Consider the following 139,752-nt stretch of genomic DNA (forward strand, 5'->3'; position numbering starts at 1 on the left):
CGGCCCGAGAAGGCCAAGGCAGCTATCTGCCTTTCAGAGGGGCTGCTGTGACCCCCTGGGACTTCATCCAGCATAGCGGCTGTGGACCCCCCCTCCTTCCCTGGCATCACCTGTTTCTCTTGTGCAGGAGCTTGGGGTGCCCGGGGGAGAAGGCCGCCCCTCTGTTTGCAGAGCCAGCACTGGAGCCTCCGGGAAACCAAAGGGGCCATGAAAGCGGCCGCCAGGAAGCGTGGCACTGGCCAAGACCCCCGTGTGAAGCATCGGCCTTCTTGTGCCCCAAAGGCAGCCTCATTTGGGGAGGAATGCTATGGAATCCGCCTGCTGGGCACGGGCAGTGATGCCAACAGGCCCTGGGATGGGGAGAGTTCAGGAAAGGATGAGAAAGGGGGCGGGGGGAGGTTTTTCTCTTCTGGGTTTCTGTTGTTTTCATAGTTGCATTTATTGTTCTTGCTGGGCTTTAAGCCATTTTGGTTTTAACTCCAGTGGCCTTTTAAATAAAGACATAAACCCCCGGCCAAGAGGTCATCTGGCTCACCCCCAGGCCCCTCTTCTGCTCCGAGCCCCACGGTGCTCCGACTGAACGGTCTGGCTTAACCCATCTCGGCACAGGACGGAAACTGCCGGCTGAGGGAGCCTGGCTCTGAACCTTCACCCCTCATTCCCAAGGGCTGCTCCGGGAGGTCCAAGCCCCCAGTGCTCCCAGGTCTTCCAGGAACTGCATTAGGCTCCGGTGCAGAGCTGCTCGCTTGGTTAACCAACCCTCCTGTGCGCCAGCACAAGGCCGGTTTCCAGGCAGGGCACCAGCAGTGACGGGCACGAGGGCCACAGGAAGGTGTGCCGGCGTGATGCACGAGGACAGGGGACCTTAGGGGGGTCAGAGGGACAGCAGCCGTCTTCAGAGTTGGCCTGCGTGAGCTCAAGCGCTCCTCTGCAGCTGCTGTGCCAAGAGGCTTTGGGGCAATGTCAGTTCCCCCTCGATGCCCACGCCCCCAGCCGCAGGGGGGCCCAGCCCAGCCAAAGGCCACAGGTGCAAATGCCGCTAACAGTCCTTTATTAAAGGCTACACTTCCTGCAATGGTGGCACATTCAAGGGGGGTTAAAACAGCATTTTTGTATCACGCGCAGCCACAACAGCTAAGCAGCATCTAGAAGCGTTCTGAGAAAGAGGAGGAGCTGTACAAGGTCAAGAGGAAAAGGGAAGCCCCCTCCTCTCGCCCGCACCCGAGGACAGCAGAGCTCGCACCAGGCAATGCCCCCTCCTCGTCCCCCACGGCAACTGGGGCCAAGCAGCTCTTGGCAGAGAACGAGGGGCCAACGGCCCGCCAGGGCTCCATCCGCCGGCCTCTCCAGGCAAGCGCCCTTCCCAGACACCGAGACCCTCGTCACTGCCCAGTCAAGGCTCAGCTGGGCTCACGAGCCCCTTCCCTGCCTGACTGTGGCTTCCCCGAGTGGAGGGAATGTGGGGCCGGGTCTTTGGTCGCCTGTCCCTCCCCCTGGTGGGCGCACGTTGCCCCCACTCCTTGCGCACAGCTGCGGAAGCAGGAAGGGGTCTTTCCCCTCCCCCGGCCTGATCCAGCCCAGAGACTCCCTTGGCAAGGAAGGTTTCACAGGGGCCCCCAAGCTCCTCCCGGGTGCCCAGGGGAAACGGCTGCTGCTGCTGCTGCTGCTGCGTGTGCGTCTGGCCCAAGCAGTCCGAGACGGAGACCGGGATCATCTCCCTTCTTCCGGGGAGCGGGACTCGGACTTGAGCTTGACAAATTCCTTGGCCACCTCGTCGTTGGTCCTTTGCGAGAGGATCCTCAGAACGGTCATCCCTGTTTCGTCCATGTGGATCCTCCGGCCCAGGGGGCACGCACAGGCGCAGCTGCCCTTCTCCACCACCTCCCGCAGCTGCAGCACAGCAATGCCCAGCACCCGGTCCTCACGGGCAAAGCAGTAGTCCTTCAGGCACACCTGGAGCTCGTAGGCATCCGGCCCGTCCTCATTGCCCAGGACGCTGCAGGGGAGAAAACCGGAGAGGGTCACCCGGGCGGCAGCAGGCGGGGGGAGGGAAGGCGGGGGGTCCTCTGGCTGGGTCCTTCGCCCCTGGGGAGGGGCACTCCTGACCCTTGGGGTGGGGGGGCTGCCACTTCCTTCAATATGACTGCAGAAGGAGAAGCTGCTCCCGTCCAGGAGGGAAGGAAACCCCCAGGAGACCGAAAGAAGGGAGCTGAGCTGAGCGTGTGGGGCAGACGCACCCGGCTGCCTGCCTGGGAAGGAGGATCAGGGCACTGAATGAGGGGGCAGAGCAGGGCGCACGTGTGACACCCCACACAGGGGGAAGACTGCGCCCAGCCACCGAGGCGGCAGAGACTCCCCCTGCCCGCCAGGAAAGAGGCCGGGGGACTTACAAGTGGAACGTCTCGTTGTACTTGGGAGCCCAGTTGTTGCTCTTGGACTTGGTGGTGAATTTCCGCTTCTTGTCGCTTTGGTGTGGCCCAATCATGGTGACCTCCACGAAGGGGCGAAACATGCCGCTGGTTTGCCACTTCAGATCATTGGCAGCCACCACTGCGAGGACAAAGGGAGGGGTGAGGCCTCCCCCATCCCGGCCAGGGCGCCCCTCCATGCCCCCCCACTGAGCTCCACCTGTCCCCCCCCCCCCCACTCATCCTGCCGGTGGCAAGGAGGCTGAGATGCCAGCTGGTTACCTTTCACAGTGACCTTGTGCTCCCCGCTGCCTGGGTGCGTGTAGAGGTCCACCTGGATGGAGACTTCGCCTACGGGGCCCTCCGCTCCAGAGCCTGAGAGGGGAGAGACAGCAATTGGCATCGCTGCCACGGGGACGGGTGGGGGGCTGTTTGCACAGGGCTGCCCCTCCCGGAGGCTCCTTCCTGAAGGAGTGGTTGGGGATGATGAGAGGCTGCCCTGCCTGAGGGAGGGGGCGTGGGTCTCTGTGGAGGGTCTTGGCTCCCCCACTCTCCCCAGGGCTTAGGCCAATTTGAGGCCATTCCTATTTCTCTGTCCTTGTGCTTTGAAGACCCATGCTCCCCTGCCTCCTGCACTCTGAAGCCAGGCTTTCGATCAGGCACCCGTGGGAGGGGAGTCCTTCAGAGGCAGGGAGGGAGGTGGGGAGGCCCATCCTGCCTATCTTGAACACTGCAGAAGACGGGCCCCGGGGACCTGCTCCAGACCGTCATCGGCTGCAATTCCAGGATGGCTGCGGCTGTTTCAGCCACTGCGGAATGGAGCAGGGGCTAGGACCCTTCCCCCGCAATCTCTCGACAGGATTCTCCTGTGGGTGCCGCCCCACTGCAGTCCAGCCTGCGCCTCCCCCCGTCTCCGAAGACGTACGGGGGTCCAGCTGCTCTGGGAGTGTGGCCAACATGGGAAGCTGGGGGTGGGGGGGCAGCGCACCAACCTGCCTCCTGAACCCACCCACCCCGCACCTTGTGCCGTCTGTGTCTGGACGAAGGTCTTGATGAGGGTGTCGGTGGTCTGGGTGTAGAGCGAGAGAGCGTAGCGCAGCGACTGCAGCTCCGAGCTCTTCTCCAGGAAGGCCTTCTTCAGCCCGTTCCCCCCGGCATGGAAGTATTGCTGTGGGGGGGCAGATGAAGTGGGTCACACCCGGAACAAAGGCCCCTTCAGAATGGACCTGGGAGTCATCTCCCGCCCACCCCATTGCTGCCATGTAGGGGCCACCAAGGGGGCTGTCACCCACCCATCTGTGTGAATCCACGCTTCCCTTGGCCATTGTGGGCTTCCCCCCTCCCCTCTTTAATCGGATGACAGGGAGCGTTTTGCCCGATTTAGGCCTGTTTTAGCTCAAGGCTGCCCCACCCACCCACCCACCCTTCCTGTCCCCCTCCTGCTCCGTGCTGGTGGCTGGGCTTCCCTTGCTTCAGCTGTGGGTGGGTGGGTGGGTGACCGAGGGAAGAGACTCACTTTAATGGTGTCCAGCGCCAGTTCCAGCACATCGCACTGCTTGGGGCTGAGGTTCCGTGTTTCCTCCCGGACCATGTGATCCTGAAAGGGAAACCCGCAGGGTGAGCAGGGATGGGGAGTGGGCTGCCCGCCCTAGGGGCTTTTTGGGGCCGAGGCCATGCAGCAAATGAGCTGGGGAGAGTGGGGGAAGAGAGGCAGGAGCAGCGGACATCAACCACAATAAGCTGTTGGGAGGACAAGCAGCACAAGCACCAGCTGGGAGGGGCCCCTGGCACAACGAGGGAGGGGCCCCTGGGGAAACACCTTCTGCCACTCATCGCTGATGCTTCTCACTTGGGGCCAAACCCTGCGGGAGCCAAGCTGTCCCTGAGTGGGGAGCCCATCCCCAATGGGAGCCCAGGAGTCCCCGGAGGGCACCGCCCATCTTTTCCTAAGTTTCCTTGGAAGCTGCTTGGGCCTCCTTGGATGACGACCCCAAAGGCGAAGGTAGCATTGGGGTAGGGGGGATTCTCCAGCCCAGAGAACTCTAACTGCCCCCTCTCACTTGGCCTGCCCCTGACCTCCCCCCTGGGGGTTCTCTGCATCCCCCTCCCTCTTGCCAAGGGACCCCAGCAGGCGGTCACAAAGCACCGAGTCTGAAAGAGCACCACTGCTGGGCTGATGGTTTCTACTGCGCATCTCCTGACCGAGACGAAGCATTCTGGCAAGGGAGGCCCAGTCCCACCTCAAGAGCCCAGCCGTGGCAGGGATCAGCCCCCCCCACCCCCACCCAAGGCTATCCCTCTGAGGTGGCCTGCTTGGATGGCTGCACCAAGTTCCCTCCAGGCTGCTTGGAGGACCCCTTGGGAGACCCCAAGAACCTGCAATGACCCCCCATCTCACCAGGGTTGCTGCTGAGGCTCCCTTCGTTCCCAGCCCCCCCTGCAGAAGGGCTTGACCTACCAAGAAATCCCCCCCACTCAATTCCCCCAGGCCCCCTTTTCCCTGCTGAAGGCCATCCCCCATCCAAACCCCTGGGGAGGGGTGGCTCAGGCGCCTCACTTGGGGTTGGGACGATGCTGGACTACGAACAGCCCACCCACCACAGCCAGCTCGGGTCTGGATGGGGAGATCATGCGACACGAGGCTCTTGTGCAAGGCTGAGGACACGGGGAGGGGCTGAAGGCATGCATGCGTCAGCTGATCCCCCCCCACCTAATACCTTCAGCTTGGATAAATGGCCCAGTTCTTTAGCAGCACTGAAAATCAGCTGGGTCCCCTGGCGAGGACGAGCAAGAGAAGGTGGAAGACAGAAGAAAAAAGATTAAAAACTCAAGAGAAACGCGGTGTCTGTCCTGCTACGAGAAATCCTCAGGCGGATGCCGGTTGCCCCAAGAGCCTCCCCCCCCCCCACTTGCCGGAACCAGGAACCAGTGTTCGGTCCAGGAGCTCCTGGGGGGATACCAAACTCTGGGAGCAGTCACGTCCCCCCAAATCTCTCCCTGCCCACCCCGTCCTCCAGGCCCTGGCAAGGGCGGCCCTGCCATCCTGGCCGCATCAGGCCCAGCGATTTATAGGACGCCTGTTTCATTCATGGCTCAAAAGTGGAAACGGAATGAAGAGAGTGAAGGAAGAATCAGAATCTTTTCAGCTTTGGAAAAAGAAGAATTTCCCCCTTAGGTGTAACGGGAGGAGGGGAAGGGGAGAGTTCTCTAGAGTTGCATAGATTTCTAATTTTTATTTTATATACCGTATTCTTTGGAGTATAAGACGCAGCTTAGTTTTGGCGAGGAAAATGGGGGGGGGGGGAAATCTGCCTATCAAGTATTCATCTGGCTAAGCTTCTAAAGCACAACTGATGGGAGAAAATGAGAAAAGCGGGCAAACCACAGAGATCGCTTCATTCGCTAGCGCCTCCTTAGGGCTGAAAAAAAGCTTCGAAAAAGCTACATTCGGAGTATAAGACGCACCCAAATTTTCAGCCTCTTTTAGGAGGGAAAAAAGTGCCCCTTATACTCCGAAAAATACGGTATTATTTTCAGGTTTCTTTTTCTTTGGTTCAGTGCAGACTATATAACCAATGATGTTTTCTTCTTCAAAATATGTTATTTTTACCTACATTCTACAGCTGTTCTAGTACAAGACTGAAATGCAATATTGGTTAAAACTAAGGCTTTTAGGGAATACTGTCCGCAACGTTTTTGATGCTTAGAAAATCACTCCAAATGGAAAAAAAGAGGCTTTGCAGGAGGCTTCCGGTGGGCCCCGCAATTCAGCCTCAGTGGGAGCTGCAGTTCCCTCCCCAGGTCCCCACTGGGAAGGGCTCACGATTGGCTGGCCCCAAGGCTCTAGGGAGGTCAGACCCGCCCCTCCTGCCTCCCTCTGGCCCCACAGCAGGGGTGAAATTCAAAATGTTTCCCTACCGGTTCTGTGGGCGTGGCAGGGGAAGGATATTGCAAAATCCCCATTCCCATCCTACTCCAGGGGGAAGGATATTGCAAAATCTCCATCCCCACCCCACTCTGGGGCCAACCAGAGGTGGTATTTCCTGGTTCTCCAAACTACTCAAAATTTCCGCTACCGGTTCTCCAGAACCTGTCAGAACCTTGTTTAGGGTATTGTTTTCTGCTTGATTGACACTCCCCCCCCCCTCAAAACGGGTAGGCTAAGTTTCTGTAGAGTGTACAAAGAGGGAGCAGTCCCCATAGTCACTCAAATGGATGATGTCATCTAGTTGGGTAATGAAATGTCTGAGAGCAAACAGCCAAGCTCAAGGTCTCCACAGTTCAACTCTGAGCTACGTATATATATTCTCTTCTATAGGGAGCTGCGAGAGAATAGCCGCTTCCATTCTGTTCACTATGGCCCTTATGGCTCAGTCACATAGATTTCAAGGATCAGACTATCAAGTATTTTGTTTGTTTGCTTATTTATTTAATCTCCTGCCTTTATTTTATTTACAAATAACTGAAAGCAGGGGTGAAATGTAAAATTTGTTACTGCCGGTTCTGTGGGTGTGGTTTGGGGGGGGTTAATGTGACTGGGTGGGCGTGGCCAACATTTTTTTTTTTTACTTTTAAAAGCATTTTTTCTACAAGCTTAAGAGGTTGCAGAAAAAAATGCTTTTAAAAGCCTCTGACGATCAGGCAACTCGGCTGGGATCTCAGCTGGGATCGCCAGAGGCTTTTAAAGGCTTTTTTTTTCTACAACTTCTTTGGCCGAGGTTTTAAAAGCCTCTGATGATCCCAGCTGAGCTGCGCGATCATCAGAGACTTTTTTTACTTTTAAAAGCATTTTTTCAGCCAAAGAAGTTGTAGAAAAAAATGCTTTTAAAAGTAAAAAAAAAAGCCTCTCATGATTGCGTGGCTCAGCTGGGCATGGGGGGTGGGCAGGGATTTTTGCTACCGGTTCTCCGAACCACCCTCCGCCATCGCTACCGGATCGCACGATCCGGTCCGAACCAGGAGCATTTCACCTCTGCCCCACATCCTCTCCTCCAGAGCCCCAGGGCCCAGCCCAGCCTGGTCTGGACCGGATCAGGAGGAGGGGGAGGGAGGGAGGTGGGGAGGGGCTCACCGTGTGATCCGTGAGGGGGGGCAGCACAATCAGCCTCTCCAGGGTATCCATCACAACCCGCCAGAGATCCTTCAGCAGCCGCTTCAGCACCGTCTTCTCACAGACGTCGGCAAAGAGGGTCAGGCTGTGGGGAGAAAGACGGGGGGAGCGGAGAGGCGAGCTGTCACTCTTGAAAGCCTTAATCCGGCCTCGGGTCTAAGCAGGGGCTGGACCGCATGATGTCACGGGACCCCTGATGACTGCGATGCACTGAAGGTTGTCATGCCACGCAGAGAGACCGTCAACGCTCAGCTTCTGCAAATGAGCCGAGATGGCTGGTGGGGGTGGGCAGGGGTCCCACGGGGTTTCAGTGGGTCCATGTGGGGGATCCAAATGGCACCCAGGTCTCCCTGGAGGGGGAAAGAGCTGGAGTGTGGGAGGTGAGCAGAACTAACGTCGCCTCAGAAGAAGCCGAGAAGCTCCTTGGCTGGAGCCTCTGCAATGCTTTCGCCCACGAACAAATGCCAGCAGCACAGCCAGTCCACTCTCTGGAGCAGGGAGAATGGGGCTGAGCAGAAGCACCCTCCTGACCCCTGAAAATCTGGGGTTGGGGAGGGGCCCTTGACACCCCTGAGGCCAGCCTCAGCTCAGCTGAGTGCACTGCCTGCACTGCTTGGAGGGCCCCCCCTTCTGTCTGGCCCCACCACCAGCCCCTCCCCTCAGATAAATGGGGATAAGAGAAGGCGTGTGGAGGCCACGTGGGCTGTTCCATCCTCCCCCCCTTGGTGGGGGCACAAGCTGCACCGAGGGAGGGGGAAGAGCCCTAGGACTTACGAGAGCCACCCGGACAACCCGCCTCCCAAGGGCCCCACCTCCTAGCCAAGTGGACCTGGAGCTGAGGGGCCCCTGGGAAAGACGCACTCGCCCACGTCCTTACTTTCCATCCAGGAAGTCCATCAGAGGCCTCAGGACGTTGTCTGCGTCTTGGGCTGCGGTGTTGGGGCCACTGTTCCCGGCCCCTTTCACCTGGCACAGGATTTCCGACATCTGCTTCACACACTCCTCAATGCGGGGCTGGAAACTGAACACGAGAGGGCAACGTCACTTCCAGGACAGCTTCAGGCTCTCCACATGGCCCCCCTCCTTCCAGGGGAGCTGGGTCTTCTTCGGCCACGCCAAGGCTTGGGAGACCACAAGGTCAGATGGCCCCCCCAGGGGGAACTGCCTTTGTTCTGGGCCAGACTCCAGCACAGAGGCTTGGATAGGCAAGATGCCTGCAACCCCCTCGAGCCCCATCAGAGTCCTGTGGGGGAGAACCTCCCTTCAGATTTAGCTTTCGCACTCCCAGCCCCCAACTCTCAGGGAAACCACAGCTGATCACTCACAGTGGCTCAAGGGCTAAGACACTGAATCTTAAGGCGGTTTAAGGTCTACAGATCAACTGTTTGAGATTCAGGTGCTGCAGGAGGGAGGGAGCTACCGTCACTGGGCTCAGCTCCTGCAGTTCAAAAGCATGGACATGCAGGGAGATAAATATAGGCACCGCATCTAAGTGTACAGGAAGGTAACCGCGTTCCGTGTTTCACCGCATACTCTACGATGCGGCATGATGTCATGTTGGCCACATGACTGTGGAAACATCTCTGGACAACGCTGGCTCTCTGGCTTAAGAAACGGAGATGAGCGCCACCTCCTAAAGTTGGTCACAACTAAGCGGAATAAAACCAGCAGGGACTCCTGTATCTCACTTTTTTTTGGCTCAGCCTGTGACAAAATCCAACCCTAAGAAATCCAGACGGATTTTACACTTCAGAAATCAAGTTTCCTTCGTGCTCCAAGAGCCAAATGCAGATTGATCCACTTCTTTTGATGCAAAAAGATGCAAGAACAGCAAAAAGCAGAATCCGCCCCAAGTTGTTCTTTCGGGGCTCTGCTTTCCCTCCTCCTGCCCGGTGCCAGGCCAGATGGAGGGATGGGGCCTCGGGGTGTGTGTGTGTGTGTGTGTGTGTGTGTGTCCCACCTGTCTCCAAAGGTGGTGCTGAGCTCATCCAGGACGTTGTTCAGCTTCACCTGCAGCTCCTTCAGGGAGTCACTGGCCTCGGGATCCAGCTGCAAAAAGAGGAAGGCTGAGCAGGGCCCCGGACCCCTTGGGCCCTGGACCAAGCTGTGGGGCAGGAGGACCTGCTCCCTGCCAGGAATGGGCTGGTGTGACATTGGGGCCAGCAGCTGCTGAGACTGGCGTGGCTGGAGAACCCTCGGCTGCTCTGGCCTGCCACCCTTGGCCACCGCTAGGACAAGGAGCGCAGGCAAGGCTGGGAGGGGGCTGGGGACAGAGTTCAGCCCGTCCCCTTCCCCAACTCTGCTCTGAAAAGAGCAAACCTCCCTCCCTAGCTCTCAGCCCCCCCCCCCCCCATCCTAGCAGGGGTTCCCTGCCTTTCAGAGTAGGACTGGCCAAGCCTCCCTCTAGCTTCCCCTCCCCAGCTGGAGCCCCACAAAGGGCCTGGATCTTCCCTACCACTCAGCGGATAGGGCCCCTCCCACCTGACCCGGGACGAGCCCTGGGAGGCCTTGCGAGACACCAGAGCCAGAACTGGATTGTCACATTTCTGCATAATGTGGGTTGTTGACTTGGGTCTTGCGGTGTGAAGGCAGCCTGGGCCTTGCTTGCCTGGCCCCACAAGCAGCCAGGCAGGGCAAGGGAACCACTGCCCACTCCCAGGAGGGCAGGGAGGGACCGGCCATGCTGGGGCTTCTTTCAACCACTTGGGCGCAGCGAGGCTGCTGGGGGGCCCTGGGGGAGACCACGCTGCCCAGGAGCAAGCCGGCACAGGGGCACCCCTCCCAGGACAAGGATGCCCTCTTGCTGACTGTGGGCATTACTGAGTGCCAAGACCAAGGGAGAGCCCGGCTCCTGGTGCCATCTCAAAGCCAAGCATCGCCTGCACCCGCTCCTTGAGAGCCCTTTGCTGGAGACCCTGCAGGAAGCGGGGAAGAGCAGCAGGGCTGAACTAAGCAGCTAAGTGGCACTCAGAATGGGCCGGGGACCCTCACCAGGGAAGGATGCCAATCCTGCAAGCACCCACCGATCTAGGCGAGAGCTGCCCCCTGGCAGCGCATGACCTGCCAGCCTTACCCTGGGAACACGCAGTGCGCATTCCTTAAAATGTCCCTTGAAGGTTGGGGGAGGAGGGAGGAGGGAGGGCTCTGACCTTTAGGCAATAATGGCTTTTGTGCACAGCAGGAGAGCAGCTGTGGGTCCCCTCATCAGATTCCCCTCCGGGATCCTGCTGGGGAAGGTGCAGGGAAACAAGGCCGGGGCTGAGGTGGGGGTGGGTGGCCCTTGAAGGCGGGAGGGGGAGGGCTGCCGCTTGCCTGACCACCTGGGCTCTTTGTGCCAGGCTCCAAGGGGGCTGCCCTCCTCCTTCCTCACCTCCGTCCCCCTTGCAAGCTGGGCTGGACATGGGGCTTCCGGCAGGCACTGAAGGGGGCCAGAGCGTTCAAGAGGTGGAGGCGCCTTGATGCTATAATTCCAGATGCCTTGTGTGCCCAATGCAAGCTCTATTTATATTGAAATCGAGGTGTCAATTTTTGCACCTCCCCCACAGATGGGATGCAAAACGACAGCTACAAGCCCCCTACATCCCTCTTTGGAGCGGGAGGGATGCTTCTCCCCCCCCTCCCTTGGCAACAGATGGGCCCCGGATGAGGCTGCTCACTTGGGACCTTCTGGGGAGGGGCCCCTGCCCACCCCCCCTCGCCTCGCCCCTTCTCTTACTCTGACCCCACCTTTCACCTGCCTTTGTCCTCCCCCCTTTCTCGTGGCGTCCGTGGGCTCTTGCGTGTTTCTGGACAAGAGTGGGAGGCGAGGGGGGGCAACTGTTTTATCAGTTGGGCATCGATCTGCTTTGTAACCAAATTTCTTATTTAATGGGCAACCATCTTCATCAGTAATAATTCAATCAGTACAAACGTAGTTTAGATGTCACTAAATCTAAGATGGGTTTGTCTCTACAGGGTATGCAAAGGTCCTGCCTGCATGCGTGTTTACTGAGGAGCGGGAAATCTCCAGGTGGGGCAGGGAACCCCACGACCTCAGCCGGGCCTCCCTCCTTGCCTTGAGATGGGGGAATTCTCACCCACTTGGGGATCTGGGAGGGGAGGGGGTCTTCCTTCAGTCCAGTTAAAGAGCTGACAGTTGGATTCTCAGCTGCCACTGAGGCCTGTCCATCAGCCAAGAGCCGGGGGACGCCAGGAGAGAGGAAGCCCCCCCCCCATTATCCCTGAGCAGGAAAGGCTGGATTGGAAGAAAAGCTCCACCCTTCCCTAGAACAGACGGGGGTGGGGGGCAGGGAAGAGTCAGAGGGCTTGGTCCAGCCACAAAAACAGACAAATCATACGCCCACTAATGTGGCAGCCACAGAAGCAGAGGGACAAGGCGCATTGAGACACAGCCTTGCCCACCTCGTGCCTGTTAAGCAGCCATCGCTTTGGGAGAGGTTTGCCACCGTGTGTCCATGCGGAAGGCAGCATAAGGAGCCAGCAAAGTGACCACAGGTGGCCATGCAGAGACTCTGCCTGCAGGCAAGTCTCCCTCTTCCATCCACCTGCAGAGTTTTTATCTAAATCCTGTGTCTGCCAGGCAGCCTCGACTCCTGGCAGTTTCCTGGGCAGGAGGGGTTTGCCCTGGCTGTCTTCTTCCCGGGGCAGACTGGGGGAGGGGGGGAGGGCTGGACCAAGGCAGGGTGCTTGGATGGTCTCCATGTGTCTCATCCCTGCAGTTCTGGCCTCTTTCCCAGAGGCCGGGCGCGGAGATTCTCCTTCCCGCCCTGTAGCTACCAGCATCATTACGTAGCCCTTCCTACATAGGTTCACTGGTTTCCTTCCGATATAGGTGCCCGTGCCAGTGCAAGCCTGAGCCTGCCATGGACATGAAAGGCACCCACGATCACCCCAATGGGTAGCAAGGGAAAGGCCGAGCCGTGTGGGTCATTCAAGGCTCCCCAGGAAAAGGCCCAGGACAAGAAGGGCCCCAAGGGACAGGCGCTCTAGGGCTACCGACAGACCGACAGCTGCGCTCAGGGCCACCCAAAGCAGCTGGGAAAGCTCCCCTTGAAGCCCAGCCCACCCGAGAGATGAGACCCAAGAGAGGTGGAAGGACACCCGCGTATCCTCTCTGGCCGTGGCAGCCGAGACGTCCTCCTGCAAGGACTTCTCAACCCCCCCTCCCGCCGGAGCCTCTTCCAAAGACCTCCATCCATCTTCTGAAGGAGGCCATCTTGGCTGCCAGCAGAGAAGGGAGACGACCTCCCCCCACCTTGAGGGAACCTCACCCTCCCACCCCTTCCCCCCGACTGGCCTTGGCCACCACTGAAGGCCCTCTCCCCCGCCCTTCCGCCAAAGAAGAGGCCGGATGACTCACCTCTTTGGCCCCCATGGCCTCAAACATCTTCTCTAGCTGCACCCTCAGCTGCTGGACGTTGTTCATCAGGATGCAGGGCTGAGGGAGGGAGGGAGGGAGGGAGGCAAAAGGCCATGAGATGCCAAGGAGGAAGAGGGAGCTCCAGAGTTCAGGCTCCTTCCTGCAGGCAGGCAGCCAACAGCCACCCTCCTTCCCCAGGGCCACCTGGAGCAGCCAAGAAGCCCAACTGCTCTACAAGGTCTGGATGAACAAAGCTTCCTCTCCCTTGGCCCCAGGGATGATGGGGGGCAGGAGGTCCTTGATCCAAGCTGGATCCATTTACAGCAGAAGGTAAGCTGGACTGGAGCCCTGGCCCACCCATTCCAGCCTCTCCCAGTAGACGCCTCCCGAGGCAGCCCCACAGCCCTCAGGGCTAAGAGCTTCTCTCCCCAGGACTTCCTGGCATCGGCCCAGCCCTTGCTTGAGGTCAGCCAAGCTGGTACCAGCACGTCTCACAATGGCAGTTCCAAAACTAAACTACCCCTTTTCTTGACCCTCTTTACTCCAGGATTCCACTCCACTGGTCACTTCTGGTTCCAATATTTCGGGACAGGGAGAAGAGCTTCTCCTTGTCCACTTGCCCCATGAATGTTCAGTTCTAGTCCTTTCTCATTTGGCTCCTTTCTGGGCCAGAAAGCCCCCAACACCCCCACCCTTCCTCCTAGGGGAGCCGCTGTGGCCCCTGGACAACCACGGCTGTTTTGGGGTTCTCCAGATGGAGAAAGGCTGAGGGGTGACTTTGCTCCAGCAGAGAAGAAGCTGCCCAGGTAGCTTTGCCCTGGCAACGTCCCTTACAGCCTCACCGTTGCTTGCCATGCAGCTCGTGCCAAGACATGCTGCCTGCATCCTGGCCAAAGGGCAGCCCCTTCGCCAGAGGGGTCGATACCTGGGCCGGGTCAGGCCGGGGACTTACCACCTTCTCCTTGGAGCAGAAGCTCTGGAAGTTCTTGGAGACAATGTCCGCGTATTGCACCAGCACCTTCCCAATGGTCTACAAGAAGAGCAGAGACCTCAGTTCAACCTTCTGAGGAGGGGCAGCAGGGGGGACCATCCCGGCCCGGAGGAAGGTGGGTTGGCAAAGACCAAAGGGGGGTGGGAGGGGGGAAGGGTACCTTGGAAAAACGCCGCATGTAGCGAGCCAGAATGGTCGGATCGGGGCATTCCAGCTTCTTGATGATCTCAAAACTCTGGTTGAGCTGGGTGAAGATATCGACCACCGAGCAGGAGAAGAGGGCGTGCTCAGACGTCTGCTGGAACTAAGCCCCAGAGGGAAAGCAACAGTCACCTTCTGGGGGAACCTACCCAGCAGGCCAACCTGGGTTAACCCTGGATTTGGAAATGCTGGGCTCACACACACTCTCCTGGGCAAAGTGGGACCAGAGCTTCATCCACAGGGCAATTGGGAAGGGCACCCGGAGGCATAAACTCTCTCAGCTCTGCTCCACGTTGGGCCTCACTTGAGGCAAGTCCCACGGAGGTGACCGGGGTTCAGCCTGGCTTGGTGATCTGGGAAGAGTTGGACCCTGTTTGACTCCTGAGGAGGTGGGCAGGGGGAGACCCAGGCCCTTCCCGGTTGGCTCAGGCCGAGGGTGAGATTCTGGGGGTGGCGAGGGGAGGCCCCCAGGCCCTGGTGAAGGCATCTTGGAGAGAGCCCATCAGGACTCAAGGAAGCTGGGATCGATCCCCTCTGCAAGAACCAACCGTTCTCCACAACTTCCAAATTCCCTTTAGGGAAGGTGGTTGAGAAGGGTTCACACCGCAACTGCAGAGACTTCTGGAGGAAGCGGATGACCTGGAGCCCCTTAAAATGGCATGGATGGCCCATGTGGATGGCCTCTGAGGAGAGTGGGAGGGGGCCCACCGCTTAGCAGCCTTCCATGCCATCAGTTATGGGGCTGGCACAGTTTGGGGGACTGGAGGCAGGGGGCACGGAGGTACCCTGGCTCTCCTCTTTTCTCCAGGGTTGGTTCCAGTTTATTCTATGCTGCCTGTCTCGATGCCTTGAGAGGGGAGAGGCCCAGCCCACAGCCCCTACTCAGGGCCTTCCCCACGCCTGTGCAACAACTGGGCGAAGCTCCCTGGTGAGGGAGGTCCCAGGTTAGGAAACCCAGGTCAGCTGGAACTCCGCCCAGCCAGAGAGACCGAAACCAGCTTCCTTTTCTAAGGAATTTCTGTCTTTGCTTCTCCTCAGGAGAAAACTGACCCCTTCCCTCCCTGTTCACCACCAGCTGCTGCCGCCCTCTGAGTGCCAGTTTACCAGAGCCATTCAAGCCAAGGAGAACTCAACCTGCAGCCGAGGCTTCTCCTTCAGCACAACACGAGGGGACAACCAGGGGCCACCCCGCTCGCCCGCCTGCTTCTTATGAAGATGGGGTGTGTGTGTGTGTGTGTGTGTGTGTGTGTGTGTGTTGTGCGTGTGAGGCCAGTCTGACACAACTAAAAGACCCTCCCACAGGCCCAGGCTTCTAGGCCGGGAAAGGGCTGGGGTGTGTGTGTGTGTGTGGCGGCCGTGTCCTTCTCCGCTTCGGCAGCCGCAGCCTCTCCTGCCTGGGGCCGAGCGGTGCTCCCCCCTCCCATCCAGAGGCTGCAGGGCCCAAGGAGGGCCTCCTTTTCCCAGGCAGCCGGGACCCCCACCTACCCCGTCCTTCTTGTCTCGCTCCAGAGCTCCGTGCAAGAATTCCAGCGAGACGTCTTCGTTCTCGTCCAGCCACTGCACCACAAAGGGCTCGAACCACCTGCCATGGGGGGGGAAGGAGGGGACACCTGGGTGAGCTCTTCTGCGCTCTGCCCAGGACCAGCCCAGGGAACCAGCCCAAAGGTGAAAACCCCTCCCATGCCATGCCCCCCCCGGGGTTTCCCTCCTGTCCTCCCCCGCTTCCCAGGAGGAGCCTGCTGGAACCACGTTCCCTCCCCTCCCGGCACCCCAAGCCGCCTCAGCTTCCTTCCTGCCCTGCCAGGTAGACCCACGACCTTGGGGGCTGCCCTTGCTGGCCTGAAGTGAAACCTCCCCCTCCCCCCAATGAAAGCCAAGGGAAGCTACCGGTGGGGGTGACAGGACTGCCATCTCATCCCTTGTCTTGGCTGGAAAAGGGGTTGGCTTTTTTTATTTTTACAGGTCCTGGGTTAAGCACAGTTAGTCTTTCAGTTATGACCGGTCGCTTAGCAAACGCTTGAAGTTATGACAGACCCTGAAAATCGCCCCCCCCGGTCACATGACCACATTTTGGCCACCCGGCAACAGCCCCACATTTACAGACACCTGCAATGACCCACAGTCATGTGAAAGTGATTTATGATGTTTTTACTTCAAAAAAGGCCGTAACATTGGGGATATTTACGCAGCCATCACTATTTACATGGTCACTGTTTATGACTGAAACTGTGGGCTCAATAACACTCATAGGTCAAGGGCTGCCTGCAACTAGGTAAACACCCCCCCCCCCCCAAAAAAAATGTCACCAGTTGCTGGGATCATACTATCATACGTGGTGGTCGTGTAAAGAAGCAAAACATTATTGGGTGAAAATACAAACATGGTTAGAGGGAATGTTGCAGCAACCTATAGAGTTAAAACCAGAGATATTCTTATTGGGAATTTTACTGGAGAATTATAGCAAAGAAGATACATATTTGATTATTCATATAATAACAGCGGCTAGAATTGTATTTGCACAAAACTGGAAAGCAGATAAAATCCCGTTGGAAGGAGAAATTATAAAGAAAATTTTAGAATGTGCAGAAATGAATAGATTAACATTGAGAATAAAAGATAAAGAGGAGTCAATGTATTTCAAGACATGGGATAAATTTTACGATTGGTTAGAAAGGAAATATGAATAAGGGTATAGAGATAAAATAGATAGGGAAAAGATGGGAGAAAATAATCAGAAAAATAGAAACCCAGATGATGCCTAGGTAAAAGGAGAAAGGGGAGGGGAGGGGTAAAAGGGAAAAAGTGAGATTATTATAAAAATGTACACAAATGATGAAATAGAAATAAATATTAATCAAATAAGAAATTGAAATGAGATAGAGATAAATAGAAAATTGGGGCTGCTCGAATACCATTCCAGACTGAACTGAAAAGGGAAACGAGAGAGAGGAATGGAGAAGAGAGGAGAGGGAGAGAAAGAAGAAAGGGAAAAGGAGAGGAAGAAAAGGGAGGGGAAAGAGGAGGAGGAGGAGAGAAGGCTAGAAGGGGGGGGAAGAAAAGAGGAGTGGGGGAAGGGAAGGGGAAGTAGGATAGAGAAGGAGAGGAAGAATGAAGAAATAGGAGGAGAAAGAGGAAGGAAGGGGAGGAGAAGAAGAAAGGTTGTGGTAAAATAAAGAAGGGTAAATGGTAAAAGAGCAGCCCCGAAAAAGTAAAAATTAAAAATGAAAGTTAAAAGATAAGATGAATGAAAAATGATAGATAAATGACTGTACATGTAAATGTGTTTATGAGAAATAAAAATAAAAACTTTTTTGAAAATAAAAAATAAAAAAATAAACCCTCCCCCCTGAGTTTCTGTCCACTGACCCTCAGCCAAGGGCGGAAACGGCCGAGGGCCAGGCTGGGGGGTGGGGGGAACCAATGGCTGGGCAGCAGCCACTAGTGGGAGGAGCAGGCAGCTCCCTGGGGCAGAGGGAGACCCCCCCCCCCAATGAGGCTGGGGCCCATCTAGTGGAGACACCCGGGGTCCAGCCTGCCAACGTTTCTACGTCTCACCCTGGAAGCCCTGATGGAGCCCGGCTGCCCTGGAAGAGGCTACGCAGGGTCAGACCTCGAGTGGGGGGGTGGGGGTGGTAAGATTCCCCCCAAGATTGTGGGAGGGGGGAAATAAAGCCCCGCTTCCTCTCCAAGCGGGGGAAGAGCCTGGGGAGCAGAGAGCAGGGTCTGCCTGCGTCTTAATGCCAGGGCAACGTGCCGCTCCCCCCTTGAACGTCCCCACGGACAGGCACCCACGCCCGGCCTCCCTTACGCGGGAGGCTTCAGACAAGGAAAGGTGCACATTTTGGGAGAACTCCGTATGGACAGGTGCCGCATGCTGTTTTTAAACAGGACCAATTTAGGGTCCAGATAGCTTGCCTAGGGATAGCTGCAGCAGCCCCCCCCGGCCCCCCATCTCTCCTCACAGTCACGATGGTCCAAGCCCAAGTGCGGCCTCTCCTTGCCGCTCACCCCCCTTCGCCTTCCCCCCTCGGGGAGCTGCCCCTCCCTCCCTGCCCCCAAAGGGCCGCTGGGGGGGCGGAGAGAGGAGAGCAGCCCCACCTTCTCCTGCCCCCCCTCCCCCCCCAGGATGGGTGCAGAGCCACCGGTGCCACCCGAACAAAGAGCTTGCCAACAAGGAAGGAGCCGACCCAACAGCAGGCAGCTTCTTGCAGCCGAGGGCCGGCCACAGGAGGCTGCAGCGGCAGGCAGAGTTTGTCCTCGCGGTGCTAATTATGGGCTGCTTAAACGTGCGGAGGTGATGGGGAAGGAGGTGAGAGACGCTGTTACTCTGGGAGCCTGAAATAACCTCCTCTCCTGCCTCTCTGTCAGAAGGGAGAAGCGCTTCTGGGGCCCAAGGCCCAGGGAGGCAGGGCACACCAAGGCCTGTGGCACCTGGGAAAGCCTCATTTCTGAGGGGCAGAGGGCAGCAGCTGCAGGTGGGCCACCTGGATGGCAACCCCCCCCCCCAGCAAGGCAGGGTCAGGAGGGCGCTGGAAGGGAGATAGAGAGAGCCCTGTTGCAAGGGGAGGCCTCCCTCAGATCTGGCCTCTGCCCGCCTGCTCAGACCTGGATGCTGAAAGAAAGGCGCTTTCCAAACCCCCTCATCCTTTTACTGGTTGGATTCCTCCCCCCCCCCCCCCCTCCGACTGTGATGGGCTTTTGCTGCCATTCGGAGGGACAGAAGCAGCAAGGAAATCCCGATATCTGCAGCACCTGATGAAGCTGCAAGGCTGAGCGGTGTCCGTGCCTCGGCCTCCAACAGGCGTCCGTGAAAGGCACAGGGCAGGCGAGATGGAGGGTCGCAGGAGAGCGGAGGGTCCTGAGACACATCTAGGCCCCAATCTTTAAGCCCCACCCCCCACCCTCCAGCGACACTGGCCTTGGCAATGAGCCTGGCTGCTCATGCCTAATGCTGGGACCCCTTTCGGTTTGCAGGTGGCAGCCTGGCTAGCGGTTCAGCGAGAAGATCCAACTCCTGGCCTCGAGTCCTGGCCCTGCCACGCCCTCCTCACTTGGCATGAGGGAGGAGGAGCAGCGCAGGCCCCAGTGTGCTACACAGACATTCCGCTGCTATCATGAACGCAACCGAAATAACCTTCGCACGCAGATCGATGGAGGATGCCGGGGTGCAGCCCAGAGACCCCTAAACAGCTCCTGAGAAGACCCAGCCCACCAGGGGAGGAACAAGCTGCCAGTTCACAAGGAGCCTTAATGCTAATGGCCAGCATGCAGCCACCCAAAGGGCCCCCCAGAAGTGTTCCCGGCTGCTGCCCCTGCTTGTTCTGGGGAAGAGGGAGCTTATGTAGCCCACGTGCCCCTTCACCAGCTCCTCCCTCTGGGCTGAGCGCTGTTCTCCTCCTGCCAGTCCCTCGCCAAGGGAGCCCCACAAGGCAGGCCTGGCGTCCCCCCCACTTTCCTGATGTGGCTCCAGACCCGGGCAAGGGATGGCCTGCCCCCTCCCTCGGAAGAATCCCGGGGGGGACGGAGAAGAGCCGGGGAGGGACTCACGCTGGGTACTCGGGCACGGTGCCCTGGAAGGCCGGCAGGCTGCAGAGGTACTCGTTGTAAAGCCACTTCACCTTGAAGTGCAGGTTCATGTAGTCGGCGCTCCTGCACAGCCGGTGCTTCTCATGCTCTGGAGGAAAGGGGGGCGGGGGGAGGGGCAGAGAGTGAACAGGCTGCCAGGCGGGCAATGGGCAGCCCCAAGGCACCTTGCCAGAGAGCTGCCAAGTAGAAGGTCCCAGGCAGGACCCAAAGCTCTGAATTCTCCAGCTCCGAGGAGGCAGCCATCGGAAGTGGCTTCCCCCATCACCGGCAGCCCTAAGATGAGCAGAATCCGAAAATGAAATCAGCTCCCCCCCAACCCCCAGGGCAATTCAGGGAAGCCTCGACTTACAACCATTCGTTTAGTGACAGTTCAAAGTTACAACCATATTTTGAAAGTGGCTGCTTTCCACGCTTACAACCGCTGCAGCATCCCGTGATCCAAATGTGGACACTTGGCAGCTGGTTCCTATTTATGACGGCTGCAGTGTCCTGGGGTCACGTGATCACCCCCCCCACCCGTAAGTGAGGACCACCTGGAGGGGGGGGGAGCGATGAATAAGGGAACCTCTTAGAAGAATCTCCTGGATTTTGGAGCCTGACATGTGAGCAGCAACTGACGGGAGGGGACTGGTCTCCAAGTCCTCCCAAAGGGGCTTTTTTTCCAAGAGGCAACTGGACTTCCTTGTTTTTTCTTTTGGAGACATTTTGCTTCTCATCCAAGAAGCTTCTTCAGCTCTGACTGGATGGTGGGAAATGGAAGGATTTACACTCCTTGCAGATAGCTGGCCCTTTGCATCCTTTTTAGGTCACCTGGAGGGTTATTTGTGTCCTCGGGGTCACCCGAGTGGTGCAAATGGGTGTGCAGCCTTCCTGGGACTGCTGAAGGGACTGTGCTGTAGACAGGAGAGAGATGGTGCCGTATCCCTCTGCCTCTGTTGGCCCCTGTGACCCCCCTTTCAAACCAGCGGTGCTCCCTGTGCAAAATGTGGACTCTGCTGTCTTCCAAAGAGGGACCTTGTCTCTGAAGTGCAGACGCTGCATGGCCCATCAGTGCGAATGCTGTGGTCGTAAGAGCAGACACCATGGCTGTTAAGCAACCCATGGCTTGTTCTGGCACCGTTTTGCTGAAAACTGGGAGTCTGTGCTCTTTTGTGGCAAATCTGCCGTAAAAGGAGGTCACGTGACTGTGGGAGACAGCAAAGCGGTGTAAATGGGGCTGGGCTGCCGTAGGGACTTAGGATCTGGGTAAGTCCCCCTTTTCAGGTAGGTTGTAACTCTGAAGTGTCACTAGGAGCCCGGTTGCAAGTCGAGGCCTGCCCGCATGGACGTCATTCCTACGTTCCCAAAATGCTCCTCCTCGTTACTTGAAGGGCCTTAAGGCACCCTTAAGTACCACCCCTCCATGACCAGCACCGGGGAAAAGCCACGGAGCTCTCCTGCAAAACGTGGCCTTGCCGCCAGTGGCCGAGAGGAGGACTCACCTTCCATGGCGTATTTCATGTCCTGAGCGAAGAGATTCCACATGACTTCCGCGCTTATCTTGCCCACCGCCAGTTCTTGGGGAAACCTGCATCCGGGGTGGGAGGAGGCGTTCAAAGGATGCCCCGTGGCCTGGGGGGGGGGGGAGAAACGTCCCGGCCATGTCCCTGTGAGGGAGGGGCTCCCCGCCCGGAGAGATCCGAGCCAGAGTTCCTCTGGAGAAGGGCTGCCTGCCCAGCTTCTCCCGGGGTCTCCCCACGGAGGCTTCCTGGTCCCATGCAGGCCGTGTGAAGCCTTCCCTGCCCAGCAGCTGCCCCTCCACACAGGCCCTCTTCAGAAGCACTCTGGGGCGGCCCCTTGCCTGCCTGCTCCCCCACACGCAGCCCCCAGTCCCAGGCCACAGGCCTTGGCATGCAGGTGGGGAGGGGGCACCGGACAAGGAACCGCTCTCACCCTCTGCTGGGCGCTAAGCGGAAGCCGCCATCTCAACTACACAGATACTGTTCCACAGACGGACAGACAGACACAGACGGACAACAGACAGGTCCTGCGGAAGGACACCACGGACAGACGGACAGCAGAGCTCCGGACGGCTGTTTGCGTGCCGAGGAGAGCGTCCCTTACTGGTTGAGGACGGGGGCGTAAGAGTTCTTGTCCTCCTCCGCAATGGAGACGATGAGCGTGATGAGTTTGGGCCAGAAGTCCAGGTTCTTGATGCTGGGACCCTGCTCCTCGGGGGGCAGCTCCTGCGCTTTGTTCTGGGGGGAGACCAAGGGCCCTCAGACAAGGGCACCCCCTCTTCTTCCCCTATCCCACCTACCCTACCCTACACACACACATGCATCCTGCCCCCCCTTTCCCCCCTGTGAGAGGATCTGCTAATCCCGTTTGGGCAGAGTATGGGCGCACCTCCCCCCCCAGTGCTCTGCTGAAGAAGGACGCATCCCCCTCCCTCCCTCCCTCCCGTCTCTCATTGCCCCCACCCGCCTTACTCAGGAGAATCCCTTCTTGGCTACATCTTCCTTTTGCTTTTTCAGGATCAACCTTACTATGCTAGGATCAATGAGAACAGCCGTAGCCCTTGACTTATATACCACTTCACAATGCTTTACAGCCCCCTCTTAGTGGTACAGAGTCAGTATGTGGCCCCCAACACTCTGGGTCCTCATTTTACTGACCTCGGAAGGACGGGAGGTTGAGTCAACCTTGAGCCAGTCTGGATTGAACTGCTGGCAGTGGGAATGCAGAGTTTATTCTGCCATCCTGCTTTCTGACCACTGAGCCACCAGGGCCCAGAAGCTGTCCTTCTTCTGAAAGGGCCTCTTTCCTACCTCAGGGACTTGGGTGGGGATTAGACCCTCAAGACAGCGTGGCTCACCCACCTCCCTCAACACACACACACACACACATGCTACGTACTGGGTCCGCCTGATACTCCCGGCTGTACAACTCGTGGCAGTTGTTGAAGATGTACTCGTAGGTGGAGTTGAGGCAGGCTCTGACGCAGCCCTTGACTACCTGACTGGCACGAGGAGGGCTCTGCAGTTCCTGGACCTGGGGAGACGGATGGGGGAGACGGGGGTGAGGAGAGCCGCTTTTGGGGGGGAGGGGATGGGTTCCGATCTGTGTCCTGACCTCTCTTCTCCGGGCAGCCCTGATGTTCAGGACACCCCGGGATGTTCCGCACCATGTTCCCCAGAAGGTTTTGGGCCCCCATGGGAGCCTGGATGCAAAGCCCAGGTCAGGAGTTCCTCCCAGGGGCTGCCCCAAGACTCTGGCCCAGAAGGGGCCTGCAGGGAGGGGCCCTCTCCCACTGCCACACTCCTGTCACCCGGGGGCGTGGTGTTTCCATGCTAGGCGCCTTCGAGCTCCTGAAGGCCCATTGTCACATCCTAAAAAAGTCTTCCCTCCTTCCCCTGGAGGAGACCCCCCTCCAAATGGGTCAGAATATCATAGAGTCTTAGGACCTGGAGGCCTTCTACTATAAGCCCCCCTGAGGGCCCATCTCAATGGGTACTTCCCCCATGCAGTGCAGCCCTCCACCCCACTGCCAAGTTCCCACCCGCCCTTCCTCTTTGGGAGGGGAAAGTCCTTGGCCCACTGCCTCCGGCAGGCGGAATGACCTGGCCAGCCTCTGCCAGGCAGCCTCCTTAGGCCGAGCCCTCCGCGGAGAAGTTTTCAGCCCTTCTGGGGGATCTTCAGCAGGCGGAAGAGGAAGAGGGCGAGGGGGTTGCATTAAATATATCCAGGCGCCTGACCTACAAAGCCGACTTGACAGTTTGAGGGGGGGGAGTGGGGGGGAGGGCAAATGTTCCAGGCGCAAACGAGGCTCCCCGCGTGCCCCTTCCTGACAGGGGGACGTGAGCAGTTTGGCTTGTCAGAAATCCTTTCACAGGCTTCCCATTAATTGAAGAGAGACAAACACACATTTCACGCGCAATCAGCCGCCTCTCCTCCTCCTCCTCCTCCGTGTAAGACGAAGGGCCTTGTTCCCGGCTCCCCTCCTGCCTCCAGAGGTGCCCCCTCCCCCCACGAAAATTCGACTAATTGGCAAGCCAGTGCTTGGCAGCCTGCCAGTGCCACAGGCAAGCTCACTGCCCGACTGTCAGGGAACAGAGGCGGCAGCAGGTTGACCACGGCAGAAGAGGGATTTCTGGCCGGAATTACAGAGTTGTTGCTGCTGGACATGAAGGAAAGTCCAGGGAGACGGAGGAGAGGGAGATTGGGCTAAGTCTACACGAGGCCGCTCTTCCCCGGGAGGAGTTCTTCCTGCCTTTCACGGAGGAGGGAGGGAGGGAGGGGGGGCATGAGGGGTCACGTCTCAGAGGCGGACGGAACTGAAAAGGGGTCTCTGCACCAACAGAAAAGGAGGAGGCCAGGCTGCACTGGAACAAGGGGCCTTCCTGCGCAGGAACAGAGGAGGAGGGGACGCAAGAAAAAACATAATTTCCTGTCCTCGAAAAAGCACCCAAAATTGAAATCGAGGCTGCTTCAGAGGGATGGGAGAGGGGGAGCATGGGAGCCCTTCACGTATGGGGCATAGCTTAGGCGGCTGACTTGCTGGGGGGGCCCCTGGAGGGGCCAGGGCAGCCCCTGAACTTTGAAAAAGGGTGGGTGGGTGGGCGGAGGGCACACAGACCCACACTGGCGGAGAGCTGGGCAGAAACAGGAGGCTGCCCCTTTCCTGCTCCCTTCCAGGTGTGAGCAGCTGGGGTGAGAGGAGCTGGGAGTGCCGAGAGGCAAACCGGCGGCAGAAAGAAGGTGGTGGGGAGGCCTCCCACAGGCCAGAGCCCTGCCCCAGCCCAGGTCAGGAAATCCCCCTCCTTCTCCCCCCCAGCTTTCAAAGTCCTGCGAGGGGCCCGTGGTTTGGGGAGGCTGAACCCCAAAGATCTGGAGCCCCAAGAACCTGAAAGGACGGTCCTACCTTCATTCGGAAGAAGGTGATGCTGGTGAGCAGGTCCACGGTGGACTTGAGGTCCTGAAGACGCTCCCGGCTGCTGGCGGGGAAGTTGTTCTGTGGGCAGGAACACAGAGGGGCTTTGCAAGGCCTGGGGACCTCTGGGAGAAGCCCACCAACCCTACAGCGGAAGGAGGGGCCCAATCCCAGGAGAAGCTGTGGCTGAAAGGCCGGGGAGGGGGCTCAAGGCAGGGGAGCTGGTGCAAGCCAGCCTGGGGGGGGGCAGTGTTTGCTCTCTAGACCCCCCTCCCCATCCTCCTCCTGCCTACAAAGCAGCAGAAGGGGCGGGGGAGGAAACCCGACCTGTGGGGGCTTGAGCCATCCTGTAATGAGCCGGGATACACTTCCTCTACTGACGCGCACACGCACACACACGCACACCCCTTCCATACTCAGGTTATATGACATCTGAATGAGGAAGGTGCAGAAATCTTGCCTGGGGGGTGGGGGGCAGAGAAAAAGCCCCCCCCCCCATCAGAGTTCCCGAGCTCCTTTCTCCTGCTGGATGACTGTCTCAGGTGGAAAACGTTCGCAATTCCCGACTGCCCAGGGCGAGTGCCCACCTCAGTGCCAGGCCTCAGTAGATGCAACCGTTCCTTGCAAGGACTCCTTCTGCCTTGTCTCCGAGGTGTCCGTTTCCTCCCCTTGGCCTGTTTCCCTCCCCCCTCCCACGCTTCTTTCAGGAACTTAGACCCCTGGGTCCCAGGAGGTCATTCACGGCCTTTGAGGGAGTCAGGGGCTCTTGGAGGCCCTCCCCACCCCCCACCCCTCACCCCGGTCAGCAGTTCACGAATCTGCAGGCAAGTGTTCAAAGGCCATTTACAGGGAATCCTTGACTTAGGACCACAACGGAGCCCAGAATTTATGTTGCCAAGTGAGACATTTGTTAAGTGAGTTTTGCCCCATTTTACCACCTTTCTTGCCTCAGTGAATCTCTGCAGGGGTTAAGTTAGTAACTCGGTTGTTAAGTGAACCTGGCTTCCCCACCTTGACTTTGCTTGTCAGACGGTCGCAAAAGGGGATCACGTGACCCCAAGACACCGTGACCGTCATAAAAATGAGCATGACCATGGGGATGCTGAGACGGTCGTAAGTGTGAAAAGAGTCATAAGTCTCAGTGCCGCCTGAACAGCCACTAAACAACCTGTTGTGAAGTCAAGGACCACCTGTAGATAGTGCAGAGGCTGGCCTGCAAATCCCCTTCACGGTGGGCCAGGGTCCTGAATGGAGGCCAGGGAAACGCAGAGCCACCGGCTTGCCCCTCTGGTGGTCTCCCATCCCCACCCCGAGCCCAGCCAGCCCCAGCAGCACCGACTCTGCTTCTGGTTCCCACCCAGCAGTCCAGGCTGGAGGTTCAGCTGCCTGGCCTCCACGGATGGACACCAACCCGCCTCGCTGGTCATCTCGCCTTGCAGGGCTCCACCCCAGTGGTGAAACCCTAATTTTTTTACGACCGGTTCTGTGGGTGTGGTTTGGTGGGCGTGATGTGGTGTGGCTTGGTGGGTGCGGCAGGGGAAGGATACTGAAAAATCTCCCTTCCCACTGCACTCTGGGGCCAGCCAGAAGTGGTATTTGCCGGTTCTCCGAACTGCTCAAAATTTCCACTCCCAGTTCTCCAGAACCTGTCAGAACCTGCTGGATTTCATCCCTGCTCCACCCAAAGAAGCTTCCAATGAAAGCTGAAACCAGCCATGAATTCAGTCGGCGGGAGGGGAGGGGAGGGGGGGCACCAGAGCCTGGCCTAGGAATGGGCTGGAGACCACCAGAGACCCTCCTGCTTCCCCTGGCTTCAGAAGGAGCCCGTTTTCTGAATCATAAAGGCCCAGCAAAAGCCGGCTCTGCTCAGTGCCAAGGTGGGTAATCCTGAATAAGTTGGCTGTGGTTTGCAAAAGATCCTGGTTCCCCTGGCTTCTCTTTTTGGGTCAGCCAGGACCCTTCTCTCCCCACCCCCATGCTGGGCAAAACCCCAAAGCCAGGCACCCCTCACTGCGTCCCCCAAAGGTGCACGCCAGCACTGAGGAGCCCCGGGGGAACCAAGGCCTGGCCTTTGACCAAGGGGGAAGGAAGGGGTGGGCGTCTGTTTCAGGCAGGATGAAGCCCAGCCAGTGGGTGACAACGGCCACTCGGTTCCCTCTGCCGCCAGCAAAGCCCCCTGGATTTCCTCTTCCAAAGAGGCTGTGAGCAGAAGGCAAGGCAGCCAAACAGCCGCTTTCCAGAGAGAGAAAATCCCTCCCTCACCCGCCCCCACCCGCCCGAGTGTGAAAATAATTAGTGGCAAAAGCCTTCCCCCCCTTTGCTACCTGAGACCAAACCTGTTGGGGACAATCAATTAAGAGCTCCCTTATTCAACAGAGTCTTATCGTTACAAGCAAGGCTTAATTCAGCCGAGCTCTCTCCTGGCACTCACGTCCAATTACTGGGCAAGTGGACGAAGAAACAAGCCTCTTATCCAAGCATTAAGCACTTTTCCCCACCACGAACGATGCCTGCAATTCCCAGCGGGCCTTCCCCATATTCTCCTAGCCAAGGTGGGGTGAGGGTGGGGAACGGCAAGAAGGGAGGAAGAGGGCTTCGGTCCAGCCTGAGCGTAAGTAGGAGTGACCTTGAGATGCCCCTCTGACCCTTCCCTCCGGGAGAGGCACCAAAGCAGGACCGACTCCAGCCAAGGTGGTTTCTCCACTCGTATGGCCACGATGCCGTTCCTAATGCAGGCTCTGCTCTGGGTCACTCACTTCTAATCTTGAAGGTACCACCGTCCATTCCGTTGTTTCGCCTGCCAGAGCCACTCTGAGAACTGCTCGGCTCCCTCAGGTCCACAAACAGGGAAGGCCAAGAGAGCACAATCCGAACTAAAGTTGACATCACCTCATTCGTCTATGGAGATTCTCATCCAGATCACTGTTCTTCTCCAAAGGTGCTTTTTCAAAAGGCAACTGGACTTTCTTGGGTTTTCCTTGAGGACGTTTGGCTTCTCATCCAAGAAGCTGAAGAAGCTTCTTGGATGAGAAGTGAAACCAGGGGTGAAATGCTCCCGGTTCAGATCGGATCGCCTGATCCGGTAGCGATGGCGGAGGATGGTTCGGAGAACCGGTAGCAAAAATCCCTGCCCCCCCCCCACCCCCCATGCCCAGCTCAGCCGCGCAATCATCACAGGCTTTTTTTTTTAATTTTTAAAAGCATTTTTTCTTACAACCACTTCGGCTGAAAAAATGCTTTTAAAAGTAAAAAAAAGTCTCTGATGATTGCGCAGTTCAGCTGGGATCATCAGAGGCTTTTAAAACCTCGGCCAAAGAGGTTGTAGAAAAAAAAAATGCCTTTAAAAACCTCTGGTGATCCTAGCTGAGATCCCAGCCGAGTTGCCTGATCGTCAGAGGCTTTTAAAAGCATTTTTTTCTGCAACCTCTTAAGCATGTAGAAAAAATGCTTTTAAAAGTAAAAAAAAAAATGTTGGCCACGCCCACCCAGTCACATTAACCCCCCCCAAACCACACCCACAGAACCGGCAGTAACAAATTTTACATTTCACCCCTGCTTTCAGTTATTTGTAAATAAAATAAAGGCAGGAGATTAAATAAATAAGCAAACAAACAAAATACTTGATAGTCTGATTCTTGAAATCTATGTGACTGAGCCATAAGGGCCATAGTGAACAGAATGGAAGCGGCTATTCTCTCGCAGCTCCCTATAGAAGAGAATATATATACGTAGCTCAGAGTTGAACTGTGGAGACCTTGAGCTTGGCTGTTTGCTGTCAGACATTTCATTACCCAACTAGATGACATCATCCATTTGAGTGACTATGGGGACTGCTCCCTCTTTGTACACTCTACAGAAACTTAGCCTACCCGTTTTGAGGGGGGGGGGAGTGTCAATCAAGCAGAAAACATTATCCTAAACAAGGTTCTGACAGGTTCTGGAGAACCGGTAGCGGAAATTTTGAGTAGTTCGGAGAACCAGGAAATACCACCTCTGGTTGGCCCCCGAGTGGGGTGGGGATGGAGATTTTGCAATATCCTTCCCCCTGGAGTAGGATGGGAATGGGGATTTTGCAATATCCTTCCCCTGCCACGCCCACAGAACCGGTAGGGAAACATTTTGAATTTCACCCGAGTGAAGCCTCTTCAAGGAAAAACCAAGGAAGTCCAGTTGCCTTTTGAAAAAGCACCTTTGAAGCATCACATTGTCCCAAGTGGCAACTAATCTGATTTGATGAGTGAAATGCGCTGTCCCCCCCGCCCCCCCAACCAAGTCATGCTGGCCATACTCCAAGGCAGAAGCCGGTGAGATCCCAGGCCTTGCGAGTCCTCCTGATGACCTGGATCAGCGCAGGATTGTCATGGAGACCATGAACTTCGGAGCCACTTCAGACTCTGAGTCAGGGAAGGCCCACCAACCAATCCCGCTACAGCTTTCAGGGCCACAGATGAGGGGCCAATACAACAGCATCAGGAGGAGATCCCTAGAGACCAACTTCATCAACAGGATCGACCTGCAAGCCGCAAGCCCCCTGGATGATAAGAATTCCTTTCCCTGCTGGGGACTCACGGCTGGTGCCCCACTTGAAACCCAAGTGTGCACATCGTCTAAAGGGGCACCCTCAACACAGCGTCTGCCCGGGTCTTGGTTATGCGTGCCAGGCCAGGCCTCTCATCCCTCAAAGGATCAGATATGAAGAGAGATTTATCTCAGGTTGACCACATGGCTTCCAGTGACCAGGCACTAAGGTTGAGTCCATAAGCAGTTCTGGAAGACAGAACTAGAACCAAGCACCAAATATGCTCTCTCCACAAGTGGTCTGTCACACCTCCTTTTCCCACCACAACTGAGAAGTTCCAGACGGCACCAGGGCTCCCCAGCCCATCTCCTACAAACCCTCCACCTCAAGGGGCCAGGGCCCCCATCCCCTTCTCCCTGGAGGCTGTAGGGAATCCCACAGCACAAGGAGGGCCACTTGGTTCCTATCGCCAGTCCAACCTCAACCTCCCTCCTCTCTTGCCATGCTCCACCTTTCTCAGTCACACATTCCTGGTAGCTGTGGCTGGATGACTGTGGATCAGTAATCTCCCCCATAGCTGCACAACTGTTCCAGGTGCAGCCAACACCTGGAATCTGACGCTGAACGCTCCCTCTCCACCTGCAAGACTGATGTTCTCCAGCCTCCTGGAGGCCCAGGCCTGATGTTTCCCCAATTGATGCCTCCACCCCCCATCTAAACCACATCTCCATAACCAGCACACACGTACGGTGCTATCCAGCTCTTGCAGCTCGTCACAAACACGCAAGTTGTTCTGGCCTGTCCTTAAAAAAACCCGGTCAGCAGCTTCCATGTTCCTCCTCAGCTGCCCCTTCTCCAAGATGAACCTCCTGCTCCTCCCGTCTCTCCACACAGAGCAGAGTTTCTGGTCCTCTGACCAGCCTTGCTGCCCTTCCTTGAACTTTTCCAGTTTTCACGCACGCTTCTTTAAATGTGGGGCCCAGAGGTGGACACGGGACGCCTGGCCAAAGCAGAATAAAGTGGGATGATTCCTTCCCAGGGTGGGGAAACACCCTTCTGTGGCTCTCGCTGTTTTGTAGCCGCATCACACTGCATTTCGCAGCCATCCACATTCCACTTCAAAATTTTGCAGGCAACTCCGGGCACAGGATCTTCCTCGCAGCAACCCTCCCTCGGCCAGGCGACCCTCTTCTCTGACGGCGCAGGCTGCTCTTCCCTGAGGCGAGATGTTAGCGCTCGTCTGGGGAATTTCATGACGGTCGGCTACTCACAGCTTATTTCGCTAATGTATCAAGAACATTTTGAATTTCGTGTTTCCTGTCTTCTAGGTCATCTGCAAATTGGATAAGCATTCCTTCCTTCTCTTCCTCCAGGTCATTAAAAAAATGCTGACACACACACACACACACACACAGACAGTAGCCTTATAACTTATTAAGAAACAAAATAAGATGCTGCTTATATGGACTTGGCAAATCCAGTAAGAATGGCTTGGGGCAGTCTCCCCTCGAAACCCGCCTGATTTAGGGCCTGGGGGGGGGGGGGGAGTGATAGGCAGGGACGGTTGTGAGCCCCATTTCTTTCCTGAAGGAGAGGCTGCCGGATGTCAACTCTGCTCTTCCTCAGGATGCTCCTGGATGGCCTCTGGATGGTCCCCAGAAGACCAGAACTCACCCAAGGTTTCCCACCCCCACTCTCTTTATTTTATTTTATGTTATTGTTTTATATTTATTTAAAATAAATAAACAAACAAATAAATAAATAAACACATTATTGCCCGCTCATCTTACCATAGGGTAACTGTGCGGCTTACCATTATATATCCAGTTAAAACATAAAAAGTTAAAATCAAACATTAAAGCCAAGGACAGCTGGGGAGGTCCATAATGCAGGCAAATGTTCTGCCTGCCTCTTTACCCAGACCAAAGGAAGCAGCAACGCCCAGGGCAACCAAGGAAACCCTTCGGAGAAACGGGCAGAAAGGCCGGGAGCTGCTGGGAGCCCAAAAACCCGGCTCCGGGCCCACCCTGGCCAAAGGCGCCCTGAGGGGCTTGGGGACTGGGGATCGTGGCCCCTCACTGGGCGGGCCCTGAAGTCAAGAGAGACTTTGCCCAGAAATGCGAGGTTGCCGGTGTGGGGCACCTACCCTGTACATGGACAGGTCAATCCGGAGAGAATTGTGCAGCTGGTCCAGCAGTTTCACGAATCGCTCTTTCTGTCAGGCGCGGGAGAAAACAGAGCAGGCGTCAAAAGAGATTTCTTTTGCTATTTCTTGGGAGGGTCTGAAAATGGGTCCCCCCCCCAAGGAAAGGCATCTCTGGGGGGGGGGGGGTGTCACCAATAAAATCGGCCAATCTGAGGGGGAATTCAACTCAGGTTGAAAGGCCGAGTCTTCCCTGAGGAGCAGCTGCCCCTCCAGTAGGTCATGTTGCCAAGTCCAAGCTCAGAAAAGTGTGGGGCGGCCCTACTTCTGAGCAACCCCCGAGGGTCTCAGATGCATTTTCCGTATCCCAGTCTCACAGGGGGGTGGGTGGCTTCCTTTTCTGCTCAGGCCCGCAGGCTCCCCCGGCTGTGCAAGCATCACAAGATCCATTTAATTTCCTTGATGCAAAGGGCCCCTCCGGCACCACAGCCGCACACCAGTGCTATCGCTCCCCAACCCCTGCGGGCAGCAGCAGCCACGGGTTCCCCCCGCCCCCAGAAAGAGACCCCGGTTGAGGCTGAAATGTGGGGGGACTCACCCCAAAGTTTGAGGCCGAGAAGCGGTCGGAGGCAGAGACCTGGGTGGAGGCCGTGGTGTGTGCATAGTAAGCGTTGATGTTGGCCAGCAAGGTGCTCATCACAGCCGGCACTCCGGGGCACATGTATTTGGACGAAAGACACGCAAAATGCCTGTGGGGGGGGGGGAGCAGAGGCAACCGGCGTCAGGCAGGGGAAGCCACAGGGCAGGAAGCAGCCACACCGGGGCCTTCTCTGAACGGCTCCCTGATCCCCCTGGCCACAGCCATCTGCCCTTCCCCTCCCCGACCCACAGAGCCATTGGAGGCTGCGCCAAACTCAGTGGGCGCCAAAGCCACCTCACACCTGCAGGCGGCAACCCTGACAGATTCTGCTGTTGCTGATGAAAGAAAGCTCTGAAGTGAGACACCCCCCCACAGCAAAGCCCCCCCCCCCCCCCCCGGCTCCAATTCTACCCCCTCTTGGACAGTGTGCAGAAGCAAGAAAGTGGCACTTGGGCCCCTTCTTTGACAGCCCCCCCCCCACCAGCCTCGGCCTTCCTTCCAGGTGTTCCCAATGGTGGGGAGACCAAGCCCAGAGCCTCAGAGCCAAACCTTCTCCTCCCTGGGCCCCAGGCAAAAGCAGGGATGGCCCACCTCTATCTTCCCTTGGACGGGGACCCCAGGGTAGCCCTATTCCCAGTCATGCCCTCCCTCGCCTGGAAGGGCTAGCTCTGTTACGGAGGATCGGTTCCCTCCCTCCTGACCTATCCTGCAAGGAGCCCCCCTCCCTTGTTCATATTGGTTTGTGCTGACTTTCATCAACATGCCCCCCCCCCCCCCGCCCAAATGCTGGCGAGCCCATGTTTTGGGGATTCTGGCTTTCTTTTCTTGGCCCTTTCTGGGGTGCCATGAAGGGAGAACACACCAACAAGGCCATTTCCTTCTGGACGATGGCAGGATGAGCCCAGAGGAACTAAGGGGCTCTGCAGACCCTGCCGAGCAGCAATCCTGCAGCCTCAAGAGGAGGAAAAACTGCCCCTCTGTTGCTGGCACCCGGCAGCTCCGAGTCCCTCCCCCCTGGTTGGCTCATCTCCTGCAGCTCCGGGGTTGAGGACTAAGGGTCAGCCGAGTTGAAGAGCCTCTCCACCCTCCAGGGTTTAGGAATCAACCCCCCCCCCCCCCCAGGCTGGCTTGGCTCCATCAAGGCTGAGCCTGTCCCTTGGAGGCTGGCAAAGCCGCTTGGCGCAGGCGGCACCCGGGACTGAGTCCGAGGGCCGGGTGTGGTTGGGGACTCACGTCATGGCTTGGTAGATGGATTCGATCCCGTAGCGCATGGCAAACTCATCCACGATCTCCTGGCCGATCTCTTCAAAGTAGACCTTCCAGGCATCGTCTCCTTTGGCCTCGGGGATCTTCACCACGCCGTTTCCTTGGACGTCCGTCAGGTGGTGGAAGAGGTTCTGGAAAGGAGACCCCAAGAGGGTCTCAGGAAAGGGCCCGACCAAGGCAGGGGGGAGACCCAGACACGTTCCTTGACTGCCCCCCTCTCTCCCTCCCACCAGCCCAGGTATGGCTCCTGCTCTCCAGACCTCTGTGCTTCTCCTCCAGGGCTGACTCAGTTGGCTGCCATTTCTAAGTAGCCCCTAGAGCCCCTCGTGTGGCTTTGCCCACCACTGACTGACCCCCTACTTTTAGGGTGTCCCCATGTCGGCCCTGCTGCCTGGAACCTCTGGGAGCTCCCAGCTGCTCTGGCTCCGGGGCTGGTGTCATCTGCGCCTGAGCTTTGGCCAGATGCCATGGGGGGTGGGGGAGGGGGCAAGGGTGACAATGGAGAACTTTCAGCCAGACCTCCCCTCACTACACAACACTGGCCTCCTCCCTGGCTCTCCGTCTGAGCCTTCAGAACATGAGGGGCCCTGGAGCTTTTCTTGCAGGCGTTTCATGACCCAAACTAGGTAACCTCAGCAGTGCTGGTGTCACTAGCACTGATGACGGTCTCTAGTTTGGGTCATGAAACATCTGTAAAGCTCAGAGACCACCAAGGACCCCTCATTTCAGCCCTGAGCGACAAAGGTTCTCTTTTACGGGTACCTTCAGAACATTTCCGCCTCTCCTTCCTCCCTCAGACCTCACCTTCTTTACTGCTCACCAGTGAGGCTACACCTGTAAAACTGTAAAGCTACATCTCTATACTTTAAAACTGGACAACATCCTTGCCTTTTTCTGGAAAAGGTAACCCATGACTGGTCAGAGGGCCAAACCCACCAGAATTGGGTGTGTGGGTGTGTGTGTCTCACACTAACAGAAGGGAATTATCTGCCCCCTCCAAACCTTCCCTTCAGGAGCCCCCAAGAACCTCCTTCCCTCATGGAAGTTGCCATGAGCCAAGGGGGACGAAGCCAGGCGTTCTCAAAAGTGGAGGGAGCTTCTTCAGCAAAGGGGGATCCCCATGTGGACCCCCTCTTGGAGGGCAGAGCTCAGCTGGCCGCCATGCCTACCTCGTGAAGGCAGGTGTACTGGACGTGATAAGGAGCCACCTTCTCTTCGCCTTTGATCTCCACGCTGATCTGCAGCCGAATGGCACCCGAGACGGCAGATTTGTCCGTCCTCTTTTCTAGAAAGAAGACCCCCACGTTCTCATCTCTGCCAGCCAGGGACCCCCAGCAGCCAAGACTGATGGAAGGCCCACCTGGCCACTCTCTGCCCCTTTCGGGGGACCAGGCGGGCTCCACAGACCTGTTGGCAGCCGGTAGCACATGGGCTGCAGGCCACCCGTCTGCCCTGGGGCAAGAGAGGCTGGAGAAGGCAGCTGGCCACAAGAAGGGTGTTGTGCCCCTGTGGCCTCGTTGGCATGAGGCCAGGAATGGCAGCTCCAACCCCTCCTCTCCTTTCTTCTCCTGGTTTTGCCTTGGGAGGGCTGGGACAGGATGATGGAGTCCACAAGTCTTAAGTGCCAAGTCTGGGGAGCCCTGGGCTATGGGGACCTTAATGTGTGTGGGGGGGGGAGGTTGGCCTCTGCTGTTTCCTCCCTGGAGGGGTTCCAAGGTTGCCAGCCTCTTTCCTCAACCCCCTACTCTGGCTGGAGATTCCACCACAACTGGTTTGCAAGGGGGCATTCTGGGGCCCCATTCTCTAGGGTCCGAGTAGTATTCACTTTTCTTTTCTGAATGAGACCCTCCCCCCGTCTCTTCCCCTTGAAACCTTTCTGCTGCCTCCGCCCAGCCGGGCTGCTTTTCTGACTCCTGCCAGGAAGTTCCCCCTCTGAGGCCTGGGACAGTAAGGAGTTCTTGGTCGAGTTGGGGGGAGGGGCATCTTCACCATCCCAGCACTGGACTCTGCCTCCTCCTCCGATGCCCCAAACTCCCCCCCCTCCGTCCTTCTCAGCGAGGCCGCCCCAAAGCCAAGGACCTCCCAGCTGCCTCTGTGGAAGCACTCCGGCCCTCCGCAGTTGCCCCCAATCCCAAGGGATCCCCACCTGCTCTTCCTGCGGACAGGAAGGACTCACCCAGGTTGTACCAGACGTCCATCTCTCCACTCAGCGTCCGGACTTCAATGATGGTCTGGCCCAAAAAGTCATCCGATTCCCTCTTCAGCCGCTGCTTGACCCGGGACTTGATGTCGTCGTCTTCATCCCAGACGCGCACTTTGATCCGATCGGAGGAGTTGTGGCACTCACTGCAGGGGCCAAGGGGGGGGGGGGGCGACAGAAAGGTCTGTGCTCTTTCCCGTCCAGGTCCCAAGGTAGCCCTAGGCAGGCAGGGAGGCAACAACACCCCCCAGCACAGCCCCCAAGCAATCCAGGCCCCTCCGGGCTCAGCAGACTGCCTCTTCTCGGGTTTTGGAACCCCAATTTTTGGGTAAGGCAGCTGAGAGGTGGGGGGGGGGGAATGGCTGCAAAGGCCACAAGCTGTGCTCAGAGGGCCCCAAGCAGTGGGGAAAAACAACCACCAACTGGGAAGGGAGAAGCTTTCCAAGACAGTTCAACGTAGAGAAAAACAAAGCCTTACACTTAGGCAAGAAAAATACCCCCAAATACACACATAGACTGGGTGAAGCCAGGCTTAATAGCAGTAACTCTGAGAGGGATCCTGGAGTCTTAGTGGACAACCAATTAAATATGAGCCAATCATTTGTGGCGGCAGCCAAAAAAGCCAATGCAATCCTACGTTGCATTAACGGAGGGATACAATCAAGATCGAGTGAGGTCCTAATACCCCTCTATAAAGCCTTAGTAAGACCCCACCTAGAGCACTGCATCCAGTTCTGGTCACCACGCTATAAAAAAAAGATGTGGAGACTCTAGAAAGAGTGCAGAGGAGAGAAACCAGGATGATGAGGGGACTGGAGACTGAAACATACGATGATGAACAGTTGCAGGAACTGGGCCTGGCTAGTCTAGGGAAGAGAAGGACCAGGGGAGACATGGGAGCAGTCTTCCAATATTTGAGGGGCTGCCACAGAGAGGAGGGGGTCAACTTATTTAACAAGAAACAATGGATGCAAACTAATCAAGGAGAGAAGCAACCTGGAATTAAGGAGAAACTTCCTAACCGTGAGGACCATTAACCAGTGGAAGAGCTTGCCTTCAGAGATCGTGGCTGCTCCAGGGGGCTGGACTAGATGACCCACAAGGTCCTTTCCAACTCTGGTAATCTATTATTGTCTGTTACCCCTCCTCTGAACGGTCCCAAGGCCCTTGGGCAGCTCTTTCCCCTCACCAACCCCTTGGGGAGTGAGTTGGGTTGATGGCACCCAGGGAGCTTCAGCGGATGAAGGTCTCCCAGTCCTAAACCAACGTTTTCCCCTTCGTGCCATCTTGGACTTAAACCTGGTGGCTGCTTCTGCATGACCTTGGCGGAAACTCGGAGAAGGCGGAAGAGAAAACCTGGTGGCTGGGCGTTAGTTGATATAAAAAAGAAATGACCCCCTCCCAGAACTCTGCCCTTGTGCGGTGGCTTCCCGGGATGCACCCGGAGAGACAGGAGCAGCCCGGCAATGCTCGGGGGAAACCTAGTTCCCAGGTGCTCCCTGCGTGGGAGATGCTCTGGGGCCGAGGAAGGCAGGCGGAGAGGCCGGGCTGAAGCCGGCTGCTCTGTGGCCATGCAGCAGGGACGCCTCGGCCCAGCGGTGGCCCTCTCTGGCTTTTCTATGAAGGGGCCGCCTGTTGCCAAGCAACCCAAATAACAGGAGGAAGAAAGTCAGAAAGTGGGTCACACACAATGTGCTGAGCCTTGTCAATCAGAGCGGTGCCCCAATGCTCTGCCCTCCCACTGCCAGCCGTCAGACCCCATCTGGCTCCTGAGAGACCCTGTCCCAGGTGGGCCTCTGAGGCTCCAAAAGTCTTCCCATTCGGCCTCCCCTTGCGCCGGCCCCGGCCCCTCCTGGCACTGGTGGCCCCCATTTGGCCAGTTAAAGGTTAAAACGCATTTAAAAGATGGGGGGGGGGAGGAGAGGTAACCTGAGACCCCTGAGTTTCATTCCATTTCTGACAGGAATGAAGGGGCTCCATTTTGCTTGAAGTCTTCAACCTACAACCACACTGAGCCCAACATTTCTGTTGTTAAGTGAGACATTTGTTCAGTGAGTTTTGACCCATTTTACAACCTTCCTTGCCACAGTTGTTATGTGAATCAGGGCAGTTGTTAAGTGAACCGGCTTCCCCCCTGGCAGCAAAAGGGGATCACGTGATGACCCTGGGACTCATAAATGTGAGTCTCCTATCCAACAGGGGCCCCTCCAGCCTGGCTTTGCAAGAGCAGCCCTGGATCCCGTCTCCATTGCTACCGGATCAGGCGATCCGGTCCAAACCGGGAGCATTTCACCCCTGGTTTGTGCCCTACCAAAATGGAAGAGAGACCCTCCCGCCCATCCATCCCCCCCCCCCCTTTAATCTCACTGCTGCAGGCCTGTGAGAAGCCCGGCTGTGGTGGGAAGATTCTGGAAGGAAGAGCAGGAGAGCATCAAGAGGTCTTCCAGCCCCCTTAATCCCTGGTGAAGCGTTCAGACCCTCCTGCCAATGTTTATCCCAGCTGAGGAGGAGACGAGAGGGGCTTCTCTGCAGCAGATAATAGATCTTGGCTCACAATCCTAAACCAATTGGATTGTTATCTACGCTGGAGACCTTGGGAAATGCCCCTAATCTTCCCCGCCAGAGCCAGACAATTACATCCCCCGCCATCTGGGGTTTGGCACGACTGCTCCCTGATAGTCTGGAGACAGGACCCTGGCCTGATGGCACACAAAATTTCCCCCATGAGGTGGGTTTTAGGGCTGGGGGCCCTGCACACCTCTCTGCAGCCCGGCTACAGCCCCAGACCGTTTGGCTGCTCTCCAAACTCTGTGGGGCCTCACAGAAACGGCCTCTGACATGGCCCTGACATTGGGGAATGGGAGCACAGAGCCCACCCGGCCGAAAGCATCCAGGTAGGAAGAAAAGGAGAGGACGAGGGAGGTTCTTATGGACCTTCTGGGCAGGCAGAAGATAGAGGCCGGGTCTTTCTGCCTCGGATGACCAAGGCTACAGAGGGACATGCAGAGGGATGGGGAGAGGGGGCAATTATCCTAGCATCCGCTGAGAACCTGACTCTGCCGAGAGTCAGAAGCCCAGTTGTCCCTTGAGAACAACTGCCATCGGCAGAAGGTAGAAGAACGAGCAAAGGTTGCTGCTAATGTTGGCCGAAGGAAGGAGAGAAGGAAAGTGGGTCCTGGGTGACCCCATTGCCCTTGAATCTGGGGCTGCCTAAGGGAAGAGGTTCGATCCAAGGGTTCCGGCTCTGAAGAGACACAAGGGGGAATCTTGCAGAATGAGCAAAGCAAACAAAACGAGGGAGCAATTGATCCCCCTTGGCAGGAAAAGCGAGAGAAATCTACTGGAGGCAGAGAGGAAAAGGAGCCTAAAGACCATCCCCAGAGACGGGAGGGATTCTCTCAGGAGAGGCGGTAGGGAGAGATGCTGACCCGACATCCCCCTCCCCAGCCATACCGGAGGATGAAACGGCTCACAGCCCAGGAGGTCGGGTGGGGGCCCAGTGGTTAAAATGCTAGGCAGCCCTCCAGTTCCAGCACCCAACCCGGGAAGAGCCAGGCCAGCCGTTTCCTTTACTGTTTGCCACTCTCCTCGATCGGGTCCCAGCGAAACCTCCGAGGGGGAACTGCTGTTCCAGGCGCCACTGAGGAAGGGTAACGCCCAGCAACGGTGGGATCAGGCGCTTGCTGGCTGGACCAGTTGCCAGCAATTGCCTGTAGCTCTTCCAAGACCAGCCCAGTGGTTTCTCCCGCTCTCCAGCTGTGCTTTCCACATCTGCCTTTCGATTCCCCTCGGTCTTGCCGGATGAGCTGTTTTTCTTAGCAGCCGAGACTCTGACCGCCTTGCTGATATCAGAGCCACCTTCGCTCCCCCCCTCCTCCCCGCCGTGTCAATTGTGGATTTTTTAGCCTAAATCTTTCCCTTTCCCCTTGATGTGTTCACAATGAGCTCTTCTTCCCTTTCAGACTAACATCTGCCTGCGTTTCTCAAATTGGTAGAAGGTCAGCCTATTATATTGCGATTCCTGTTCTGTCCTCCTTATCAAGTCCTCGCAGTAGATGGGGATAATGGGCCTTCCTCCCTCCGGAAGCCCTCTCCCTTTCATGGCTTTCTGCTCACCCTGAGGAACAATCAAACGGAGGAGCCCTAATAGGGCCACTTTGGGGGGCCTTGCTGTAACCCTTCTCCTTCCTGCATTCTCTCGCTCTCCCCATTATCCTTCTGATGGCAGCTCTGTAATCTCGCCTTCTTTGAAGGTCTCCCTCTCCACGTGCGCCTTCCTTGAAGATCTGAAGGAAACGTTGCTTGCCAAGGATTTAGGGCAGGGGTCCATCAATTCGCATTCTCTGGCATCTCCATCAGCAGAAGGACCCTCCCTTCCTCAGTTTTCAGGCCGTAGTGCACCTTTAAACAGATCAGTGGGTATTTCACCTGCACCAGGTACCCTTCCTCCCTTCCCCTGCCTGAGGGATGCGAAGGGCTAGATGGCTCGTCTTGCAACGGCATGTGGGAATGAGCTTGGGAGAAAGTCTGGGCCCAGACAGCCTCCTAGGGAGTGGTCAGGTAAGAGGCAGCTTAGCCACAAGATTCTCAGGAGGTAAAGGAAGCGGATTCTGTCAATCTTGCTGTGCAATAAAAGAGAATTAGCTCAACTGGTTGTGTTTCATGCTTGATCTACCTGGTAAAGCTGACCCACTTTGGAACAGAAGTTCTGGTTTCCTAGTTTCCTACCAGACAGAAAAGTGGTTTGCTCTTTTACTGCAGACCGTATGAAAACTCATCTCTCCGTTGGAAACGAGAGACGAGCATTTTGCTATCGCTTTTTTCCAGGTTGAGTTTTAGAGTTTCTTCTCCTGGAAGGTTGTTTTGATTGATTACAGAGGTGGTATTCAGCCGGTTCGCACCGGTTCGGGGGAACCTGTAGCGGCAATTTGGCCTGGGTCACCAAACCGGTAGCAACCTTTGGCTGGCCACGCCCCCTGCCCAGTCGCCACTCACTTGTCCCTTCCGACCGCTCGATGCTAGCTTGCCCCTTCTGGCCTCTCGATGTTCGCTCGCCTCTTCTAGCTGGTTGATGCTCGCACGCCTCTGCCCTATATATGTTGCCTTCGCCACGCGGCCCAGCTAATCACCTCACCAATTGCCTCACTGATGCCCACTCAGCTCAGCTCACCAAAGATAAGCAATGCATGCCACCCACTCGCCCTTTGCCTTGGGTCGGGGGCCACGCAATTGCCCCAGCTCCAGCCTTGCCCTGGAGCTCCGCCCACTCGCTGCCTACATCGGCCGGGTCAGGGAATGCACAATTCCCCGGCTCCAGCCTTGCCCTGGAGACGCCGCCCGCTTACCATCCACTCTCCCTTAAGTGCGACTTGTCACCCCGTTTCCCTTCCTTCAGAGGCCCCGGCCCTTAATCTCCCCGCTTCCTCCCCCACGACTGCCTCTTTCATTGTCCGGGAAGGCAAGCCAGGGCTGAGCCATCGTCGCCGCTGGGCTCCCGGCCAGCCCACATCTCGTCCCTCTTGTCACAAGTTGACTGCAGCCGCCATGTGTTTTTTTTTGTGCGACTGCCGCACTGAAAAAAGACGCGGCGGCTGCAGGCTTCTTGCAGTGAACATTACCAACCTCCGGCTCCGCTTCTCCAACGCGCTGCCGCCCTGTTCTATGCGCTGGCCGCCTGCACACACCCCATTTGCGCCGGAGGGACTTGCCCGGGCAAGTCCGAGCAGAGTGGCACAGTAGGCAATGGGGTTCCTCTACGCAGCCAGCGCATAGAACAGGGCAGTGGCAGCGTGTTGGAGGAGCGAAGCTGGAGGTCGGTAATTTCCGCTGCAAGAAGCCTGCAGCCGCCACGTCTTTTTTCGAACTTCTCCTCCCAGCCGCTGCCTCTTTGCCAGCTGGAACTGAGCTGGGAGTGGAAGCTGGCTGGAGGCTTCTTGAGTTGAAAACTACAGGAGGTCTTGAACGCACCGAAAAAGCCGTTGCCGTTGCCACCCTGTTCTTCGAAATTTTTCCTACCGGGTTCTGTGGATGTGGCTTAGTGTGTGTGTGTGTGTGGGGGGGGGTTTCATGTGACTAAGTGAGCATGGCCGTGAGTGAAGTCAAGTTGGCCACGCCAACTCATTCATATGACCCCTCCAGCAGGCCACGCCCATGGAACCGGTAGTGGAAAAATTTGAATCCCACCAGTGATTGGTTAGTTGTTCGGTTAAAACATCAGAGGCAACTAACACTATTTTACGGATGGAAGAAATATTCCCCATCTGCAATTCCTACATTATGTTTCTTCTCACCCCTTCCTCTTTCCCTCTTTCGCTCTCCCCTCTTCCCTCCACCAACTGTGGCACCTTTATCCTCTCCCTCCTCCTCCTCCTCCTCCTCTGGCAGAACTACCTGCAGGAGCAGAGCGTGGCCAAGAAGCTTTGATGTCCGAGCGGGAGAAGCCCCGGCTGGGGACAGTGGCGTCTGGGATGGAAGCCCAGGACCAAAGGCCTGGCCACTAGTCCTGTGCAGGGAGGGAGAAGCTGGCCAGAAGAAGCTGCTCTTCAGATCATTTGTGTTGCTGGGATTGCAATAAAATCCTCTGATATTCAAGTCCTCGAATTGTTGTGAGATGCCGATTGATGGGGGGAATTATCGCAGGCACAGGAAGCAGCCTTGGCAGACTAAAGCCACATTGGTTTGCCTTGGAGGTCCCAGGGGGAGAGACTTCATGGGGCAATTGAGACAAAGAGGCCACCACTTCCCCTCTCTTTTGGAGGCTGGACTCCAAGCCCCATAATGCTGGTACCTGCCTCTGAAATCAGATTTTGTATGGTAGGAAACCAACAATGCCTGCATATGTAGTAAACGATAATGCCAGTATTTCTCTCTCATTGTTTTAAAAAGGAGCAAGTCAAAGAAACATCCAGATTTTTATGGCTTTGGTATCCCAAAGGCCAAGATCTCTTCATGCTTCCTAACAGCGCTAAACTGAGAGCTTTCCGCCTTCTGTGAATCTACAGGCAGAATGTAAGAAGTCAGATGCTCTGCCGGATCGCAGGCTTGTCCTCTCGGCACGAGGAAGCCCTCCAATCTCCAGCAGACGCCCCCAGGGGAGCCCCAGGGTCGCCAAAGCTCCCAGCCATAGATCTCCAGGACTTCTCCGAATCCATTTAGCCTTTTTTGAAGCCATCATATTCCAAAGTTCCAAAATATTTCCTTTTTTTCCATCCTGATTCTTCCATTGATTCAATTCCATTGGCGGCTTCAGCTGGGTGTTTCTTCTTCATCACTTTATCCACACCATCCATAATTCTGCACACCTCCATCCTCTCCCATTCATCTTCTTTCAGGCCCCAAAGCCTCCAACGTCCCCCCAATTTCCTCCGAGGAAGCTGCTCTGCCCACCCACCCCAGATCCCCTTAGCTAGCCCCCTCCGAATCGTCCCCCTCTCCTCAAGACTGCTTCTGAGGGGGCCAACGGAACTGTGCACGATGCTCCAGATGTGGCCGCACCACTGGTTTATGCAAGGCCATCCTAATGTTGGCACCTCTTTTTTCAGTCCCGTTTCTCAGGATGCCCAGTGTGCCGAAGGGCTTCTTCATAGCAGGTGATGCTCCTTGAACACTTTCGTTGAAGTGCTTCCCCTCACCAGTCTCTGCTAGTAACAGTCCCATTATTTGTGTGTGCAGAGAGGAATTTTCGCACCCCGCGCAACACATCGGTGCCAAACCTCACATGCTCTTGGCTCCAAAAGGCCTCGAGTGCCGCCAGAGAAGGCTAGGAAACCCTTTGAGCACCCCCACCTGCAGGGCCCCTGACGCAGCCACGCCATCCTGGCCCCTCTTGGCATAATGAGGGTTCATTATCCTAATTACGTCGCCTCCCTTGTTTGCCACCTCCAGGAAGCAGCCCAGGGGCTCCATTCTCTGCCAGAGCCGTCAGCCGCTGATTACAGGCCTCTGGAGGGAAAAGGCAGGAAGAGAGCCAACCTCCCAAACACCTGCGCTGAGCAGCCGAGCCGGCCGGCCAGGGCCCTGGAGTGACGCAGGGCTGCTTCCTGAACCACAGGCACAGAAGGAGCAGCAGGCGGGAGGTGAAGTGGGGGGTCCGGGCACACAACCCTTGGGGTCACCCCAGAATGGGGCTCCTGCCCTGGTGAGGGGCTCAGAGCCTGGCTCCAAGGACGGCCTGCTTCCCTTCGCTCAGGGTCCTTGCTCGGGAGGTGGGAAGGGGCCCCTCATTTCAAAGAGCCTCCCCTGGGGGTGAAAAGCCACAGATGACGGATCCCTTCTGGGAATTGGGGGGGGGGGCACATAAATCCAAGGAGTAAAGAGATCAACATGCTATCTGCTGCCTCGAACACCTGATATAAGAGCCTTGGTGGTGCAGCAGACTAAAGCACTGTTAAGTAGCACCAGCTGCCTGCAATTACTGCAAGTTCGAATCTCACCAGGCTCAGGGTTGACTCAGCCTTCCATCCTTCCGAGGTAGGTAAAATGAGGACCCGGTTTGTGGGGGCAATAAGCTGACTTTGTATAAAAAAGAACACCGCTTGGGGGGGCCCGAAAGCCCTACTAAGCAAGGTATATACAAAAGTATGAAGGCTATTGCTTAATGCATTGTAAGCTGCCCTGAGTCTTCGGAGAAGGGCGGCATATAAATCGAACCAATAAATAAATAAAATAAATATGATGCAGGGGTTGCTCCCGACTTTCCCTCTTCCCAATCCCCCGTCCCCCTCCCCTTAGTGCCCACTGCAACAGCCTCTCTGCACAAACACACACACACACACACACACACACACACACGTTCTTAGGGAGCACAGGAAAGCAGCGCTGAGGCTGCGGATACTCACAAGTGGAACTTCTCCTCCCAAACGGGATTCAGGTTCCCAAAAATGGTCTTGGTCCTTTTCTTTGTTTTGCCCACCTGGACGGTCACGTAGGGGTCGCTGGAGCCGGTCTTGTCCTTGGCTTGCAGGCCTTGGGCACAGACCACTGGGGGAGGGGGATGGAGGAAGAGGGGGGGTGAGGGAAGGCCAGGAAGCGCCCCGGAAGCAGAGCCGGCTCTGGGGGAGCTTCAGCAGGGCTGCCCCTCCCCTCTCCCACCCCCACGCAGGGCTCTGCTTCTCCCCCTCACCTGTGATGGTGATTTTGGCCAACCACTTGGAGGTCCCGTCCAGGACGCTCTGCTTCACCACCTTGATCTGCTGCCCGTGGGTCACCTTGCTCTCGCCAAAAACGTCCCGGATCAGGTCGAAGATTTCTGGCTTGTTCCGCTCCCGGATCTTCATCCGGTCCTTCATGGCCATGATGATGTTCTGGGTCCGGTCCTCCGCCCCATGCTTGGAGCACTTCTCGGCTGCTCCTGCGGAGGGGAAGGGAGGGGTCAAGAGGCAGGAAGAGGGGCCGGCAAAGCCCCCAGAGGGACCCTCCCTGGTTTCCTGGGCTGCGGGAGAGGGGAGCGAGTCTTCGGGTTACAATGGCAATGGGGGACCAGGATTGTTGTCTTCGCTAAGCAAAGTGGTTGTAAAATGCAGTATCACATGACTGCATCACTGAGGGTCGGCAACCCTAATCCTAAAATCCTTAGGGACATGAGAGCTGCCTTCCAGTATCTCAGGGGCTGCCCCAAAGGAGGGGGGAAGGGTCAACCTGTCCTCCAAAGGCCCTGAGGGCAGGACAAGAAGCAACGGGTGGAAACTAATCAAGGAGAGAAGCAACCTGGAATTAAGGAGGAATTTCCTGACAGTGGGAACAATTTATTTATTTTATTATTTATTTATTTGATTTGATTTATATGCCGTCCTATCTCCATAGGACTCAGGGCGGCTCACAACAATAAAATATCCGAATAAAAGTGTGTTAAAATACATGTTAACCCCTGGAAGGTGGAATGAGTGGAATGGTTTCCCTTCAGAAGTTGTGGATTCTCCATCCATCACTGGAGGTTTTTAAGAAGAGATTGGACAGCCACCTGTCTGAAATGGGATAGGCGGTAGGGTCTCCTGCTTGAGCAGGGGGTTGGACTAGAAGACCTCCAAGCTCCCTTCCAGCTCTATTCTGATTGACTGAATCCTAGCAGTCCAAGCTGCCGTCACAACTTGAGGACTGCATGGGTCATTGAAAGAAGCCTCAGGCAGGAATGTGGGAGGGGGGCATGTGGGTGCTGCAGAGTCTTGGAAGGGATGCAGGGAAGAAGGGCAGCCCAATGAGGGCCGCAGGTGAGTGCTGGGAAGCAGAGATGAGCCTGCAAGGGCCACGGACAGGAGCACGAGGGCCGTGCTGATGGGCTGAGCAGCCTTCTCTGCAGAGGAGCTGGGCTGCAGCTCTCCTAATTCCTGGCCATCGGGGCATCTGGGAACTGCAGCCCAGCCATCGGAAGGAGATCCCTGGCTGTAGCAAGAGGGAACCCATCAGGCTCTCGGGGGCCTCAGGATGGCCAGCTGCCCCCCCTCCTTTGGCCCAGCTGAGCTTCATCGGACCAAGCCAAGCCCCTCATCCCTTGCCAGGATCTGAAGTGGCGACCTTCAGCTCCCCGACCCCTTCCTCCTCCTGCCCTCGCCTCTTGCATTCTTCAGCCCTGCTTTCTTGTGTGTGCAATGGGTGTGTGTGTGTGTGTGTGTGAATGGGGGGTGGGGGTGGGAGTAGCCCGTGGGGCTCCAGCTCGGTTTCCTTGTAACCAAATGTCAGGGAGGTTCTGTCCTTAGGCAAAGCCCAGCTTCAAACGGAGAAGCTTCCCTCCCGTGGCTCTCAAGGGAAGCCGAGTCCCTCTCTGGTTCTTGCCCCTGAGGCTGGGGCAGGTGGGGAAGGGGGGGGGCAGATCCCCCAAAAGGAAATTTGGCAGCTGAAGTCTAGTCATGTAAGATTTCAAGGTTTAATAAATAAAATAACGGCCGCAAACGGCTGCATTTCAAACTGATTATAGAGCTTTGCTTTGCTTTGCTTTCTGAAAATCTTTACGAATAGTCGGGCTCCATTTAGGGTGGTTTTAAAAGTGGGAAGGACCAGTTTTCCATTTCCATCTGAAGAAGCCCCCAAAAGCCGACCAGGGGGAGGCGACTGGTGCAGGGAGCCCCGGGCAGAGAGAGCCGAGCACCCATCTCACGAAAGGGAAGGCCCCTCCTGGGTCCTGCCTGGGCAGCTCATGGGCGGCCAGCCCTGGAGAAGAGTCCAGGTGTCTGAGCCCGTCTCCCCCGCCCCCCCCGCCCCCGGGAAGGGGCCCCCTGCAGGAGGGAAGGGAAGCCCCGCAGGTCCTTCAGAAAGTTTGCCTCTCCCCCGTATGGAGGCATGGAGGACATCTGTTGGGTGGGAGGGTGAGGCCTGCATATGATTTGTTCTTGGAACCGAAAATAGGCTTTGGAATTTAAAATAAAACCCATCTTCCCTGGTGCTGCGCAAACATTTCTTGACAGAGGGACTCTGATGAAACTGGCACTCGTCAAGGCTGCGCTTCAATCATCGCTTCGACCCTCGGCACCCAGGCTGCCGAAAAAGGAAGGCGGCCCCCTCCCCTCCCACGGAGGGCCCCGAGCTGGGCTTCCCGCCTTGGCACAGGCCCCTCCTGGTTCAGAAACCCCCCTCCTCTTTCAGGGAGCCCCACAAGCTTCCCTGCTGCCAGGCTTTCTGCCACGGCTTGGCCTCCTTCCAAAGGGGCGCAGGCTGAACAGAGCAACAATGGGGGGGGGGTGTCCCAGAGCTTCCGTGGCAGGGAGGGGCTTGGGACCCCAATCTCCCTGGGCTTAGTTCAACCCGTTCAGCCCCACCCGCCCCGCATGCCCCTCTCCCCATGAAGGCCCTTCCGAAGGGACAGGGCAGGCCAAGAGCCATGAAGAGGAGTCGGGGAGTGTGAGCAGAACCCCAAGACTTCCGATTCCCCCTGGTCGGCAGGAGAGCTACTTGATTCCATCTTTGCTCATGCTCTCCTCTTAAACTCTCAGCCCAGATCCCGGACCGAGAAAGGGGGTCTACCCAGAAGCCACCTGATCCCCCGTCTGCCTCTGCGGAGCAGGGAATCTCTCCGCACTGGGGAAGGATCCCAGTGGATAAAGGGGCAGACCCTGACCCTCCCCCGGGCCCCCTTTTGGCCATGACCTCTCCTTCCTTAGAAACACCTCCAGCAGAGAGGGCAAGCTGAAGGGGATGCCTGGCACCCTGGAGGGTTTGGGGGTCTTTGTTTGGACACAAAAATAGTCCTTCCTGGTCCTTTGCCACCCCCTTCCCCCCCTTGTGGCTTGGAGAGCCCACCCAGGGGCCTCGGCCTCCCCCCCCCCCACTCACTCTGCAGACAGTCAGCGTTGAGCAGGTCTTGGCACTTCTCGTGGCACTTGACCCCACATTCCGTGCAGCGCATCCCTTGGCGGGCGATGCCCCACAGGAGCCCCTCGCACTCGTAGCAGTAGGTGGGGGTTGTGGCGGTCCACACCTCAAACTTATGGGGCGTGGTGCAGGAGATGGGGTAGATTAAGGCTTGGAGGGTCTTCTTGTACACGTGGGATTTCTGAAACAAAAAAAAGAAAGAATCCCCTTTTTCTCAGGGAGAGATCCCCTCCCCACAACCCCAGAGATGTGAGATGACTGTACCTGGCGCAGACCCCAGCCCTCTATTGGCAAAATACCGGGAGGTTTCTGCAGAGGGCAGCCTGGGGAGGGCAGGAAACCCCCCCCCCCATGCCACTGCTCTTGCCAAGCCCAGCCAGGGCCTAGTCTGACCCTTCCCTTCCCCCCTCCCCGATGGCCCCCCGGCCCCAGGAGTGGGCTCACACCTTCTAGCAAACGTCTCTCCTGAGCACTGCACTCCACATAAACAAAGACCCCCAACATGGCCCCCCCACGCCCCCCATTCTTCCCCAACCCCTTGCTGTGGGGGCAGCCCCAGTGGCTTTTGCGCTCTGCTCAGGGAGGGAGGGGGGTTATGCACCTCGGGGGCGGCCTCAGAGGATTTCCTCCCCCTCCCCCCCGGGGCCTGGCCCAGCTGCTGTCCGGCCTTACCAGCTCTTCGTCCTTGAGGGACGTCCGGGTGGCCATGGCCGAAGTGATGCCCGCCTTCCGCGACTGCACCAGCGACTGGAAGAGGAAGCAGTTATTGGGAGCCTCAGAGAGCTGTGCGGAGGGGGGGGGGCTGCTGAGCCCTCCTGCCCTGCCTGCCCCACCCTCTCAGCCACCATCACCGGTCTTTCCTTCTTCCCCCCAGAGGCCCAGGAGAAGGTCTCATGGATAGATCCCCTTCTGGGTGCCTTCCCCAGCTATCCTACCCGGGAAGGGTCTCTGGCTAGGAAGGAGAAGGGTCCCCTCTCCCGGAGCCCTTGGCTGGCCATCTGGCCCTCCTCCCCCACCCCAGGGCAAGTCAGTCCAGAAGGCCAGATCCAGCAGGCCTGGAGCCCCGAGGCCTCTGGGGGCCACTCCCGCATGGATGGGCCAGGAAGCGGAGGGTCAGAAGTGGGTGAAGGGAGCTGGGAGTCGCTCTCCGCTTACTTACCATGGCCTGCAGGAGGGAAGCGCCAGCATCCAAGAGAAGCAGAACACATTAATGCCACCTTGACTGTCCTCATCTACCGGATCCAAACCGGGGGGGTGGGGGGCTCAGAAAGCCCCAGGACCACCCCCGGGGCCTGCACTCCAGCCACCCCACTCCTATCCTAGCCCTGTAGGAGGGTGGGCAGAGGCTTTCCACCTCCTATCTGCTTTCCCATAGCTGGAAATCCCCCCCCCCTTTTAACTCTGTCACCTGGAAGCACAGAGGGAAGCCTTCCCCCCAAAATACACCCCAAGGGCCCCCTCCCATTTTTTATTTATTTTTTATTTTATTTTATTTTATTTTGAATTTGTATACCACCCTTCTCCCTGAGGACTCAGGGCGGTGAACAGCCAAGTAAAAACATCAAGTACAAATATTAAAATACAGTTAAAAATATACATATATAAATTTGGCCCCGTTAATTAAAAACAATAAACAAAACACTTAAAAACACTTAAAAAATTAGGCCAGCCCGGCTTGCTGGAAAAGGAAGGTTTTAAGGGCACGGCGGGAGGCACTGAGGTCTTGGATTCTCCTTATCTCTGGAGGCAGTTGATTCCAGAGGGTAGGTGCCCCCACATTTTCCTGCCATGGGGCTGTTTCCAGCCAATCACCTCTTCTCCCAGTCCTCTCCTCCACTTTCATTGGGAGGAGGGGCTGCAGTTGGGGGGGGAGGTACTCTCAAGACCCCACAACTAAATGGATCACAGTCCCCATTTTGTGGGACCCTCTCTTTGCTGCTCGAGATGTGTGAGGGCCTCTCTGCCCCCCCCACCTGCACCCTGGGAAGACCCTGCAGCCTCTGCCCAGAGACCCAAAGCAAAGGGGCGCCCCATAATGTCACCAAGGGGGTCCTCTCACCAGATCACTGACGAGGGGAAGGGGCTTCTTCTGGCGTAGGTCAGGCATGCTGTCAATGCCGTACAGGCCGCCCACTGGCCTAGAAGCAACAAGGGGGGAGACGTTAGGGTGGGCAAGGAGGGCCTGGCGGAAGCCCAGCCAGGCGCTCCCTGGCCACAAAGAGAACGGGGTGAAGGCGGGAAGCCCCTGGGGCATCTGGGGACACACCTGGCCGAGGCAAGAGGGGCTGGGGACGTGGCGAGAGCCTTTGTGGGTCTGGATACAGAAAGAGCCTCCCGCCTGGGACTCTCAAAGGCCCCTCAACGTCCTACCCCCATCGCCCCCCCCCTTTGTTAAACCACTTTTCCCAGGAGAGCAACGGGAACTGCCCAGATTTACCAGGGAGTAAAATGGTGGCATCTTAGAAGATCCCCTCAAAGATCCCCCCCTAATCGTGGGACCCCCAAGGACCCTGAAGCGGGCCTTCTTTGCCCTCTGCTCAAAGTCAACCCCCCCACCCCCATGGGCGGCTTTACTGCTCTCCTTTGTGCTGATGTCAGCTCAGGGCTCCTGCAGCCTGTGGGGGAGGCTGGGCCGGAGTCCCTCTGTAAAATCAGAGGGCCCCCCCCCCCATTGCCCTTCCCCTGAATGCTCTGCTCTGGAACAGTCTCACTCCAGGTTGAGGCTGCTGTGTCATCCCCCTCCCCCCCCCTATTTGTGCACCCCCCCAAAAAAGTTGTGCACAAGCAGCAGCAGCGAATTCAAATGTTGCAGATCAAAGCCATCTGGCTCTATTCAAGTATATTCACACATGGAAGATCAAACAGCCTGTAAAGGGGGGCTTCTCCGCTTTTCCCCTGGCAGGCCCCCACCTCACGCTGGAAAGAAGGGGAGGGGGAGAGCTTGGCTTCAAAAGCTTTCAAGGCCTGGGATCAGGAGCAGCCCGGGAGGGGGGGGGAGGGAAGGGAAGGGAGGGAGGGAGGGAGGGAGGGAGGAAGGAAGGAAGGAAGGAAGGAAGGAAGGAAGGAAGGAAGGAAGGAAGGAAGGAAAGATGCGCCCATGGAAAGACCAGCTCTGATGCAGAAAGTACTCAGGCTGGCTCATGGCAAGCTGTCCCCTCCACCTCCCGATTGAGGGAGGGGCACAGCTGGCATTCCGTGCCCTTAGCCAAAGCGCAGAGGCGAAATCCTTTCCTTTGGGCCGCCACCTTTTCCATCCTGACTTCCAAGGATGGGGTGGGGTTATTCTCCTGCAGCAGAGAAGCCTCTTGGTCAGAATAATGCAATTTTTGAAAGAGTTAAACGTTTTGATTCAAAAAATTGTTGGCTCCTCCTGATTTCCGGTTCCCGCAGATTAACATGGCTTTCCTGGTACCAAGAAGCGGGAGGGGGGAGGGGAGAGAGCTGCGGCCCCAGGGAAGGTGGTGCTCAGGTGCCAGGACCCCAAGGGGGCAGAGAAACAGCTGGGCTCCCTACAAGCCTTTCGTGGGCCCTGGAACAGCCTCCATTGGGGGCCGTCTGGTTGGCCGAACCCTGGAAGCCAGACTCGCCTCCTGCCCTGGGGAATCAGGGCGCCCCATGAGGTGCAGCCCCATCTGGGTCACGGGGGGGGGGGGGCAAGCAGGGGCCCCAAAGGCTACTCACCCTCCTTTGAACCACGGAGACTTGGAGGGCTCGCCATCGTCCGGACCCTTCGATGATGGGAAAGAGAGAAAAGGACAGAATTATTACCCAGCCAGCAAGCAGAAGGGAGGCACCCACGGAGGAGGTCCATGCATAAAAACAGAGGCAGGCGCTCCATGGTCAGCGGTCCACAGCAGGGATGGGGGTGGGGTGGGGCTGATGGGACACAAGGGAAGGAAACAGAGCCTGCTCGGTGCAACCTAGGGGGAAAAGGGGGAGGGGAAACTTTCTTCTACGATCTCAGCCTGCCCAGGTTGGTGAGACTGATGTGGGGACACCACATACATCCACTGAAGCCCCCTCTTTGCAAAGCCCCCGGGGCCCTTGGGGGACAGGCCAGAATCGCCGCTCCAACTGGTCTCTTGCACCCGCAGCCACTGCGGCACCTGCATCTTCCGGGGCGCTGGCAGAGGCGCAGGTGAGCCCGAGGCCTCACCCAAGATGGTGGAACCAGGGAGTCCAGTCCTGGGCAGACCCGCCAAGACCCTGAGCTCCGGGGGCTTTGCATGGCAGTCACCGGCCGGGTGATTCACCCTCCAGAGCAGCCCGGGACAGCCAAGAGAGCTCCTCTGCATGACCTCCTCTGCACAGCCTGCCCTCTCCTGGCAGGGAATTCCTCCCGAGGGAGACCTTCCAAGCATGGGAGCAGCCGCCCCTGCAGCTCACAGCTGGCTGCAGGCAGGGCTGAGAGGAGGGGAAGGAGTCTCTGGCCCCTACAGAAGAGGGCATGAAGGAGGTCTCCTCCTCTTCCTCCCCCAGACCAAGAGAAGGTGCGAGGGTGGGGCCGGCTGGTGCACCAGACAGAGCAATTCCCTTCACTGGGGTGTCCAACCGTGGCAACTTTAAAGACTTGTGGACTTCAGCTCCCAGAATTCCCCAGGCGGCATAGCCGGCCTGTCTTTTCTGCTGCCTCTGTGGAACAGCAAGGCGGAGACCGCGGCTGTGGCTGGCTGGGGAATTCTGGGAGTTGAATTCTTAAAGTTGCCAAGGCTGGGCCCCCCTGCCCCACGCAGCGTCTGTCTCCAAAGCAAAGGAATGATTGCTGCGGCTGCTGAAGAGGAGCTGGTTGGGAAGCCTTCAGAAAGAGGGACAGTCAGCCCCCCACCCCCAACCCTGAGCGTGACCCGCCACACCCACACAGCCGGCTCACAATGGCTCCAGAAGTAACGGCTGCTTGTTCCCTATTTTAAGATTTTGCACAACCGTCTCCACTGGCTCTTCCCCAGAGGCAGCAAAAGGGACAGGCCAGCTAGCAACATAAGTCAGGTTTCTCCTCCCTCGGGTGGGGAGGCGCCCTCCCTACCACCCCAATCATTGGACCCCCACCCCAATTTGGCCTCCGGCACTCTAGTCCACCACTGGCTGCAGTTCTGCTTGGCTTTCTGCTGGACGTAACCTGAGCTCCTGCCAGCATCTCCGTCCCAGAGAGCAAACAGTCTTCATGGCTTCCCTGCACTTGGTGTGACCTGCGATAATCCAACTTGCAGTCAATTACCCCCGCCTTCCTCCTCTGCAGAACACGGATCCTGCTGGTCTGGCAGCCCCCCCCCCTCTCACAAAGGGCCGCCTTCCAGATATCGTTCTGCCCCTTTTATGTCCAGCAGGAAAAAGATTCCAGGAAAAGAGGAGGATTTCTGGCTTATTGCTTTGAAGCGTTTCAGCTGCCAACAAAAAGGCCATCCTTTGATCGAGGAGCTGCCCCCCCCCCAAAAAAAAATAGGAATGAAAAAGACCCTCCGGGGATGGCTCTCCCCCATTCATAGCCAAGGCCAAAACGTTCGTGCCAGACTTTCTGAGTTTGGCTGGCACTGCCCGCTGCACAAACCCCGGCGTGCCTTTAGAAAGAAAGGAAGAATAGAGGCAGCATAAGCTGAAGAGCGGCTGCTCTTTTTTCTCCGTTTCCAGCTGCTCCTTTGTGGCTCCACTGGCAGATGAACTGGAATGTTCTCCCCGACTTATCTGCCCCCCAACAAATGTGGGTGTCTCCTGCAACTCTCGTCTCCTGGGGAAAATGGGCTCGGGGCCCCAAGGAGCACCAAGTCTTACACCAACTCCTGGCTGCAGAGAGAAGCAAGCAAGGAATTGGCAGGATCTCTTACAGACCGGAGCTTTCGGGCATCAGCTGCCTTTGCAAACAAAGGGGGGCAGCCCTGGGGGTCCTTTGTGCCCACAGATTTTTCTGATGCTAGAAAGCGAGGAATCCACCCCCCGCACCTGGGGCAGGGGGTTCATATGGTCCTCTTTTCCAAGCCTTTAAAGGAAACGGTGTTTGCTCATTGCCAGAGAGCATGGCAAAGAAACCACTTCTCTTCTCCCAGGCTGGTGATGTTTATATTTCTTTCTTTATATCTTTAAATAAGGAGCATTGGGCGGTCATTCCAGCAGAATCCTTCCAGAGGAAGGGGCAGAGAAGCAGGCCAGAAGGGAATCCCCACCTCTGCAGGGCCCTGAAGCCCACCTGGCTCCCCCCCCCCCCGCCTTCCTGTGTCATGCAGCTCCCTCGTCCTCCTTGGGAACTGGGCTGGTGTGTGTGTGTGTGTGTGTGTGTGTGTGTGTGTGTGTGTGTGTGTCACCCAGGGATCTCGGTGGGGAATCGGCTCTTGGCTCCTCCGACAGGCCAAGGCACCCCGCGGTCTCTGTCCGGATGAGCCATGCCCCAGAAGCTGGCACATGCCAACCCTCCCCAAACACATCAAGCCTCAGCCAAAGCAACTCAAGGGGACATGCAAGAACGACACACACCGGAGTCAGTCAGAAACACACAAAGGAGAGTCAATAACCTGAAGTTCTCCTCTACTTCTTTCTGCAAAGGGGGAAAAAGCAGAGAGGGAAGGAGAGGAAACATGGTTAGTGGAACACGTCTCGGTTACGGACAAAGCCTGACCAGCGGAGCAGACTTGCACAGCCATGTTGGCCCCAACCCACAATCCCCCTCTGGGCGGGGAGGACCAGCTGCTGGAGAGGCAGCGGCCAGGGAGGCCGAGATGTGCTGGGTCCCTCTTTTCAATGCAGGCTCTCTTGGCCTTTCAGGGCAGCCATCGCTTAGCCTTGCTCGGCTTTGCCCTAGCGAGCACAAAACAGCTTTACCGCTTGATACGGAGAAGCCGGACCGGATCCTTCTCCTAAACGTGTGAGAAAGCCACGTTCAACTCCTGACACTGGACCGGGGATCCCACGCAAGTCTCCCCCTGGATCCCATCCGGAACCGCGGGGTGGAGAAAGCCCTGAGCGAGGCTGAAGGAGGGGGGCTTATTGCAGTAGGGAAGTCTCCAGGGAGGCAGTGGCTGGGGGAGGGGGAAATATGGCAACCTTACGACGGTGGACTTCAACTCCCAGAATTCATGAGCCAGCATGGAGTTGAAGTCCACTGGGCATAAAGTTGCTATGGTTGCCCATCCTTGGTTTAGGGTCGGATACCGTAACTAACAGAAAGTCCAAATCGTTGTGTTATGCCTAAAATCACCCCACTCCACCCCACCCCCACCCCAGCATTCTGGAAGGGTCTGAAATTGACGTCAGTGGGTCGCGGTCTGATGGCAGGTGATGAGTTGTGAAGAGATGTTCCACGGGGGCCTCCTCTTCCTCTGGGGGCTCAGAGCCCATTTTCACAAATTGACTGATTTGATTTTGGTGCCACTTGGCTCCAGACTGGCTCTGGGGGGAGGGGGGCTGCATCATAGAATAAAAAACCCGAAACAGACATCCAAGTTAGATGCTTTAAGAGGAAACTTCAGCAAACCATAACAAATCCATGCAAAACTCTGGTTTTACCTGCAGAGATCCTGGCCTTTGAACAAAAGTAGAAACAAACCTTTTGCCAAAGGGCCTATTTGAAGGAGAACGGGGCCTTTCACCCCGTCCAAAGTGGGGATGTTTGGCTGAATATCTGTGGAGATTCTCAGTCATCCAGGCCACGGCTGGCCCAAAGGTGCTTTCTTTCAAAAGGCAACTGGACTTCCTAGGCTTTTCCTCCAAGACGTTTTCCTTCTCATCCGCGAAGCTTCTTCAGTTCTGACTGAATGCTGGGGAATGGAAGGATGACCACAAAGAATATAAACCCTTCCGTTCCCCACCATTCAGTCAGAACTGAAAGCCATGAGCAACAAAATGTCTCTGAGAAAAAACAAAGAAAAAGCACCTTTGGAACAGCTGTTTGGATGGGTCTGGCCAAGTGATCTGCTCTCTCCCCCTCTTCCTCTCCTTCCCAAACTTCACCTGAACCAGATGCCAGAAACCCCCTGATCTGCACCAGGGCTGTGACCATCAAGTCCACGAGATGCCCAAACCCATCGGGGCACCAAACTAGGAGACACCTCTTCACAGTCCAAGAGCAAATGTGGCTGAGGAAAGGGAGAAGAACCTGCATCCATAATAGCAAACTGGAGGATATACTTTTAGGGGAGCAGCCAGTTGCTAAACAACCCCGGGATGCAAGAAAGGGGAATATTTGGAGCTCGGGGTTAAACTGTGGGGTCTTTCCTGGGCGCCCTTTGAGCTTGGTTGTCTTCTGGTAACATCATCAGAGCTAGAAGGGAGGTGGGGTTGTGGGGAGGAGGAATCAGCCAAGCTCAGAGAGCACCAAGGACCTCAGGGTGCGCTTGGCCTGCAACAAGCCAAAGAGGCAACATGATTAATCCAAGAAAGGCAAAGCAGCTGAGAGTTGAAAGGAGTCTGACACTCACACAAAGCGGCAACAGAAGAGAAACCCGGCCAGCGGGACAACTTCTCAGCAAACATCTGAAGGCTCCAACTCCACCACCGTGGGAGAGCAATGGAGCTCTAGGCATGCGGGGGGGGGGGGGAGATCTGTGGTGCTTTGGGCCTGCCTCTTCCCTCCACCTGCACCTGCTCTTCACAGGCTAACTCCTCCCCTCCCCCACCCCAATGCAGTTTCCCAACTTTGGGGGGGGGGGAAGAGTTTGGGTTCCAGGTGTCTCATGGCGGAGCTGCCATCGTTCTCAGCCAGCAACTCAAACCCAACATCTCCAAAGGCACCGGAAACAGACCTGACTCAGAAGACACGGAAAGAATCGGTGGAGGAATCAGTCCTGCCCTCCACAGGGACGAGGCAAAAAACGTGCTGTGCCAACCAGACACGCGAGCCCTGGTTTCCCTGCCATTCCGAGTTAGTCTTCAGCACGTGGGGAAGCGAGGAAGGCAGCCGGAAGCTCTCCAGGACCAGGCAGGGGCCCAGCGTGTCCGAGGCTTCCGACGTAGCCCAGGGAGAGCGAGTGGCCACTGTTTACCTATCAGCCACCCTGAGCAAGAGACCAGCAGCTCTTTGCTCCTGTGGGGTTTTCGCAGCGATAACATCTGCCTACCTCAAGAGAGATCGGGTGGGACCAGGCTTCTCTCTTTCAAAATGGGAGGTGGATGGATGGATGACATGTTGCTCGTCTCCCAGCCAAGGGACAACGAGGGAAGCATGTGCTTCTAACAGGAATCTCAGCTGCTATGGCTTCTCCCCCTCCCCCGTCCAATGAATCCCCCCCCCCCATGGTCACCTTTACACGAACCTCTGACTCTGGCAGGTATTTTAAGGTCCCTGGGTTTAGGCTGCAACACTTCCCTGTTTCCCTTGACTCCGTGCTGGGCACAGCACCAAGGGCGGAGTTCCTGACCTCTCTCTGCCAATGGCAGCACCCCACGGCCTCTGGGCCCTGCAGTGAACCTCCTGGGTCCAGCACAGCCTTTCCCTGAAAAGTAAAGTGGGAACCAAACCGGAGCAGGGGGGTGGGGGTGGGGGTGGGGGGATTTGGCAGCCAGAGACTCCCTTGTTCATTAGGGAAATAGCAACTGGGGGGGGGGCACTTGGGACAACCACATCCTTCTCCCTTTCAAGATGGCCAAGGAAGGCATCCATGGCAGGAAGCCAGGCCAATCGGGCTCCAGGGCAGGGGCTGCACCAGCCCAGGGAAGGGACGAGGCAGACGCAGCTCCTCCCGGCCCCTTCCCCATCACTGGTGGCTCTTTCTAGGCCAAGCCTCCTTCCACCTCTCCATCCACACCCTTCCTCCTGGCCAAAGCAGCAGAAAGGCTGCAGTCCACATCTCAAGCACCACCTTCATCCCTTGGTTGCCAGCTGCTAGGCTTTGGGGGGGACCCTTCTCCCTCCAGCCCCCTCGGGGAACCTCTGGTCTTGAGGCCCAGGCCACGTCAGGTTGGTCTGGGGCAGAAGCATGCTTTGTCTGGGCCCTCAAGGGACACACGGTGGCTGGGAGAGGAAAGGAGGTTATTAATCGAAGGTGTTCGTGGAGACGAGCATTTCAGGCACCCCAAAGGGGTTTTCCCAACCAGCCACCTGCCGCTCCCCTTGCCAAAAGTGGGCCCTCTGATGGGGCTGCACAGGCTCTTTCTCACCCACCATGGGCTGGCCCAGAGCCAGAGAAGAGGGCCAGCAGCTCCTTCAGAGAGGCCGCTCTGGGCTTTGGCATTTGTCTTAAAAGTTGCCTTGGTGTTTGTGGGCAACTCTTCAGCTCCGCTTACCACCCTGCAAGGGGTGCCTCCTGGCCACTACGGAGCAGGAGGAGGAAAGCATTCGGGAGGGAGGGGTCTCAAAGGGGGCCCTGTACCTGCAGGCATCTCCTCGGCCGAAGTCCAGCTCGGCTCCTGGGCCAGCTCCTTCAAGCACCTCCGGCGCATTTGCCTTTTCTCCCTCAGGACATTTTTGAAGTTGTTGATGCATTTGTTCAAGTAAATGGTCTCTGCACACACCTTCTCCAGGCTCAGGGGTCTCTGCCCAGGAAGGTCCGCCGGTTGGGGAGCCTCAGCGGGGAAGGGCTGATCCACACAACTCCCAGAGTCCACAGGGGCCACCGCAGGAAGGGCAGGGGCCTCCTTGGCAGAGGGGGAGGCACTCGGGAGGGACTTCTGTGGGGAGCTCGCACTGTCGCTGCTCACAGCCGTGTTGGCTTGGCTGTTCGAAGACAGGCTCGGTGGGCTCTCGGCCACGGTCTCCAGGCTGATATGCGCCTCTGACACCGGCTCACTTGCCACAGGGAAGCCGTGGTCACCTCCGAGGACGACCTCCGAGTCAGCCGTCTCCAACTTGTGGAAGACCACCTGCAGGGCGGACCGGAAGTGGCTGAGTGCCTTCCCCAGCTTGTTGGTGTAGAACCTCATGTCCACCAGGTCGACGTTGCCCTGCGAATGCTGGAGGAAAAACTGGGAGTTCTCCAAGACATCCCGGAAGACGTGATCGGTGGGATCCTGCTCGTTCAGGTCGATCTCGATCATGTCCTTGAGCGTTTCGCTGCTGCCCATTAACTTGTGCACGGCAGCCTCACAGCCTGGCAGGATCACGTCCTTGTGGGGTGCCTCCTTCTCCTCCTTCTCCAGGTTGACCTGCTCAGGACTAAGACCCTCACAGTCGGTCTCCTTCGCCCCTGGAATCAGCCCTCCTGCTTTGTCCACACCTGTGGGAGAGGGGAAGGAGGGGTCCTTGACCATGTTCTCAGCCTCTGAGCTGTGGTCCCTTCCTTTCTCCGGAGTGGCCTCCAAGCCGCTGAGATTTAAGAGTTCCCCCAAAGGCCAGGGCTTCCCCATGTGGTTTTTTGAGACCTCTAGCAGCTTTTGGGGGGCTTCGGAGATGCAGGCGGAAGTGTGGTTTTTGTGCATAGTCTGCTCGTTGCTGCTGATGATCTGTACGACCCTCCCCACCTTTTCCTCAAGTTCAGAAATTAAACTGCTCTTCTTAGCTAAAGTGGACTTTTGTGGCAAGCCGGCCTTCTCGCCTACGCGGAGCAGGTGGTTCTCGCGGCATTGCTTCTCGGGCTGAGCCTGGCAGGAGTCCTTCCGGAGCTGACCACCCCCATCCCTCCTCCCTCCTTCTCCCTGAGAGTTGGGGAAGTCCCTGGGCTGGGGTCTCAGGCCAGAGGACGGCAACACGCCCAGTTGCCCGCCAAGGCTCACTGCACTGTGCTGCTCAGCAATGGTTATTCCTGCGTTCTGCAAGAGGATGGACTTCTGGAGGATGAAGTCTCGGTGCTCGGCCGTGGCGAGTTTCACAACAGCAGGGCGAGGCGCGAATGGGACCCCTGTGGACGCCCCCGATCTGTAAGCCTCCTTGATGTTCTTGCTGCGCTGGAGGCCGTTGAAGCAATGATACTCGGACAGGAAGCGGCAGACAATTTCCTTTGTGTTCTCCCCCTCCTGCTCAGGGATGCCATAAAAGTACAACACTGGCTCCTTGGTGGGGGCCCCGACCAAGGCCCCTGGGCCTCTCAGCACGGTGGAGGTTTTGGTGGTGGTCCCGCCGCTGCTCTGCAGGCCCTCGATCTCACTCAAGACAGAGTCCACGCAGCTGGACACTTCGTCCACCGACCCCTTGATCAAGGTGAGGTGCTGCTGAAGTTCTGCAATCTCGGTCTGAATGCGGCTTATTCCTTGCAGCTCTTTCACAATGTAATCAATGACGTCAGCAGAGCGGTCTCTGTTCCTGGCAGGGCAGGTGGGCTTACTCAGGAGAAGAGGCTCCTCCTTGGCAGCTACCCTACACCCTTTGCCAATGCCTGGCACTGCGAGGCTCTTGCCCGGCTCCCCAGGGTCCTCAAGGACCAGGGACTGGGGCTCCCTCCTGCAGGAGGCCTTGGCACATCCGCCCTGGGATGGCCGGGCCTCCTCAGCCTCATCTTGACCTGTCTCCCTACATCCGCCGTTCTTCTCTGGGCTGGCAGGAAAGCCCACGCTGCGGGCCTTCCACTGGCAGGCAAAGGGGGCTGCTTCCATCTCCATGAAGGGGAGCAGGGCGTGCTGCTTCTGGCCCAGGGGGAGCTCCCGGGGTGTGGCTGGGAGGAGCTTCTTCATCTCCCCAAAAAGCTGGCAAACCAGCTTCTGGGGCAGCTGCCCAGCCGGGAAGCGTCTCCGAGCAGCCAAATTTTCTGACACAGAGGCAATCCTCTCTTCTGCTAACGGGCATAATCCAAGGCCAGCCTGGTTCTCGCTCTCTCTTCCAGGAGGCTACAAAGCAGCCGAGGGCTGAGCCCCTCCCTGCCTGGACAGGCGGCACTCGTGTCCAGAGCTTCCCATGGCCCAGAACATGGCTGTCGAGAAAAGGGACAGAAACATGGGATGCTGGTCAGGGGAGAGAACACGCACACACAGACACACACAAAATAGCATTGGCCATAGAATCAACCAAACCGCATCTGCATCCATTAGACGAGTTGTGTTTTGGAAGCATCCTGAAGCACAGAGGGCTCCTGCAGTCAATCCATGGTGGTGACCCTCCATGCATCGTCCTCCTTGGGCCACCTCTAAAGGAACTTTCTCTTTTTCCACTACCAAGGCCTGGGTTTGAGTTCCAACTCCAAGCACCAGTTTTGCTTATGTTTTTCCCTCCCAGATACCCTACTCTGAGCAGTAACAATTGGACGGTTCCTTCGGATGCTGCCCTTTCTCCTTCAAGGATGGTGGCCCTAGGAGGCCTTATCTGCACCTCAGGTCATCAGGGGAGCCCCCAGTTTCCCCAGGTGACAGGACTCCTCTTTATCCTTTCAGGGAACCTGCTAACCGACTGAAGGTTAAAAGGAAGCCACAAAGCCCCTTAAGCCTCCTTGCTTGCCGAGTGAGATCCATGAAGGTCAGCCAAATGCATTTGCTCTCCTCCCCCTCCCTGCTTTTCTTCCCCACCTCAGATATGAAATGGAGCTCCTGAAGGAGGAGGATGCGGGGATGGGCCCAAGTGAGGACAGCACACAAGTCATTTCTGCCGTATCAACTCTGGCTGGCACAGGACCAGGCGAGTTCTGATCTGCATCTCCTGCACAGCCTTCACCAAATCCTGCACAACACACATTAATATACATATGCAAATATAGATGGATATGGATACATGTGTTTATATATACAGGTTGCTTTTCAAACAACACAGACTTTGTAAGTTCCAATTGGACAGGCTCAAAATGTTCAGGTTTCAAAGAGCTTTACATCTAAGGGCAATTTGGCTGTCAGGCTCTGGAGGGGCTTCAGGAGCAGGTCTCCCACAACGGGCATCGCAAAAGGGACGAAGGTTTCCCAAGAACAAGGCCCTTGACTGATGGGCCGATCAACAGGTCCGGTATGCCTCTCTGCCTCGATCGCCAAAATAGCTCAAGGCAGCTGACATTGTTAGGGCTTACAACGCGACAACGAAAAGAAAGTGGCAGAAACAGTAATGCATGCAGTGCACTGGGGTATAAGTAAGGTGTTCAAGGTGTTGGTTGCCACCTTTAAAGCAACTCCATGGCATGGGCCCTGGGTATCTACGAGAATGCCTTCTGCCACCGACAGCCTCCCATCGACCGGTACGCTCCCACAGAGAGGGGCTCCTCCAGGTGCCACCAGCTAGACAATGCCGGCTGACGACCCCCAGGGGGAGAGTATTCTCTGTGGGGGCCCCTACCCTCTGGAATGAGCTGCCCCCAGAGATTCGTAGGATTACCGACCTGTGTACCTTTCGCCGTGCCCTAAAAACATTATTATTCCAACAAGCAGGGCTGGCCTAAATAATAATAATATTTTTACTATTTTAATGGGTTGTTTTATTAGAATTTTCGGCCAATTGATTTGTTTAATTGGGGTGTTTTAATCTGTTTGGGCCAAAATGATTTAATTTGATTTTATCTGGTTTTTAAATTTTTTGTATTTATGTATTTTATTGTTTGGCTGTTCACCGCCCTGAGTCCTTCGGGAGTAGGGCGGTATACAAATAAACTAAACTAAACTAAACTAATTGTTTTAACTTGTTTTTAATTTTTCTATTGTCATGGTTTTATTTCTGGCTGTACAGCGCCCTGAGTCCTTCGGGAGAAGGGCGGTATAGAAATTTAATAAAAATTAAAAATAAATAAATAAATAAATAAATAAATAAATAAATAAATAAATAAATAAGACATGAGTACCTATCATTTTACAGCAGTATGCTACCAGGATGCACTCCTACGGCCCTAAGAGGTGGAATCCCTTCGTCTAGGGCAGAGGTCTCAAACTGGCAGCCCGATGGCCGGATGCGTCACGCGCAGGCCACGCCCACCCCAGCTCAGCGAAAGGTAAAATGTTATGAAACGTCACATGAGAGTAACGTGACATGGCGAGTTTGACACCCGTGACCTAGGGAAATCTTGTTTTATTTATGCCAATAGTTTACACGGTCACCTATCTCACAACACCCAGTTATCGAGTAGCATCTCAAGACTAGAAACCCAATAATTGGGTAACCCACAAAGTCCAAAGTAAATGATCCCTTGCGGTTGTAAAACCCCAAAAGCAACAAGCGGGCCAGCCTAACTCCTAGGCAAAACCCAGGGCTTCTAGGACAGCAGGGCTTCTGAGGCTTATGAAAGGCTAACAGGGTCAGGCATCCATGCCTCTGGGGGTGGGGGTGGGGGCTGTTCCGCAGGGCAGGTTCCTGGTCCCACAGGTGACGATGGTTAACAGGTGTGTGTGTCCCAGAATACACCCTCCTTGGTACACCTGTGGCGTGAGCAGGACCAGTGGGAGAAAGGCAGCTCCACAAACTTCCTAGCCCTGGTCCTGTTTTGTAGGTGGCAACTAACACCTCGACTTGTACCCAGAAGTCACTGCAGCACGTGGAACGGCAGCGTTACGTGGCTGCAGGGAGTGGTGCCAAGCACTGCCCACGCCGCTACGTTCGGGGCCAGCTGCAGCTTCTGACTGCTCCTCAAGGGCAGCCCCATGTACGGCACGTTACAGTACTCCAAAGGGAAGGTGACTAAGACGTGAGTCACCACGAGCAAGACAACGGCTGGCTTGCGCAACTGATGGGAGATGAACATCACCTAGTCAACGAAACAGACACTCCAGGCGTGAGTTTGGTCACTGCCTTCTGCGTTCGCTTGAGCTCCTGAGCACTCTGGATTACAGGAAGAGGACACTAAATCAGTCAAGAGTAGTTGGCTGGTTTTCTCAAAGCAGCACCACACCCTAAAGAACCCCTCAGCCACCCGTCTGCTTCTTCAGAGAGATCTTCAGATCTTTGTTTAACCCTCATGCAGATATTTAGTTCCCAGAGAACAAATGACTCCTGGACAACAGCGGTGGTTCTCCTCCTATCTCTCCGACCGGTCGCAGTCGGTGTTGGCAGGGGGGCAGAGGTTGACCCCGAGGCGCCTTGTTTGTGGGGTGCCGCAGGGGTCGGTCCTCTCGTCCCTCCTGTTCAACATTTATGTGAAGCCGCTGGGTGAGATCATCCGTGGTTTTAGGGTGAGGGTACATCAGTACGCTGATGACACTCAGCTGTACATCTCCACCCCAACGATGCCCTTGAAGTGATGTCCTGGTGCCTGGAGGCCGTACGGATCTGGATGGGGAGGAACAGGCTCAGGCTCAACCCATCCAAGACCGAGTGGCTGTGGCTTCCGGCGTCCCGATATAGCCAGCTGGTGCCATCGCTGGCTATTGGGGGCGAGTTATTGGCCCCCACGGATAGGGCTCGCAACTTGGGCGTCCTCCTGGATGCACGGCTGTCTTTAGAAGAGCATATGACGGCCGTGGCCAGGGGGGCTTTTTATCAGGTTCGCCTGATTCGCCAGTTGCGTCCCTTTCTGGATCGGGACTCCTTACATACAGTCACTCAGGCGCTCGTCACTTCCTGCCTGGACTACTGCAATGCTCTCTACATGGGGCTCCCCTTGAGGAGCACCCGGAGGCTCCAACTGGTGCAGAATGTGGCCGCGCGGGGGATTATGGGAGCGAGGGGGCGCCTTTAAAGCGCTCCATGGCATAGGACCTGGGTATTTGCGGGACCGCCTTCTGCCGCCGATAGCCTCCCGCTGACCAGTGCACTCCCACAGAGAGGGACTCAAGGTGCCGTCAGCAAGGCAATGTCGGCTGGCGACCCCCGGGGGAGGGCTTTCTCTGTGGCAGCTCCTGCCCTATGGAATGATTTGCCCCCGGAGATACGAAGGATATCGGATCTCCGGGTTTTTCGCCATGCCCTAAAAACCTTTTTTTTCCATCAAGCAGGGCTGGCGTGAAAACCCCCCCCCCTTTTTTTAGCCTTTTTTAACCTTTTAAATTGTCAAATGGGTTTTAGTTTGAATGTTTTAAATTTTGGGCCACAGTTATATAATTCTTTTAAAAATTTTAAATTTTGTATTGGTATGTGTTTTAGTTCTGGCTGTGCACCGCCCTGAGTCCACTAGGAGAAGGGCGGGATATAAATTGAATAAAATAATAAATAATAAATAATAAATAACAGTGAGAAACAGAGCCAAATGGGGCCAACTTAGTGACAAGAACAATCAATCAATCAATCAATCAAATCAATCAATCAGAACAGAGCTGGAAGGGACCTTGGAGGTCTTCAAGCAGGAGACCCTGTACCATTACAGACAAGTGACTGTCCAGTCTCTCTTTTTAAAATCACCCAGTGATGAAGCGCCCACAACTTCTGAAGGCGAGCTCCAAAGAACCTTTGGAGGTCTTCTCCCCAAATCTTCCTATCCATGTGAGAAACAGAAGGATACATAGATTTGCAAGGAACGCTTCTTCACTTGGGGGGCATCTCAACAGAATGAGGGGTTCTCCCAAATCTGTGATTGGCCAAAAGCAAAAGCAGCAGGATGGCACTCTCCCACCAGGCCACTTCGCGCCCAAATCTCAGCCTGCACCCAGACCAGGAAGCATCCAAAGAACCCTTCTCTTCCACGGACGTCTGGGGACTCAGCTGATCCCAACCCAGCAACCAGGAAGCGCCGGCCTTTTATCCCGACTGGCGGCTGCTCCACAAGGCCGTTTCTGGTCCACAGCAAGGCAGCAGCACAGGTGTGTCTCCAACTTTAGCAACTTTTAAGACTTGTGGACTTCAACTCCCAGAATTCCCCTGCCAAAATTGAAGTCCACAAGTCTTAAAGCTGCCAAGGTTGGAGAGCCTTACTCAAGCAGACTTTTACCTTCATGTATCGCCAGTGTGCCTCTGACCTCAGGCCTTCACAGCTACCTGAGGTGGTGACAGAAAGGGACCCTTGGGGAAGATTGTGGAGAGTTTCCATCACACACATTTAGGCTGCTGTACATTCCCAAGACTTTGTTATCCATTTGCCACAAGTGCCACATTGCGGCCCCTGTGCAGTGAATTGGGGGGGGGGGGGGGGCAGGCCTGCCAGTGTTCGTCTCTGAAACTGGTCCCCCTGCATTCCCCTAAGGCCAGCTGGTCCCCCATCTCTAGTCCGCTGGATGCAGATGACCAGGCTGACCTGGAGGGAGGGGTCAAACATGTCATCAGTCTCGAGTCCCTTCGTGTCCATGGGAGATCTAAGTCCAGCCCACCTTGAATTCTGTCGATACTTATCTATCGCCAATTTGCTTTGAGCGTTAGTAGTTCAGATTCTTGTAGAGAGCTTTAGCATACAATAAACCTGTATTTACTTGAACTGCCTGGACTCCTGACTTCTTGCACTTGACCCTGAATCTTGGACCAGGTCTTGCTCAGAGTCACTTTTTTTGGGGAGCAGCAAAAAATAAAGTAAGAGGCTTTAGTGAAGCAAAGTCTTTCCACAATGGGGCACACGGCTTAGGAAGACCAGCTGCCGGGGTCTTCATTTAGGCCCTTCTCTCTTTCTGCTGCTGTCTGAATGCCCTGGGGCTATGCTGGTCATTCCGCACCCTTCCTTTTTCTCTATCTCTAGCAGGGCTCCACTTCCTTGCCCCAACCGGGCAGTGCCAGGGGCCAGGGTCCCACAAGGTGGCTGGGAGATGAGGAGGGGGCCAGGAAATATCAGGAATCAAGTAGAGCTAAGAGCTCATTTTCTGGTCAAGCCGTTATCCATTTTCTTTTTTTGGCCCCAAAATACATTACAAATTGGCCAAAAACCATGGGAGTTTTGGGGAGCATTTGTGGGCTGCCTATGGCCTTCAAATGCAGCCCCCAGACCCAGCCCTGCCTCCTTGCCTTCCCAGCTGGGACTTTGCTGGAAATTCCCGTGTTGTGGAGGTTGTGTAGACGAGGGAGAATATAACAACCTTAGAGATGCAGACGATGCCTCATGTTTTATAGATAAGCTAGAAAGATCCTTCTCTATTAAGATGTCATTTATCTCAGAGTTCCACTGATGCCTTGGGATGGATCTTCTCTGGCGCCATTGGCCTTCCAAGTCCTTTTGCCCTCTTGAAGCAAAGGCTGCTCAGATTCCTTGCTCATCACAACCACACAATTTCCAGGAAGCTTTCCCTCCCAATCCATCTGAACCTCAGAAGGAACAATTATCTAGGTAGATGGAGAGGGATTCTTTTGAGCAGGAGGGGAGATAAATGCAATAAGGATGGATTTTAATTCCAAGAGAAGTTATATTTTTAAATGTCATCTTATTTTCACTCCTTCGCATTATTTTAAGCAAATCTATCTGCCCCGCAGCCATTTTCTTGGCAGGGTCAGCCTCTCTGAGCCATAAATTATTGCTGCCTGTGGAGAAAGGTAGATTTCATTTTTCACACTTTTGGAATTATTACTGAGCACTTATTTCATCTAGCTGGAATAATTTCAGAGCTCTGCTCTTCTTTGGAGTCAGCTGAAAATTTATTGTTTGAGAAACCGCTTGGCAGAAATCAGGGTGATTGGTCAAGATCTGTTTTTTAAACACGTTTAGTGGACCAGGGAATGCGGTGGACAGCAACAGGGTCTCCCACGAGCTCCTAGTAAAAAGGTAATAAAATGTGGTCTAGAATAAGAGAGTTGGAAGGGATCTTGGAGGCCTTCTGACCTTTCCCCTTCCTCAAGGCAGGAGGCCTTGTAGCATCCCAGTCAAATGGTTGTCCAGTCTCCTCTTGAAGGCCTCCAGGGATGGAGCACCCACAAATTCTGACGGCAAGCTGTTCCTCTGGTTAATTAACAGAATAACAGAGTTGGAAGGGACCTTGGAGGTCTTCTAATCCAACCCCCTGCTCAAGCAGGAGACCCTCTACCAGTGATGGCGAACCTTTTCGGCACTGAGTGCCGAAAAGGGAGCACACATGCACGCTCGTCTGGGCCACAACCCAGAAGAGAAGCTGCCCAGGGTGCATGCGCACCCCCCAAAATGAATTTCCAGTTTCCAGCGCGGACATGCACGCTGGCCAGTTAGTCCTCAGTGTTTCTGACACGCATGTGCGTGTGACGATCAGCTGGCCAGCGCACATGCTCACGCAGGAAAACAGAAGACCAGCTCTTCCAGTTTCCGGCACTGCTGCATGCACAAAGGCCAGCTGATTGTTGCGTGCGCATGCATGCCAGAAACCCGGAACAGGAACGGGCAATGCCGTGCGTGACAGGGGACATGGCTCTGTGTGCCACTTTGGGCACCCGTGCCATAGGTTCGCCATCACAGCCCTATATCATTTCAAACAAGTGGCTGCCTAGTCTCTTCTTGGAAACCTCCAATGATGGAGCACCCACAATTTCTGAAGGCAAATCCTTCCACTGGTTAATTGTTCTCACTGTCAGGCTGTTTCTCCTTAGTTCCAGTTTGCTTCTGTCCTTGATTAGTTTCCAGCCATTGCTAGATACCGTTTAAAAATGCCAGATACCATTTAACGCTGCCATTAAATAGATACAGAACCGGTTAGCCATTGGCACCCAACAAGAACATGTCAATAACTCTGCATGAAGCCAACAAGGAATACTGGAGGGGGTTTGGCAGGGCTCCATTTTGGGCTCCGTGTGACCAACAGATTGTTAAATGACTCCAATGAGGGGGCAGAAAATATGGTTAGCAAATTTGTGAAAGACACAATGATGGGGGAGGGTGGAAGCAGAGCGTAAATCAGGATTTGGGTCATTCCCGACAGGCTGGAACAGTGGGCAGAAACCAGCAAGATGAATCTCAACAGGGAGAATGAGAGAGTGGAACATTATTAGGGTAGGAAGAATCAAAGTCCCACACCCAGAACGGGAAGAGAAAGGGCTTTAGTCAGCTGAACATCCGAAGGGGATCCGGCTGTCTCAGTGGATGAAATGCTGAAGGTGAGTCAACACTATTAGTCCCAAAAAATCAGGTGCAATCCTTAACAAAAATATATTGTCCCAATCAAGAGAAGGCATCGCTTCTCTCTAGCCTGCACCGATCACCCCACAACGGAATCCTGCACTCAGTTTTGAGTGTCACGTCTTAAGGAGGAAAGTGAAAACCTGGGAGGTGTCCAGAGGACAGCAAGCAAGAGGAAAAGGGGGGGGGGAGAGAGGGGGGGTCCTGAAAGGAAAAACGTAGGAGAAAAGGTTGGAGGCGCTGGCGGAAGACAGGGCCGTGAGAAGACAGGGTAGCTGTCTCCCAGCATCTGAAGGGTTGTCAAACAGAAGATGGAACAGAATTGTTCCGTCACTCCAGGAAACAAGGACAGGGTTTTTAAATGATAAGAAAGCAGATTTTAGTTGAACATCAGCAAGAATCTCCTAACATTAACGGCTGTTCGACAATGGACCAGCAGCCAAGTCTCTTTTGCTGATGATGCTGAAACAGGAGTCAGCACAGCCACCGTGTGTGTGTGTGTGTGTGTGTGTGTGTGTGTGTGGGAGAGAGAGAGAGAGAGAGAGAGAGAGAGAGAGAGAGAGAGAGAGAAGAGGAGAGAAAACTTGTCTCCTGACTATGTTTATAGCTAATTGGATGATGCCGACTGCTTTGTATTTTATTTTTATATTCTGTATTTCAATCTTGTCAACTATTTTATTGAAAGCCAACAAGAGTCACGTATGTGATATGGGCAGCTATCTAATTTGAAATAATAAAAAATATTATATTTTTATTTAAATTTATTTATTTATTTATTTATTGGTTTGATTTATATGCCGCCCTTTTCCAGAGACTCAGAGCGGCTTACAATGCATTAAGCAATAGCCTTCATACTTTTGTATATACCTGCTTAGTAGGGCTTTCGCCCCCCCCCAGCGGTGTTCTTTTTTATACAAAGTCACCTTTTTGCCCCCACAATCCGGGTCCTCATTTTACCTACCTCGAAAGGATGGAAGGCTGAGTCAACCTTGAGCCTGGTGACATTTGAACTCGCAGTAATTGCAGGCAGCTGGTGCTACTTAACAGCACTTTAATCTGCTGCGCCACCAAGGCTCTTACTAATATTACTATTAGTACTTCTAACAATAAATCAATTGAAGCCATAACCCTCAGGGAGGCGTTACCTTCACATGTTTGTGGGGCTTGGGTGCTCTGGACAAGATGAGAACTCGGGGGGGGGGGGTTAGGGAGGAGGGGGGGGAAAGGGGGTAAAAATTTGTAATTGAAAACTTTTTCAATTAAAAAAAAAAAAAAAGATGAGAACTCAGTGAGCTCAATGAACCAGGGAAGGATTTGCCTTCAGGAGTTGTGGGGACTCCATTCCTGGAAGTTTTTAAGAAGAGACTGGACAGCCACTTGCCCAGAATGGTATAGGGTCTCCTGCTTGAGCTGGGGGTTGGACTAGAAGATCTCCAAGGTCCCTTCCAACTCTGTTGCTTGTTAATTCTGTACTAATGGACAGGTCTCCTCAGAGGAGCCAGTGCTTCTCCCATACTATGGTGGATGTTGTTCTTTCCAGCACTGGTAATTTATAGAAACCTGACCCAGATTGGTCATTGCCCAGATCAACAAAGACCACGCTGGGTGTTTCATCAGAGTTTCTGGACAACTGATGAAAAGGGACTCGGGATTGTTGGATGAGCTGCCAGGGCAGCTGCTGCAGGACTGCTGGAAGGAGAAGTGTTTCCCCGTTGCAAATACACAAAGACCAAAAACAAAGCAATAAAAGATCTGTTATTGCAAATCAAATCCAACAAGAAAACGATGTCTGAAAATTATGCAACTGTTCTGGAAAGAGCAACATCCAGAAACAGAGGCCAAGATCAGCATTGATTTATAACAGAAAATAGGAAATTCACAGAAGCAGAATTGGAAGAAGTGCCAGAGTCTACCCAGGGGTAAAGAAATCCTTGCCAGGAATAGCAGCTCAGAGAGCAGAGGCAAACCAGGGGGAATCGGTGGCAGAGGAAGGCAGCACTGCTCCCAGGCAGGGCACCTCTCCTCTACCTTCCCCTCGTAAAGGACAAAGCCTCCCACAAAAAGAGAGGGGCCGAAAGGAAGAAGAATGGAGCATCTAAGTGCCAAAGCTATAACACCGCAAAGGCTTACTAAATGCCGAGGAGACCAACCTGGTCCATAAAAAAGACCAAATGAAGAATAGAAACAGAGGCATGGCCAGAGTATTAGATGGCAGGTACCTTAAAAATAATAGTAGCCCAAGCACGTCATAACAAGACCTGGCAATAACTAAGAAGGAAGAGATTGAGAGTCTACATTCTGGCTGCACAAGACCAAGCCTTAAGGAAAAAGGCATACAAAGGCAGAATTGAGAAGACAGCAACAGACAGCAAACGCTCCCTTCTGCAAAGAAGCTGGAGAAACAGGGGATCATCTGTTTTAGCTGCTCCAAGATCACCAAACTGACTACAAGCAATGGCACAACAAAATAGCAACAATGGTGCATTGTAAGAAATACCATTTGCCTGCAAGCAAGAACTGGTGGGACCATAAAATAGAGAAAGTCACAGAAAATGAAGAAGCTAAAGTGCTCTGGGACTTTTAGACTTCAGACAGACAGGCACCTGCCACATAACACCCAGACTTAACACTCAATGATAAGAAAGACAAAAAAGGTCCGGATGGGGGACGGGGCCATACCTGGAGACAGCAGAAGAAAAGAGAAAGAACTGGAGAAGATTACAACATACAAAGGCCTGCAAATAGAAAGAGAACGAGTGGGGCAAAAGCAAGGAAAGGGAGTGCCAATAGTGATAGGCAATCCCAAAACATCTGGAGCACCACTTAAACACCATTGGGTTGGACTAGATGATCTCTTCTTCATTGTATCCTAAGTATTTAGAATTTATCGAGAATTGTGGCACCTTACTCTTTTTGCCTGAGAAAGAAGAGGTAGCCGAGAGAACAATTCAACACGATTTGCAGCCTCTGTTCACTAAACTGCATTTGTCAATGCATAAGTTGGGGGCTTTGATTGGCTTTCAACAGATAGATAAGGAAGACGACTCTCCATCGACTCTTCAGAACTGAAGAAGCTTCTTGGATGAGAATCAAAACATTTTCAAAGAAAATGACCTGGCTGGCTGAGAACCTCCAGGAACAGAATCTAATCCTGTTTCCTGCATGTTGGTCCATTACCCCAATGCCGGGCTATCTTTTTCCTTTCCTATCCGGACTGTTTGTGGTGACCACTATCCACGGTCAGCTCTGCAGCCAATTTCCCTGAGCCCACCTGGCTCAGAATGCTTTTCTGAGGTGGGGGGGGGGGAGAAGGGCCTTGCCTTGAAGTACAAAGGGCTGTTCTTTCCTGGCCCGGGCCCTCCGTCTCCCTCCCTCCCTTTCGTCATGGGGGGAAAGAGTGCCTGGGGCTACTTCTAACCCTTGCATGCAGCCAACAGCCACACCTTCCAAATGGATCCCCTCTAAGGGGATAGAGCTCCAGAGCAGCTGACCTCGCTTGGCCCATCCCTTGGCTCGGCCCAGTGGGGAGAGGCGTGGAGCCAGGTATGCCTCAAGAAAGAGAAGCCCCAGCCCGGGTGGGGAGGGCACAGCAGTTTCTGGAGGGGCAGCCACGCACTCTTGCAGGGAGGAGGAGAAGCCCACCTGAAGGCAGCCCACCCCCCTCCCCAGAGCTGCTGGCACTCGAGTCTGGCCGAGAGAGAGACTCCGGGCAGCTGCCCCATCAAGCGGTCGCTCCAGCTAACCAGGGAGACCAGAAGTCGCCGGGAGGGATCTGCAGGCAGATGCTGTGGGCCGAGGTGGACCCTGGGAGGGCAGGGCTGGGCCAAGCAGACCTCTCTGGCCTGGAATTTCACGTTCTCCCTTTTGCCCAAACGTGACAGGTTAATGGAGAAGCCGCCTAATTCGGGTCGAAGGGCAAAACCAAGGGATTCCTTTCTGGGGAGTCCACAATTGAGGGATCTGGTGGTCCCCAGGGGCTTTCTGGCTCCTCTCCAGCACCAAGCAAGGCCTTCTTGGGGGCACTCCAGAGGATCCTGTTCCGGCAGAAGACGCAGACAAAGCTCCATGAGAAACGGACGGGGGACCTTTGAGAAACCCACCTGTTTGCTCTCCTCTCCCCTGTGATTCCCCTCCCCCCAGAGCTCCGAGGCTGCATTTAGCCCACAGGTGATGAATAAAAAGGCTTCCCTCCCTTCACACAACAGGAGCAGGTAGGAGTTGCAGGACCTCCACAGCCATCTGCTTCTCATGAAGCCACCCAGACTGGGAGCCATCAGCCCAGCAAGGGGGAGGCGGCTGCTGCTGCTGCTCTAGGTAGAATTTCCAAGCGCTCCACAGCTTCCCAGGCAGAAATTCCTCCTAAAATTCCTTCCGAATCTCCTTCGACTTCAAACCGTGGTCCTTGTGCTGCCCTCAATGGAGGCAGAGGCCAGTTCTGTGCCTGCGGCCGCCTTTAAAAGGTTCCTCCATTGTTGTTGGGTTTTCTTCCTGCTCAAGTCAACCGGCCGAGGTCCTTCCACATTACCAGTTCCTTTTCACGCTGGCTGCTCTCCCCTGAGCCCCCTCCAGCTTCTCCTTGTCCCCCCGGATCCCGTACTCCGAGGGCAGTGCATGCAGCATAGAGGACAGTGGGTGCAGATGCCCAGGTTCTACCCCAAGGCCGCCCTGATTCGTTCAGCTCCTGCTTCCCTGCTGGTGCTCCACTCGCTGTCCTAAATCCTTCCCCCTTTGCAGCTAACAAGTGAAGCCTTCTAGCCAGGGCATCTGGCATTTCCTCCCCAGACGTAGGAGCTTCACCTGGTCACAGTGACTAGGCTAGGGAGATTCCCTGTCACCATACAGGTCACGGTTGTCCTCAAGGTGCTTTTTCCAAAAGGCAACTGGACTTCCTTGGTTTTTTTCCCTTTGGAAACGTTTTGTTTCTCATCCAAGGAGCTTCTTTAGTTCAAGAACTGAAGAAGCTTCTGGGATGAGAACCGTTTCCAAAGGGAAAAAAACCAAGGAAGTCCTTTCGGTTAACTTTGTCACCACTGAACACCATCCCCTTGGGACCTACCCTTGCGGTCAAGGCTGCTCTGGTCACTTGGGAGAGGCTTCCCCTCTTGGACGCTGCCTCCCAATTCCCTGGAGGCCTCCGGCCGAGGCTGGGCCTGGGTCTAAGGCGGCAAGGCGATCTTCCTTCCCTTGGAGCTGCACAGTTTCAACACCCTCCGGATGCCAGGGACTCCAACCCTCATCACCTGCAGCCAACAGGGCCACGTAGGCCACGGGTTCAGGGGAGGCTGTGCTAGAGACTGCCAAGGGAGGGTTGCCATGGCAGCCCTTCTCAACAGGCTGCAACGCTGATGCTTGCTGGAATTCCTTGCACGACACTTCCCTGCACGGCTCCTGAGGGCCGAGCGCCTTCTAAGGAAAGGTTGCCTGGAAGACACGCTGGGTCCTCCTTCCTGCCTCCCAGCTCACGCTTGCAACCAACACTCCTGCAAGGTGTGGGGGCCGGACGTGGCCCTTTCCATCCTGTGGCCCTTCCTGAAGCCGCTTCTTTTCCAAAGCAAGATCCGAAAAGGAGCCGGCAGCCTCATCGGCACTTTCTTCCAAGGCTGACAAAATCAGCCCTCCTGCCCAGAGAGAGACTCAGAGACTGAGAATGCTCACCTGGAAGAACAATTAAAAGGAAGAGAGAATTCTGCTTTATGGGAACACAGGCTCAAGTCTAAATATTTACAGCAGAAGGTGACTTAATCTTGATTGCAGGAAGATGGGAAAGTGTGAGGAATGCAAATAAGGAAACACGGAGAGGCAGGAGAAGCAGCTGCCCAGCGCCCAGCTGGCACAGCCTCCCGGCGCCCAGAATTTCTCCAGCCCTTCAGTGCAGAACCAAACTAACCTGGGCCTGTCCTGGTGTCTCTTCAACCTCCCCTCTGCTTACCCCCACCAGATGCTGACCGTGGGGGCCGGGCTGGCTGGGAGTTGTGGTCCCCAAGTGAGTGAGAGCAGGGTAGCAGCGGTAAAACAGGTGGTCACAAGGACGGGTGACCACGGGAAGGGCATCCAATGTGACACCCAAATGCTGAGCTCACGCCACCCGCCTCATCTTGGGCCCTCTGGCTAACTGACCGCCTAGCTTTGCGCAATCCAAGCAGCCTCAAGCAAAGCCAGTTGACCAAGTGCCCACCACACCCAAAATGCATGCCGCCAGTGATAAAATTAGGGACTGATCTGACCTATTTCCTGGATTCAACACAGAATCCTCAACTACTGCAGGAAGAAATCATGCTGGGCTCCCATAAAATGCTACCCCCCCCCCCAAGATTAACCCTAACCAAGCTCAGCATGTTCAGCAGACATGGTTCAACATGTTGTATGAACATAGCCTGCCAAAGTCTGGGATCAAACTCTTCGGGGGGCCCTAAATGGCTCCCAGCAGATGAAGCCCCCTACCCTGGGGAAGGTCAGCGGGGATGGAACGGCTTCTCCAGCAGCTCCTGACAACCCCCTCCCCCCCCCCGAAGAGCTCCTTGTTTCCACAGGCTCCGAAAAGGGCACCAGGGCCTCCTTTGAAAAGCCAACGGCCAACTCCGGATGCCAGCTGAGGTCCCGCGTGCAGAACAGCTGCCCGGCTGCCAGGGGACTCAGATGAGCATTTGAGAGACACCAAAGTTTGCCCGGCACTGAGAGTCTCGGCCTGAGTGCTGGGAACGGAGGAAGTGACCCATCGGCTCTCCCAGGGAGGCTGGGCTGGTCTTTGCCAGCAGCCAGGGAGCCTAACAGCAGCAACACACCCGCCATGTGCAGGCACAACCCCTCCTTTTAAAGAAGCCCCGTCCTCTTTGAGGGAACCAGAGGGAAGAGCTGTGCCCCTGGCCAAATCCTCCCCCTTCCCCACACACACACACACACACACACAGCGAGCCTCCCCCAAGTGGGGCCACAGCCCTGCTCTCCTCTCCATGCCCTGCCTGCCCACCCAACCCCAGCGCGGAAGCTTGAGGCCCAAGGGGAGAAGGGGCCCCAGCCCCTCTGGGACAAGGCAGCCCCAGCAGCAGCAAAGGGCTTTCAAGCTCCTTCGGGTGGGAATAAAGCCCTGAAAGGACCACCGGAAACATCTGCATTTTGATTTTGTGGTTTGGGAGCCTTCAATTTGTGGAAGTTGTTCTTGGGCAAAATCATTTAACTGACTCCTGAGCAGGAAGCCCTGAAAATGCTCCTTTGAAACCAGAACATGCGAATGAATGTCAGTAAGTAGGAATAAAAGACACCAACACGAATCATCAAAAAAGCAAAAGTAAACAGACACCCTTCTCCCCCGTGAGCCTTTCAGACGCTCAGCTGGGAAGACGGACAGGGATCGCGGCGGATGCCCGAAGGAGCAGCTCCTCTAGGGAAGGCTTCTCCGGGGATGGGGTGGGGCTTCGGCAGCCGCCCCAAAGACTGTCTCCCCAGCCCGGAGACCTCCGTGCGGCTCCTCCAGAACTCTCCCCTGCGGAGGTCTGTCCCCTTCCCTGCCCGGACTCACCTCCACGGCTGACGCACGAAAACCCTAAAGGAAATTCAGGCAATCAAAGAGAGAGAGGAAAGTCCTTTGCCGGCAGCAGAGACGGTGACTCCTTCGTGCTCCCAGACAGCCACAAGGGCCACATTTCTGGGAGGGCACAGCTGCCCCCCCCCCCAATCTCTCTCCCTCTCTCTCTCTCCAGGGTCCTTCAAGGGAAGAGACTCAGCCGTCCGCCCGACACCCAGGATGCTCCCCAGCAGCTCTTAACTTCAGGCTCTCTTCGGTGCTGGACTTCAGGAGGAGGCGGCGACCGCCTTGCCGCCTCGCTTGCTGCCCAGAGCAGCTCCCCCCTCCCCCACCTGCCCCCCCACCCGCCCAGGAACAAATCAATCCCTCCGTCTTGTTAGCTGTTGCATGGCAAGAACTGCCGAGCTGAGCCAAGGCAGCTCCTCCGGAAAGAAGGGGGCCGGTGGGCTGGCAGAGCAGCAGGAGGCGGGAGCTGGCAGAGCAGCGCCCCCTCTGGCCGGACTCTCCGGCACTTGCTCGCCATGCTCTGAGGAGGGGGCTGGGGCCGGTTGCTATTGCACAGTTGGGGGAGGGGAAGATCTGCTTTCCCACCCAGACTCTTCCGGCCCCAGCAGCGGGATTTGTGTCTCCTCGGCTGGAGGAGAATCAGAGGTGGCCTCTGCCTTCCAAGGGCCCCTCCCCTGCCTGGGTTCAGCCCACTGGACTCCCCATCGCAGCTTCTCCTGGGGCCCCGGGCTCTTCCAGAGGGGCCGCCCATTGCTGCATCAGAGGATTGGAAGTCCTGGGAGGGGCTCTGGCTATCGTCTTGACTGCATCGGGCACCCTCATTCGGAAGCCACCCCCAGAGCTCCAGAGCGCCAAAAGATGAGTGGGAACAAAGCAAGTCCACAGCCTGGCATGTCTTGACCCCTCACCCACCCTCCACCCTGGGCTGCTTCTGAAAGATTCTGCCCTGGGGGTGGGGGGCTCCTCAGGGACCTTCTCGGCTCTCCTGGCCTCCTCCCGTGTCAGCATTCCTTTCCCGGCCAAGAAATCCACCTTCTGGGAAGGCAGCTAGGGGCTCTCTGGCTCCTCTCCGGTTGGCACCAGGACTGGTGGGCATCATCCACTCTTACACAAGACCCGTCATCCCTAAATGGGAAGACGTAGGTGGGTGTTGGGGGTGCTACATGGCACAGCGTGAATGCCCCCCAATGCCCGAGGCGAGCAGAAACCAGGGAAAGAAAAACCTCATAGAGCTGCAAAGGTAAACTGCCCACCCCCCCACCCACCCCCGGACTGAGGAAGCAGCTCCTGGCAAAGGAGGCTCACTCCGGCCACTGGGCCAGAAATGGTAAGTCCCACGGACGCTGTGGGGCCGGGATGGGACTCCCTGGGAAAGCAACGGTGGCTGAGCGGCTGAGAGCTCACAGAGGGGGCAAGAGAAGGGCAGAGTCCTCGGGAAAGCAATCCAGAACAAAACTGCCGGGTTTCTCAGCCTGGGCTGCCGTAAGAGGTGTGGACTTCAACCCCCAGAATTCCCCAGCCAGCAGGCCTGCAACGGAGCAAAAGAAGACGGTAACTGGGCTGCCTGTGCACTGCAGAGGATTAGGCCAGAGGAAGCTCGCGGTGATTCAGCCACGCGCTCTGTGGCGCAGGGCTGCCTGCTCACCTCTCCTCCCATCAGCTCCAAGCGTTCCTTCCTCGCCAGACTGAAGCCTTGTGGGAACAGGATGACGAACAAGTGGGATGCGGGGGGGGGGGGATGTTGTGTGACAAGCACCAAACCCCACAACCATTCAAGGGGGAGAGAGGCCCCTTCGCTGCCTGGCTGGACCGGCTCTTTTGTGTCCTTGCAAACTCTTCTCTGCCCACAAGTTCCCGGATGGGCTGCAGGAGGCAGCTTCGAATGCAGGCAAGTCTTGAGGCCTCTTCTCTCCGGCCGTTGCACGATGGACCGGAGGCCTTTCTTCTGCTCCAGGGGAACCCTGGCCATGTTATGATCTCACACTCTTCTCTCGGAGCAATCATTGCTCCTTCTCTTCTCTAGGAAATCCTCTGACCTTCCCGTTTTCTCTTCAGAGTAGCCGCATGCATCATGTGCAGCCCCTGATTGCCCCCACTTTCCTGGGGACAGGCTGGGCATGTCTCCATTGCAAAGTTATTATCCCTTTGCTGATGATCTGAATGCTGGCTCTGGCCAAGAGACGCCCAAGAGTTCCCCCCTTTAGGGCGCCACGAAGGTCCCCCGGGAAGCTTGCAAATCTGAACTCGCTCTTTTCCAGGCACCAAAGCCCAGTTGGGACAGTCCTTGTGCATAATCCCCCCCAAATTAGTTTAATATGTATATATGTATATATGTATGTCTGTACTCATCTTAAGTACATAACTCTGGGCAGTGATCAGATGTGCAAACCGATATGCAAGCAGAACCTACAATTCAAAGACACTCTGGCCTTAATGCTTGCGGTGAAAGCCAAGTTGAACAGCTTCCTGGGTCTCAGAGCATTTATGAGAGGGAACCCGGGATGTGCCCACCACCCTGCCGGATCTGGTGGGATGAGTAGAAACCCTTGGCATTCTCGCAACTAGCCAGCCCTCTGTCACACAAGCCTTTTTACGGTGGTCTTCAGCACCCGGAAACCCACCAATCTAATGCCATGGGCAGGGAGTCCGATGCCAGGACCTGCCCCATAGTCCATGAGTCACCGCCCTGTCAACTGAGAACCATGGCTTATGACTTAGCACCCTGTGTGAACCCGGGCAGCACATCTTGATCAATGCACCATGTTTCTAGCACGTCTTGTGTGAGCATCCTATCTGGGTGCAGCCGTTCACGCCCCTCAGGGCAGAGGCCTAAAGGGGATTCCCCCACATGCCTGTCAATCACTGCATGGGCGGAACAGACGTCTGGCCTCTTCCACATGGCTAGTCCTGGGGGACTCACACAACCAGCGGCACCAAGACAAATAACTGACAGCCGAGTCAACTAAAGGCCTAGCAGATGCATTCGCAGAACACACCAATTCTGATTATCTCTGGTTGGGGTTTTTGATAAATCCAATGTACCAGGTTCATTCGTAGTGCGATGCCAACCCCAGTGGGCCAGCCCACCTGAACGCCCGGGGGGGGGGGGGGCAGCGGCAGGAGCCGAAACCTTCCTTCCTTTGCCTGATTCATCTCCATGCCAAATGAGGGTCTTCCGCTTCCGGCCCACCTCCCCATAGTCACAACCAGCCCACCTGAGCAGGAACAGGAACAGCCTTCCTGGTCGGAAAATGCCCTCTGCTGCTCCTCCTTCCCAATTGCATCCCTCAGTGATGGAACGTGTGTGTGTGTGTGTGTGTGTGTTTGTGTGTTTGTGTGTGTGTGTGTGTGTGTAAGGGGGGAGGGGGGAAACCACAGGGCACAGTCATGCTAATTACCACTTTTCTACCTTGGTTACTGGATGAACCCAGTTCGGGAGAACCAGCGATAAACAAATATTAGATGCACAAATCCATTTAATGTCACTTGACCATGCAAGAAAGGGGAGTCTGGTGCAACTGACAGCCTTAAATTAATTGCCCATCTTGGGGAACATTAAAAGCAAAATGTCAAACCAGGAATGATTAAAGGTATGGAAGAGCAGAAGGCCTGACTCCTCCTTTGGAGCCTGGTCAGCAAACCCCTCAGTCCTGGACAGTCTCTGCCCTGGCCTCTGATGGACGGGGGACCCCCAGACTGTCTGGGGTGAGCAGATGGTGGGGGGGGGGAAATGGGAGACGAGGAAGAACCCGGTGAAAGGAGAGGGAGCTGATTTGACCCCTGATTCTGAGGGAATTAATAGGGGCCAGTGGGAGGATGGAAAAAGAAGGTCTAGAGTCCGATGGACGAAGCAGAATCGAAACACACCCAAGAAACTCATCTACACACACACCCACACAGGTCCTTTCTTCCAAGCAAGAGCCCACCAGATGTTAGCAGCCACCAGGGCCCTCCAAAGGCTACCAAGCCCAAGACAGCCAGAGTTACAACCGGGGGTGGGGTTGGGGGGTGGGGGGCTGCTGCACAATTCCCATCGCAGCGCATTTTCTTCACTTTGGGGCCTCTTTTGCCAGCTCAACAGCCTTAGACGGAAGAAGGTGGGTGGGGGCTTCTCTCGCACCCCCCCATCCTGGACCCCCCCCAACTACCAGAGCGTTTCCTTTTGGCGTAGGGGAGATGCAACACCATTCCTCACAGTGAACAGATTTAATTCGCGGGATGAATTTGCAGAAAAAGCTGATCCCAAACCATGCAAAGTCCAGGTGAGCACGGAAACTTCTCACCTGGTTTCTGAGAAGAATAAAAGGAAGCTATAGTCACGTTGGCCTAAATATTAAAACGCGGGGGGGGGGGGGGCTTCCTGGATCCCCCCCCCCAGCCTTTTCTCAACACCGGAAGGTTTGTGCTCGAGTACTGTGTCACTAACAGGGACCTTTGCGCAACCTTTCGCCTTGGCCCTTATCAAGAGTCAGAGGAAGCGGCAGCAGGGCCGCCCCTCTCAGGAGAGGCTCTTTTCTTGACAAGAAATCATAAAGTGCCTGGTGTGGGACTAGAAGTCAAATATGCATGAAAGAAGCAATGCCACTACAAAGCCCAGCAGGCACAACTGGGATCTCTGCCATGCCCAGGTTTTACCTCTCAGGTCCAGCCTCCTGCCCACTCAGGCCAGAGAGAAGCGTCTGCTCAGGATCCCCCCCATCAGCTGGCCAGATTCAGCAGTGCCTCCATATGCCCCGACCCTCTGCATCTCCTCCTTCTCAGCGACGCCACTTGAAGAGGCCTGACCAGCCCACAAAGCCCCCTCTCAAGGCAGAAGCGCTTCTCTGCTTCCCCACGAAAGAGATCAACGCAGAACGAAACAACGAGCGGGATCGACTCAAGCAAAACGATTCCTCTCCCAAAACTAGGCAGAAGGGCAAGTCTTTCGTGAGCCCCTCGGGGTCTGTAATCCTCTGTACATTATTTAAACCACAAATTTTTCCAAAGTCGGCACTAACAAAACTCGCAAGGTCTTGCTGTGAAAGCTTTTTGTGCCGCGCAGTTTTACAAAGGATTTGCACTTCCCAACCTAGGAAGATGCTCCTAGCTCAAGAGGTGGCCGGCTTGTTTCAGGGGGCGGATGAAGTGCGCCGGGCTTCGAGCAACAGACCCCCGTTGTTGATCTGCGTGCCACAGAAGCACCACGTGAGGAAACCTGGCCACAGTCCACAGCAAACTTTTCAGAAATCCCAGAGATTGATGTTTAAACTACGGATGTCGAATCGCAGCCACTTTAAGGCTTCTGGACTTCAACTCCCAGAATTTCCCAGCCAGCGCAAGGGAGTTGAAGTCCAGAAGCCTTAAAGTGACAGACACCCCTGGCCTAAACAAAATCAGCACTTCTTTTGATTTGGTGCCCCAAAGCACACAGGTTCTGTCTGCATACCTGAGACCCCCTGGGGCGCCCCGAAACACAGATTCCACTACCTGTGGTAGGGGTGGGAAAGGCAGGAGTCCCCTCCGAGGTCTCGATCCTTCAAGAGACTCTGCTCTTCACACAGGCTGGGCATCCCCCTTTGGCCTCAGCTGCTGAAGGTTGCCCGGTTTCTGGAGCCTTGGAGTGGTTTCTTGGACCACCGAGAAACCCTTCAAAGAAAGACACGCCTCCCCCCCCCCCCGGACTCTTCATGCAAAGAAATGGAAGGAGGAAAAAATTGGCTCTACCTCCTGGAACTGGAGCCGGACTTTGGTGATAGCTCGGATCCAACGGGCTCTTGCCGGAGCAAAAAGCGGCGACTCATTTTCATCCAGGAGGCTGGCAAGAAACAAAGAACACAAAAAGAATAACGTGAAATAGAATATTTTCTTTTAACTGAGAAAACTGGAATTAGAGGGATTCTCACTTCCATTGCTGCATATTTACACTGTTGGCGCAGCATAAACTGTAGAAATATATTGATTACAATGATCGGTCAATGGGACAAAGATGCCCCTGGTTCCAGGCTCCACTCAACGGTTGGGTTTTAACTTTAAAGACCCTGACAGCAGCTGGGGGTCCTGTTGGGCAGCCAACTTCTCTGTTTGATGAGATGGCTGGGAGAGTCCCTCCTGCTAAACGTTCGGCCTGGGTGGGCTGAGGGCAAAAGGCTCCCCGAGGGAGAAGCCCTTCCCTCCTGGACCCCTCTGGCTTTAGGTCTGAGCAGAAGAGCAAGACACTGCTCCTTCAACCAGAATTTAAATGGGACAGGTTTTACAGCCATTTTCTCTGCCGTGGCTCCTGCCCTCCAGAACACCTGTCTCCCGAGGAGAGATGGGCTCCTGCCCTCCAAACTTTTCCTAAGAGCCTGAGGGCCCAGGTGGCTTGGGGTACCTATGGGGGCCTTTCACACTAATTAAACTCTAGCCCCACCTCCCCACCCCCGACCGGTTCCCTCCTTTTCCCCTCCTGTGTTAATGATTTTATCTGCGGTGTTATTTCAAACTGACGATTTAAATGGTTTTTTAAAAATGTTTTTATGTTGTCAAGCACCCAGAGTGGTTGGATACGAGATGGGTGGCTAATACTTTAAGGGAGTGAGATGGGGGTGGGGGGGGGGCTTGCACAGTGGGCCCCAATGAAGAGGAGGAAGGTCACTTTCTGGAAGTTTCTCTAGAAGTAACCATGGATTTCTGAAGGGCCGTCAGACGGGGGAGGGAGCAGAATTCTCCCGGATTATCCCACAAGGGCAGGGCCACCCCTAAACCTGGCCAGGCGAGGTGGGCAATTGCGGGAAGTCCTGGGAGAGAGACTGTCCGAGGTAATCTAGGATTCTGCCCTTCTAACTGGAGAGGGACAGATGACCTCCCTGGCCGGGCGATGGGATCCTGGGAAGCCACGGAGGGGGAGCTCCTCAGAAGGGGGAAGGAAAGCCCAAGGGACTCGTTTGTAAGCTGCCTCTCTCAACAGAAGGCGACTCTGGGTGGCTTACAAACAGCAAAAGGATAAATATAGAAATGACTAAAATTAATATTACTATGCTATATAAAAACTGGAATCAAGCAGATGGGGGCCCACGGGGAGGAGATCAACCGGTTCCAGCGATGAGGAAGACCCCCCACCCCCCCCAAACCAGGTGTCCAGGTGTTCCGCGGGGCCAGGACCACAGCAGAAAAGGCCCCTCTCCTGGACACCCCCCTCCAGCCAAAATTCCTTGGCCCACGAGGTCCACAGCAGGCCCCCTGCATTGGAGGCAGGCTAATCCCATGGAGCAAGACACCCCAGACCCATGGCAGGGGGTACGCAGAGTTTCCTACCTCCCTGGTGGTTCCGGAGCAGCTTTGGGGGTGTCCTCTCCCTCTCCTGGGAACTGAGAGCGCCCACCTTCCTCAGCCTCCTCTTCTTCTCCTTCCCGGAGTGCTTCCTGGGACTTGGCCGGCTCGCTCAGGGGCTCCTGGACGTCCGGCAGGGTCAGAGCCACAGACCCTGCTTCTGGGAGTTCCTCCTCGTGCTCCGAGCCGGGGGGGCTGCCCTGCTCTGGCTCGCTCAGCTGAGAGCTGCCCGGACTGATGTTGCAGGAGGAACCAAACTTGCTACTGCTGGCAGGACTGTTGGGGGGCGGGGGGAGAGAGAGAAAGAACAGGTGAGTGTGCAGAACTCGGTGAGCCCAAAGGGTGGGCAGCCAAGGAATGGAGAAGGGGGGGGGGGACGAGCAGGGCTGGCTACAAAAGAAGGGGGGTGGGCAATCATGGACTTGCTGGAGGATAAGATCACTCTTCCAGACCCATCTGGCAGCTCCTGAGGGATCCTCCATCCCCATCCAGTGGAGAGTCAGCAGAGATTCCCAATTCCCGGACATCAGCCAAATGTCGAGGCTTCGAGCGTCTCCCTCAGAGGCTGCCTCTGACCTGCACCCCAGAAATTGGGGTCTCCCGTCTCCACCACCCAGGCAGTCCAGGCCCCCTCCCCCTATGTTGTATTGCTGACTCAGCAGGAGACTACCTCCCCCTCCCCCCGAGCCTTTCTGCTCCCCCCCTGCGGACCAGCTCAGACCAGAAGCTCCTGAGAGGATTCCCGGGGCTTCCTTCACCCCCAACTGGAAGAAGCAATCGCCAGTCCCAGGTATTAAAATGGACAATGGTGGGGGTAGGCTGGGGTTGGAAGCTGGGCACCATGGTGTTTGGAGTAGAATGTCTACTAATCTCCATTTTTTCCAGCCTAGCAGTCTGGAAAAGACATGGCTACAGCTAGCAAGGGAAGAGAGGGAAGTGGAGGAGGGGAAGAGAACAGACAAGGGGGCTGCACAGGACCCAAGCACTGCAGGGCCGACCTTGGGAGACCCACAGGATTCGTCCACACAGCTACAGGAGGCCGAAAGCTGCTTGTGGGCAGAAACTGGATGCCCAGACCAGCAGCATCGCTGGCAGATCTGGGTGGGCCCAGAACCCCTGAACACCTCTGGAAAGAGCGGAGACCCCTGGGATGCCCGGCCCGGTCCCCCCATAACAAGGCCTCACGCAGCCACTGCTCAGCCATGTTGGCCTCCCCCAATTGGACACAACTGGGCAGCCATGAGGAAAAGCAGCATGGATGGCAGCTGGGATGGTGGTGGTGGGGGGATCCCAAGAACAGCCTTTGCGCCTCCCAATCCACCTGCGAGTATTTTGCATTCCCCCATTCAGCCCTTTGCAGAAGAGCCGAGCTGTCTCCCATGGTAGGATTTTCGTAGGGCCTCTCCTGGCGAGTGGGAGCCGTGGGCTGTTCTCAGAACCCACCCACCCCCCTCTCAGGTCTGCGAAGGCTTACAAAATCCACGTTCAAAGCTGCTCACCGACACACAAAGACGTGACACACAAAGGGGGAGGCCAAAGCGAAGGAAAAGGAGGGAGGGAGGGAGGGAGAGGGACAAGTCGGGGCTCAAGGTCACCCGAGTCCTCCGCCAGGGACCGTACAGCCACAAGGGATGGACCAGAGGCCGCTGACCATGGCTCTTGCCTCATAAATGGACCAGCCGCCTCCATTTATGGGCTGCATTTGCTACTGGCCTGTGCTGGAGACGGGGTCGTGGGCTACTCTCCTCCACCAGCAGTAGCCCAGCAACATGGGGCCCCTCCTCTGGGCATGCGATGCCATCCTTCTGCTCTGCTTGACCAGGAACGGAGGCCGTGTCTCCTGCTTCTTCTCCTTCCAGGGTCGGGGCAGGAGGGCCTTTGGGAACAGCCCTCAGGCCATCTTCCTGCTCTTGACCCTCAACTTCCAGGCCTTGGCCAGGCTCAACCTCAGCAGGAACAGTTCTGGCCTCTAAGAACTTCTCGCCCGAGCTGTCCATCTCCACGGATAGAAGGCTGGACTCGGGGACTGGATGCCCCATCGATGCCTGCTCAGGGCCGCACGAGGGCTGCGGTGCACTGAGCTCCAGATTGGAGGGACCATCTGACGGGGCTTCCAGCTTGGAGGAAGGTTTCAGTGGCGCCTCCGGTTCCTTCTTCGTCTCCTTTTCCTTCGGGCCTTTCTGCCAAGGCAGGGAGAAGTCCAGCTTCCTCCCAAACACCGTCTCTTGGAGGCTCCCGCTTTTCTCCACCTTCTCATCGCTTCCTCCACCAAACAGAATGGAAGAGACGCTGCTCAAGCTGGACCCGAGACCTGGCTCAGCACCGGTCTTGCCAGCTGCAGGTGAGAAGAAGGAGCCCATCGGTTTGGTGCTGCCGGTTGAAGACCCAAAGCCGAATTTGGGCCAAGGGGGCTTGCTTAACATTTCAAATACAGACGAGGCGCTGAGGGCCTCTGCAGCAGGAGAACCGGCAGGCCCGTTACCTGAGGTGCTCCCCGAGGCCTCAACGTCCGGAGGCTTCTCGCTAGTGGCTGAAACCTCCTTCTCCTCGAAGGGGACACGTTTCGTGTCATGGACACTGTCCGCATCTTCATGGTGCAAATCAGGGGTCTCGTTCAGAACCATTCTGGCTTCCACTCCTAGGCTCTCACCTCCGTTTGGTGGACAAATATCAGCTTGTGTCTTTATGGCTACGTGTTCAGACATAGCAACGGTATCTGTCTTGGCTTGCAACTCAGGCGTGTTTTCCCAACCCTCCTGGCCAATATGAGTGCCAGTTTGGGATTCCAGATCCAGTTGCCTTTGCGTAGCAGTGCCAGCCTCCTCTTCCAATGTCTCTGCTTTGGTCTCCTCCAGCATCGCAGCGGATTCTGCCACAACCACCTGGTTGAGATCTTGACCACACATATCGGCATCCCTCATTTCATCTGAAGTTAGGAAGTCCACTTGCCCCTCTTCAGGGCCTTGGCTCTTCTCTGAGACCAAGGTATCCAGAGCGTTTGGCTCAGGCTCTTGGCAAATGTCTGGCTTTTGGTTGGCTTCCATTTCCAGGTCCATTTGGAGAGTTTCTCCTGCCAGGGCCAACAGAGCATCTTCCTTCAAGATGCTTCTGGCCTCGGTCTCCAGCAGCACACCTCCCAGGCTCTCGACTTGCTGTTTCCCTGAGCTGCTTGCTTCTGAGCCCTCCTCTCTACCTGCCTTGCTTTCTTGGGTGCTGAGCGGCTCCTTCCCTGGAACTGAGCCCGTAGCTTCTTTCATGCCAGAGTCCACACGGGCAGGTTTTGAGGGCATTGAAGGAGGCTGTTCCGCTGCTCCTTTGGAGAAGCCAAAGAGGCCACCTGTGAATGTTGAGGGAGGCCCACCTGCCTGAAATGCGCTGCCAAAAAAGGAGGCACTCTTCTTCTGCACACCGGGGGCATCTGGAGCATGGAGTGGGCTGCCCAAAAAGTCAGAGAAAGTTTTAGTGGGTTTGATTTTGGTGAAGAAGCTTGAAAACTTCTCCATTGAGGAATCTAGAACAGACTTGTTGCTTGTAGCTTCTTCAGGCGTCTTCAGCCTATCCAGCTCCCCCAGTGGGACCTTGGGGAGAGGCTCCTGGCCCTGAGCCTGCTGGGCTCCAGCATGGGAAGGAAGGCCAAGTCCTTGCGGGTGCTCCGGCACCACCTCCTGGCCTGACTCTGGGAGAGCAGCTCTCCTCTGGGCCACAGAAGTCTGATCAGAGGATGAACTGGGGTGTTCGGTGTTTTCAAAAGCTTCATTCCTGTCTGGAAAAGGAGCAGCTTTCTTCTCAGACAAACACACCCTTGTCTCATCCCGCTCAGTTGGGCTCTGGGGCAGCTGCTCTGGAAGGTCTGGGATTTCTGGAGGTGAGAAAGTCACATCCTCCTCTGGGACTTCAGGACCTTCGCAGGTAGGGCCAAGCTGTACCAGCTGGTCTTCTTCCTTTCCATCACTGAGAGCCGGGCTGGCTGTAAGCCGCTCTCCCGAGGCGCATTCTCCGGCCTTCTCGGCCACCGGGGCACTGGCTTCACTCACCCTGTTCTGCAAGCTGCAAGCTTCCTGCTTGCCCAACACAGCATCTCTAATCCCGGATATGGACCCCTTCTCCTGCACAGGTGGTTTCCTGGCCATCCCAATGCCAGCATCAGCAGAAACAGATTGCCTCAGGAGTGGTTCCTCCTTCCCTTGCAATGGAGGTGGCTTGGCAAGGTGACCTTTGTCAGGAGCAAACGGTGGTTCTTCAGGGCGGAAGGAGGCCCAACTGAAGAAGCTGAAGCTGGAGCTGTCTGGAAGCCCTTTCTTGGCAGTGAAGGGGATCTTGAACAAGCCTTCTGTCTCCGGACCTCTGGCCGTCTGAGAGGGTGCAGGGGCTGGGGCTGGGGCCGGGGCTTTCTTGGAGACAGGGAAAAGAGAGAAGATATCCCAGCTGCCAGTTGTCTCCTGAGACTTTGGAGGCGCAGCTTGGGACAAGCCAAAGGGGAGTCTGAACCCAAGTTCCTCGGGTGGCTGCCTGGCCTTCTCTGGCTGGACCTTACCAGGCAAGACTCCCTGCTGCCCTTTGTCCATCAAGGAGGACCAGCTGGTGCTCAGGGAACTGGACTTCCTTGCTGCCGAGTCCCCCAGCAACCCGGAGAGGCTCCTGAGCAGGCCTCCCTCTTCTGGGGGTGGGCTGCACCGCCCCAACTCTGGACTTGTGTGTGAGTTAGCTGCCTGCTCAGCCTTTGCAGGAGGCGCTTCCTTGACACTGGTCGTTTCCTCTCCGGCCTTTTTCTGGGGCTCTTCCTTAGGGAAGAGGTCCTTCTTGGCCATACCTGCCCCAGGTGGCTCTGAAGAGACACCCACCTCAGAAGCAGGCTTCTTACTGGGTTCCTGAACAAGTTCCTGGGATATTTGCCCGTTGCTCAGTGGTGGGATGGGGGTGTCAGACGGGGCGGGGGCTGGCTCCTTGGTGAAGAAGTCTTTGATCGAGCCAAAGAAGGAGGACGGAGCCCCTGGGAGCTCTGCCTGGCTCTGGGTTTCGTTTTTCACCTGATGGGGCTGAGAGGTTGGCGAAGGTTGCGATGGAGGCTTGCTTCCCTGCATTTTAAAGAAACCGAGTAATCCTGATTCTTCAGCAGCCGGTGGGTCATCTCTGGGGCTACTTGTTTTGAGGTCACTCTTAGAAAGAGTCTCCTTGGCCTTAGCAGCTATTTGGCTCAGGACCGGCCAACTGTTTTCAGGCTCTCCCAGAGACCATGGAGCTGCCTTAGCATTGCTGTCTGGCTGGGCAAATGTGTCGGAAGTGAGACCCTGGCTGAACTGAGAGGCGGATCTGCGCAGGGGAGCCCTGTTCTGGGTGGGAGACGGAGCGACCACAGCCTCTTCTCGTGCAGTGGGAACAGGCAGGGGTTCCAGCTGAGGTTCTCCCGTCTTCCTGGGTAGTATTCCAGACGTGGCTTCCTTTGCAGGAAACCTTGACTGTGGGCCCTGGTCCTTCTCTGCCACATCCTCCAGCATCTCGTCCTTCGCCGAGCCCTGACCCATCAGCCCACCCAAGGCAGAAAGCCAAGAGGAGACCCTGTTGCTTGTGGTCTTCTTCTCTTCTTCGGCCGTCTGTGCTTCGGCAAGAGACACTGGTGGGAGATCAGACTTGGCGGCAGCTCTAAAGATCTGAAAGCCAAAAGGTTTGGTTTGCTGGCTTTCAGAAATGCTAGTCCTAGGGGCCACATCCAGTGACTTGGGTTGGAATTCCTCCTTTAGCCCCCCGCCAGAGACCACCCTGAAATGTGCCCGGAGGTCAAAGGGCGCATCTTCTACAGACCCGTCCCTCTTCTCCTCAGGCCTAAAGCCCACCTTATTGGGTTTCAGAAGCCTGTACCCTGAGAAGTCTAAAGGCTTCTCTTTCTGGTGGTAAGCAGATTGCTCAAACATTTGAGAAAAGGTCTCTACGTTCATAAACTTGTCCCTTCTTTGAAAAGCTACAGACAAATCAAGAGGCTTGTTTACAAAATAATCATCCCACTCTTCCTCTTCAGCCGACCAGAATAACTCATCTTCAAGAGGCACTTTGAAGCCACAAATGGAAACCAGGTCCCGGTCCGTCACAACACTTTGCAAAGAGCCCTTGAGGTCACAGTCCTCCCAGCTGTCTGGATGAGGGTAAATGTCGGAAGTGCAGATGTAAATATACTGCCCGGTAGAATCAGTGAGTAGAGAATAAACATACTGGCCGTCAGTGTATACGTAGTAACCGTAATCACCGTCTTCTGACGGCCACCACACTCCCTGCAGCAGAGGCATCAGCCAATCCAGGGACTCCTGACAGGGCGCCAGCCAAGGGTCCTCAACATTCAGGGGCTCCTGATCAATTAGGGTCCACACATCAGCGCCATAAGCAGATGAATAACTTAAATCTATTGGCCCGTCTTCAAAAATGCAGTTGAACTTGTGTGGAGAAAGACTTCCGTTCAAATAAGGAGTTGCCCACATTTCATTTTCCCCCAGACAAAAGTCAGGTGATCTAAACGACGCAGCATTAAAATCGGTCGTTGCTGGATCAAAATTCTCACTTGATCTCCAATCCATTGGATTGGCATTCCCATCCCTTTTACACAAATTCATTACCGTGTTGCTAGATTCTGACCAGGTCAGGACTTCATCCCAGGAGATGGGATTCTGGTTTAAGACGTAATAAAAAGGCATGGATGTCTGAACCGTCTTTGCTGGACAACTCCTGGGGTCGTAGTCACTATCCAAGGGGGAGCCACTCCTGATTTCCTCAGAAACAGGAGGTTCTCCTGACCAGTTGAGCAAGTTGGCATTCCGTGAGGAACATCTGAGAAGTCCACCTACATTTTCATGGGGAATCCCTGGATGAATATGAGGTTCTGTATTTTTTCTAGAAAGGGCTGGCTTTGTTGATAAGTATGTCTTCTTCTGGAAACTGTTCAGAGAGGCAGATCCTGCCTGGAGGGCAATGGATTCCTTGCCTGTGCTAGGCAACCCGACCTCCATCTTGGGAGCTTGGGCCACTCTCTCTTCTACCTTCTCTTTCGCCTGGTGTAAGAGGTTCCTTAGGAAGCTGCCTGCTCCCTCTTGGTCCTTGGTGCCTTCTTGAGTTTGAGGTGCCACTTGAGAAGCCCTCTCTTTGGAATTAGTCTCCTCCACATTCTTTTCAAAGATCTGCCCCAAACCACCCAGAAAGCTCAGATTTGGCTTGTCCACCTTACCCGGAGATGGGTTTTCACCTGAACCGAATCTAAATAATCCAGAAAGCAAGCCAGGTGAACGGTCCTTCTGGCCGGCTGTGCTGTCTTGAGCATCTTGTCCTTCCTTGGAGGATAAACTGCCAGCCAGAGGAGAGTGGAAAAGTCCGGAAAGGAAACCCTCCTGGGCATCATCCAGAATCTTCGTCCTTCCGACTCCACTAGTCGCCTCTGAGTTTTCCCCTGCCGGATCCAGGCTGGATCTGTGACCTTGGGAGGTGGCCGTGGTTGCTGCTGCTGCTGCTTCTCTGCCTGCAACACCATTTAGATCATTATTGCTTGGGTCACTGTGGCCACGCCTGCCACTCTCGGCACTCTCTGAAGTGTCTGCAGCCACCTTCTCCTGAGGGCCACTTTCTGGTCCCAAAGGGCCAGTTTCCGGTTTCCCCTTCAGCTCCTCTTTATTCTCTGGTGGAGACTTTGAGGAGGAAGTCTGGAGACCCTCTGAATTGCTCCCCAAATGTCCCTCTTTGGGAGCCTCGGGGCTTTCAGCTGAAGCAATTTTCAAGAACGTAGAGAAGAATCCTGTTTTTTCCTTATTCTCCTGCGGTTTGTCTGATAAGCTGAAGCTGCTCAGGAAGGAAACCTGCAGCTTCTCAGGGAACGGGAAGGAGGCAGCTTTGCTGCTGGAGGAACTGGCTTTTCTGACATCGTCTTCGGACTTGCACTGTTTCCCCACACCCAAGGACGTCTCTTTGGCTGGAGGGTCAGCGGGAGTGGAAAGGGGCAAGAGGCTGAAGCACTTTTTAAGAGGACTAAAAAAACTGACGGGAGATTCTCTTTGTTCTGAAGGTTGGGGGATGCCCTCCTTTGGCCCTTCCTGTGGCTTGACTTCAGGAGGCTGAGCTGCTAAAGGCTCCGGAGGGATTTCCTGATCTGCCTTGTCCAGCTGCACTGAGGGGCAGGGGACTTCGGGAGACTCCGCTGGCCTCCTGGGAACAGCCACGCCCTCAAAACTCGTTTTCAGGCTAATGTCGGCAGAGGAGCTGGAGACGGAGAGTGCTGGACCCCTGGTGGGGTCAGCTGCTGGTTCCCCCTTCCTTGTTTCCAGGGAGGAGTTTCTGGGTTTAGTGCCGTCTTCGCCAGGCTTCTCTCTGGCCTCAGCTCCACTTATGGGCAAGGGTTCAGCCTCTACAGGGGTTCCCTCTTTCGTGGTCTCTTTCTTTGGCTCCTTCTTTTCTGTCAAGGATTTTAAAGAACCGAACATACCCAAGAGAGAATTCACAGCCGCACTTGTCTTCTGAAAGGCAGACTGGCCCTCGGCATCATCTGCAGGATGATCGAGGGCTGGGGGCCCCGGACAGGCCTTGTCATCCCCGTCAGAGACTTCTGGGAGACTCACACTGGCAGCACCAGCCAGTTTCACCCGGCTCTGATCAGGGAGGGAAGCCAGCCTTTCTTCAGGCAAGCGGAGATCAGGCCTGCTTTCCGTTTCCACATCCAGATGAGGCTGGCTGGATGAGTCCCTTGCGGGGACATCTGCCGTCTCAGTCGCTGAAGACACAAACTTCTCCATGGATGACGTGAGGAGCGTCTTTCCAGAGCTCACTTTCTCGGTAAGGAAGCTGAAGAAGGACTGGGCTGTGTCTTTCACCCCCAGAATGTCCGATAAGGCCTCTCCTCGGCTGTCGCTCTTCTCTTCCTCCTCCTCTGCAGGGGCTGCCTTGGCCTGCTCTGCCTGGGCCGTCTCCTCCGCCACCTGGATGGGGAGGCCATGGTTCCTGCTTTCCTGCTTTGGAAGGGCTTCCCAGCTGCTAATCTCTTCCTCCTTTTCAGCCAGGTATTCAGACACCGTCTCCACCAAGCACTGCAGCTCGTCCACCGCACTGAGGTCTTCCTCCGGTGGCGCTTGAACAGGCAAGAAGGCCACGTGTTCCTTGAAAGAGCCACGCGTGGGCTCATACCAGCCGTGGGCCATTTCCCCCTTCCCTTCCTCATCTGAAGCAGGAGAGCCCCCAAGATCTTCAGGCCAGCTGTTGCCTTCCAGTTCCTCAAGAGCTCCGGACGGTGGGAAACAACTGGCTGCCTCTTCTGGGTGCAGCTGACCTTCACCCCCAAAACGGCTTGGCTGAGGGTCGCAGTTTCTCTCTGGGCTGTCAGAGAACCAGCCACTTTGGGCCAGGTGGGTGTTTCTGTATGGAAGCAAATCCCAACATCCAGGCTGCTGAGCCCCAATTTCCCGGAGGCTGTGGCGGCTATAAAGATCAGCATCATCGTAACTGGCGTTACGTTCGGTTCTTACTCTCCTGCTGCTTCCAGAAATAACGGTTTCGTGGGGAATTCTCAACCTCCCGTTGATTTGAGATCTTCTCCATTCACACTCTGTATTATCTCTCCGTTTCTTTTTCCTTCTCCTGTCTATAGTATCGTATTCCGCTGGATACGATAGGGCCTCGGGACGTGCTAATTCCACACAAACTTTATGAGAGGACCTGGAACTTTTCAGATGGCTACCGTTGCCCTGTTTGGAGAATCGAGGCCTCTTTACCTCCTGCCAATTCCTAGCTCTTTTTTCTAAAAAATCTTCTATCAGCTGTTTGCCTAGTTCGTCATAGTCCTCAACAGACTCTTCTCGGTCAAGATCGTGGTCAAAAGGAATAATCCTGACTTTCCCACTGCTAATTAAAGATCCTTGACTGGTAATGGAAAAAGGGGAAGAAAAAAAGAGGGGCGGGGAGGAAAGGCAAGGAAGATGGAAAAAGAACTTTAACATAACAGAAAAGGAATTTCACAAAGAATAAATACATGAATTTTATGAGCAAAAATAAACAAGTATGAAATAATTAAAAGATGTACAATTCTAACCTTGTTTAATGTTTAGAAAGCACCAATTTTATTACGATCATTTCTCAATGCTGTACAAGAAATGAGGAAAGAGCAGAAGATTTGAGGGCTGGATCCTTGGTGCCCTTTGGGGAAAAGATGGGAAGCCCCCGTAAATGGGAGGGTCTCCAGACCACGCAGGCCGATTGTCCTGGAGGATCCCCCAACCCTTTTCATCCGGGGCTGGCAGGATGAAAACAGCCCCTACCACCCTCAGCCAGTTCCTTCCCTTGAGGGGGGCTCTGTTCCTAGGGGCAATTCCATCCCCGGCCAGGCTGGGGGGGTGGGAGGGGGGGGCTCAGGACTCAGCGGAGCGACTGAGCAAGGCACGTGATGCAAATATGGGACGTCCCTGATTTAGGACCAGTCACTTACTGATTGTTGGAAGTTCCGACAGACCTACCTGGGGGCTGCGTACGAACTGGATTCGAAGTTCCGATTGTCGTCTCTCCCCCCACCCCCACTTTGGCCACGTGGCAACCAGGCCACATTAAGACACTTGCAGCCTCAAGCACACACAGGAACACAATTATGACAGTTTTGCCAAGACAGAGCAGTTACTTCTGGTTTTTGGCCCCGACAGAGAACTGGTTCACTTAACAGCAGCAGCCCTCGCTTAATGACTGCTGCAAAACAGGTGGCAAAATCGGGCTGGTCAAGGGGCTGCCCTGCTTTTCAGCCCCCAAGAATTACCACTGTAACGAGCAGGTCCCATTGCAGCCGTAACTCGAGGAGACAGAATCATTTAATTAACAGAATAATTTAACAGAATAACCGCAGTGATGTATTACTTGGAAACGTTTATTAAATGCAGCGGCATATTAAAAGTGTCTATAAAAAAGAAGCTATCACAGATCATAGCAGGAGTTTAAGGCACCTTCCAACCGCTCCCTGCCCGACTGGCCTGCTTGGATGGATGAAGCTGCTTGCAGGAGCAGAGAAGCCTCTCAGGCTAGCAACAAAAATCAGTCCAGTCCAAAATGGCTGTCGGACAATCACAAATCAGTAGCTAGAATGCAGACTAATACACTTTAATAGTAAAGCAGGCTATTGATTCCATTCAGCCTAAGACGAAGAGCCCCCTGTGCACGAGGTTCTCTCACGCTCCTTATCACGAGCAGCCGAAAGGGAAATCGATGCAGGGCCCGTCTCGGGAATTAAGGCCCCTACTTGAAGGGGTCATTCAGGGCCGGGCCACTTGGATCAGAAAGGCCAGGGTCAACTCGCCACGGCCAGCTCCCTATGAGACAATTCACCAATTCCATTCAACTATTTATGTTTAGGTTTATGCTTGTTTATGCTCATTAAGCTTCTATTCCGCCCTTCTCCCAAAGGACTCAGGGCGGTGTACAGCCATATTAAAACAAACATATACTCACAAAATTTAAAAACAATTTAAAATAAATATATAAATTTGGCCCTTATGTTAAAAGTTACAAACACCCAATTTAAAATACATTTTTTTAAGCCAGCCCGGCCTGTTGGAACAAAAGAGTCTTAAGGGCACGGCGAAAGGTACGTAGGTCGGGGATCATGCGAACCTCCAGGGGCAGTTCATTCCAGAGGGCAGGTGCCCCCACAGAGAAGGCTCTCCCCCTGGGTGTCGCCAGTTCTTAACTTAAAACAGTTAAGAACTTATTTTAATTTTTGTCATTCACATTTCGCTTTGTCCCTCCTTCATGGGATCCTTTAATGATTCTATTCCACTATTTCTTCGAGTTTAGTGCAACTCTTGTCCTGCAGTTGAGTTGTCCAGTGGCGAGTTGTCGTAGACCCCCTGCGGCCCCACCCTTAGCAATCACCCACTGGATTGTCCCCAAGACAGGACCCCGCAGGGGCAGCACTGTTCCACGGGCAGCCTTTCCACAGAACAAGGAGGCCATGCAGCAGCAGGGACCGCTCAGGACCCGCCACCATCTCGCCCCACCAAGTGCAGCCGGCATGCCACGGCACACGACACACGACACGGAAGCTGCTGCTGCTGCTGCTATGGCAGCGCCACCCACCTATCCGACAGCTCTAAGGAGTGCCGGCTTTCTAGGGACAGCTGGCGACTGGTCACTTGGCTGGAATGCGATCCGGATTCCAGGTCGGTCCGGCCACTCCCAGTCGAGTCTACGCTGCCGTGTCTTCTTCAGAAGGCCGGGCCGAGGTGGGGACAAGAAGCAGAGAAAGCAGCACAGGAAGTTGAGAGAGCCCGGGGGCTGCATCACGGGATGGGAACGTTAACTGTGGGGCAGGCCAGCTGCGCAGGGTGGCCCTCAAGGCGCCCAACACACCCCGAAGCCAGTCGGGGACCAGACTGGGGCCGTGAGGGGTGTGGAATGAGAGTGTGGCAATGGCGCTCTCTCTCTCTCTCTCCCCCCCCCTTGCCCAGTGAGGTTCACATCCAGAGGATGCTGTTGAGTGAAGCTTCTCTTCTCCTTTCGGACTTTCCACCCTTTGGAATGAGCATTCGCTCTCTTTGATGTCTATGGGGATTTTCCTGGTTGCCCCACAGGTGCTTTTTCCAAAAGGCAACTGGACTTTCTTTTTTCTTTAAAGCATTTTGCTGCTTCTTATCCAAGAAGCTTCCTCAGTTCTGACTGAATGGTGGAGGATGGAAGGGCTTCTATTCCTGGCAGTCCTCTGGTCCTTAGCCCTCTTTCTGAGAATCATTGAGGCCACTTGGGGCTTCATCTGTGGCCTCAGGGTCACCTGGATCAGAGTGCAAAGGGGTGGGGTGGGGTGGGGTGGGGTGGGGTGGGGTGGGGTGGGGCCCTCCTGGAACCCCTGAAAGGACCGTGTTGTAGACAGGAGGCGGCTGGTGTCCTCTTCCCGGATCTGCCCACCTTCCGTCGCGCTCTCAAGACTTTTTTATTCCATCAAGCCGGCCTGACCTAAATCTTTCCCCTTTAAAATGTAAATTTTAATTTGTTTTAAAATTATTGGGTGTTTTAAATTTGTCTTGGCCAAATTGTTTAATTCGGTTTTATTCTGTTTTTAAATTTTGTATTTATGTGTTTTATTCTGTGGCTGTTCACCGCCCTGAGTCCTTCGGGAGTAGGGCGGTATACAAAATCCAATAAATGAAATGAAAATGAAATGAAATTCCTCTCTCAACAGATTTGCACTCTGATTCAGGTGACCCTGAGGGCAGAGATGAAGCCCCAAGTGGCCTCAACGACTCTCAAGAGAGGTAACGACCAGCCTCCAGAGTGCTGAAGACCAGATGACTGCAACGGATCTAAATCCTTCCATTCCCCACCAGTCAACCAGAACTGAAGAAGTTTCTTGCAGCAGAAGTGAAACGTTTTCAAAGGGGGAAAAAAACCCCAGGAAAGTCCAGTTGCCTTTTGAAAAAAGGACCTTTGGGATTCGCTCTGCTTCCATTTGAGGCAGGGGACCAAGCTTGGGAGGTGGGCTGCCCAGGGCTGGTCTTCCTAGAGTCAAATCAAAGAAGCCATTATTGAGCTAAAGGCACTCAAAGCCAGCCTCCGTCCACAAAGGGTCGTCGGGAGACTGAAACGTGGCTCCAGAGTCCTTCTGAAATGCCCAAGTCATGGAGGCTGCAAAGGAAAGTTCTGGAATTCCCACATTTTCTGCAAAGCAGATTCCACCCAAGATAAAATCTGCGCTCCTCAAACTGATCGGTTGTAAATATATGCTAAGCGCGAACATTATTTCAACATTCTCCCTAACTGGACGCTTGCATATTACTGAAATGGGAACTGCCCTAACAAAATATATGGAAGTGAATGTCTCCTCTTCTTCCTCACCCTCCAAGCCCCCAAACGCCAGGGGTTATGGGGCGCCTGAACAATACGACTGGGCTCCCCTTCTGCAAGAGGAGGAGGGAAGCTCACAAAAGGAAAAAATACCCACCCGGAGTTTGCCGATACCACTCTGGGGAAGAAACATTTGGCCCCAAGAATGTCCTTCGTGTCCGTTCATCGCCCAACAAAATGTCCTCCTCCTGCCAGATCACTTGCCCCAGGATAGAGGTAGTCCTCGACTTATGACAATTGGCCCCCAAATTTAAATTGCTAGGTGAGAAATTTGTTAAGTGAGTTTTGCCCCCGTTTACGACTTCCCGTGCCACAGTTGTTAAGTGAATAACTGCAGCTGTCAAATTAGTAATCCCGTTGTTAAGTGAATCTGGCTTCCCCTTCTACTTTGCTGGTCAGAAGGTCGCAAGCAGGGATCACGTGACTCCGGGACACCATGACCGCCATAAATGATTCAGTTGCCAAGCATCTGAATTTTGATTATGTCACTGTGGGGATGCTGCAACAGTCGTTCAGTGTGAAAAATGGTCATGTCACTTTATTCAGTGCCGTTGTAACTTGAACGGTCACTAAGCGAACTGCTGTAAGTCGAGGACTCCCTGTACTAGGCAAGCGAATCCCTGCCGTGAGACAGAAGTGCCCCCGGGGGCTGCTGGTGGGGTGGGCAGCCTGGCCTCCAAGAGCACCCACCTCATGCCAGTCTGCTCGTCCGAGGCATACCCCCGGAGGGGCTCCACGCAGACCCCCTGCTGCTGCAGACGGGAAGCCCCCCGGAACTGGTGGGCCGAAGCGTTGGGTTGGGAGGTGGTGCAGTAGGCAGGGGGGAGGCTGGTGCTGGTTTCGCTGCGGTAGTCGCTGTCCCGGTCGTCCACGGCGCTCTCGTGGCCTTCCGAAGCTGTGAGACACGAGATGCTGCGTCACGGGCAGGGCCTTCCTTGGGTTCAATTCAATATTGGGGGGGGCAGGGACACACACATGCATGCACACACACACACACACACACACACATCCAACCGGTGAAGCATTTCACCCCTCGATTATCTGGAGAAGGCAAAGGTGGGGGTGGCTTTATTCTGAGTGAAAAGTGGGGTACGGCAGAGGGGCCGCTGGGCCGACTTTATGTGCGGAAGGAGAAGCAGGTTGCAGTGCAGGGCCTTCACCTGGCTCCCTTCCTCTCTGGAGGTCTTCAGCCCCCTTGTACCACCAGGATGGCCCACCGGCCCCACCCCAGGGCAGCTCTGGCCAGGGAAGCAGGGGGGGCGAGGGGGAACGTCTGCCTGCAACCTCCAGCATTTCAGTTCTGAGATCTCCTGGAAGGGGCGGGGGGGGCCTTAAGCCCCATAGGGAGGGGGGTTGCCAAACAGGGATCCTTCAGGCAGCCCCACTTCTGGGGAGGGGGGAGGAGGAGGCGGCCAGAGAAGAACCCGAAATGACCCCAGCCTTTCCTCTTCCCAAGCAGGGAAGGGCCATATGTTCCGGATCATTTCAGGTCCAGGATGGGGAGCGGCCCAGAGCCACCTGCCTGGCTCAGGGGAGACTTTGGGGAGCGTGAAGCGTTTGGTCCCTTCCCCTCCATCTCGCAGGCTGGGGCCAGCGCCCCCCCCCCCTTCTGCCTCCTTGGCCTTAAGCAGGCTAAAACAATGTTTGGGTAGAAGTTCTCCGTTAGTTCCACACAGAGGAGAGAAGTGGCGCTCCTAGCATTTTCTCTGCCTCCCTTGACTAATTTAATTCCATGCTTCGTGGCCTCCCTGAGGGAAGAGAGGCGTCCTGATATGGAATTCAAAGGCAGGCGGGAGGCGGCTGACTTCAAAGGGTCCCAAAAAAGGAATCCGATTGTCCACACTGCGGAGGGGGGCAGCACTTTTAATGAGCTCCCCACCGGAGGGGCCAATTTCACTGCCTAGAAGTCTCCAGCTTTACACAAAGGGAATTATTTCTTATACATGAAGGCAGCTCCTTCCAGCAAGAATATCATTACTGCATGAATATTTTTACGGGCCGCGCCTCCCTCCCCCCAAATGCAAACTCTTCAAATGCGTGAATGAAGAGCCCCTGAGCGGATCCCAAATTGAGGTCACACACACACACACACAGTCACATGCAGCCTTTCTTTTATCAGGTGGATGGAGAGTGAGACAGTCCCAGAGAAGGCCCCACCACTTTGGAGAGGGTCACTAAAGGGCCATCTGGTCCAGCCTCTGCTCAGGGTGGGAATCTCTCTTGACGAGGGCTGTCCCTCTAGCCTCAGCAAAAGGGGCCCCACCAGGCCTCCCCTTGGCAAAATGTTCTTGCGTTTGGGTGGTTTCCCAACGTTCCCTCAAATTTGCTTCCTGCATCTTAAATGCATGATTTTACGTCCCCAGTCAGGGATGTTGCGAGAAAAGTTCTCGTCTATCCCTTCCTATGATATCCTTCAAGGCATTTCAAACATTATTTTATTTCCTGTTAGGCATTTCCTCTGGAGCAGGATGTGTCCAACCTTGGCAACTTTTAAGACCCTGCACTTCAACTCCCGGAATTCCCCAGTAAGCTATGCTTCTTAGCTATGCTGGCTAGGGAATTCTGGGAGCTGAAGTCCACGAAATTGGGTCTTGCTTTAACCAAGAATTGCAGCTAGCACTTTGTGCCAGTCTCATATTGCTGGCTCGTGGTTCAATCTGCAGTCAATTCCTAATACATTTTCTCCCATCCCCCATCAACAACCTTGGTATTCCCCTCTCTTTATCTATACATTTCTTTTCCCCAAGTGAAATGCTTTGCGCATTTCCGTTAAGATTTCATGTTACCTTTCTCAGTTCATTTCTCTATTCACTCAAGATCATTTAGAGACTCATCTAAAAGCTCAGACTGTGGAAAGAGTGCAGAGAAGAGCAACAAAGATGATTGGGGGACTGGAGGCTAAAACATAGGAAGAACAGTTGCAGGAATTGGGTACGTTTGGTTTGATGAAAACAAGGACAGGGGAGACAGGGTAACAGTCTTCCAATATCTCAGGGGCTGCCACAAAGAAGAGGGAGTCAAGCTATTCTCCAAAGCACCAGAAGGCAGGAGAAGAAGAAAAAAAAGGATAGAAACTAATCCAGGAGAGAAGCAACCTAGAACTAAGGAGAAATTTCCTGACAGTGAGAACAACTAGCCAGTGGAATAGCTTGCCTTCACAAGTTGTGAGTGCTCCATCACTGGAAGTTTCTAAGAAGAGATTGGATAACCGTTTGTCTGAAATGGTGCAGGGCAGTGATGGCTAACCTTTTGCTGTCGCGTGCCAAAAGCGGGGGGTGGGGGTGTCGTGCGTGCATGTGCCCACACCCATAATTCAATGAGCATGCACATGCCGCCACCACCACCCGCGCTCCCCCCCCCGCTTTTGGCACGCAATGGCACTGTGGGCCCGGTAGGCCTGTTTTTTGCCCTCCCTCTGCTCCAGAGGCTTTCTAGGAGCCTGGGGAGGGCAAAAACAGCTCCCCCCCCCCCGAGGCCCTCCGGAGGCCAGAAATAGCCCGTTTCCTGACATCTGGTGGGACCAGAAGGCCCGTTTTTTGCTCTCCCCAGGCTCCAGAGGCTTTTTAGGAGCCTGGGACGGGCGCAAACGGCCTTCCCCACCCCCCTGGAGACCGTCCGGAGGCAAGAAACGGCCAATTTCCTGACTTCCGGTGGGCCCGAAAGGCCTGAAAATCAGCTGGCTGGTGCACACATGCGCACTGGAGCTGAGCTAGGGCAATGCTCGCATGCCCACAGATATGGCTCCGCGTGCCATAGGTTCGCCATCACGGATGTAGGGCCTCCTGCCAGAGAAGGAGGTTGGACTAGAAGACCTCTGAGGTCCCCTCCAGCTCTGTTATTCTGTTCTGTTCTATTTTGGTTGCAGGGGATAGGCTAACCCACTCAAATCTGTGCCATCTGTGGGGCTGGTAAGCATTCCCTATGCCCATCCCAATCATTGATAAAAATATTGAAAAAAAAGAGGCCTCTGGACTGAACCCTGTGGCACCCCATGTGACACTTCACTTCAGTCTGATGAAAGGCTGCAGAGAAGCACTGGATGTTGATGATTATTATTTCCCAGCCAGCTCCGCTATGATCTCTTAACATTAACCGTCCTGGGCTTCCTCAGCTCTTAATCAGAACATCTTGAGGTACTTTATCAGGTGCTTCCACGCAATCAAGAAGAATTACATCCACAACATACGTTCAATCTAAAAAGGAAGCTACCTGATTATAAAAATAGTCTAAATTAGTCTAGCAACACCTGTTCTTCCCAAATCCATGCTGGCTTCAGATTAATTAATTTGTCAAGGTGGTTCCAATTTGATCTCTTTATTACCAGTTCTAGAAATTTTCTTTGGGGCTGAAATCAAATTGGTTGTCCTGGAGATTCCTCTTTCCCCTCTTTTTAAGGACAAGAACGTTTTTCTGGCTCTTCCTCAGTTCTTCAAGGTTTCCTTTTTTTTTTTTATTCTTATGATTTTTCACCAAACTCAGCATATTCTGAGCTTTAGCTTTCTACCCTTCAGAGCTGCGACCTGCCCATTTCCATCTCCTGGGTGTCTTTTTTTCTCTTTTCCAAACTTTTTTGTGAAGCCTTATTAGCTGGTTTTTCTGCCTACAATTTCCCCCCCACTGGAACTGTTTTTTCAATGTCATCTTATTTTAGGAACTCCTACTCATCTTGCGGCCCTTTTAAATTTGTTTTTCCTACTGTAGAATAATTGCTCTTTTCTTTAAAAAAACCACCACCACCATTTTTTCAGAAATGCTGTTCCTGTGAAATCATGAATCCTAGCACTAACAGAGTAACAGAGTCAGAAGGGACCCTGGAGGTCTTCCAGTCCAACCCCCTGCTCGGGCAGGAGACCCTGGGCCATTTCAGACAAGGGGCTGTCCAGTCTCTTCTTAAAATCCAGCGATGGAGGAGCCACAACTTCTGGAGGGCATCCGTTCCACCGGCTGATGGTTCTCATGGTCAGGAAATTCCTCCTTAGTTCTTGCTTGGGGCCTCTCTCTTTTTTTTTTTTAATTTGATTTATATGCCGCCCTTCTCCGAAGACTCAGGGCGGCTTACAATGTGCTCAGCAATAGCCTTCATCCTTTTGTATATTTATACAAAGTCAGCTTATTGCCCCCACAAACTGGGTCCTCATTTCACCTACCTTAGAAAGGATGGAAGGCTGAGTCAACCTTGAGCCTTGGCGAGATTCGAACCCTGCAGTAATTGCAGACAGCTGGTCTTAAGCAGCTTAATAACAGGGTGCCTTAAACCCCTGTACCACCAAGGCTCTCTGATAAGTTTCCACCCTTTGCTTCTTCTCCTGCCTTCAGGTGCCATGGAGCTCTGTTTCTTGAGATATGAGATGGAAGAGGAACAAATTAAAGATTGCATGGTAAAACAGGCAAAGAACTTTTTTTGTTACGAGATACCGATGGACCAATGGGAGGGAAAGTGGAGAAGAGGACTGAAATTCACACAGGGTTATGATTTAAGCGAGGATTTTTATAAAATGATGTATTGTTGGTTTATGACCCTAGAGAAATTATCTAAGATGCATAAAGGTACTTGGAAATCTGGAAGATACGAAAGGATATTATTCTACCTACCATGCAGGGAAGACTTGTGAAAAAGAAAAGAAAAAAGAGGAGGAAACAAACATGAAGATGCCAAGAATTTTGAAGATTAACAGACCTTTTTTTCTTATTCCAAAAGTATAAAAGCAACACCTCTGTACACCCTTCGGGGTTCAGACAATTTGCTGTGTTAACTGCTGTTTGAACCTTATGCATAATAAACCTTTCCTGCATTGAAGTGCTTGGTCTGGTCCCGTGATTTTTCCTACAGCATTATTGAGATTTATGGACAGCCAATAAGAAAAGACTTATGGAAGGCTGACTTTATGCATGGTAACTGCAGCCAAGACAAGCACAAAGATGGAGAAATATGGGACGCCCACAGCGGAGGAAAAGTCTGCGAAGAGGAAGAGGAAGAGGGCTGATTGGCAAAAGTGAGCTGATCAGTTGGGATAAAACAGAAAGTGCTTGCAAAACATTGGAAACCCTTCATGGACTTTTTGCTGAAAAGTGAAATGATAATTTCTGCATTCAATGACTGAAAAAGGGATTGAAGGGATTAGTGTAATGTTAAGGAAAACGAAAGGATAATAAATGAGTTTGTAATTGCTGTAAAGGCCAGAAGTTTTCTTTGATTATCTTTTCCTTCCTTCCTTCCTTTCTTTCCTTTTCTTTCTTTCTCTTTCTTTCATTTTCTGCACTTTTTCCTTTTCTCTAAATATTTCTGCATTTGTCTTTTATTTATCTAAAAACTCCTAATAAAAAACACAAAACAATAGCAACATATTGCTCCATGCGCCAATGGCTGCAATGGGGGGAGCCACCTACAAACAGAAAGACCTGACTGGCTCACAGGAGCCCCCAAGGCCCCCACCCCCCTTTCTTCTTCTTCTTCAGAGATTGATTAGAGATGCCACCCTCTGGCATTTTCATTCCTCCTAAACTGGTGAAGTGAAGGAGCTGCCCAACTGCCCAGAAACTGTACCATCCTCAAGACTGGGACACGGAGTCCCTTTTGAAGTCTTCCTTCTAGCAGGCAAGTTATAAGCTAGCCGACAAAGCTACTTTTAGGCAGATCTAAAGCGTCTTGGGGCATCTTGCCATGTAATGGTTGTTCCTCCCCCCCCCCAGTATCAGCCCCCCAGCCCACCCCAGGGTTCCCCAGGGTAAAACTGAGGAATGGCAGAGGGCCAGGGGGAGGTGGAAAGGGGCAGCGCTCCACCTGGCAAGATGGCCGGGCACCCATGCACCAGTGCCAGCAAGGGGACTTCTTACTCTGAGCTTGGGAGGAGAGAAGGAGAAAGGAAGGAAGGGGAAGGAGGGAGCTGGAGCTGCAACTGAGGCAGGAAAAACCTTCGGTGCATGATGGAAACTCAAAGTCCAAGTCACCATCTAAAATGTGGACGGTCTTTGTGAGCACTGGGCTCAGGGCCAGCGTGGGGTCATTCCCGCCCAGGCCTGAGCGCCAAAAGACCTGTTGGCAGCAGGCAAGGAATGGCCCTGTAGGCCACTCGTTCTCCCTCGGGTGAGCAGACGGGGGTCGGAGGAATCGATTGGTGGGGCAGGACCCTGGCTCTGAACAGCAAGGGGGTCCGTCTCAGAAGGGCAGACTGTGTTAGTCCATGCCAAGCAAAGCGGTGCTTCGGTTGGCCAGCTGAATGGGTGCCTCTCTTGCCAGAATGGGCTCAGGTGCCAGTCCACGCAGGAACAGGTCAACTGGCCAGAGAGAAGGGGACAGAATGAGGGGGCAGAGATCTTTGCCGACAAGAGAGCCACGAACCGAGCAACCGGGCTCTGCTGAAAACTCGCCAGGCTGCAGCTGCAAAGGTCCGTAGGGAGAGGGAGAGCAGTCAGGATCTGTCCTATTCCACCCAGATGGACTTGAATCGGAGCAAATCAGCCTCAAAGGTGGAACCAAGTACTTTAACAGTCTGGGTCAAAGAAAGGCCCTCTTTTGCATCCTAACTGGCTTCCTGGGGCAAGGAGCAACATAGATCCGGTTTCTTGGCTGGCGTGTGGATGTGTGGCTGGCTTTGGGGGATGAGGGGAAGAGCCCAGAGGAAGGAAGGAAGGAAGGACCCTCCCGCATTGATCAGACAGTTCAAATTGGTGGTAGGAAACGTGGCCTTGCAGTCACGCAGGACGCTGGTATTGCAGCCTTACAATCAAGTCCATTTAGCTTGTCTACTCGTGTTTCCTGCCTGGTTCACCCAGCCGGGAGTCTTGCATTTCTAGGCACAGAGATACCCAGGAGGGTAACAAGGAGAGGCAGCAGCAGCTCCTCCTCTGTCCTTCCTTAGGCGTCCTGACCCCAGTGCCAAACTAACAAAGCCCAGAGAATGACTGCTGGTCAGCTCCGGCCCCTCTTCCCCTGGTGCAGGGATCAGCCAGGCAGCCCCAGCCTGGAGCCGGGGCAGTCACAGGGCCACCGAGTGGGAAGGGAAGGGAAGGGAAGGGAAGGGAGCCGTTACATACTCTGATCTGCCCAGCTGAAATAGCTCCAGGTGCCTGCAGGCAACACAGGGAAACAAAAATAAAAATGGAAAAAGGTACAGAAAAAGAAAAAGCAATGAGAAGGGCAAATATCAGCACTGGATGAAAACAAAATAAACATTTTTAATGCCATGTTTAATGATGAGGCTATTTTCAGCAACAACTGATAGCCAGCAATAACGTTCAGATGCCAGCCTTACCCTTTAGGTACCCTCTGCCTGCTCCTCTGCTTCTCACTGGTCCAACTCAGCAGGAAAGCACAAGAGGTGGGCATGGGCCCTGGGTGGCGGCAGCCCCTGGGCCATTTCTGGGCTTTGGCTTGGCAGCTGGTGAGGACCTAACTAGCCAGGAATGTGAAGTTTTGACATGGCTGGCCCACTATTGAGCCACATCCTCCTCCTCTGCATCGCAGTGAGCCCCTCCTCTCCTGGCCCAACTTCTCTTTCATCTTCAAAGAGATGGGTGGTCCCAGAGGGTGCCGGCCCCTCCTCCCCTTCCCCCCATCCACCCCTCCTCATCCCCACAGCTCCCGAGAACCGCCTTGAGGCTGGAGCACCTTCAAAAGCTGCTCCAGAAATGAGCCTGATCTGCCTTCAGATCTAATCCCCCCCCCCACATCTGGTGGTTGAGCTTCGCAAAGGGAGCCCCCAGACCCCTAATTGAGGGAGGGTCATGTCTGCCGTCCTTGCAATTAAGCAGTTTTCCAAGCGAGCACAAGGTGAGTTTGTCCAAGCATTCAGGGGGCAGCTGTGACTCCTTTCTAAATGAATTCAAGCTGAGGAAATGGGATGGGGGGGGTTCTTTTGCTTTGGGGTCCCTTCCTTAAGCCGCAAGAGGCCCGGGCACCCCTGCACCCAACCTCTGCCCAGAGCAGGCGCCCCAATCAAAGCAGCCCTGCCAGAGGGGCAGGAAATGCCCCACGTCAGTTCAAACCCCACTTTGATGAATGGGGATTTCATCAGCTGAGAGAGTCCCCTCCAGTGGATGTGGCAGCCAGGCTGACCCTTACAGCCCACCTGCCCCCTTCTGCTTCCATGGTGGCAGCAGCAAGTCCACATCTGCCCCCCCCCCCCGAGAAATGGTTCCTCTTTTCTGGAGTTCCCTTTGCTGCTTTTCCCAAGATGAGCTTCCAAATAACAAAACTCGTATAATGAGCTTTTTGAACATTTCAAAGAACCAACAAGAAGAGCAAGACGGAACGTGCCAAGGACAGCCGGGACCAAGGAAAACAGGCTGACGTTCCACCCAAATCTCCTCACCTGCCAACTGAGACTATCAACCCTGAGGGGGCAAAAAAGCCTTTTGGAACACCGGGCCCAGGGGTGGGGGGCGGGGGGGGGCTTAACGGGACAGATTCAGCATACGGGAGGAGCGACTGAGCAGGCCTTGAATGCAGGTCAGCAAAGGTTCAGCTCTCCCGGGAAAGAGAAACCAGGGTCTCGGGAAAGAAGCCCCTGGTTAAGCGTTGTGGGTCTGTGCTTCACTTTTGTCCTGCTAGGTAAGTAGAGGCAGGGGTGCGAGAGCCGGCATCAACATGGCCAGTCAAAATGCTGACAATGGGAAACACGCAGCACCCCACTTCCTCAGCTGAAAAGAAGGACGACCCCAAGAGAGATACGTGGGTGGGGAGTGGGGGGGAGGGAAAGTCTTGAATATTAAGATGACGGAGGCCGTGTGGACAAACATCAGCCAAGAGTGGGCTGCAGCTGCCAAAAGAGCCAACACAATCCTAGGTTGCGTCAACAGAGGGATTGCATCAAGATCACATGAAGAAACGAAGGAAGACTGCAGGAACTGGGAATGTCTAGTTTAATGAAAAGATGACATGATAGCAATGTTCCAATATCTGAGGGGCTGCCCCAGAGAAGGAGGGACAAGAAGCAGCGGAAGGAAACCAATGAAGGAGAGAAGCAACCTAGAACTAAGGAGAAACTTCCTAACAGTGAGAACAATTAACCTGTGGAACAACTTGCCTCCAGAAGTTGTGGGTGCTCTAACACTGAAGGCTTTTAAGAGGAGACTGGGCAGCCATTTGTCTGAAATGGTTGATCAGGGGGTTGGACTAGAAGACCTCCGAGGTCCCTTCCAACTCTGTTATTCTGATGTCAACCTACAACCTTTCTGACATTACAAGGGATGGCAAAGAAGGGACGGTGGCAAACAGCGCCTTCTTCTGAAGGCCAAGAACCAAGTAAGATGGCCAGAGGAGGCAGAAGTTCCTCTCCCTGGATCCGGAGGTCCACCTTAAGGCAGCCAGCAGGGATTGTGGCTCAGGTGCTGGGCTGGGACCCAGTGCAGTCCACCCTCACTTGGGGGGGTCATGCCCCACTCCCTGTCGGTCTTATTACAGACAAACCTTGGAGGAGGGAGCCTAAGTTACAGCACCGCATAGTCAAAGGGGGAGGGGATTTTAAGCTTATACAGAAATAAATAATCTCTGCTCCGCTGTTATTTTTTTTGTTTGGTTTCTTTCTTCCTAGCTGCCAAACAGGGCTGTCTGCATTTGTTTGTTTAAAATACACTCCAGAAATAAAAAAGAGAAAGTGAGGAGTACAGCTTGAACTGCTGGCACGATGATTATCATTAGCTCCCCTCATCACAGCGGTTAACTTGCAAGAAAGGAGGCAAAGATGCCTTGGGAAGAGAAGATGGATTGTCAGCCTAACAATGGTGGGCTTCTTTTAAAAACAGGGAGGCTGGAATCAAAGCGGTTCCATTGAAAGCAGTTGTGACTCGTTTTGCCTGAGCTGCACAATCCCCGTCTTCAGAGGGTGCCAAGCTGAGCTGGAGGTGCCCTCAACCACTGGCCACGTTTGAAGGATTGACGGCAATTCATTCCCATCCAGTAGGAAGGTAACCAGAAGCTCCAGGCAGATCTTTTAGGGGCCCATCAGCTTAAAGTCTTCCTGAGGACCCACCAGGCCATCCCAGGGGGCTGGAGAAGATCCTGGGGGACCTGGGATGGGGCAGAGAGGGAAGCTCTCTGAGGTCAATTCTGACCTTCACCCAAGGTGTTGAATGGGAGTTGGATGAGAGACTGGAACTCCCAGATGAAAATAACTTCATACATTAAACGGAAGCCGATTCTTTGGCTACGACGGCCAGGAGAAGGGAGGGGCAGCTGGACTCCCTGTGAGCCAATGTGGGCCTTTTGTGCCTGTTTATTGCAAATGGAGACAGGCAGCCCGTCTTTGGGGGAAGAGAGGGTTCCTAGCAGACCCAAGTGGACTCCATTCCCCCACAGTTTACCTAGCAGAGGGACCCCAACTGCTTTCCACCCTCTTTCTTCCCCTTCAGGAAGAGCCATGTTGTGCGATCAGCGACTGGGCCCATCAATCAAGAAAGGGGTCCAGGTGAGACGGAAGCTGCGAGTCTTCTCTCAACGGAGCAGCGTCAGTGTCAAACTCCAAAGGTCGCCCCAGAGGCCTTCCTCTCTCTGGTGGGAACAACCGTCCTTAACAAGCTGGAAACCACAATTAAGAAGACCAACACAGCTACTTCCCTTCCTGTGCAGCAGGCTTGATCTTGCTGAAGGCATCTCCGGATCTGGCTCCTGCGGTGCCCAACATCATCTTCGCTGCCAACACAGCAGCCCATTAATCCCCACCTGCCAGGCACTTCCCAACAGGAGCCGCTAAGATGGGAGCAGCGGTGAAGGAATGAGGCAACCATCCTCAGAAAAGGGGCAGGTCCCTGACTCTGGCCCCAGCAGCAGAATCGGCACCTTTCCTCCCGTCTCTTGCAGCCACCGTAACAGAACAACAGAGTGGGAAGGGACCTTGGAGGTCTTCTAGCCCAACCCCTGCTCAAGCAGGAAACCCATCGCCATTTCAGACAAATGACTGTCCAGTCTCTTCTTAAAAATCTCCAGTGATGGAGCAACTTCTGGAGGCAAGATGTTCCACTGATTGATTGTTCTAACAGTCACAAAATTTCTCCTTAATTCCTGGTTGCTTCTCTCCTTGATTAGTTTCCAACTGTTGCTTCTTGTTTGGGGAATAGGTTGACACCCCCCTTCTTTGTGGCAGCCCCTCAAATATTGGAAGACTGCTATCACATCACCCCTAGTCCTTCTTCTCACTAGGCTAGAGATACCCAACTCCTGCAATCATTCTTCATATGTTTTAGCCTCCAGCCCCCTAATCATCTTTGTTGCTCTTCCCTGCACTCTTTCCAGAGTCTCCACATCTTTTTTACATCATGGCGACCAAAACTGGATGCGACATTCCAAGTGTGGCCTTACCAAGACCTTATAAAGTTGCCTTATCACTTCACCTGATCTTGATTCAGTCCCTCCGTTAATGCAGCCCAGGATGGCATTGAGTTTTTTGGCAGGTGCCGCACACGGCTGGCTCAGATTTAAGGGGTTGTCCGCTAGGGCTCCAAGATCCCCCTCGCAGTTGCTGCTATGGAGCCAGGTACGCTACAGGTGTACAGGAGAAAGAAACCGGCTCCGACTTCATACAGGTAGAGTGCTGGATGGTTGGAGCAAGGCCAAGGTGTCCTTGTCCTGAAAGAGGGGGTAGGGTCAGCCGGAGACCTGAAAAGATTCTGGAGAAGAACCTGGAAACATCTGGAAAAGAATGAGGCCATTAACTGAAGTCAACCTGGACTGTGCCAAGTCTCACTTTAACTCCAGGGGGTTCTTAGTAGATTGATGGAATGCCCTCGAAGTGATCTATCTTAATTTCAGCAAAGCATTTGATAAACTTCTCCAAGACAGCTTAATTAGCAAGCTAGGTAAACGTGGGCTGGATGGCCTCACAATTAAGTGGCTGCTACATGGCCGGAATGGAAATTGCTCTTTTAAGAGTGGTCACGGATGGCTCCCCTCATCTGAAGGGAGATCTTAAGTGGATCGCCAGCAGATCCGCCCTGGCTCCTCTTCTCTTTAATGGTTAACGACTCGGAGGAGAGATGGATTCAATCACGATCACACTAGCACAACAGAAATTGGGAGGAGTAGCTGACACTTAGAAGACAAGTGAAGCTCAAAATGACCTGGATAGGTTAAGAAGTATGATAAAAGTAATAAAACGAGATTTAACAGGAAAATCCAAAGTGCTTCTCTTAGCAATCAAAGCTCCGATGTGCAAAGAGAGAACTGAAAATGTTTTGCAAAAACATTTTCATAATGAACTTCGAATGAATTATAAAATCGAGAGGTAGTCCTCACTTAGCGACTGTCACATACAGCAACTGTTTGCAGTTAAGAGTGGTAATAAAAAAAGTATCTTTGCGACCAATCCTCACAAGTATGACTTTCTCAGGTCTGCAAAGCAAAGAAAGAGCTGAAGTTGGATCAGAAGCACAGCCCGGTTTCACTTAAAGACTGCTTTGGTTAACAACCAGGTTGCTGGACTCTATTATGGTTGCTAAATGAGGATGAGCTGTGTTAGGGCTGCCAATTATTAGCAAAGCAGGCAAATTCTCTGTGTTATGGGTGACCATCACTCCATTCTGCTTGGAACGGAGCTCCCCTCAAGCATTCCGTTCCCCTTCAGTGCGGCCCCTTTTAAGGAGGACTTGGACATCTGGACAGGTTGAGAAGAGGGTGACAAGGAAGGCGATGGTGGGGCCACAGAGGGCTTAGACTTCCAAAGAGGAAACTGAGGGATGATAGAAGCCAGAAGATCGAGACTTGCCCTCCCTCGTTCCCTTGTGAGGACCCAGAATAATGGGGGTTAAAAGGACAGGAAGGCAGATTCAGACGGCATGTTGGAAAAAACTTCCCCAAAACAATGGCAGCTGGACATGTGATGGAGGAGGGCTGCTCTTCCCTGGGGTATCCAAGGAGAGGCTGGACGACCATTGGGTCAGACGACCTGGATGCCAGTCCGAGCAAGAGATGGGCAGCCCTGCGTTCCCAGGCTCTCCTCTCAGCCTCCTTTCTCCCAAATAACTTCAGGGCCTTCAGTACCCCTTCGCCCGGCTGCAGGGCCAGGGGGGCTCGCTTGGGGTCACTTGAGATCTCCTACTGACGAGGTGCGGGGCATTCTGCTCCTGAAACAAAGGCAGCGCTTCCTACATCTGACTGGGCCACGAAGGCTGTGCAGAGCCCTTTGGGGTTATCCCAGGTGCGCCCTGCCCAAGAGGTTAATGAGCGGTAGCTGCCCATTCTGGGCCAACTCTTGCTGGGGTCTGCGGAGGTTCTGCTAAGGCGAAGGGTCTTTCTGCTGCCTTGCAAAGGAGTAATGGGAGAAGGCAGCCGTTGGTGAGGAGGAGGAGGGCTCCCGGGGTCCTAGCAGAAGCAGCAGCTGGGGAATGAGGAGGAAACCCCAGAGGCTTCCTTGGTTCAGTGGCAGGAGGAGGCCTTCGAAGATGAAGCCAACGGGCAGAGTTGCTCAAGCCGAGCGTCAAAGGCGAACGTCCACCAACTCGGCCGGTCCCCATGCTGACGACACGGGCAGCAATCGGAGCACCTCCCCCCAGCACGGCTTTGACGGGAGAAGGGGAGGCAGGTGTGTGCCTGGGTCTGGGTCTGTGTGTGTTACAAAGAGCTCCCCACTGAGCAGTGCTCCATTGGAGATGAAAAGCAGCCAGCAAGAGGCAACTCCTCCTCCTACAAGCGTCACAGCAGAAAAGCCCCTCTTCTCTACAGCCTCAGAGGAGGAGAACAGGATCACAGAGTTGGAAGGGACCTTGGAGGTCTTCTAGTCCAGCTCAAGCAGGAAGACTCCCTGCCATTCCAGGCAAATGGTTGTCCAGGCTCTTCTTAAAAGCCTCCAGTGCTGGAACATCCACAACTTCCGAGGGAAGCTCTCCCACTGGTTAATGGTTCTCTCTGTCAGGAAGCTTCTCCCGAGTTCCAGGTTGCTTCTCTCCTGGATGAGTTTCCACCCGTTGCTTCTTCTCCTGCCTTCAGGGGCTTTGGAGAATAGCTTGAGCCCCTCTTCTTTGGGGCAGCCCCTCAGATAGTGGAAGAGTGCCATCCTATCACCCCCAGTCCTTCCTTTTCACCCACTGCCAGCCCGGGGGGTGGTGTGTGTGTGTGTGTGAGCAGAGGGTCCCTGGTGGGAGGGGGCCTTGGAGGCCTCCAAGATGGAGGCTGCCCACTGCTTAGCAGCTTTCAGGACCCTCACCTCCCCAAAGCCCTGATGACCTGCCTTGCCTTTCCTTTCCTTGAAAGCCTCAGCTGACCCCCTCAATCCAAGCTACTTCCTGGTACTCTGCTTTCCTTCCCTGCCTTTCTTGCCTTTTTAAAAAGCTGCCTTTTTGTTCCTTGCACTTCGGGAAAATCAGCGCCTCCCCCCCCCATTTTTTTTGGGGGGGGTCTTTCCTCCTTTCTCAGAAGTTGTGGTTGCTGCATCCCTGGAGGCTTTCAAGAAGAGACTGGACGGCCATCTGTCAGAACTGGTGTGGGGTCTCCTGCTGGGGCGGGGGTGGATGGTGGACTAGATGATCTACGAGGTCCCTTCCATTTCTCTGTTAATCTGCTGTTCCCCACCTGAAGTTCCCAGCGCCTGAAGGAAGCCTCCAACATCCTTCAGCAGTAAAACAAACCATTTCCAACATCACTTCAGAAACCCTCCCTCCCTCTCTCTCTCTCTTCCTCCCTCCCCCCCCCTCCAACGCACACAGACCCTATTTAGGCCCACTGCGCAGCCCCCATCAGCAGCTACCCTGGAGAAGCAACGCAGGGCAAAGTTTCAATGAGAGTTTTCACCAGCATCCTTGGCTGAGGACAGTTGCCCCCTCCCTATTCTACAGACAGGGGGCTTCTGTTCAGTCTGGAGAGGAGCTTGGCTCTTTCCCCCAGGATCCCTCCCCACATATCCCGGGTCCCTTTCCTTTCAAGGCCAGAGATGGGATTTTAAGGAGGTCCTGCAAAATACTTCGGGCCTCTTGAAGGGAAAGTGATTAAGCTTCTTGATAACTGGCCTGCCCATCCTCTGTGGCAGTAATTAAAAATCCCCTCTTTGAAAGAGCCCCTAATTGGCTTAGTGGATAAGCAACCTGCAGGAAAGAGCCGCCTAAATGGCCCAGGCTCCGGCCTTCCAGCAAAGAGGCAAGACGGGAAGCGTCCGTCCGTCCGTCTGTCGGTCACCTCTCTTGCTGGGCCAATTCCGGCTCTGCCCATTTTCCTTGCTGGCATTTTACAACCGAGGCCTGGCTTTGGCAAGCTTTAGGGTGGGGATGGGCAACCCACGGGCTGTGGATCGTGGCTATCCCAGCGCCAAGATGGCGAGTTTTCAATGTTGCAAATTTTGGGTATTTGCTTTCAAAGAAGAAGGACGAAAAGGGAGGTGGGAGACCTCTGAGAGGGAAAGCACCCCACTCCCACCTTCAAACAGCCCCCTTTGCTAGGGTGAATGTCAGGATGCAATTCCAGGCTATTTTCTTCGGGAGCAGCTGCTCTACCCACATCCTCCCCAAGAGAAGGCCAGACCTCCCCCCCTCTCCACCTCCAGCAAATCAATAAAAGCAAATTGCAAGCTGCATCCAGCCAAAGACCCTCCCCGCCTTCTCTACTTCAGGCAATTATTGAGCGTGATGTCTGAAGACACACCCACACCGGCTTTTTCCAGGGTTCCCAGAGGCTGTGAGGTCAGCAGGATGAAGGCCCAGGCAACCCCTCTGCTTTGCCAGCTGCACTGTGCTACTTGCTCCCAGGTGCTGGCCACTGCCTGCAGAGGCCTTCACGGGGCCCGGTTATTTGAGGGAGGCCTCCCCCCATTTGTATCGACCCATCCTATTAGACCTGGCAGGAGAGGCCGGCTCCAGGTCCCCTCAATTAAACAAGGTAGTCTATTGGGGCCCCGGAAGCGCACCCACTCTGCCCCTCTGGAATGGGGTTCCCCATGATTCAAAGGATACCCCCTACCCCCCAGTTGCTGGTGGCTTGAAGGACCTTGAAGGCCGGACTCTGTCCAGGCCACTGAGGAGGGTGACCGGTGCCCCCTTCGGACGAGGTGGGCTTATTTCTTTTTTCTTCCTTGTTGTCGTCTTTTATTCTTTCATTTTGCCTCTCCCTGCACTGTTTTCTTGCCTTTTATGCTTTCCTTGTGAGCCCCCGCCCCAGAGTCGCCAGGAGCCGAGTGGCATTAAAATGTTACCCATAATAGAAAAACAGGATCCTCACTTACAACACTGGGAGGCTGCAGGAGGCATCAGCTGCTGGTGGTCATCTTCCGTGGGAGACGGCTGAGAGAGAGAGAGGGAGAGAGGGAGGGAGGGGGAGAAGGTAAGGGCAGAGGAAGCTCTTCAGGATTCAACGGTGGCACCTCAACCACCCGCCACAGAGCCACCTTCAGGGGCTGCCAGAGAAGTGACGGCACCTGCCAATGCCCCATCCTGCCTGGGGGGCAGAAGCACCACACTCGGCCAGTTTCCGGAGCCAGCAGGGACATCTCCCTCCGGCTGCCTGAGCAGCACTCCCTCCCTCCCTCCCTCCCTCCCTCTGCAGGCACTGAGCCTGCTCCTTAGCGGCCACAGGAACAGAAGAACAAAACCGTAGTTACGTGGCATCCTTGTAGGATGCCCAGAGCCACTTCATATGGGAGATGGGCAGCATAAAACAGAAAGGAAGGAAGGAAGGAAGGAAGGAAGGAAGGGCAGCACCCCCCCTCCCTTTTTCAAAAGGTCTTTCCCCGCCCTTTCCCCTCTCCCTCCCTCCCTCCCTCCCTCCCTCTCCATCCAAAAACTCCTCCAACGTTCTCAAAAAAATCCTTGTGCATTGTTTGGCCTAAAATACAGGGAGTCCTTGACTTACGACCACAGCTGAGCCCAAAATGTATGTTGCTAAACAAGACAGGTGTTAAGTGAATTTGCCCCATTTTGCGACCTTTCTTGCCGTTGTTAAGTGAATGTTGCAAAAGGGGATCACATGACCCCCACGACTCTGCGACTGTCATATGAGTCAGTCGCCAAGGGTCTGAATTTTGATCATGTGACTGGTGTGAAAAACGGTCTTACGGCCCTCTTTTCAGGGCTGTTGTAACTTCAAATGGTCACTAAATGAATGATCGCAAGTCGAGGACTACCTGTGTATGTAAGGAAATGGGGGAGGGGGGGCAACTTCACCTGTGCATGCCCAGCCCCGCCCGTCTCACACCTGGTGGAGCCACCCCAGGCACCCTGACCACCGGGGGGGGGGGGAGCACTGTTCCAGTTTCTGCTACAGCCCCCCCCCCCAAAACTCCCCCAGCTTGGCCCAAGCTATACCCCTCCACAAAAAAAGGGGGCAGGTTGCAGCCTCGGATCGGGATTTCTTTCTTCTTCTTTCTCACAGAAGACGGTGGTTAAACAGCCAAAATTATAGAACACAACAGTGCGAACTTGGGGGGTGGGGGGACCACATTCATCACAGAGTTTGTACCGTTATACAAAGATCAGCAAAGCACAAAAGGCCAATTAACGCTATGAGCTGCAATCCGTCTTAAAACTTAACCGAGTTCCATACATTTTGCTCCGCAATTATACCCAAACGATTTTCAAATTACTCATTGTTTCAGTATAATTACAGGCGCCTGAATATGACCTACATTCTTTACAATAAGTGCCTTTTCCCTTTGGAAAAGCAGAACGTGCAGATTTCTCAGCCCTCCCTTCCACCCACCACCCTCCGTCCCACCACCAGGCTACCCCCTTACAATGCTGATCCCACGGAAGAATGGAATGCCTGGGGGGAGGGGGCTGCCTGTGAGCAAAGCCTTCCTCATTCTGCCCTGTGCCCAGACTGTCCAGCCCTGGAGGGAGCGGGCAAGGGGGGTCTCCTCTGCCCAGGGAAGAGCGGCTCCCACCCAACTTCCTGGGGTTCATTAACTTGGGCTGTCATCATGTCAGCACCTTCCCGAGGTCTCCGGGGGAAGAGCAGCAGCCTCTACAGCCCTCTCTAAGCGGTTTACAGAGTCAGCCTGTTACCCCCAACCATCTGGGTCCTCATTTTACCGTCCCGGGAAGGATGGAAGGCTGAGTCAACATGGAGCCGGTCAGGATCAAACTCCAGGCTGTAGGAATGCCGTTTATCCTGCAATGCTGCGCTTTGGCCACTGTGCCACTGCAGAGAAACGGCAGGAAGTCCCCTCACAGGAGTCTGGCTACCCAGTTCAGGATCCGGCCGTGCTGCAGCTAGAAAGGGCCCCCAGCGTAAGACGACCTTCGGGGAGCTGAGCAAGAGACCCACCTCTTCCTCTTCCTCCAGCGAGTTCATCTGCTTCAGCTTCTTGGTCCAGTATTTAGCTTCTTCCTCAGGAATGTCTGCAGAGGAGCAAAGAGGCGCCAACCTTGAATGTGGGGCAGGCCCACCGTGCAAATGTCCAGCCCCCCCCCTCCCCCAGCCCTGCCCTGCCACCCCCAGCCAAACCCACATCTGAACAGCCTTGGCATCTGGGTCGAGGGCGAAGGCCCGTCCTGGGAAAGCGGTGAAGAACCTCCGTGCCGCTTCCCTGGGACAGATGGGACGATGGGAGGCTGGTCATGGGGAGGGGGCGAGGTCAGTCTCGAGGGGCTTCCGTGGTGGAGAAGCCTCCCTTTCATCTCCACTGAGGCGTTTCTGGCACCAGAGATGCTCCAGGCCCCTTAAGGTCACGTTCCCCACGGACAGAATCTTCCATGGCTTTTAATCGTCTGCTTTTAAAAAATGTAAGCTTCTCCTTTCAGGACTGTACTTTGGGGCTTATGGAGTTGCTCTCCTTCTCCTTTTGCAATTAAGGGTCTGGTTAGCAGAAGGACCTTTTTCTTCAGGTTCACTCTGGCTGCATTGTTGCATTTTACATTTTAAGTAAAAGTCTTCCCTCCATGTTGCCTTGGGAACTGTATTTTGAGAAACTAACAGATGTAAATAGATAAGCAGCATAGACCTCTCTCTCTCTCTCTCTCTCTCTCTCTCTCTCTCTCTCTTGTGCACAGGCACAGAGTTCAGTTGCCCAAAGGACGGATTTCTTGGTACTGCAAATGTTGGGCTGCCCCTTGCATGTCTCCCCGTTGGCAGCCGCTTCTCTTCTCCAGGAGCCCCCAGCCTGGCTTTAACGAAGGCTCCCTCTTCCGCTTCCCAAATTAGGCCGAGGAACGGAAGGAATGAAAACCCCACCAAGCAGAGGCCCCGGGCAGGATGAGGGCCGGCCAGGAGCTGCCTCCGGACAGAAGTGGCACCTGCCATTGTTCTCCTGACAGCATTTTCAATACCGAGACTGGGATCGCTGCCGTGAACAGGGAGCTCCAAAACCAGCCAGCCTAGGCTTTTGACTGGGCTCAGGAAGAGAAATAGAAATTGCAAGGCAGAGCAGAGCCCTCCAGGCCAGACACAGCCCAGATTCAGAGGCCTCTTCCTTCAGGCTAACAACTTCCCTACCTATAAAAGTTTCCTAGCAAAACTTTGGCAGAGCACAGAATCAGACCGGAAAGGATCTTGGAGATCATCTAGCCTAACCCCTGCCTGGTGAAGGAATCCGTTGTTGCAGCATCCTAGCAAGGGGCCACGCCTAACGAAGGAGAGTCCACTGCACGGTTGACGGGCTCTTCCTGTGGGGAAATTGCCCTGAAAGTCCCACCAAAGCCAGCCTTCTTGGGATTGAAACCCTGGGATTCTGCCCGCCCTGGACGGAATGGCCCCGTGAGAGGTTCAACAACAGTTATGGCATCTTCTCTGGGCTCAACTTACCCAACAGGTACAAAATATGGGTTTTTTTTTTAATGTAATGATTTATTAACCATGTTTAACGGCTACTGTGGTTTGTATTATGATTGTTGTGGCTTATTTTTAGTTTCATCTACTGTAAGCCACCTACATCCACTCCAATAGGCAGCCCTGAGCCTTGTGGATGAATGCACGTAAGTTCATCGGTCAATCCATCCATCTTGCTCCCCACAAGTTTTTCCTTCCACGTAACTCCCCCCCCCGTCCTCTCTAGGCTGCTCTTCCCTGGACAGGCCCCCACTGGCCAATGGCTTTCCACAAACGCAGTGCCCGAACTGGGGGCAAAAATCCACACATGCCCCCCCCACCCCCCATGCAGGATGAAGGAGGGATGACGACCCTTGATCTGGCCGTGACGTATCTGTTAATGTCCCATAGGTGGCTTTTGCTTTCTTACAGCTGCATCAAACTAGTGGCTCGGACTCGGCTTGTGATCCACTAAAACACGGGTTCTGTTTGCAGGTGCTGCTGCCTGTCGCACCTTCTGACTTTTACTACCCAAAGGGCCAGTCTAGAGAAAAGAAGGGGCGGCATGGTAGGAGAGTTCCACTATCTGAGGGGCTCCACCTGTTCTCCACAGCACCTGTGGGAAGAACAACAAGCAACGGGTGGAAACTAATCCAGGAGAGAAGCAACCTGGAATTAAGGAGAAACTTCCTGACAATGAGGACAATTAGCCAGTGGAACAGAAGTTGCCACCAGAGGTTGTGGGGGCTCCATCCCTGGAGGCTTTGAAGAAGAGACTGGGCAGCCATTTGTCTGGAAAGGTCGAGGGTCTCCTGCTTGAGCAGGGGGTTGGACTGGAAGACCTCCAAGGTCCCTTCCAGCTCTATTCTGACTGATCGATGGGAGGATTTGCTGTGGCTTCCTCATCTAAGCCAGCCTGCTGACTTCTGCCTGTTTTTCCAAATTGTCAAGATCCTCCGGAATTCTGATGGGGCCCTTCAGTGGTTTCCGCCTCTCTTTCTTCGTGAATCTGAGCAGATTCGTCAACTGCAGGGCCCTGACCCAAACGTGCATCAGGCAGCCCAGGGCCTGGGATGCAGAGCCAGAGTTTGCCCCTCCAGGCAAGGAATCCACCCAAGGGAAGGGCAGCCCAGGCCCAGGTGATCTTTTCCATGGGGATTTAAGGGAACTTTTGCTAAGGTCAAGATCCAGGCCACCCTCCACCTTCCTGTCGCCAGCTAAAGCAGGTGATCAGCTTGGCTAACCCCTGCTGGCTCCTGGTCCAGATTCTCCCCAATCAACAGCTTCATGATCCATTCGGAAGTTTTGCCTGGCTCCTCACTGCTGACAATAAAAGCAGTGCCCCCTCCCCCCCACCCCCCCCGGCAAACCTCTGGCATTCCACGAACACGGGGGGGGGGGACACGGGACTCTGAGATGGCCCCCCATGAGCTCCTTCGAGACTCCTGGACAATTGGTCTGGTTGGAGACTGCAACTCCTTCATGCCCTCCGGGGACTCCTAACTCTCTCGTTTCCTGGTCCCTTCTGGTGATCCTGCCCAGCTCCGTTGGGATTCTTGGGGGAGAATACGCAGGGAAGCAGAAGCCCTGCTCTTGGCCCTTTCCTTCTTCCTCTCCAGCCACTTCCCCCTTGCAACAGATCCCTCCCTCCCTCCCTCCCTTCCATTAATTAACCGCCCATCTTATCACAAGGTAACTCTGGGTGGTTTACAGTAAAAGATAAAATATTACAAAACCTATACACAATACAAGTTAAATAGTAGACTTTTTCTGACTCGGACTACTGATCCAGCCAAAACCCCCTTTTTTCCCTTGCTTTTATCTTCCCTCATGAGCATCTGCTCCAGTTGTGCCTCAGCCTCTCACTCCTCCTTCCTACAAGTATTTCCCATTTGCTGATGTACCTCCTTGTTTAACTCCACCCACCTTCAATTCCTGGGTATGTTTCACTGAGATTTCCTAAACTCCCCTCCCCACTTTCTTCCCACAGGGGGACATTTCCGGCATCTTCTTCTTGAGAAGTTTCCAGCTGTCCCATCCATTCTTCACCTGAGGATTTCTACCCGAGGATCTGGCTGAAAGTGGCTCTCCTGAAACCTGGTGTGATTATGATTCAGTGTCTTATTCCGTAATTTTCTGAACCTCAAGATAACCCAAAGATATTTTCTTCCCAAAAGGCACCTGGACTTTCTTGGGGTTTTTTTTCTTTGAAGAGGTTTTGCTTCTCATTCACGAAGCTTCTTCTGTTCTGACTGGTGGAGGAGGGAAGGATTTATATTCCTTGTAGTCACCTGGTCCTTGGCACTCTGATCTGGGTGATTGAGACTCTCCATAGACATTTAAATCTCAAGGTAACTTAGTTCTGGCCTCCGGAAGTTTCCACTGCTTTTATTTCTTTCAACCAACCTCCTCACTTAAGACCAGACCGAGAGGAGCCGATTCCTCCCTTTTCTTCAACCTTTGGGAAAGTGAAACTCCTGCTGACCGTTGTCCTTTATGGCTCTTTCCCTGGAATTTAGTCCTAGAAAGGAACCTGCCACTAAATGTCCACCATCCACCCTCAGGGAGAAAAGCTCAGCCACACTCACCAAAAGGCAACTCGAATCTCGTGTCCAGCAAAATCTTGTGCGGTGTTGGGTTTTTGGTGCCACAGACCTCCTGTCCGTTCATCAGAACCTCGGCCTCCAGGGTGGACCACTCCCCGGGACCTTCCTGAAGTGGGGAGAAGGCTGGCATGAGAGAGGCTCCTTCGGCAGACTCAGCCAGCAGGCGCCAAAGGCCCAGAGGAGAACAGAGGGCATCAGCGAAGCCCCTCGGCCTGGCCGGACATTTGCTGCCCTGCCAGCTGCTGTCCGGATGTCCTCTGCCCACTCCAAAGCTGAACGAGGCGTCTTCTCCAGGCCATGGAAACCAATTCACGAAGGCTATTTTGAATCTCTTGACCAACCTGTGATTCAGTCACAGTTGCCCCGAAGGTGGGTTTTCCAAAAAACAATTGGACTTTTGTGTTTTTTTCCTTTGAAAATGTTTCGCTTTTCATCCAAGAAGCTTCTTTAATTCTAATTGACTGAAAAACTGAACTGATTGCTTCTGTTCTCCACCAGTCAGTTAGAACAGAAGAAGCTTCTTGGATGAGAAGCGAAATGTTTTCAAAGGAAATAAAAAACAAGGAAGTCCGGTTGCCTTTTGCAAAAAGTACGTTTGGGATCAACCCCCATTAAAGAGAGTTGAGAAAGGGGCGCCCTTCCCAGCACCCCCCTGCCCTGCCCTGCCCTGCCCTGGGTGCACCTCTTTGCTCAGAAGGAAAACCCACGCGAAAAGAGTGAGCAAAACCCACACAGCTGGGAAAGGCCAGATTTAGCCAAATCTGGGGAGTGGAGGGGAGAGGGGAAGGAAGGGGGGCTGTTTCAGTCAAATACAGGCAGTCCTTGACTTAGTGTTCACTTAGAGACCGTTCGAAGTTCGAAGTTGCAATGGCACTGAAAAAAATGACTCATGGCCATTTCCCCCCCTTATGACCATTGCAGCCTCCCCCGGTCACCTGATGAAAAATCAGCCACTTGGCATCTGATTCATACTTATGACTGTTGCTATGTCCCAAGTCACATGATCCCCTTTTGTGACCTTCTCACAAGCAAAGTCAATGGGGAAGCCAGATTCACTTAACAGCCATGTGACTAATTGCAGTGATTCACTTAATAACTGTGTCAAGAAAGGTCATAGAATGGGGCAAAACTCACTTAACAAAACTCTCACTAGCAACAGTTCAGTTGAGGTCATAAATCGAGGACTCCCTGTATTTCAATGCCTCGATCTTGACCCAGAGGAGCCTCAGAGGGGAAGGAGGTGCATGGGCACCCGGGGGGGGGGAGGGGAGTCCTCAGGAGCTGGGCGTGGTCAAGCATTGGGAAATACAGGCGGGTCTTCAACTTACGACCACAATTGGCAGCAGAATTTCTGTTGCTAAGCAAGGCAGTTGTTTCAGGGAATTGCACCGGATTTTACAACCGTTTTTCTCACGGATGTTAAGTGAGTCCAGGTTCCCTTGTTGGGCTGGGCTGGTGGGAAGCCGGCTGGGAAGGTCGTAGCTGGAGATTACGTGACCCTGGGACCCTGCAACCATCTTTCAGGAAGGCTGGTCGCCCAGTGCCCGAGTTTAGACCACAGGATTGTGGGAGTCGTAAGTGCGAGGACCAGGCGTAAACCACTTTCTTCAGTGCCCTGGTGACTTCAGACGGTCGTGGTTCAAGGGCTAAAATCCCAGGGAAGAAAACGGTCAAACATTCTTGAAGCTGCAGGGCCCAAAACCTCCGTTCAGGTTTTGATGAATCTGTACTAAATCCAAGTTTGGCCAAGCCCCCCCTTGGTTCTCCGGCTGGGGCTCAGCCCCTTTCCCCCTTTGAGGTGTTCAAGCACCACTCAGGAACTAGAATTCAAGAGCAGGGGTAAGATTTGGTGTGGAAGGCATGGGGAGGATGGGTGGGGGGCATGGGAGGTGCTGTGAGGGCTGGGAAGCCTGCGCAAGGGGTGCTCAAGGGTGCGAGGGAGGCATGGCAAGGGTCAGGGAAGGTGCAGGGGGGCACGAGGGGGTGTGCAAGGGTACGAGGGAGGTGTGCAGAGGAGGGTTGGTGAGGGAGACGCAACAAGGTTCATGGAGAAGGTAAGGGATGGGGAATGGCTGCTGAGCAAGTTGGAGACCTCCTGCAGAAGAGAAGAATGAAGCAGAGGTCCGGTGAAGTCACCCAGGAGAGAAGGTGGGCTGGGAGGGCGACTGACCTCATCCGACTGCCGGATGGTCTCCAGGGCAATCCAGGCCGTGCCCACCATGGTGTCCCAGATCAGCCCTTTGTTCCACACTTCCACAATCAGGCCCAGGTCCAGCCGGCTGATCTCGCTGCAAAGGCGGGGAGGCGGGGGGGGGAGATAGAAGAGAGATGTCAGCAACCCGGGGTGGGGGCATGAGCTCCTCACCCTGGAGTCTTTCTGCCAAGGGCTCCCCCAAATGCCCATTTGGACCACGGGGCCCTCCCTGCAGGCAGAGGTCAACTTCCGACCTGCCTCTTTGGAAAACCCCAGCTAGGCCCAATGAATGGGAAGAGCCGGCCCTGCACTGGTGCTCCTTGGCCACTAGAGGCCGCTCTGGACCCAGAAATCCAAGGAGGAGGAAGAGGCATCAGAGCCAGCCTTTAGCCAGGGTGGGGACAACCGTCCTCCAGGGAAAAGTCCAGATGGAGTTTTTAGAAAGGCAAAAAGCGCTTGGATTTGCCTCTGTAGCCAAACATTCACATCAATTATTTTAAGGCCATTCGTTTGAGAGCCCACCCCGTTCACTCCGCCACAATTCAGTTGCAGCTCAGTTAGTTATATGAACTTACAAGTTAATTCATTGCTTTATAAAATGCAATGAATTCAGATCCAGACACGAGATTTCCCTAGCCCAGGGGTCAGCAACCCACGTGGCTCTGGAGCCGCATGTGGCTCTTTCATCCCTCTGCTGTGGCTCCCTGCTGCTGGTCAGCTCCACAGTTGATAGGGCTTTCGGTTAGGAGAGGCAGAGGAAAGAGGATGCTAGGAGGAGACTATGGTGGGGGAACCGGACTTCTGGTTGGCTCCAGAATTGAACAGGGGCTTCCGGTTAGGAGCTTTGTGGCTTTTTGAGTCTTTAAGGTTGCCGACCCCTGCCCTAGCCTGTTGCTGAGAGGAAGTCCAGATCCAGGTTTCTTGGTGCAGGATCACCAGAAGGGATCCGCTGCCAGGAAAGGCCTGGGGGCAGGGGGGCTTTGGCCAGAGCCTGTGTGCGGAGGGGAGGAGCTGGTCCCAGTGCTTCACTTACAAGAGAAAGTCCTGCTCCCAAGACGGCTGGGCCCCGCGAACGGCAACCGTGGTGCTCTTGACATTTTGCACCTTCAGTGTCACGTAAGTGTTGAATTTATCTGGACAGAGGGATATATTTTTTTCATGAGTCAAATATTGGCAACTCTTTGCCAACACAAAACAGAAAACTGTGCCCCGAGAATTTGACAAACGGCCCAAGAATAACACTGGTTAAAATTGTGGCAAGCTTTTCCACTTGAATTCCACCTGAATCATCAGAAAAGAGTTTGTGCGGATTATGGAAGGCTGAGAAAGACCTTCTGACATCATCCACCAGGGTCTCCTTCTGGGTGGGCTCAGGGGCCTTGGGAGGAGAGGGAAAGGTTGCAGTGGCTCCTTCTCCAGGGCTGGATCCAACTGGTGGTGATGGTGGAGGAGGAGAAAGGCCATCCCGAGACCTCATTTGATGTCTACGGGAAGTCCTCACTTAATGACCAGCAAGTTCAGCACGAAGCGACACAGTCGTTCAGCGACACATCACGTGAATGTGAGACTTACAACCGCACTTCCACCACCGTCATTAAAAAAGGAAGGCGTTAAAGTCCACCTCAGAGGGGAGGGACCACTTTAAGTCGGGCTGCTGGCCAGCAGAGCCAAAGGGCGGAAGAGGGCCCCCATTTCCTTGGCCCGGTTGCCGCCAGTAAGCCTTAAGGACGTCTCTTCCCTCCCGCCTCCTTTTCCTCCAGTGGTGCCCTGGGCCTCCCTCAACCCCGGGCGATGAAGGGGTTCTTCTCTCGCCCTCCAAGCAGTAATGAGGCCTCAGTCAAGCTCTGACCCAGAGCGACCCTGAACTCTCAGGGCCCAGCAAGTGTCTCCAGGGCCAACTCCCCACAGGACAAGAGTTAACACTAATATCAAAGAAGTGATGGAGTCATTAAAGAAAGGATGAAAAAGGAGGGACAGAATGAAATTGAACGACAAAAATGAACGCACTTGTTTATTTTAAGTAATTAACCTGAATTGTGAAATTGTCCTGCGGTGAGCTGGCCGTGTCGTTTTGTCCCCTTCCGCCAGCAGGCGCCTGGGGCAGAGAGACCAAAGGGGTCCCGGGTCTCCTTGTGGCCGGGAGCAGAGCTCAAAGAGCAGCCCCAGGGGGAGAGAGGCCAGCATCCCCCAATTCCAGATCAGGCCACTGTCGGGGAGATGCACCAGGTCTAACGGCTGTCCCAATGGCCACCTTCAAATCCGTTCCCAAGGAAGGAAGACTGAACTCCGCAAGGGCCACAAGCACAGAGAGGCCTCCCAGGTTCCCGGCTAGCTCAGGCTGGTGGGGGGAGGAGGGGGGTGGCTTCCTTGCTCAGGGAAGGAGGCTGGAATATCAGCAGCAGCCCTCCCCTCCCCCATCGCAGGCCGATTTCCTGAGTGGGATCTGCAGAGAGCAACCCCGGAGGCCATCAGAGCCTGGGGACTGGCTCTGGGTCCAGGGCTGAAGCCACACACCCGACCCAGCCGGGCATGTCTCTAAGGCCGGAACCTTCTCCTAAAATGCCCAGCCAGGTGTTGAGAACACAAGCGAGGCCGGCCTGGAGTTCTCCTGAACATCCTCCTTGCCTGAGACGTTGGCACCAACGCCCACCCTCTTTCGTGGCCGAGTGGGTGAAAGACGCCCCTGCTGGGAACTTCTCCCTCTTCAGGGAAGGCCTGAAGGGAGCTTTCAGAAAGCCTGAGCACGCAATCTCTGGAAGCCTTCCAGGGGCCGGGTTAACTTCTGCACTTTATTTGCTAAACCCGTCGGCTGCCAGGTCTTCAGAGGAACAAGGATAAAAGCACACAGCAGCACGGAAAGCCACACGGAGCAGTTAAGCCACGGCAGAAAACAATGCAGAGCAGACCACAAATCCCTCCATCCCTCCATCCCCTGGGTGCCTTCGGGAAGGGCCATCCCGCCCAGAGCCCGGCCCCACTTCCAGAGGGAGGCTGCTCCAGGAGGGCCCTAAAGGGGAGGCTCTGCCTCGGCACCTTCTCCCCACCTGCCTGGGGGTGCAGGGAGTCCCAGGCCGGGAGACCATCACCAAGACTAAACCCCTGGTGGGCTACCACCCCAAAGCCAACATGCACCTACCTGGGGGTCCCTGGAGCTTTGCTTTCTTCACTGGGGAAAGAAGGAGGAGAGAGCACAAGGTCATTATTCCATGCCACAACACGACCCCTTGCCCCCCCCCCTCTTCCTCCCTCTCTCTCTCTCTGGGTGTTCCACATTGGGAGGGGAGAAAAAGGAGGAACACCACCCAGCAAGCTATTCTCCCGGCCTCATCTCTGGCACAAAAGCATCCTGCTGACCAGGCTCCCCTTCGGCTCTGCCCCGACTCCCTCCAGAAAAAGTGGGGCAGAGGCCGGTTCAGAAAGAAGGGAACTTATGGTAACCTTAGAGACCGGGGTATGTGTGTGTGTGTGTGTGGAGGGGGCAGGGGGCTAATATAGATGGATTTATAACTGCTGTTAGGAAGAACGGAAGCCATTTCTTTATTATTCCTTCTTTTCTATCTCTTTTTCTTCGTTTGTGTTTCACTTCTTTCTCTATTATTTTTCTCTATTTCTCTTCCCTTTAACTTAAAATTTGTATTGTTTATACTGTGTGGGAAAAAAACCTCAATACATATCACATACATACGTGGGTAAAGAAAAACGGGGGACAGATAAACCCCAGGAATTGCCCCAAAGGGGCCCAAGCGCAGGACTGGAATTGCCCTGGGCTTCTAGCAGGGAGAACGGCACTTTCCCAAACAGACGGGATCCTTTCCCCACCCCCACCCCCACCCCCACCCCGTGAGATCCCTGGTGAGAAACAGCCTCTTCTGCCAGAGGGGATACTCCTCTGGCCCCAGAACCCCCCCCACTCAAGAGCAATCCTGGTCCACCAAGAGGGGTGGGGAAGGGCAGGAGGCTCCAGGGCTGCCATCTACCAGGCCAGGAAGCCTCCTGTGAGGAAAGGGACCTCCTCACTTCCTCCTTTCTCTGGCAGGGATCACCTCTGGCACTGGGGTGGGGCTGCTCTGGGGCCTGGGGGAGGCAGCGGCCCACCCCTTGCTGGCCCCGGGCACATTTAGGCCAGAGGGAGAGGCAGGGAGGGGGGGTGCCTGGAAGAGAGCCAGGCTCTCAAGAGAGCACAGCTCCAGATGTGCTTGTCCCCAGCACCTCCAGTCAGAGGCAAGGCTTTCTGATCAGCTTAAACCCACAGCAATCTAATCCCCAGCCTCCTGCTGCACACACACACTCACACACACAAACGGGGAGGAGTGCATCAGGTGGCGGACCAGGGCGCTGCTGCACCTGGTGTCATTCCAGGTAGGCTGGCAAGATCAATTCCCCCAGGGCACAGCGGAGGGGGGGAGGAGGGGGGGAAGGCTGTGGCCTTCCTGGAGCCACCAGGAAGGAGGGGAGAAGAGCAGCAGCCGTCAGGAGGAGGGGGGAAGGGCAGCGGGTGTGCCTGGCACTGTGTGCCAGGGTGCCACAAGGCTGCCAGAGAGACGAGCGCAAAACTCTCGGGACAGAGCCTGTGAGTCGCAAAGCACCAAGGCATTGAAGGAAGAGGCCTGCCAGGGCACCATCATGGCAACGTGTGGTCTGGCGTGTTCAGAGGGCACCAGCTTGGGAAAACGGAAACAGAAGGCCTGGCAACACAAGAAGGCTCATGCCAACTGCTGCTGGGGAGGAAAGGCGCCAGGGCAGAGCTGCAGCCTGAACCATCTGCGCCCCTCAGTGCCACCGCCAGACCTACGCCATCACCATTCTCCACCCCACTGCTCTTCTGCCCCATTCTCCCGGAAGGCGGGAAGGGGGGAAATGGGGACAGTGAGCAGGGAGGGAGGGAGGGAGGGAGGGAGGAAGGAAGGAAGGAAGGAAAAGGCCTGCCCAAGAGATTCTGCCTGGAGCAGGGTGGAGAAGCCCCATCCCACAGCCTTGCCTGCCTCCTGCCCTCAGCCAGAAGCAGCTGCTGGGGGAAGCAGAGGCTGCTGCTGGAGGGGGGGAGGCAATCATTATTGCAATTGGCCTAGAGAAGAGGGGCAAAGGGAGCCCCACAGCCTCCTCCCCCAGCAAGGGCTCTGTTGGCAAAACATCTGGCCTTCCCTCCGGGCTGCTTCTCGTCCTTTCTCCAACTGCAGGGAAGCTGGGCCTGGCGAGGGCCTCAGCGCATAAGCCGTGCCCTGCGGGAGCCCAGACTCTTGCCAACCGAGTCCCGCAGCCAGAGTGGCCCAAAGAAGCTCCCACAGCAAGGGGCTCTCCTCCCCTCAGCAGCTCAGGTGCCACGCTGGGTGCCCACGTCTCAGGACTGAGGTGGCAGAGCGAAGAGGAACTTGTCCTTGCCTTGTCAGGCCTCCTTCAAAGCAAGCCCGGCTGCTGGGAAACCTGGGGGCATTTTGATTGGGGCAGCCGTCTGGAGGTCTTCTGCCACAGCCTCCGTTTGAGATGGAGGGGGGTTCAAACCCCCTGCCCAGCCCACAGGCCTGGGATGTCCCTGGTGGCCTCCCAGCCTGGCTGCCAGATTGGGCCAGCTGCCCCAACAGACGCAGGCCCAGATATTCCACCTGGCAACCCTCAAGAGCCATTTGTGCGGCTTCCGTTCCTTTGGCAACCCACAAGAGCCGCCATCAACCTCGAAAGCCTCTGGGAAGCTCTCTCTGCCCGTCCCTCGGTCTCAGGCCAAAGAAAATCCAGGTGTGCCATGGGGGGGGATGTTTTCCTCAGGACCCAGTGATTCCTTCTGCAACACCCCCCCCCCTTTACTCCCTCCCCCGCCCATTCCCAAGGCCGGGTCCATCCGAGTCACACACGACCAAAGGCCTGCTACTTATTTCACCCCCAAAGTAACAGAATCTTCTCAAGCCTCCCTGGACCTTCCTTTCCCCTCCTTCCCGCTGGCCTTGCTCCAACCGTCCAGCACTCTACCTGTACGAAGTCGGAGCCAGTTTCTTTCTCCTGCACACCTGTAGCGTACCTGGCTCCATAGCAGCAACTGGGAGGGGGATCTTGGAGCCCTTAAATCTGAGCCAGCCGTGTGCGGCACCTGCCAAAAAGCCCAATGCCATCCTGGGCTGCATTAACGGAGGGACTGAATCAAGATCAGGTGAAGTGATAATGCCACTTTATAAGGCCTTGGTAAGGCCACACTTGGAATGTCGCATCCAGTTTTGGTCGCCACGATGTAAAAAAGATGTGAGACTCTGGAAAGAGTGCAGGGAAGAGCAACAAAGGGGATCAAAGGCCTGAAGAACAGTTGCAGGATTTAGGTTTGGCCAATCTACTGAAAAGAAGGACTAGGGCTGTGAAAGTTGGACCATAAGGAAGGCTGAGAAGGCCAAAGAATTGAGGCCTTTGAACTCTGGTGCTGGAGAAGACTCCTGCGAGTGAGTCCCTTGGGCTGCAAGGCGATCCAACCGGTCAGTCCTAAAGGAGATCAACCCTGACTGCCCTTCAGAAGGCCAGATCCTGAAGAGGAAACTCAAATCCTTTGGCCACCTAATGAGAAGGAAGGACTCCCTGGAGAAGAGCCTAATAATGCTGGGAAAGATGGAGGGCAAAGGAAGAAGGGACGGCAGAGGACGAGGTGGCTGGATGGAGTCACTGAAGCAGTCAGCGTGAGCTTCAATGGACTCCGGGGGATGGTAGAGGGCAGGAAGGCCTGGAGGAACCTTGTCCATGGGGTCGTGATGGGTCAGACACGACTTCACAACTAACAACAAGGGGTGACCTGAGAGCAGTCTTCCAATATCTGAGGGGCTGCCACATAGAAGAGGCCGGGGGGGGGGGGGGTTCAACCTATTCTCCAAAGCACCTGAGGGCAGAACTGGAAGCCATCTCCTTTGACTGGGACATTTTAGGTTTCAGCCACAACTGGCGGGAGGGAGGGCGCCTGGGGAAGGAAGGGTGGGGACGGCTGGGTGAGTTGGGCACTCAGGTGGCTTCGGCTGTCTTTTGTGTTGGCCACAGGGTCAGCTGCCCAGAGTCTCCCTGAGCTCCTTTGATCAACAAATACATCTTCTCTGGAGGAAACCCCTGGCTGCTCATGTGCCAAAATGGTACCTTTAGTCCTTGACTTACAACCATTCATTTAATAACTGTTTAAAGTTACATCATCACTGAAAAGGGGGACATGATCATTTTTCACCCTTACTACCTTTTGCAGCGTCCCCATGGTCACGTGATCAAAATGGAGATGCTCGGCAACGGACTCATATTTGTGACGGTTGCAATGTCCCGGGTCACATGATCCCTTCTGGAGACCTTCCGACAAGCAAAGTCAATGGGGAAGCCTGATTCACTTAACAACCGGGTTACTAACTTGTCAACTGCAGTGGTTCACTTAACAACTATGGCTAGAAAGGTCGTAAAATGGGGCAAAACTCACTTAAACAAATGTCTCACTTAACAGCAGAAATTTTGGGCTCAATTGTGGTCGTAAGTCGAGGACTGCCTGCATTCATCTGGACCATTTACGAATGTTGTCCTTCGGGTCCTGGGAAGACCCAGGATCAGAGGAAGGGGCTCCCTTGAGGCAAAGACGGACCCCGAGATCCCTGGGGGAGGAACGCGAACTGCCGAGGGAGGGTCTCCACCTCCAGCGCCTCTCTCTTAGTTGGCTGGGGAGTGGCAGGAGGCGGCGTCTCCAGGCCCTTCCGGTTGGGACATGCAGGTTTGGGAATGGGAAGGTCAAGGGGCAGGAATTTAGGAATAAAGAAAAGAGAAGAAAGTGCAGATGCTGCAAGTCTGTAGAACTAAGAGAAAGGGGGAAGGGCCTCCTATCTGAATAAAGATGGTCGGATTTTGTGAAACAGAATAGAATAAAAGAAGGGAGCCAAATGTGTAAGTTCGCTTGTGAATTAAAAGGTTAAAATGTGTGCCAGAAAGTGATCACTTGGTCCTCCAGGTTGTGGTGGGTGCCTGTGAAAGTGGGAATCCAACGGTTGGGGGTAGCAGAAGATTAAAAATTAACTGGAAAAAACCATTCCAAACCTCATTCATCCCGGGGGGGGGGGAATCACTGGGCTAGGTGGCACGAGTGGGGAGGCAGGGACGAGAGGCCCTCGGGGACCATCTGCTTAGAAAAACGGCTGACGAATAAAGGCAAATATTTGTGTCCCGGGATAATGTGGTAGCATCCGGTCTGGGTGGGTCTCCTGAGACCCGATCCGATGCCACCCCTGAGCCAGGCTGACTCCCCATGCAAGAAGCAGCCCCAGATCCTGCCCAGCTGCCGGTCTGAGCAGAGGGCAAAGGCAGCGGCACCCTCACCAACTCAATCACGGAGATTACAGGAAGTTAATCCTTCTGACGCAGGCCGGAAAGAGGCAAACTGGCAACCCTTCCAAGCGGCGGCCTCCCCAAACAAACCCCCTCCCCAAAAGAGGAGGGGGCAGAGCTACCCCTGAGGCCAACTCTCTCTTCAAGGCCTGATGTCCGTGTTTAATTAACCCACATAGGGTGATTATCAGTATCTTTCTTGCCTTCTTTACTGCCCCCTGCAGAAATTGGTATGATGATGATGATGACTCCTCTGTTGCTTTGCATGTACCCCGAGAGCTTCCGCACTGGAGGCAAATTCCTTGTGTGTCTGATCACACCTGGCCAATAAAGTATTCAATTCAATCCAATTCAGTCCCAAGACAGGAGAGGAAACAAAAGCCAAGGAGTCGTTCTCCCCACTAGCCCAGCCAGGGCTCTCTCTGCTCAGAAGGCCCACCGCCCCATCCCTCAACCCAGGGGTGAAATCTACTTGCCTTCCTTACTGGTTCGGAAGTATTCGCGCCGTGCTCATCCTCGCTTCGCTCACACGCATGCGCAAAACACATTACGTCCTGGTTAAAACCAGGAAGTAATGACACCCGGGCAGGTGGGCATCGCTACCAGATCGCCGGACCAACAGCCAAGGTCGCTACCAGACTGGGCGATCCGATCTGATCCGGGAGCATTTCACCCCTGCCTCAACCCCCCTCCCCATTGGGACCTGGAGCATTCATCTCTCCCTTCCCTTCCTCCCTCCGGAGAGATCTCTCTGGGTTGGGGTGGAAATTACAGTAAACCTGTCCTTGGTACAAGTCGCCCTCCCAGATCCACCGTCTGGCAGGCCCAGCATCCTCCTCAGCCAGACAGGAGACGCAGGCCAGGCTCTGGCTCAACCCACCTCCTGGAGGACCCAAGCGAGACCCACAATGCTGTCCTGCAGAGCGCCCCATCTTTGCCCCTCTTTCAGATGCCAGGGGAGGGGAGGGGTTGACCTTATTATTATTATTATAATTATTATTTATTTTGTATACCACCCTTCTCCCGAAGGACTCGGGGCGGTGAACAGGCAGCAGATAAAATACAGAAAATACAAAAATTAAAGCAATATTAAAAACCAATTAAATTAATTTGGCCCACAGTTAAAACACCCCCATATTAAAAAAACCCATAATTTAGCAATTTAAAATTAAAGCAACTTAAAAAATATGGTCAGGTCAGTCCAGCTTGATGAAACAAAAACGTCGTTAAGGCACGGCGGAAAGTGCGCAGATCCGGGATCCGCCATATCTCCGGGGGCAACTCGTTCCAGAGGGTCGGTGCCCCCACAGAGAAGGCTCTCCCCCTGGGAGCCGCTAGCCGACATTGTTTGGCCGACGGAACCTGAGGAGCCGCTCTCTGTGGGAGCGTACTGGTCGGTGGGAGGCTACTGGCGGCAGAAGGCGGTCTCGTAAATACCCGGGCCCTAAGCCATGGAGCGCTCTAAAGGTGGTCACCAAGACCTTGAAGCGCACCCGAAGACCACTGGAAGCCAGTGCAGCTCACGCAGGTGTTACATGGGAGCACCGAGTCGTCCCCATCACCACCTGCGCGGCTGCATTCTGGCATTGGACAGGTGTTCATGGACTGCACTGCAGAAGGGGACAATCACTTCCCATGAGCTGGAATTAGGGTCCTGTTGATGCACCCCAAGAGGACCCAGCGTTCTCCTCCTCAACAGCAAGATCACACTGCTGGTGGTTTTAACGCAGGAGCCACAAGGACTCCCAGATCCTTTCGGGCGACCCATTGGCAACGCTGCTCTTCCTGATCTGAGATTCATCCTTACATGTTTCTTCCAGAAAAACATCCAGAAAGTGACCTTCCCCCCTTCATTTGGGCCCACTACTCGAGCCCCCCCCCCCATCTCATTCCCCTAAAGTGTGAGCTGCCCTCCCAGTTCACCTTCTGGCCCGCCATCGCCCCAGCCCAGTCTCTCCTGCAAATGTCTCAGGGTCCCTCAAGTCACTGAGGCAGCCCCCTGGCCCTCCCCTTTAGCCCAAGCCAATGAGCAGCCACTACGGTCAGGACGGGGTTTCAGTGGGACCGGGCAGCCCTGGACCTTCCCATGAGAGGAGGAGGAGGCTGTGCGGAAAGCTTTGCTGAAGTCAAGGCACGCAGTGCTCATGGCCTCCCCCTGATCAGTCACACTGAGCTACAGCGTACAGTAGGAACTGTCCTAAGATAAGAGAGGTTTCCTCCTTCCTCTTCTGCATGTTCCGTGCTGTTCTCCAGAACCTTCTAAGGCCTCCCCAGTCCTCCAGGAGAACTTTAAGGGTGGCTGGGAGAGCGAAATCAGGCTGCGTCAGGTTTTGGGAGGGATCTGGATGGGGAGATGCCAGGCCCCCGTCCGGAAGGGGCAGGAAGGTAGGGAAACTGATTAGTCCCAGCACTGACTGTGAGATCTGAGGCTGCTTCAGGGCCTCCATCCCTTTGAAATCAGCTTCCACGTCAGTTCATGATCCTCCTTACAAAGCTTCCAGATTCCCACCTGCCACTCATCTAAGGGGCTGCCTGGAGCCTTATCTGGGCAGCACCTTTGCTCAGGCCAGGTTGTGCAGCCTGAGCTGCAAATTAGGCCACCCCTTCTGCACCACTCCCTTTCGGGATTTCGTAAGAGGCGCCAATGAGGTCTACTGGTTAGGGCACTTCATGAGAAACCCCCGAGGAAGCTCCCTTAGGGCCGAAGCCGGCTGGGTGATTTGGGGCCAGTTCCTCCTTAGGAAGAGGGACAAAAATACATTGACTTTTCTCTCTAGAGAGTTGCCAGGTGTCAAGACTCTTTTGAAGGAACTCCACCCCCAAACCCCAACGCGGGGGCTGGGCTTACCCCAAGGCAGAAAAGAGTAACAGGAAGCCAACAGGTAAAAGGCCCCCAAAGGCACACGAGGGAGTTGAAGTCCACAAATGGCCAAGGTTGGAACTCCCCCTCCCCCCCCACTTTAAAGGCTGGCTTGAGGGGTTCCTACTCCCCACCTCCTTTGCATTTGCTTGCCAAGCCTCCCTTAAGCAGGAAGTGTGGCTGACATGGGCCTCTGACAATGGGATTCTTTGGTGGTGCTGCTGCTGGAAGTCTTCACAGCAAGGGCAACCCTTTCAAAGCCCTCCTTATCCCTGGGCAAGCTAACTGAGTCCTGGCAGGCCACGTCTCCTCCGCTGCACCGACTTCTGGGGAACTGAGGCCAGCCCATTTTGACCTCCCAGACCTCAAAGGCAAAGCCACCCGAGGCTCTTAGCTCTCCCTAAGGCTCAACCAGGTGCCCAAGAGAACCGGGAGCGAGTCTGCCTGCCACGCAAGGGGAGGAAGGACCACTGGCCAGAGTGGCAGCTGGCTATGGCTGATGGGTGCATTTTGCCTAGCAACAAAGGGAGTCTGGGCAGCCACGGGGAGGGCAAAGGGCAGGGTCTGGGCTCCCTGGTGTCAGCATTCCAGAAGAAGCCAACTCCAATTAAAAACTCCGAGACAGGCATTTTCTCAAAGTTCCCATTTATTAGAGTAGGTATACTGGCACATCTGGGAAATCCCCTCCCCCTCCTACTTTCCCAAGCGTGGAAGCTTCCGGTGCTAATATGGCTTCCAAAGCTGACACCTGGCTTCCATCCCATCGGCCTCCTGTTCTTCAATTGCAAATGGTCTGGAGCATCCCTATACAGGTAGTAGTCCCTGACTTACGTCCACACAATTGAGACCAGAATTTCCAACGTTAAGTAAGCCAGTTGTCACACCCAGTTTTGTGGCCCTTTGTGGGGAAGGGAACCAGAGGCACCACAGTGGGCCTGTCTCCCACACGAAGCCCCCAACAAAGGAGCAGGACCCATGCACGAATCTCTCCCCCCCCCATAGGATTCTGGTGAAGAGCGGCCACCACTGACCCACGTGTGGGCTAGTCACTGCTGCTCTCCATAGAATTCGGCCCAGGGAAGCTGACGATACAACTGAATCATATTCACAGCATAATGAAAGAACAATTCAGGAGGAGTAAAATGGCTGAAGGGCACCAAGAAATATTTCCTAACAATCCAGTGATTAAAATGTCTAGGTATAAAGGATAGACAGAGATTACTCTCAAAATGAAAGCAAAAAACCCCTCCAAATACTCCAGCTTAAGCCCCATGTTATGCCCTTCTGGGGTTGTGCACCTGGGCTGCCACTCACCGAGATCCAGTACAGGTAGTTCTCAATTTACGAGCATTCATTTGGCAACTGCTTGAAGTCACGTTGGTGCTGGAAAAAGTAACTTATGACCGGTCCTCATACCCAAGACCACTGAAGCATCCTTGTATTCACATGGTCAAAATTTGGGAATTTGGCAACCTGCATGTGTTTACAATGTCTAATGGGGATTCTCAGTCATCCAGGCCACAATTGTCCCAAAGGCTCTTTCTCCTTCCTTCCTTCCTTCCTTCCTTCCTTCCTTCCTTCCTTCCTTTCAAGAGGCAACTGGACTTTCTTAGCATTTTTCTAGAAGAAGTTTTGCTTCTCATCTGAAAGCTTCTTCAGTTCTGATAGACAAAGCTTCTTCAGAACCGATGAATCTTCTTGGATGAGAAGCGAAACGTCTTCAAGGAAAAACAAAGGAAGTCCAATGGCCTCTTGGAAAAACACCTTTGGGACGTGTGTTTACAATGGTTGAAGCATCCCAGGGTCACACAATGGCCACCTGCAACTTTCCCAACCGGCTTCCGACAAGCCAAGTCAATTTCAGAAAATAAAATCTTTGTTTAGAAAATTTCTATGGGGTTTTTCAATTCCAAGAATAGAAAATGCATTTACCAATTAAGGAGGGAGGATTCAGGAGCTACATCCAGGTTATCTATTGTCAAGTCTTGAATACTAGAAGCCAACAATATACATACGGAAAATGGAACATAGGATCCTACTGTGGAAGGTACCTCGGAGGTCTTCTAGCCCACCCCCCTGACCAGGGCAAAAGACATTATACCATCCCAGTCCAGTATTTTTGAAAAACTACAATTTAGATTTCTGCCTAAACTCCTTCACTCTTTTTGGATTGGTCAGGGCTACTGTCTGCACAGATTGCCTGTGGTGGCATCACAGGAAAAAACACCACTTCCGCTCTGGGACTCCCTAAACCTTTTTCCGTTTGTCTTCAGTTTGTGGGCTGACAGTCAGATACAGGGATGGCACCAAAAGTGAGGAAGTGTTTTTACTGGGTATAATAGAAGGATGTACAGTTATAGAGACTAACTTGATTTTGAATTTAGTAACGGCAGCCAGGCTTTTGGTGGCGCAATACTGGAAGAAGGAAGAAATACCTACTATTGAAGAATGGACATTAAAAGTAGCCAATCTGGCGGAGATGGCTAAAATTTCTGCATATTTGAAGGACCGTTCGAATGAAAGATATGTACTAGAATGGAGAAGATGGATTGACTATAATCAAAACAAATACGGGAGTAAAAAGTTGCAAATAGCTTATGAATGAAATATTTAGATGATTTTTCTTTTTACTCTGACATTTTAGTACCTATGGGGGAATTAAAGAGTAAGGGGAAGTTAAGAGTCTATAGTTAATTTGCTTATGTTAGATTATGTTTGTTAAATGCAATACCCTGTATTTTGCTCTGGGAAGTCGGGGGGGGGGGAGGGAGAGGGGAAGGGGGGGAAGGGGGGAATTTGTTTGTAAAACATTTTAAAACGTTTCAATAAAAAAAAAAAGTGAGGAAGTGTGACAAGACGACAGCGTTTCTCAACCTGGGCAGCTTGAAGAGGGATGGACGCCAACTCCCAGAATTCCCCAGCCAGCACAGCTGAAGTCCAACCCTCTTCAAGCTGCCCAGGTTGAGAAACAGTATGAAAAAGGTTTCCCTTTGGGCCATCCTACAACCGGGAGAATGTTCTTACTGGACTGTCAAGTAAGCAAAATAAGCTTCATTTATTGAATCCAGGATAAGTGGCAACACAGCTTAAAGACGCTTCTCTTATGGTTTCATGGTTTCCTTTGGATTTTCAGGAATATAGACGTTCAGTCTCTCATGTCAATCAGAATGGAGCTGGAAGGGCCCCCGGAGGTCTTCTCGCCCAGGGCTCTCCAACCGTGGCAACTTTAAGCCTGGCGGACTTCAACTCCCAGAGTGCCCCAGCCAGCTGGAGTTGACGTCTGCCCCAGTTGGAGAGGCCTGGGCTGCCCAACGGAGCTCCTGGCAAGACCGGCTCTGCCTCGCAGGAGGAGCATGGAGGGAGGGAAGCCACTCGGGCAGGCGGGCAGGCAGAGCAGGAGAGACGGGGCACCACAGGGAAGCCCGTCTGGATGGGCGGCACAAGGATCCAAAAACAATGGAAGTCTCGTCCAGGGAGTCCTCCAGTTACAACCCTCTGTTTACTGACCGTTCGAACTTACAAGGACATATCATCATATGTCCCGTTTTTCTGTTGTATTTTTTTTCACTCTTTTTAAAGAATTTGATATGCATTTTTTAAACTAGGTACAGGGAGCTCTCAACTTACAACACACGGTTCATTTCGTGACTCCTTAAAGTTACAATAGCGTTGAAAAAGGGGACTTAGGGCGGTTTTTCTGCAGCATCCCCCTGGTCACAGGATGGACACTCAGGCGCTTGGCCACTGACTCACACTTATGGCGGCTGCAGTGTCCCAGGGCCCCCTGATCCCATTTTGGGACCTTCCGACAAGCAAAGCGAATGGGGAAGCCAAATTTACTTAACAACCGTGTGACTAATGTTTCACTTAACAACAAAAATTTTGAGATCAATGGAGGTCGTAAGTCGAGGACCACCTGCGTTTGTTCTGTGCCTTGTTTCTTTTCTTGATCTTTTTCTTTTGTCACTATTTTAAATGCAATTTTTAAAAACTATTTCAAAAAAACAACCCATGAGATTTACTTCGTAACGGTGGTCATTAAGAAATGGTGAGAAAGGTTATAAAATCAGGCCTGGCTCATTTAACAAGCGCCTCACTAAGCAACAGCTGTTTTAGTCCAAATCGTAGCCAGGAGGACTCCCTGCAGGGGGAAATTCCAAGGATCAGGATTTGGGGCATTTGTATTCCCCAAAGATTCGCGAGAAGGGGATTATTTTCAAAAGCGGAATTTACCCTTTGGGGGAGGGAGGGGGGAGGCCTCTTCTGCTGCCCAGGCATTCAAGGGAGGGAGGAGAGCCCGTTGCCTCACACGCTGCCTCCCTGGACGGACAGACGGACGGACAGCCATGCCCAGGGAGTCCACCTGCCCCGAGAGACGCCACGCAGCAGCAAGTCGGACGGGTCCCAGCTGCTGCAGATCCCTGTTTGTTTGCCTTCGTGCAACTGAGCCAAGGATGACGCAGGCCAGACATTGTTTGCAAGCTCTTGAGCAAACAGCCCGGCGGCTTCCTAGCCCAGCACCAGGAAGGCAGCGCAGACAGGAGAGGGGCTGAGTCCTAGAAGGGACTGCTGGGGGTACCCCAGCCACGCTGCCTGGGGAATTCTGGGAGTTGAAGTCCACAAGAATGGCTAATACAATCCTTGCTTGTATAAACAGAGGCATAGGATCAACATCACATGAAGTATTAGTGCCGCTTCATACAGGCCACACCTGGAATGCTGCATCCAGTTTTGGTCATCACATTACAAAAAAGAGGTTGAGACTTTGGAAAAAGGGCAGAGAAGAGCAATTAAGATGATCAAAGGCCTGGAAAGTAAAACACAGGAAAAACGGTTGCAGGATTTGGGCTTGGCCAGTCTAGAGAAAAGAAAGAGCCCTGGTGGCTCAGCAGACTGATAGCATTGTGATTAACACCAGCTGTCTGCAATTAGTGCAAGTTCGAATCTCCCCAGGCTCAAGGTTGACTCAGCCTTCCATCCTTTCTAAGGTAGGTGAAATGAGGACCCAGTTTATGGGGGCAATAAGCTGACTTTGTATAAAATATACAAAAGTATGAAGGCTATCGCTTAATGTCTTGTAAGCCGCCCTGAGTCTCCAGAGAAGGGTGGCATATAAATCAAATAAAAAAAAAAGAAGACGGTGTGGGGGGGACATGAGAGCAGTCTTCCAATATTTGAGGGGCTGCCACAAAGAGGAGGGAGTCAAGCTATTCTCCAAAGCAGCAGAAGGCAAGACAAGAACCAATGGATGGAAACTAGTCAGGGAGAGAAGCAACCTGGAATTAAGGAGAAACTTCCTAACAATGAGGACAATTAACCAGTGGAGCTGCTTGCCACAAGAAGTCATGGGTGCTTCATCACTGGAGATTTTCAAGAAGAGACTTGCCTGAAATGGTAGAGGGTCTCCTGCTTGAGCAAAGGGTTGGACTAGAAGACCTTCAAGGTCCCTTCCAGCTCTATTCTGATTAATTCTGGGAGTTGAGGTCCACAACTCTTAAAGCTGCCAACTTTGGAGACCCTGCTCAAATGTCTGGCAGCTTTCTGCCTCAAGAAGCTGCCTCACCCTGCAGCACAAGTGTAAACATCACCACGAATTCATTGAACATGGATTGCCAGAGGGTCATTTCACTGAAAGGTTTTTGGCAAACAATTGCAAAAAGTAGGCACGTGACTGCAGAAAGTGAAAATGCCCCCCGACTGGGCTCAGGTAACTGAGGGCGCGGAGGAAGGCTGACCGTCAAAATTTGGAACATCTTAACCCCCTTTTTTCCAAGTAAGTTACAACTTTGAACAGTCGTTATGTGACCTGTCATAAGACAAGAACTACCTGTAAGGTGTCTATATCGTACCTCTGAGATTCACTGGGTGGCATTCCAAGCATGCCCCCCACCCTCCCCCACCCCGCACCTTGCAGGTGACAGAAATCCCACTGGAAGGGGGAGGGGCCGAAGAGGTGTGGTGCTCTCACAGACACCTCCAGCCACAGGTGGCTGAAGGGCTGGGGAGGGGGGGGGCTGGGGGACTCGGAGTCTCCCTCCACAGCAACAGTCCAGCTGGCCAGGCTCCTAGAGGAATCATGCAAGTGAGATCTGGTTAGATCCAGATCTGAAGTTGGCTAGATCAGAGATCTCAGCTGAAACTGATCTTACACTGATGTGACCT

The 139,752-nt window shown here is 54.6% G+C and overlaps 2 protein-coding genes across 2 annotated transcripts; both read right to left on the reverse strand.

The window, feature by feature from the left end:
- Nucleotides 1-1,034: 1,034 nt before the first annotated feature.
- On the reverse strand, nucleotides 1,035-60,286 carry LOC117679737 (protein unc-13 homolog B). The gene is made up of 31 exons (XM_034441916.3): nucleotides 57,928-60,286; nucleotides 54,136-54,158; nucleotides 51,317-51,363; nucleotides 49,695-49,773; nucleotides 48,308-48,382; nucleotides 47,597-47,816; nucleotides 44,457-44,684; nucleotides 44,173-44,314; nucleotides 35,312-35,481; nucleotides 34,305-34,420; nucleotides 33,103-33,266; nucleotides 31,828-31,978; nucleotides 31,233-31,301; nucleotides 24,559-24,648; nucleotides 22,554-22,688; nucleotides 21,759-21,892; nucleotides 21,137-21,222; nucleotides 19,617-19,743; nucleotides 15,555-15,651; nucleotides 14,029-14,172; nucleotides 13,830-13,907; nucleotides 12,878-12,955; nucleotides 9,479-9,567; nucleotides 8,396-8,539; nucleotides 7,480-7,603; nucleotides 5,126-5,182; nucleotides 3,925-4,005; nucleotides 3,429-3,576; nucleotides 2,691-2,783; nucleotides 2,391-2,550; nucleotides 1,035-1,996 (listed from the first exon to the last, which is right to left on the reverse strand). Exons 1-31 carry the CDS (start codon nucleotides 60,158-60,160, stop codon nucleotides 1,711-1,713), a joined length of 5,868 nt encoding a protein of 1,955 aa, XP_034297807.2. The 5' UTR covers nucleotides 60,161-60,286; the 3' UTR covers nucleotides 1,035-1,710.
- A 24,374-nt stretch (nucleotides 60,287-84,660) lies between these two features.
- LOC132711428 (uncharacterized) lies at nucleotides 84,661-131,105 on the reverse strand. The gene is made up of 9 exons (XM_087883705.1): nucleotides 130,934-131,105; nucleotides 125,554-125,583; nucleotides 123,451-123,550; nucleotides 122,394-122,511; nucleotides 120,206-120,329; nucleotides 116,139-116,212; nucleotides 114,100-114,157; nucleotides 97,652-97,856; nucleotides 84,661-93,007 (listed from the first exon to the last, which is right to left on the reverse strand). Exons 1-9 carry the CDS (start codon nucleotides 130,995-130,997, stop codon nucleotides 84,793-84,795), a joined length of 8,988 nt encoding a protein of 2,995 aa, XP_087739831.1. The 5' UTR covers nucleotides 130,998-131,105; the 3' UTR covers nucleotides 84,661-84,792.
- Between the last annotated feature and the right edge of the window lie 8,647 nt (nucleotides 131,106-139,752).

This window comes from Pantherophis guttatus, chromosome 2 (assembly GCF_059756535.1).
Source record: "Pantherophis guttatus breed Tessera chromosome 2, ASM5975653v1, whole genome shotgun sequence".
Lineage (NCBI taxonomy): Eukaryota > Metazoa > Chordata > Lepidosauria > Squamata > Colubridae > Pantherophis > Pantherophis guttatus.

Coding starts and splice junctions, on each gene's coding strand:
- LOC117679737 (XM_034441916.3), bottom strand. CDS start 60,160: ATGAAGAAGCTCCTCCCAGCCACACCCCGGGAGCTCCCCCTGGGCCAG. Junction 31,979..33,102: donor TCCATCTACCAAGCCATGAC/GTGAGTCCCCAA, acceptor CCCCCCCCACAG/GCATTTTGCGTGTCTTTCGT. Junction 3,577..3,924: donor TGGCGCTGGACACCATTAAA/GTGAGTCTCTTC, acceptor GCCCCCCCACAG/CAATACTTCCATGCCGGGGG.
- LOC132711428 (XM_087883705.1), bottom strand. CDS start 130,997: ATGCAAAGCAACAGAGGAGTCATCATCATCATCATACCAATTTCTGCA. Junction 120,330..122,393: donor CCATCCGGCAGTCGGATGAG/GTCAGTCGCCCT, acceptor TCCCCACTTCAG/GAAGGTCCCGGGGAGTGGTC. Junction 114,158..116,138: donor CGCTGGAGGAAGAGGAAGAG/GTGGGTCTCTTG, acceptor TCTCTCTCTCAG/CCGTCTCCCACGGAAGATGA.